The 144179-nt window shown below is 32.0% G+C and overlaps 1 protein-coding gene and 1 pseudogene across 1 annotated transcript; both read right to left on the reverse strand.

Annotated features, from left to right (window-relative positions):
* The window catches only part of LOC123657133, a 22656-nt pseudogene extending 6417 nt beyond the window's left edge, over window positions 1-16239 (reverse strand).
* Window positions 16240-36784: 20545 nt separating this feature from the next.
* LOC123657317 (voltage-dependent T-type calcium channel subunit alpha-1G-like) lies at window positions 36785-103519 on the reverse strand. Its single transcript, XM_045592885.1, has 35 exons — window positions 103288-103519; window positions 63328-63439; window positions 61643-61776; window positions 61131-61228; window positions 55700-55871; window positions 54544-54585; window positions 53067-53343; window positions 52651-52743; window positions 52341-52573; window positions 52139-52253; window positions 51321-51413; window positions 51072-51225; window positions 49970-50166; window positions 49699-49882; window positions 49420-49630; window positions 49136-49345; window positions 46339-46504; window positions 45545-45700; window positions 45335-45469; window positions 44911-45081; window positions 43884-44084; window positions 43460-43752; window positions 43190-43359; window positions 42867-43018; window positions 42121-42229; window positions 41832-41980; window positions 41422-41570; window positions 40682-40874; window positions 40337-40486; window positions 40020-40181; window positions 39630-39848; window positions 38821-39013; window positions 38072-38641; window positions 37716-37945; window positions 36785-37543 (listed from the first exon to the last, which is right to left on the reverse strand). Exons 1-35 carry the CDS (start codon window positions 103515-103517, stop codon window positions 36785-36787), a joined length of 6882 nt encoding a protein of 2293 aa, XP_045448841.1. The 5' UTR covers window positions 103518-103519.
* Between the last annotated feature and the right edge of the window lie 40660 nt (window positions 103520-144179).

The following is a 144179-nucleotide window of genomic DNA, read 5'->3' on the forward strand; positions in this document are numbered from 1 at the left end:
GATTTAGTTGCTTAAAATACTTCTGAATGATGGAATTTCTCGCGATGCAGCCGCATGCGGCCTGCAAGTTTCAGACGCTATATATTATCCCTCAAAGATGACTTGAACCGGGAACATTAAATATCAAGTACGCATTGACTTCATTACACAAACAAGGACTATAGAATACTAATATACCAAAGCCACGGAAATCATTGAAGTGAAAAGTGCATATTATATCTTAATAAAGTTTAAATAAATTGTGCCAATCGCATTAGCATTTGAAATATTAGCTTACTTTACTGTGCAATCATTTATGAGTCTGCTGCATTGCGAACGAAGCCTTTAACTGCGAGAAATGCAGACGAAAAGTAGCTTAAATGTAAGGCTTTTTGAGACAATTATTTATAAGTCTATTAAATATGTCTATTATTAACGCTTTTGTGTAACGTAATTGGCTAGACAAGGCATCTTTTTCTGTTAAGTAAAGAGATAAGATGTTATTGTGACAAACAGATTGTATTAGGCCTTCTAAATACAATCTGTATATCACAGTTTTGTCTTGAGACATGCTTTTTTCTTCTTTCTTCATTCCTTCTTTTTTATTCACCGACTGGCATGTTATTTATTGTAAAAAAAAGGAATGACAAAATCGGAGTTCAGATTCACGAAATTTCACAACTTATAACTAAAGTAATAAGGGAACAAAACAAGTATGTTTTTCCGTGTCACTTGTAGCTTAAAATAAAATCCGCATGAGATAACGTGAACAAGCAACAAGCTTAAACGCGAAGTCGCATTTAATCCGAAGCTACTTAACGCTTATTTTATTTTATCGTAGAGGAAACTTGTTTGAAGAAAATAATAAAATATTGTACGAACAACTGCAAAACTTTACGAAGTTTGTTAAGAATTTATATTTTCGTCAGCTTAAACAAGTTGACTTGATTGTATGTGAGTAGTTATTTGTCAGCGGTTCTTAAATTATTTAAGCAGATTTTATTTGATTAATTTTACGTCTATGTTGGCAAACAAACGTACGGGCCATCTGATGGTAAACAGTTACCGGAGACTATGAACACGAATAATACCAGAAGTAACTGAGGTAGGGCACAGCATTACTGATGTAGGGCACAGCAGAAATTTCTTGCTCAAAATATGGAGCAGCCCGACTGGGGAAGTACCTCGAACTTACAGAAGATCACAGCTAAATAATACTGCTTTCAAGCAGTATTGTGTTCCTGCTGGTGAGTAAGGAAACCAGAGCTCCTGGGGGGATTGGGGATTGGGTCGGCAACGCGCTTGCGATGCTTCTGGTGTCGCAGGCATCTATAAGCTACGCTAATCTCTTACCATCAGGTGAGCCGTACGCTTGTTTGCCGAACTAGTGATATAAAAAAAAGCATCGCAAGCGCGTTGTTGATCCTACCCCTGACACTCTCCAGTAGCTCTGGCTACCTGACTTACCATAGGAAAACAAGAATACTTCAGAGCAGGAGCAGTGATATTCAGCTGTGATCTTTTATAAGGTTGAGGAACTCAACTCAGGCTGCTTCAGATTTGAGTAGGATATTTCATCTCAGTGAAAAAGCTCGTGAATCATTCATTTCAATATTTTTAGAATTATGAAGGTTCCCCATTGTGTTTCGTACACAGACATTTAATTCTTAGCCAACCACGATATAACTTAACTCATATAACAATTTTGTATTCGTAATAAATTGTGTTAAACGAATTGCGTATATATATTTTTTAATGTTAAAATAATTTTATAATAAGTTTAGTAAGTGGTTTGTGTTAAACTAGTAATTTATGTGGTAAAGTACGTAAATTCTGCAGAATGCAAAAATATAGAAAACAAAAAAAAAAAATACACCGTTTCAGCTTACACGAAGAACTTACAATTTTCCGAGCTCAATGTTTGCAAAGGGCTAGCAATTCCCGTGTACACAACACTACACGAAAATGCTCGTTCAACAGGTACAACCCGTACGGCTAACAAAAAGCTCAGTTTCTCAAAGACCCAATGTAAACTGCTACGACTCTTTGTGTTTCAACTTCACTCGTTATATACAAATACACTGTTGAATGTTAAATTATTTGTTAGATGCTTGGTATGCCATTTATTTTTCATATAATGTAATAGTTGCACACCTTTTTGTAAAAGGCATTATGTATGCTGAAATAAAAAATAATTCTGTACGTTCTGAAATATACTTAGTCATTATTTGGATAGATGTATAAGAAGTGTTCAAAGGCATAATCATTCTCAAAAGGGACGTGTTTCAGTCAACCGTTGAGTTACTAAGTGGAATACATATTACCTACTTACAGAGAAAAATGAATGTACATTTAAAATATTGATAAAAAATGTATGACATAAAAAGTCAATCGCGAATTGTTCTTATAAAATATTTTTATTTATAATAAAGAAAAACAAAAACCTGTTGTAGTTGCTATTGTTCTAGTAACAAATTAAAATTACTATAAAATATATCTGATACTTATAAATATATACCTATAAGAAATTCGAAATAATATGTGACAAAGCATTTAGGGTAGGGAAACAACATTTTTTTATTACCAAAGAAAAATGACATTTAAGAAAACCTTTGACGATCATCGATGTATCTTTTATATTTTCAATATTTCTTTTCTATTTAAAGTCTTATTTGTATATTTTATTATTAGAGTTTCTAGTAGGTACATCAGGAAAAACAATAAAAATAAAATCGATTTTGTAGATACATAAATAACAATTATAGTTATTAGTCACAAACAAAATACACTGTATTTTGATATATTGTATGCTTAAATCAACGCAGTTACGAATATGGATAAAATCTAGTAAAGAAGATAGCTTAATTATGCGATCATCAATTTTGACGTAATGACGTTGGGACCTTAACTACACTCGTAGTTACAATTTCTATGGTAAAACTATTACAGTAATTTATATTGCTTAGAAATTAGGCGAAAGGGCAGTGTAGCTTGTCCCTTTAGGACAAACCTTACACTCATTTGTATAATAGCTTCGTATCAATACTTGAAGACTATATGAAATACGAACATTACAATAAAATACATTTATAACTATTGATACTAATTCGCATTTATAACAACGAATAAATCTTTGTTTTCGTTAATGACTTTAAAAAGTCTTATTTTTCATTTTACATTTTAGAAGTTGAGATTAATTATAATTAATGGAAAGGAAGATCTAATTATTTCTCGCCCCTCAATCCATTTTCCGGCAAACAGAAAGAACAAGTGCTACATCTAGAATATTAAGATGAAAATGGAGTATTGTAACTTTTAATTTCAAATTTTATTACCTGCTTACTAATTGTAGAGAAAGTAGTCATCATTATCATCAAATATATATTAAAATAATGTTATAATAATAAACGAACTGTCTGTTTAGTAGGTGCCTGTTGCAGTTTTTGTTTGCCATGTGCGGTGATCGAACCCGCTTTTGTCGATGTGAATTGAAGTCACTTTTTTTTTCTTTTGCAAACAAACAATTGTGTAACTGGTACATTAATATATAAGCGCGCACGAAGACTTAAAACCTTTACGTATTTTATATATCAAGTTAATACATATATGTACGTGTTTGTTACACACATTTGAAAATATGTATACGTTAATGGTAAGATTCATTTCTGTAAAGACAGCCTACAGTTGAGATGAAAACATTTCCCCAGACACTAATTACTCAACTCCTTAACTAGATTAACAACTTTTCGAGACGCTTAAAACACGTAGGGAAAGACTACGTGCTACTTACGCAGCGAGGCAATTTTATATGAGTTTTCATAAAATATTTTTACTATTCTAATGCCTACGATTTTTTTTCCTAAAGTAAGCAATTTAATGCTTGTGTTATAGGTAAGAGCCGACTGGTATACATATTACAACTAGTTTAGTCTAGAGGCTAGTTTTTTATTTTTTTTTACAATAAAATAATAAATAATAAAAAAAAAACTAGCCTCTTTTCTTTGTCTCAAGTAGAATCTTTTTTAAGATAATTACTTTAATAGAGGTATATTTTTTAGACTTCCTAATTGTAAGCGACGCAATATAATCTGTAATGTGGTACAAATCTGTATGTTCATAAAATGTTAATATAATGTAAGGTATATTGTAAATCGTTAAGGAAGTCATCCAGTAACCGTCGTTGCGATCGGCACGTTTATGTTTAAGTCATTTGTAAAAGCTTCTATCCATTCTTAAATAAATATAACCTAAATAGATCTGACGAGTGCTTTTTGACTTATCTCAAATAATGCGAATATACTTGATTATGTTTTTCAAGTACTTTCGTTACAATACTGGTCGGTGTAAATAAAATTGTTTTTTTTTTCATTTGCGAACAAACATAACTATATTACAATGATACAGATCTTATTTGTATTTTTTTTTAAGTAAAAGATTTTAACACTGATTTGAATGTTAAGAACACAATGATTCAGTTAATCATAACATTTTCAGATAAATTTATTGAATTTCAATATTAATTGTCAAAACAGGTATAATCTTACTTAATAAATAAACAGTACATTTCTTAAAATTAAAATAAATCTTGAGATAGAAACACATAAAAATTCAAATTTCTCATCAAAGTTTATTATTTTTGAGGCTTTTAAAATAATGTCTAAAAATGTTCTTTTATTAATATTTAAAATTTGTCATTATAAAAGATATTCTACAAACGAAATAAAATATTTACATTTTAAGTGCTACGGTTTTTTGAATATTGTATAAAAAAGTTTTTAAATAAAAATGCATTTCTCGTTCTTCTACAAAGGATAAAGGATCTTTGGAGTTTTTGTATTAATGTAACGAGGCTTCGGACTTGGTATAATAACTTAGCTTTGCAGCTGCGGAAAATATTGCTAAATTAATTAAATATGGTAAAGGATAATGTATACATTTTTTTCTGTGAGTAACATACATAACGTTTTGTATATAATAAAATATGTACGGTGTAAATATTGTAAATGCTAAAAAATGAACGTAACAATATGTAGAAAATATATCCAAATTAACTCAAGTTCCTCATGTAAGGTAAAATTACTAAAAAGACAGTATTGTCTTGTATCGGTTAGTAATAAATCATTTTTATCTCCAAGCTTGGTTCGTTTAATCGACGTAATGTGTAGTGATTGTTTTGATTTATGTTATACGGCATTAGCTGTTACCAGCGGTTTTACTTATACGCTATCGATTCGTTGACTTTTGTTTCTAATATTTTCGAACTTTGTCTCAAGAAGAAAATCGAATTTAGTCTGTTTTTCTGGTTCTAAAAAACATTTTAAAATCCCCTAATCAATTTAAGGAAAAAAAAAATTAAACTAATAATAGTTCAATATAATTTCTAAAGTTGATGTACGAGATTAAATAAAGAACCAAACTCTTTTATTCAAAGATGGTAAAAATAGCTAGGGGAAAGATTTACAGCCTAAAGTGATCTGCAGTGGAATAAGAACAGCATTTTACCGTAATTATCGTACGGCTTAGTGCCGATATCACAATATTATTAATTTTTTGTAAAAAATTGAACTGTGCACGGAAATCTTAAGTAATATAGAAAAATTGAAGCAGCTTCCGTATTACTAATAGTCGTAAAATGTGAACACATTTTGCCCGAAAATTTCCTGTTTTTTTGCGTATTTTATTGCTTCTGTCGTAATAAAAAGCATAAGTATCGCCTGAATATTGGTCGTTGGAATTTAATATCCTTTGACATTTTAATCAATTTGTAATGGTTTTATCAAATTGCTGCATCGTTTTATCATTTTATCAAACACATGCAAATGATATACGTTTTGGTCTATCTGGGTCTAATTTTTTAAATTATATTTAGAATAAAAGGATGAAGAATCATGTCATGATAAAGATCTTCAATCTCAGACTTTCTTTTGAACGGAAGGGCCGTTCATGTAGAATATGTATCTTTTAAGACTATCACATATATCAGACTTACGATACTATACCCGTTCATTACATACATACGAATACATTACGTAGATGTCAAGAAGTATCTTTTTCGTCAGTCCAACATCTCGAATGTTGTTAATCCTGTTAATGAGTCGAGTAATTAATGTCTTGTAAAATGTATTCGTCCCAGTTATGCGCTGTTGCTCGCATCGCGTGATGTCGATGTCGGCGCGATGTTGAATTAGGAGCTCTCTGATAGGGATTTTGTAGATCTGTATAATATTATCCTAGTTAAATTGTAATAGAGATAATATTCATATTTCATTTCCTTGTTTTGGAGTGTATTTATATCATTACTCTAACTTTGATTTAAGTGTATATTTATGTACGTAGATAGAAAGCAGAGTTTGTAATATTAAGTACAAGAAAATCGAATATTATTATAAGTTTTTTTTATATATAAGTGGTGTTACCTAGGTATTCAACATAACATAGGTATTCAATTGCCAACCTAAGGAATGCCATGTGCGTGTTAAAATACATTTAATTATTTATGTCATTATATTTTAATAAAGTATAAGTATAGGCGACAACTTATAAAATATAATATATATTTTTATTTTTATTTTATTTTATTAAGATACATGAAAGAATATAAATTACAATCACTAATAATAAGATGCCACATAAACTCATTCGAGTACTATATTACACAAAATGTCCACCACCGGTGGATTGATTCGTCATAATTTACGAGTGTTTGTCAAAATCTGCCAAAACGCACTTTCAATTGAGATTGAACCAAAAGTAACATACACTTTTAAGATTAAAGTTATGATAAAGCAGCTAATTTTTACAACACAATAATATATACAATAATACACACTTTGTAGTGTTAGGCTTAATTTCGTAGATGTTACAGTTTTAGAGAAAAACTTAAACAAACGACTAATTTCTTCATCATAAAAAGTACCGAAAACACCAAAATCACATGAAATTTTTGGTTACCCATTACAACAAGTTTAGGTAATGAAAGCGATACGCTCAGTAAGTGAAGCTACGCGATCGGTAACATCGCGAATCGATTAAGCAACAGGTCTGGCACATCATGCAGCTTCGCAGCTTATAAAACAAATGAATTGAAAAATTGGAAATTTTGAATATTAAATTATAAAATAGATAATAAAAGTTTTTTTGTAAATACTAAACTTTAACATTTTTGAACTCTAAGTTTAAAAAAAAATTAATTAACAGTAAATCATTTTATTTGTATTCGATAACTGTTTATGATAAAGCTTTAGATTAAAAACCACCGTATTTCGGGATTTTGAGGGGGACGGGGGAGGGAGGGGGGGGGACACTACGCCCGGTACCACTGCCACACTTTGGAACCCCATGGTTATGGAGATATCCATGGTTAAAGTTTTGAGATTAGAAGAAGAATTTAGTAGCTTTCACACGTTATTTTCACATTCCATAAGCATTTTTTTTACATTTAACACGTTATTTTCATATTTCACATGTTATTTCTACAAGTTATTTTCGAACAGGAATATGTAAAAACGACCTCGACTCCAAGATCAACAAACAATACAACTTACGTTACTCATGCTCCGTTCCGTAGCTTTCACATGTTATTTTCACATTTCGCACGCTATTTTCACATTTCACACGTTAATTTAACGTTTTCACACGATTTTTACCAAACAATACCACTGATGTTAAACGACTAAGAGATAGATGCTTTAAAAAAATGACGCGCCACTTATCGTTTCGCTCCCAATCAATTTTAGCATAAATTCATTGTTTTTGTCTAAATAACTGTAAAAAGCAAAGGTCTAAGACCATGAAGCCTTATTTCGTGTTAAGTTTTTTACTTAATATATTTTATTTTTACTTATTAACTGTTATATACGAAAAATATTCAATATTTCAGTTCATTTTTAATAATTGTTACTGAATATATAACAATAAATAAGTAAAAATAAAAAGATGTTGAAGTGAAAAACATGCATGAATTAAATAAAAAATGTTTTATGCTAACTATAAACTCTTTTATTTTGCATATACATATTTTATAGCTTTTAATAACTCTTCAGAAGGATCTAATCTAATTTTGAGCTTACACAGGTTAGGTTAATTTTTTATTTATTTAAAATAATTTTTTTATATATTTTGATAAAAAACCGTGTGAAAACGTTAAATTAACGTGTGGAATGTGAAAATAAAGCGTGAAATATGAAAATAACATGTGAAAGCTACGGAACGGAGCACGAGTAACGTAAGTTGTATCGTTTGTTGATCTTGCAGTTGAGACCGTGTTTACGTACTCCTGTTCGAAAATAACTTATTAAAGTTGCGGAACGGAGCATGAGTATCACTCCCCGCAGCGCCGGGAGGTAAGGTAGAGTTAGACGCGGAACTCGAAGGTATTATAATAAGGCTTAAATTCTTCTTCTAATCTCAAAACTTTGACCATGGATATCTCCATAACGATTTGTTTCGGAATGATAGCAGTGTTACCTAGTGTAGCTCCTTCTCCACCCTCCTCCCTCCACCCCCCAAAATCCCATAATTCGATGGTTCTTAATCTAAAGCATAGCCCTGTTTATTAAATAATCTTTTCAATGTTATCTTAACTTAAAAATAAATCTTACCTTAAAAATAAATACAATTATATTTATTTTTAAGGTTAAGTTAGATAATATATATATACTGTAATATATACTGTTAATAATATTGATATATATATCAATATTATTTAGTGAGTATTCTGATAAATAATCCAAATATACATAAAACGTGGTCTTTTATTAGGGTTCGATTTAGGTAGACACATGCGAGTAAGTATAAGAAAACCATAATGGGGAATAAAAAAAATTAGATTGCTTCATTCGACAACTCAATTCCCGAGGCACCACTGCGAGTATTACTCGTTTCATTTCTTCGGCTTACCGGCGAATGGATTTAGAAAGAAAATAATTAGATTTCCTACCATTCATTAACGTTTTGTATACAATGCAATCTCAGAGCCGATCCAGTATAATAATAGAAATAAAATTGTAACTACAAGGATACATTTGTTTGTTAATTGTTTTTACTGAAATTGTATAAAATATACAATTAATAAGGGCACGAAACTGAGAAGTAAAGTTTTAGTACTAGGGAAGTAATAGTAGAAGAACAAATAGTAATTTGAAAAAAAAAGAACGTAATGCACTTTGTATGTTGACGCGTTGTATGACGCGTTGGTGCAATGTTCTCTAGTACACGAGGTCTTTGGTGTAATAATTTTTCTGTGAAAATATACCTTAAATGTGGTGTTAAAAGGTTTTTAAACTAAACAGTTTACATAATAGTTAATGCCCATCGTTTAGCTTTGCATTTTTGCGGTTTTTGTTAATCGCAGAGGTTCAAATTGGTGAAAATAGGTATAACAATTACGATTTTAACGATTAAGTTCTTTTATCATGAAAGAGTAACAAGTATCCTATATGTTCTACTATCCACAAACTCCCACAAAATTAAATTTTTATTACATACTAATGTATGTACCGTTCTTTATTCCTACACTGCAGCTCTATTTGCTATAGCTTTCTAGTTGCAAACAACAATTACCTCAATTCTCACCCTCGAAGACCTGCTTTAAACTTTAAAGAACGAAAGTTTGGATGTCGCTAAATTAAATTTATTTACAAGAGCCTTCAGCAGTTTCTTCTAGTGCAAATTACATTACTAAACTTGAACATTTTAATGAATGTTTGAATTATTCGAAACTGTTGAATCTTTTTTGCTAAATGAATTTAAATGTAGACCATTAAATGGAAATAAAAAGAACGAATAAGCGTAGTTTAGACATTGCTATATTTTCAAGATCTTTTTTTACAGTTTCTGTATAGAACTCAAGAGGGCAATTCTGTATTTAATTAATACTGTTTTCTGTAACAAAACGAATAAACACATTATTAACGACTAGCTGCTGCCTGCGACGTCGTCTGCGTAAACACTATACAGCAAAAATACCTACGATTATACCTTTAAAATAACATTTATTTACCCGTTTCTTCTTTACATGTCATATCTGCAGAAAGTGCAGTAACAGAGGGACACTGTCTTTTGTAAAATTGACCTTCAAAAAGTGCTTATTTTCTGCTTTGAATAAATGACTTTATGGTGATTCTGCTGAATTAAGTCATAAGTTGTAACTGAAGCAGATGGAGAAAATAATGAATAAGGAATACAGAATAGGTTATGAATAGGGAATACATACTTATAGGACTTCTCGATAAACAACATTAGTGGTTATGATGATGTTTTTGAAATCTCATACATGGCGCAGCTTTAAAATTATCTTGATACTACTTATATTCGTTTAATCATATTAATCGGCCTAAGTTACTTATATTGCGTGATTTTTATGGTGTGAAGCTAACTTATAGCATGGTTATTAACATAATAGCAACAAAATTCAAATATGCGTCGTTAGCTTACACGTTGTTACAGAATGCCTTGAAAAAATAAAGGTTCTCTGCTCGTTCCCTGTAGGTGATAGCGTGATAATATGTAGCCTATATGATGACCCGACTTCTTAATTATATTCGTGCCAAATTTGAAGTAAATCCATGCAGTACTTTTTGAGTTTATCCCGGAAATACATACAGACAAGCAGACAAACAGACAAAAATTCTAAAAATTTTTGGCTTCGGTATCGATTGTAGATGACACCCCAAGTATTCTTTTAAAAAAATATTCAATGTACAGTTTTGATTTTCCCACCATTTTATTATATGTGTAGATTTGATTATTCCACTTCATAATTGTTTCAAACTTTAGAAATTTATAAGTATAATTTTAAACCTGTCTCCTTTTAATTTTGGGTAAATATAGTTGTATATGTTTTTATTTACAGATTTAGCCTGTAATTTCGCACTGATGGGAACAGGCTAATTTGTCCATACCTACATGGACCCTTCACCTAAGAAGGGTCTCAGCACTGCGGGTTGGTGAATATATTCCTTACTATAGTACCTAACGATCGCTATCAGGTGTCTTTGAAAACAACTGAGACCAACAGCTATGCGTGATTTTACAAAAAAAAAAAAAAAAAAATATACAGGCAAAATGTAAAACAGAATTTTGAAACGATAATTAGCCCGCTTTAGTTTATGATATTCATATTTACGAACATGTGCCAGTTATAAAGCCCCAAAGTTTTGTTGACACATGACGTCATACAACTTTTGCTACTAGGACGACATATGTTTAAAATGTTACTAGAAAAGGGGGAGGGTGTTAAGTTGCGGTTGGAAAAATTAAAAAATATAATAATTATTTTTAAAACGAATTATGATTAAATTAAACTGATCTTTATATAAAACATTTCAACTCACAGACAACAAAAATTAACATTTATAAAATAATTTCACTCAATATCAATAATTAATCAAGACGAAAGTTTTATAGAAGTTTTATCTCAGACAAATTAAGTTAAAATTAATGATAAAAATTAATACATTTAGTTTCATTTTCAGTTACCTTTAAGCAGTCGAGAGTAATTTTAATTACATTTAAACAATAGAAGTGATGTGTATCACATCTAACCACGTAAAGAAAACCTGGAATACCACAAAAGATGTTTCTTGTTAGAAGAATACAATGATCTTAGCTTTTGTTTCAGCCGCAAGTGACACGAAAAAGAATCTTGACGTTACTTTGGGAGCTTTGAAAGGAATTGATGTTAGGCCTGGATTACACTCAGTCAGCATACTTTTAATTAAATAAAAAGTGATTAATAGTTGTGAAACGAAACGAATTATTTTTTACCTGATTGACTATTACTAGTTATGTCAAGAGGCTTAACTGAAAATTGACTAAATACTTACTCGTCTCTACGCACAGTAATTCTATTTTTCGCTTTTATAAATTTATAACTACAAACTTATAATATTATAAACAATAATAAATAAATAAATATCTACATAATACACACACGGTCGTCTGTGCCTAAAGTAAGCAACTTATTGCTTGTGTTATAGGTAACAGCCGACTGGTAGCTACATTTTTTTTCGATATCCCTACTTATAAATAATACATATATAAATAAATATTTATATTACACCCAGACTCGGAGTGGGAATCGAACCCAGAACCCTCGGAGCAGAAAGCAGGGTCACTACTTAATAAAATTTTAACTCTTTGTATCTAGTTTATCCCCTTTATATATATGTATGTCCAATTATTAGTAATTTTGTCCTTGTAATAAGAACCACTAAAAACTTGTAAGACAGAAACGCGTGGGGTGATATTTATCAGTTACACAAAGAACCCTTACGCTTATTTTCGTCCTTTCATTTTGTATCATATTTACTGCTTTGGAGGTACCAGAGCACAAAGACATATTTTCGTTTCATATCGGTTTGTCGTCAACAATCGAGTCAACTTTATTTAAGCCTACACAATTTTTTAATATCATATCAAAAATCGACCGTTCCAGCGGGGATCGAATCTGCATCTTTGACTTACCGTGTCGGCACTTTAGCCAATTAAGCTATGGAACGATGTAACCGCTAGATCGAAATTTTTGATATGATGATTTTATATTCGGTCTAAGCGACTTTACTTAAGTCTTTATTTAAGTCGCTAAAGATTCTTTATGAAATCTTTATAATTAAAATCCCTTTTTAGATATCATCGATCTTCTCTTTCAATATTTATTAACACTTTCCAATATGAAATTCAGCTTCAAATTCCAAAAATATTCCTTGACAACGACATGAAATTGTTTATAGATTTTTAGGGTGGTAGTTTAGATGAGAATATTTGGAACAATTACAAAATATTGGTGACACAGCAAACAACGCTAAGCTAGTACTACACCGGGAGACTTGTATAATGATGAATACAGTATTGCAAATGACCGAAAGGCAATGGTCTCAATAACCAGTACAGAAAAATAGTACTAGGGATTTTAAACATGTGAGGGTAATTATTAGACCAGGACTAGGTAGATTAGGTGTACAAAAATCGAAAATACGTTATCTCATATTCATATTTTTAAGATATTCCAAAGAACGTACACTGCACATAAACCCTTATGATAATATTTAGGTATATCTTAACGATTTATTACCCTCCTGCATATTCAGTACCATCAAAGATAAATCATATAACAAAGATAAAGTACTTAGTTAAACATTTAAAATGTTCGCTATCCACTTGGTAATTTGATAAGCAAATCGGTAAAAGGCTTAACTTTCTACTTTCCGGAGCTCAAGTTATTTGAGAATCAGATGAATGTAATTATGACTCCCAAAACTCAATTAGAGTTACAAGATAGATAACATGAAGCAAAAATTATAATTTTATTTTATTCTGCAACTAAAAATGTATACAGCTGTTGTCAGCCTTGTTGTTCCTTTTTGTTCGAACTAATTTCAATAATTTTAGAGAACAACAAAGAGGCAATAGTTTAAGATTTTCGGCTAGACACAAATTACTTAGTAAAAAGTTGCTTGTAGTTTAATTGGTATTAGTGGTCGCCCAGAGAAAATTCGACCATAATTATTTTAAATTACAAATTTGAACGTTATTAAGGTTCTGTTGTCAAAGACTATAGATATTTTTTTTTATGAAACTAGGTCGGCAAACAAGCGTACGGCTCACCTGATAGTAAGCAATTACCGTAGCTTATAGACGCCTGCAATACCAGAAGCATAGCAAGCGCGTTGCCGACCCAACCCCCAATCCCCCCCAGGAGCTCTGGCCATCTTACTCACTAGCAGGAACATAATACTGCTTAAAATCAGTATTATTTAGCTGTGGTCTTCTGTAAGGTCGAGGTAATTCCCCAGACCGGCTGCTCCATATTTTGAGCAAGAAATTTCCTGCTGTGCCCTACCTCAGTTAAGTACTTCTGTAATACTTCTGTAATACTTCTGTGATACTTCTGTAATAATAAACAAAAAAAATATATATATATATATATATATATATATATATGCGTATGTGTCAAATACATGGTAGTGTGTGTAACCCCTTTTTTATTCATTTATACTCCTCATTTCGTACAATTTTCATAAAAAGGTTTCGTAAAAAGTTTTTGCTTCACGTATTAATATATAAATATATTTAATTGAAGTGAGCAAATAATGCCTTTTATTTTTTCGTACGAAATATCTCGTCAATAAATCTATAAAGTCATTAACGAAGTCATCTACAAATTAAATTTTCTAATACTTGCCTAATGTATCTCAGGGGTCGTAGAGGGTCGTAGCTAGAGCCTTTCAATCGAGTTATAATTTCCGGATCGGGAGGCGCAACGGCGTGAAGATTGTAATAGATTCCGCCTTCATATTCGATATGTTCTACGAGATATAGCTATCGATTTAATATGATTTATATATTCTTTATAACGTTAAGCTGTTTGAAGATAGAATAACTAAAATCTTCACGGGATTATGTGATATAAATTTAGATTATAATTTGATAAAGCTTAACTGAGATAGAGCCAGCAGAAAATTTCTTGCTCAAAATACGGAGCAGCCCGACTAGGGCTACTCCTAGTACCTCTACCTTACAGAAGATCACAGCAAAATAATACTGTTTTCAAGCAGTGCTCCTGTTGGTGAGTAAGGTGAGCTCAAAGGTAGCGCCTGGGGGGAATTGGAGATAGGGTCGGCAACGTGTATTGCAAGCGTCTATGCGCTACGGTCATCGCCTACCATCAGCTGAGCCGTATGCTTGTTTCATCAGCGGACCTAGTTACATAAAAAAAAATTGTCATCTTTCTCGTTCTTTATACAGAAGTTTTATTTCTATTTTTTGTGTAGCAGTAAAACCTCATTTTCATCTTTGGTATTTTTTGTTTTGTACACATCATTTATTTTAAAAGAAAGCACTATTGTCTATGTAAATTAATCAAATATACAATGGTGTGTCAGATAATACTAATGCAAATTTGCGTACAACTGTACACCATTAGCAGAGAAATGACCCACACTCGGTAATGAGACATATGATAATTAATTACAGTAGAAGAATACATTTCAGACATTCCACATCAAGTGTATTTAAGGAATATAATATTGTATTGCAAATATAATATTGCAGAGTAAAAAAATACTTAGGTAATTTAGATGAAGTAAAAGAAAATAAGAAATCCGTTATTACATTTAGAGTACTCACTGTAAAAATAATTGCTTTATACTACAAATGGAAATATATGTGAAATCTTATATTTAATTATCAGAGTCTAGATATTGTATGAATCTTTTTTGCGAAAGAAATCAGAAACGGATCAGCTATATAAATCATTCTGTCAATTAAGCAGAAAAATGTAGGTCTCTTGTTAACTTTTTTGTTTCCTCGTTAGTTTAGCTTCGCTGTCGATGCTAGGTACCAAATTTGCTATATGAATAACGATCAAACTTGCTTGATGTGACCGCTCTGGTATAGTGGTGCCGTGTAGGCGACTAAACTAGGTTAGATTCCCCGCTCGGAATGAAAATCAAATCTCGGTAGAAGATTTGATTTTGTTTTGATAACCACGATTCTCATTTTCTTCCTTATTCATTTAATTTAATACCATATAAAAAGTGCATAATTTAAAGTGACGACTGCTTCCTGGACGGGAGACGGAAATAAGCGGTGAAGTTATACTCCTCAGATTTAATTGAATTTGATCATTTTTTTTTAAATTTTTGTTTAAACTTTATTGCACACACAAAAAAAAGATACATTTTAGAACGATTAGATACAAAACAAATAATGTATGTACAGGCGGCCTTATCACTTATAGCGATCTCTTCCAGGCAACCTTTAATAAAGTAGTTGATAAGAAGTTTCTTTAACTCGTAGTATATTACTCTTAATTTGTGCCAAAAATATTAAGTTTTAGAAGGTTAGACAGTCTAATTATAACCATGTTCAAGCTGTAAAATCTGAAATACACTTACACATTAGGTTAAATTCTAAAACTACCCTACATTTAGATTTCTTCTCAATATTACCTATCGTTACGTCGTTTTAGAGATAAAAACTTTTAAAACTCGGCGAGATATTGAAAGAAAAACTACATACTATTTACATACAATGGAAATTAATGATTTTACTTTGAAATTTTGACGTTTTGATTTAAACGAAAAACTATTTTAAGCATTGATAAAATTTTCCCTCGCCTACAACTTATATACTGATAATAATTATAGACAAGAATAAGTAGTATCAAGAGTATTTTATTCATCTTCATTCATATATGAACCAAAATCTAATATATAAAATTCTCGTGTCGCGGTGTTTGTAGTTAAACTCCTCCGAAACGGCTTCACCGATTGTGTTCATATCGGGTAGTTCTGAGAATCGAACAACATCTATTTTTCATACCCCTAAGTTATAAGGGGGGGAGGGGTTGTTAAGACGTTAATAAAATGTTATGAAATTTTGTGTGCATATCGGGTAGGTCTGAGAATCGGCCAACATGTATTTTTCATTCCGTCAGGGGGGAAGGGATTGAGAAGGTTAATAAAATATATGGCAAAACAACGTTTGCGGGGTCAGATAGTAATTTTATAGTTTTTCTTATTATATTTCTTATTATATAGTTGTCTACATATCAAATGTGAATGAGGTAATTCTATATTTTATATTGTAACGTGACAAAACGTTTTACAATTTCGCGATCACGAGTCAGCCTATAACATCCAACTGCTGGGCATTGGCCTATTTCTTCATATAAGAGAAGGATTATTATAATTGTTATAATTTATTCTAAGTTATCCTTTCGATTTGCTCATTCATTGGCTTAGTCCGTCTATTGCAGACAATTTATACATATTTTTTGTGCCCTAGGCGATACAGTGTCAGACAGACACTGTGTCGCCTAGGGCACTTTTCAGGAAAACGCAGAGTTGCCTAAGCTCTGCGCCACCCTCTCGACCTCATTGGCTAGGCCTACAGGAATGACGAGTCGATACGTGTGTAGCCAGTTTGGCTGCAGGAGTCTTTCGCATTTCAGAGCTATGACACGAATGCTTGACGGAGACCCCATTCCGGGTTTCAAATGAAGTTTTCCTTCTCCAAGACCCTGATGATTTTGAGCCAGGTTTATCCCTCGGCCGCCTTTTACGACACCCACGGTAAGAAAGGGGGTGATGCTATTCTACTCAGCTGACACTACACGGAACTTTACAACTGTATTCATAAAATAAATGTAATGATGTCAAAATAAAAAAGTACTAAATTTAGTTTACTGACTTTTACATTAGCTCGGTATTATAGTAGTGTGTGGAATTATGCGATTCGTCTAGTTTAAAACAAAACAAAGAATTTTAAATAACCATTTGTATCACACAGGTGGCAGCACTCTGAATACTAAAGCGCTACTCACCAATGATTTTGCTGAAAAGATCATTTGTCGAGCTGTTACATTTTATCTGTTGCAACTAAAATAACACCGAAGCTTACAGGTACAAATGTAATCTAATTAAGTCTGTGTGTTATTATAGGGCAACGTCTGGGTTACATATTAATACTCATTACATCTATCCATCATATTCGGTAGTTCTACCATGAGTAATTGCGAAATAATAGCGTTCGTAGCTAAATTAGGTGGACGTATAATAACGTAATTTGTATGACGTTTATACTTAGTTATATCCAGTTAGACTCAGCTATAACATAGTTCAAAGTAAAAGAAAACAAAAAAGGTGGAGGTTCTTTCAATTGGATTGTATTTTTTTAATGTATGTTACCTCAGAACTTTTGACTGGGTGGACTGTTTTCGATAATTCTTTTAATCGTAAGGTGTCAAGTACTTTTCGAGTTATATCTAATAATGTGTATTTACTTGATAATTTTTTCGTCACTTGTGTTTGCCAGCAGACACAGTTATTAAATACAATTGGCAAAATACAAGGCTATGAATATATACCAAACTACATTAGAGTAGCACATAATTTATTACAGTCTAAATAATATAAAAAAGATACTTTCCTTTTTTTGTACTTATTTAACTATAACTTTCTCTAAGGTATAAGCACTTTCTTAGTCAAACCTAATGAATGTTTAATTTACAACAATACCTACTCAGATATTTAAATTCTATTCATTTCAATAATCTTAAAACTAAAAGATTATTGTGTATGTGTGTCCGAAATATGTGGGCAATGTTCGTATCCAATATATCTAGAAGTAATATGTGCACACTGCAATAAATATTTTCTCCACACTTTTCCGCCAATTACTTCCCTGCATCTTCGTAACGGAGAAAAATGTTATTGCTTGGAAATGAGTTATCGCTTATCTTCGCCAATGGATTTTACCACGTCTATTTTATATTTGAATGATGAAATGATAACAAATATCTATAATATAAAAATGAGTCGCTGAATGTGTTGCTAAGCGCAAAACTCGAGAACGGTTGGACCGATTTCGCTAATTCTTTTTTTAAAATATTCCTTGAAGTACGAGGATGGTTCTTACGGAGAGAAATATTCTAAAAAAAAAATTTAAAATTTCCTGAAAAAGTCTAAAAACAACACTCTTCTATACTCCCATACAAAAGATTTGTGATAATACTTAAAAGTCAATTTGAACTTTAATACCATACGATAAAGTTTGTGTTAGGCGATACGAAGTTCGCCGGGTCAGCTAGTAGTTTATAAAACAAATAATAAATTCATGATTATATGTGATTAAGTGATTTTTTGATAGCCTTAATTCCCTTTATTTCTTTAGCAAATTGAAATTTACCTTCATACAGTCAATGCAGCGTAGTATAAGATTTTCGTTATTTTAATAAATTAAAGTAGTTCATTTGTTGTATCATCTGTCATCTTTATGGCTTTGTTTTTGGTTTTCCACTCAAGGGAGTAGAAAAAATAAATTCAATTTCAAGGTAATATTTAATTTTTTAAAATGTTTATAATTGTTTTTTTTACATTATTTACATTACTTATATTTTTACTCGCCACAATAGTTTAGAATTGTAAGAAATTACATTTTTTTTGTGTACTAACCAACACTCGTAAATAGATTAATTGAAAAACACCTTTCATTTTCAAGTGGGAATGCGGAAAGGCGGCAGCCGGAATATTTTGGAATACACATAGTCTGTTAAACAGGTGCATTTTATACCTGTTTTCATATGTCTCATATGTTTATCATACTCTATTTGAATGCAGTACTATATTAAAAATAGTACCGTAATGTTAGTATACTAATTTACTTATAACTTACTCCAGCTAAAATCACTGTTAAGAGTCACTTTCAGTGTCCCTGGTGTTTCATCGTTTCAGATGATTTCACTGCTCATTTTTTTTCATAACGCGCGTCTATATTAAGACATGTACGAAAACAAAAATACTGTATAAAATATAAAGACAAAACATAACGATTATTTTAAAGTATTTTTAAAATTTTATACAAAATATTTATGTCATAGCTATTCAATATTCAGTATTGTGTGAAGTCGAGCTTAATACTGAGGAAGTTTATACTTTTTGAACATGAAAGGAGAGAGTGCTCGAGAGGTGTTTGCTCCTCTTCATAACTTCTTCAGAATCACTCGTCTGCGCTCTACGATTCGACGTATCTGTAGAAGGTTGAAGGTCATACTAAGAGAAAAATAAACCTTGTTTTCAACCGCACGAGATTTTTTGGTACGTTTTTAAGCAAAATAAGTATATTTCATTCACATCTGCTTTATTTTAAGTACTAAATATGTGCATCTCTTTTATTTTAATACTTTTAAAAATATTTTAGTGAGACGGTAAAATTGTGAGGTCATTAAACTCTAAAAAATTACATGTGTATTTTATGTCATTGTCACAACGCCTTGTAATATAAATAAGTTGAGAAAGAAAATTCTAAAAGAAGACTTAAATTTGTTGAGGATTAAAGGATTTTAAGTTTATGAATGTCATATATATTCGCTAAAACATACTTTGTTTTAAAAGCGTATATAGTAACGCAGAATAAATGAGTGCCTTATTTAAATTTTATTTTTTACGTCTCTAATATTTATTATTTCTTTTTAATAAACAATAACAATATGATATTCAACGTGAATAAAATTATATATTTGTATGTATGTATTTATGTATTTACGTATGTGTGTATGTGTGTCTGTGTGTATGTGTGTATGTGTGTATGTGTGTTTAAGTAAATATATTCAAACGTTTATGTCTCAATTTGTACACCTACACCGACACATACCATCTCCTCTGCCCCTAGGTTGCCTGGAAAAGATCGCTTTTCAGCGATAAGGCCGCCCTTTGTACCTTATGATACTTTGTTAAAATCAATCTGATATGTATTATTTCTGTATTCTACAATAAAGTGTATTGTTATGTTATGTTAACAATATTTTATTAATCATCATCATCATCATCATTACAGCCTATACGGACTGTATAGGCTGTAATGATGATGATGCTGCCACTGCTGGACATAGGTCTCCACAAGTTTACGCCAAAAACAACGTGAACTCATGTGTTTTGCCCATAGTCACCACGCTGGGCAGGCGGGTTGGTGACCGCAGTACTGGCTTTATCGCACCGAAGACGCTGCTGCCCGTCTTCGGCCTGTGTATTTCAAAGCCAGCAGTTGGATGGTTATCCCGCCATCGGTCGGCTTCTTAAGTTCCAAGGTGGTTGTGGAACCTTGTTATCCCTTAGTCGCCTCTTACGACACCCACGGGAAAAGAGGGGGTGGCTAAAAATATTTTATTAAACATTATACATATTTATAATTCACAACTTAAGAACCGAATAATAATAATTAATAATAACTAACAATTTATTTAAGAATGAACTGGCAAATGAAATGGCAGGCTGACAACTGTCAAAATTAAAAGTTGTTATTAGTAAAAAAAAATAATATACAAATTGTATCAGCTGTAAACTTAAGTCATTTTTGTTACAGAATCTAGCATCTTTTAATGAAAATTTACAGCAAGATAATGATGGCGTTACGTAAACTACGGTTGTTACGTTTAGGTGTCATTGACGATATTTTGATGGGAAAGTAATCATACTATTCATTTGGCTTTGTATTTTTTTTTCTACATATCGCTAACTAATTAATACCTTAATATATAATTACTTATTCTAAAAACAAATATTCATCATCATCATCATCATCATCATCATCATCATCACCATCATCATCTTCAGTCTATCGCAATCCACTGCTGGACATAGGTCTCCACAAGTTTCAAGCCAAAAACGGCGTGAACTCATATGTTTTGCCCATAATCACCACGCTGGGCAGACGGGTTGGTGACCGCAGGAAAAAAATATTACAACATTTATATCATAGTTATCTTTTTTACATTTCCACCTAAATGAATCTTTGTATGGATGAGTAAATAATGTAAATCCACTAGGGTTATTTGCGGTAGAATGTAATGAGAACGGTCTAGGATATTCCGGTGTAATGTTAGGTACAGTATTCCCTGGACGCTGACTTATATGGAATTAATATTGTACTAATGGTAATCTATACCGTTTAGCCATACCATTTTGTAGTAACGTTCTTTTTTTATTTTGTTTACCATTTTAATATTATTTTATTTATTTCTAACAAAGGGTATCCACAAAAGCTATATTTATTCTTGATATTACAAAATTTGTACCTTATTAATGAATTTTCTGTTATAATCAGACGCGTTCGAGTAGTTTTATGTGAACTTTTTGATTCTTTATCTTCGATTAGCCTGTTTTTTTTATGTCATACAGTGGGTATGCGAGAATTTACTTTGTATTTTTGTGTCCTCTAACAGTTAAATTGTCGTGGAAAAAGAAAATTGTAGTTATCTAAAAATAAGTCCTCTAACTTTTAAATCTAATGGAAAGAAATCTATATACAAATAGATAAAAATGGAGCGTCTGTTTGTAATATTAAAATAACTGCTTTTTACTAAATTCATATGTATGTATACACGGTACATATACCAAAATAACATCTATTACATTTTTCAAATACTTTTGAGGTAAATCCGTGTAATAGGAATAAATTGGATTCCCTTCTTAATAATCGGAACGTGCAGAAAATTGGATTCCTAATATGAACTCTGAACTGCGCGGATGTCCCTTGAGTAACTTACCCTTCCTTTTACCCTACCTGCTTACTACTAAAGCTTCTGTAGACTGAAAAATGGCTACAAATATGAAATATTAAAAATGTTATTTAGTCTTCAAATGTGACCTTGTTGTGTATGTTTTTTTAAGGAGGATTGAATTATGAAATAATCATGTTACGCTATGAACTCGTAAATGTGGATCTCTTGGAATTTATTAATATATAATTGTGTTTGCTCGCAAACGAAAAAAAACCGACTTCAATTATATCGACGAGTAATACAACGTAGATCGACGAAAAAATAGTCAAGTAACTACGCGTTATCAAAGATTACTCAAAAAGTAGTTATCAGATCTCGATAAAATTTATATATAACCACATGATAAACATCAGCTTTTGATTAAATTAAAAATTATCAAAATCGGTACACCCAGTAAAAAGTTATTGCGGATTTTTGAGAGTTTCCCTCGATTTCTCTGGGATTCCATCATCAGATCCTGGTTTCCTTATCATGGTACCAAACTAGGGATATCCCTTTTCCAATAAAAAAATAATTATCAAAATCGGTACATCCAGTAGAAAGTTATGCGATATAATACAACGTAGGTCGACGAAAAAAGCGTCAAGTAAAAACGCATTATTAGATATAACTCAAGAAGTAGTTGTTAGATCTCAAATAAATTTAAATTGGACCAATTGACACATACCACCTTTCGATTAAAAAAAAATTGTCAAAATCGGTCCACACGGTCAAAAGTTCTGATGTAACATACACAAAAAAAATTACAGTCGAATCGAGGACCTCCTCCTTTTTGGAAGACGGTTAAAAACACAAACAATTTAAAAAGTTTTGAAAATCTAAAAGTGCACGCCTCATAATCTCATTTTTTTTTGTTTATTGCTAATTATAAATAAACTACATTGAACTAGACCGCGATCTTCGAAAGGGCTTAGATTTAAATCGTATTGAAGCGTATAAAAACTAAATGTATTAACTTGATTCCTGAGTTTCAATATTTCGGTAATATTTATATTATATTTAATAAAGACAATTTTTTTAGTAAAATGAAAACAATAACAATTTTAATAGACTCTAAATATAAAAATGAAAAAAACTTTATGATAATAAAAATTAAAATAAAAGTAAAGATTCATTGTAAAAATATGTAAATTTAAATTTGTTGCTTTTTCGGTTTAATTAACATTTTATTTAGGGGTTCAACATGCCTAGTTTTTTTCACTTATCTTAGTAAACAAAGAGGTCAAAGTGTTGAGTCAAAATGCAAAATATTTTTTTAAGAACGTATTTTATTTTCACTTTAATATGGAATTTTAAAAGCTGTTAAACACGAAAACAAAAACCCTGTACTGAATAATTCAAAGCCTATCTTTTTTAAACATTTCTTTTAGGTTTTAGTCGCAATGTATTCACAAACCAATATTTCCACAATGGTCTTTAAAACAGCCATGTTTTACGCATGACTAACTGCTGACTGACGTGAGCTATTTATATTTTATACTATAACTGGTCTTCTGTGAAAATCTATTAATAATTGAAATAATAATGAGGGTAATAGAACCTGCTTTGAAGCTTAATTTGGTATTAAGCTGTAGGCGTCTTCTGTTGAATAAGCAATGTAAGATAATACTCTAATTTTTAATGTATAATATGTACGTACATATATTTAGATAAGCGTAAAATAAGAAAGTGACTCAATTATTGATATTTTAATAGGAATAGAATTTATAGTTGAATTGTCGATTGAGATTAGGGCGTTATTACATTTTCAGCCTAGCTGTAAAAAGTACCAAAATCAAAATAGAAAAAAAAATATCGTCCAGGATTTTTATGTCTTCTTACTTTTAACTAAAACAGTATTCCTGTTTTTCTAGAAGCTACGTGGGCTTTAAAATTACTTTAATCTGTACTAATGCAACCTCTGTCTGTCTACCTAAAAAAACATATAAAAAAATTGAAAAATATAAAAAATAGTGCTTATCCGGTAGAAAGGCGTTACGCTGAGGAACCTTCTCACGATACGGGGTTTCAAGCAACACTGCCTTTTAAATCCGACCTCTGATCCAACAGTCAAACGAGTGTTGCTCGGAACTTTTCGCTAATAAAACAATGTCCGACACAAACATGAACAATTGTTATTGAGTCTACATTCTTACACATACTGGTAAATTATCAATAATAATCATTATTATTAATATAGATTAAAGTGAATCATTTAAATTATTAAATATTATTAAGAATAAAAAAAAAGGCAAATTAAACTGGACATAACACAAGCTTAATAGAAAAAAATATAGCTTTGGCTATAAAGATCAAAAGATTTTCCACAGTTTTGTAGCGGTAATCTATCCTACTGCTCGTGACAGGTGAACTCGCCGACAGCTGCCAGAACGGAGGTAATATCCGCTGATACTCGTCGAGACTGATATTGTCACTCGATAACATAACTACATACTTACATAAGCTTTCCATTACAAATTTGTCCAGCAAATTGAGAGAGTACACTAACTTTTAAATAACTTTATTCGTATTTGCATACTGTATTTTATTATTAACTAGCAGTCCACCCGGCTTTGCTATTTTTAATATTGATCAAGAGCGAAGTGGATTGTTATAAAGCGATATATATAAGCGACTCCTATTATTGATGATAGACTCGCAATTGAATGACATTTTCAAGCAAATTTTTTATTCAGCGGTGACTCCTAAAGTAGTAGTTTCAATAACGTGGTATCAAAGATTATCATTATAATATGAAATGCTTAAGGTAACTAAATTATTTTTAAGACTTAATATTCTATCCGTCTAAATAGCACTCCAATTATGGAATTATATATAACCACTTTTGAAGATATGAGGAGTATGTTATGAGTGTGTCACAACACTAATCGTAAGGGCATATCCCTAGAAATTAATTAACGTGTCACGTAGGAAGGTGTCTCGGACGACTAGTTAATTGTTATTATATAATGGTTATTTAATTAGAGGTCATTAAATATCTTCTTTGCACCAACAACATTATTTATTTAATTGTATATTACTGACCAACACAATACAGAGCTATGAGCTGTGAGCTATTCTTTAAATGATCATCATTGGCCTTAGTCCGTCTATTGTAGAGGATTTAGACAGTGTCTGACAGACACTGTGTCGCCTAGGAAGCTCTTCAGCTCTCCAATGGTAAAACTTTCAAAAATTGTGCAACAAAACTTTCTTCAGGAATAATTCTATCTATTGCTAAAAACCGCACGATAATCCGTTTAGTTATTTTCGAGTTTATCTCAAACAGACAAATGCAGCGCAGGACTTATAATACGAGTATTTTTGATAGATATCATAAGTGCTACTGTAACTTTATTTTTATTTCGCTAAAATTTTTAAAATCTTTATTTTATATTTTATTAACTCATATTATAATATTTAACTATATCAATATTTTATTATAAGGCTGACTTTTGTTGTACCACTAAATTACTTATGACTAAATTTACCGTCATTATATATTTACGGCTTAGAACTAGTCTGAAAGGAAAGTTCGAAGAACAAGGTCTCAATATTAGTATACTGGCCATTACCTAAATGGAGGACCGGTTGAAGGGTTTCACTAGGCTTTCCAGAGACTTGCCATATTACTGCAAACGATAATCACCGTTACAGATAATATCTTTTAGCAATAAATTTGCAAGAATTATATCATTAGCTTTAGGCAGGATTTAACACTTCGTGTACTATTAAGAAGCAACGAAATTGTGTTAAATTATATCCATACATAAAATATTGACGTTTTTTATGAAACAAAAAAAAACGCCAACTAATAAAATTAAAACATAATGAACGTATGTAGGTAGTCGAACATAAATAGGCAATTGAATATGCATTATTATTGATACCTTAAGAAGTACTCGGTACATCTCTTAATTTAAATGACACATGATGGGCACTAGATTTCAATTAAACAAGTTTTGAGGTTACATATAAAAAATACTTTCGAATTGAGAATTGTTTTAATTTTTTGATGATCGTTAAAATAAGAATATTTTATAAATACAAATGAACATATGTAGATTTATTTCGAAGAAGTTTAAAGGATTAAGTTTATCGGCTGTGGGTACGAGGGTTTCCGAATAAAAATACAACATATGAGGGATTTCGTTTCATCCTTGAAACTTTTCTTGAAAATTAAAAAACTTTCGCTTAACAATAAATCTCTACATCATGTGAATCCCGAGTACAGTGAAAATCGATAGCGACACAGCGAAAAGCCTACATGAACAAAGAAAACAAAATTAAAAACTTATTAAGCGTTCGGAAAAATTTGAGGACTTATTAGCTGTTCTGAAATTATTTTCGCTTTTACTATGATATTAATTTTTATTTATAACGGTATGACATAACGGAACGGATTCATAACCTAGTACGACTAAATACAGATAGAAGTATACCGAAATGTCAATGGTGGTGTTTTTTAGAATTTAAAATTACAAGTTCGTGCCAAAAATGGCGTGAACTCATGTATTTTGCCCATAGTCAGCACGCTGGGCAGGCGGGTTGGTGACCGAGAATTTATTTACTATCAAGTAAAAAGCAATAACCAATTTATATCTATTCATACGTTAAAAAACATAATTATTTTACCTACTAGCTGTGCCCGCGACTTTGTCCGCGTGGAATTTAACAAAAAAATTATCATAATATAAAATAAATAAATTTCTAAAATATAAGAAGCCTAAGTAACTCCTTACTATATCAGCTATCTGCCAGTGAAGTTCCCATCAAAATCTGTCCAGCCGCTTCAGATATTAGCGGGAACAAACAGACAGACAGAAATAAATTATAAAAAAATGTTATTTTGGTATGTATCGTGTATACATCCATATGCATTCTGATATATGAGATGTCTGAAAGGTAATAATAGATTTAAAAATCGCATGTGTTACTTGTAGTACAAGTGTTTGTTTTCAAATTACTAAAAATTTATAACCGCGTTACTGTTTTTTACTAAATACTACTCGTAGTCGTAGTAAAATGGTTTATTTGTGAATAAAAAAGCTAACAAATCGTCAATAAATATGATGTATACGTAAAGAACTTGTCGATTTATTAAAATTTCGTAGAAATTGGTATGAAAATAACAGAACAACAAATTGGACAATTATTCTTAGAAATCTCTAGCTCTCGCTAAACTAAAACAAACTCCTAACTCGACCGCTTTAAAACACACTAAAGGTCGGCTAAGCTTTTAAGTTTAACCATCCGTTATCTTATATTTTAGTTGGGTAAACCCACCTAAGAATACGGTTGCCTTTGTTATACACATAATTACCTTCGTTACCGCTGTTGCATAATTTAGTTGCTTATTATTTCCTAGCTTCAGAGTGTTTAGTAAATGTATTATGATTTCGTATATCTGTGTATGCTATATTAAACTATACTATCCGTCTGCGGCTTCAGCCGTTTATATTACACGATTTTTGCTGTTACGTTTTCTCTCAGTTCAGTCTCTTTTGTCACTCGGTGATAACGTATTTCTAATATTGATCTTAAAAAAGTTTATTGGAAATAAAAGTACTATCAATGTAAATGGTAGGGCACAGCAGGAATTTCCTGCTCAAATTATGGAGCAGCCCGACTGGGGTAGTACCTCGACCTGCAGAAGACCACAGCTAAATAATACTGTTTTCAAGCAGTATTGTGTTCCTGTTGGTGAGTAAGGTGACCAGAGCTCCTGGGGGATTGGGGTTTGGGTCGGCAACGCGCTTGCGATGCTTCTGGTGTTGCAGCCGTCTATAAGCTACGGTAATCGCTTACCATCAGGTGAGCCGTACGCTTGTTTGCCGACCTAGTGATATATAAAAAAAATCAACTTAATTATCGTATATATTTTAATAAACGCTTCACACTCAATGACCCCCAGTAGAATTTTATCCTGTGCCGGGTGTCTAGAAACATACACAATATACAAGTATAAACGCCCAGACCACGATACATATAACCAACCACATATAGTTAGTTATATGGTCAATACAAATGTTTGTCATGTGGGGATCGAACCCGCGACCGCAAGCACAAGACACAGGTGGCCCTAGCCCCCGTAACGCCGGATGTAATTGATACTGTGGCGTCCTTAAGAGTATAAAACAGGTGGCTCAATATATTTCATCAATTATAAATATCAAAGACATCTATAAATATTTTTGACATGTATATTTTGATATTTTGCCTTAAGACCCGGCGCTCGGGTGCACGGTGCTCGGCGCTGGGGACATGAAAATCTCAATAGTACTAACAGCAATTTTTGACAGAAACTCTATGTACACAGAACCCTAAAAGTAAAAAAAAAATGAACAGCTTTGAACATAAAATGGTGAAACGTAAATGCTCTTAATTGAACTGAAGTACAGAATAAACCTCAATTACTTTTGCCGACCAAAACAAAACTACTTAAGGGTAACTTTTATGTCAGGCAGTATAAAAATCTTGGCAGCTGGTACATAGATTAGTCGTAGCTCGTAAACAGAAAATCAGTCTATAAAGGAGCTATTACATGGTTTTATTCGAGACCTTTCTCAGAGAGTATCACGAAATAGGTGCGTTAATGGTATGGGGACAGACATAATGGTGAATAAGAAGTTGGTTTAGGACGTAAGATCTGCTTTGGGTGATTTATAGCAAATTGATCGTGCCCTACGGCTAGCTGTCATATGTATTAAGAAAAATAAAAACTTAATTAAGAGTCAAGGTTGAAATTCTTTTGCGTCTTAATTTACGATATTTTTCTATACTTTTAGGTAATTTCTTACACCTTTACCAAATTAAGAAATAGTAATTAAGTAATTGGTTGATTGATTGGTAGGTTCAATGGCGTTCAGTTTTGCACTTAGATTTCGTCTTTTGATGTGAAACATCTATAGGCAAGGGTAAACGTTGACGTGGCTATATGATGGAATAGAATTATGAACTATACTATATAAGAATTGAGTGGTCGCGATTTTAAAAAGTAATTTAAGTATTAAATGAAAAAAAGACTTGGTTGTCTATAAAGTTGGTTTACGAACAATAGTTTAACGTGACAACGTTATAGCAAAACATCTCGGACGCGTAGGCCAATCGAGTGGAAGAGAGATAGATGCGGCGCAAGCGTACAATGAGCGTAACGGGACAATTAGCGTAACCGCACAATGAGTTATCCTTTTTCCTGCATGCAGCGGGCGTTCATCCCTTTATTAGACGTTGTCATGTAAAAAAAATTGTATATAAAGAAAATAAATGTTTCACATCTGACAACCGTCACGTGAAGGCTCACATTTTTCACGTTTCATCATGTTATTCGAGCATGTTCAGTGATTATTTTAAGGTCTTTCGTATTCCGTTTAGAACTTATTCTTAGATTACAAAATATATGATAACACATAGAATTAGAAATTATACTTAATATAGAAACATGTATGATATGATATGACTTTTTGCTACTTACTATAAACTCTATAGGAATCATTAGTAAATATTACATAAATGTTGCAAGCGTAACTAGGACAGTACGACTGCAATTATAGTACCTACGTCGGGCATATTCTAGGCTAAGTTAACTTATCAATTAATGCTCTGTGCAAACCGCTTAAAGTAGACACAGTAAAAATGAATTTAAATGTTTGTCACTGTTAGCAAATGAGACCTATTTTTATAAACCAACTGAACTTTAGGATTTCAATATAAAATGTAAATATTTTACAATCTCTTCATGTCTTGAATAGCTCATCATAGGGCAGTTTTATACGTAATTAATTCTTTGGTAATTATCATAGAAGTATACTTTTTGACAACAGAACTTTAATAATGTCCAAACTCAAATTTTAAATTAATTATGGTCGAATTTCGACCACTGGACAACCACTAGTTTGATTTTTGAATCATTCTCTAACACATATGATTATGTGTCTCTTTTTAGTAAGTTATTACTAATTAAATTGATTGTGATTTGTACCTATTTTATACTTTAGAAGCTTTACATTATAGAACTTTTATAAAACTTGGTATTTGAAGTGGAAGTTAAACATATGTTTTGAATGAAGTTCGAATTTAAAGCAGTCTGAAACTTTTCTGCCCTTAAGACATCTTACGAACTTTAGACAAGAAAAACGCTTTAGCTAACTGTTGTCATTCTACGCGGAGGTACTACTATATGTACTTTCGTAATTTCCAAGTAGAGTTGTCGTGAATTCCAAATTCTAAAATTAAAATTTCGTAAAGACTGTTTTGAAATGTTAAAGGTTTGTTAATTTTATATTTGATACAATGTTATTTGTTCGATGTCGTCTTATCGCCACCTAAAGATGTGTACATGCAGGTGGGCGGAAATTCCATACATGAATGTATAAATAATTTTTATCCTCAACCATGGAATTATATGGAATTTACATGGAACGAAAAATATTTCTTTTAATCAGAAAATTTATAAAGTAACGTAACCGAACATTGAGTAATTGGGTCATGTTGTCAGTACATTTTTTCTTTGAGGAGACTTGTATTCAATTTTTATTTTATTTTATAAAAATCATTCATTTAGTTAAAATATTAATAATTCTTGTAACTCAAACATGTTACATGTAGATAAATGTTTGGTTTTGGTGGTCGCTTAAAAAAATAGTGATTCTTATCACAAAGGCCTAAACAATGGGCTTCAATACCTTTGGTATACATGTTTGTTTTATTTTCAGCAAATGTTTTTCCTGTTTTTCCCAAACGATCTCTTTTGAGAGACGTTTAGTTTTTTATTGTTGTTTCTTACGGCGTATAAAACATGTGCTAAATTTTTTAAGTTAGGAGTAATTTTCTTTTATTTTTCTTTCAGGACATTTTTCAAGTGGCATTAGCAAAAAAAAAAAAATTCGAATTTTTGTATTCGTATAACCTCTAAATTTTGTGTTTTTTAGCAAATCATCTCATTCTCGATATTGACTTGATATGGAAACAATTAAGGAGATATTGTTACAATTCAAGAGAAATCTTGAATTATATATGTATATGCCAATCAACAGCGGAGCTGGAAACTTGAACCGAAACTGAATGAAGCATGTTTTGAATTCAAACGTCTTATTAATTGAAATGCTATAAAGCACTCGAGGTAAGATTAAATAAAGTCCACGTTCAGTAATGTTATTAATTATACCCTGAGAATAGCCATTTATAATAATTAATCTCGAGATCAGAATTAATTGTTAATATTCGGACTTAAATTAACGCAGTCGTAAAAAATTAACCGTTCGTTTGTTATTCATTAAAAAGGGAGGCTGTTATGTAGGTCAATGCGATATCGCTGAAACAAAACAATTTAATGGCGGTCGTTTTTACTTGAATCTTTTTATTTGAGTTGTAATCATTTAACTGAAAGTATAACAGCATAAAAAATAATAAACCGGCTTATTGCAAGACGTTGAAAAAAGGAACGCTTTCTCATTAATAAATTACAGTATACTTTCTTTAATGTTTACTTTGTTTGTTTATTTAGATTTAACTTCGTAAGGAATGATAATAAGCTTTTTCTTTCTTTGAAAATATTATATATATTTTCAACTTACAATTTTTAACTTAATAGTTGAACTCAATAGGTAAAGTATCATTACATAGTATAAAACAAAGTCGCTTCCCGCTCTCCGTATGCTTAGGTCTTTAAAACCACGCAACGAATTTTGATGAGAGTTTCTTTAATAAATAGAGTGATTCCAGAGGAAGGGTTATATGTATAATACATGCATAATATAGTAAAGGAACACTGATAGTTTTACAGGTTTCTAATGTGATGTCGTAAATAAACATTTTTTTTTGCGCTTACATTGCAAATATTTATTTAAATTATCGGCATTGCACCTATGAGAAGCTGGGGCGGGTCACAAGTATAAATCAGAAATATTTTAAATCTACTGGTGCAGAATTTTTTTTAACTTTAAAAAATTAATCTACATCTGAAACACTAGCGTAAAACTCAGCAAAGTTTTCTTTTATGTAAAAGATCTTGAACATAAATGGCCCCTTTTTTAATGCGTATATTGTTTCAAAGCTAATACTCTCTTGTCTGTCGTATTTTTATAAAATGTTTTGTTAAACAATGTGTCCTAGAAAACACCAATGGATAAAGTTTCCTATATATAACAGAGTAACAAAGTTACATGTACGTATACTTAAAATACTTACAATGTCAATAATGAGAGAAGAAACAATAGTTCTTCACTTTGCTACAACTCTCGCATTTTTTTTTTTTTTTTTTTTTATATCATTAGGTCGGCAAACAAGCTTACGGCTCACTTGATGGTAAGAGAATACCGTAGCTTATAGACGCATGCAACACAAATTTTATTTCTTATATATCTAATTTAAGAAGATTCAATAACTAGAATTATCGTTTTTATATACTTTTAGGGTAGCTAACAAGCGTATGGCATGACTGATGGAATTTTTTAAATACGAATTAGCCTATAAATTTCTGCAACACCAGAAGCATCGCAAGCGCGTTGCCGACCAAATCCCCAATCCCCCCAGGAGCTCACCTTACTCACCAACAGGAACACAATACTGCTTGAAAACAGTATTATTTAGCTGTGATCTTCTGTAAGGTCGAGGTACTACCCCAGTCGGGCTGCTCCATATTTTGAGCAGGAAATTCCTGCTGTGCCCTACCTCAGTTAATTCTATAGATTAGTAGTAAATTGTTATTCAATTATTCGAATTTGATTTAATCAGTTTCATGTCATCAATCAGTAATTCATATGTAAGTATTATTTGTATGTATTTATCGAAAAAAATATATAATTATTATAAAGAGTTGACTAATAAAGTCATCTACTAGCAATAACCCAAGCATTAAGTTGCTTAACGTAGGAACAGATGACTGTGTGTGAATGTTACAAGGTATTTATTTATTTATTTATTATTTATAGAATATACTTTATTGCATATTTAAACAAAGAACAAATTAACATTACAAGCAATTATAGTCGCAAACTGTACAACGCGATCTTGATAAAAAAAGCAATTTTAATATCTATTATTGTTACTTTCATATTTTTATATGTTTTGTATAGTCAATTACCACAATTTGAAGTAAAGTTAAACAGTTACTTAAAAATTTATGAAATATTTTTGGCTTCGATCAGACCAAAGTAGGTTGCGGGTCGACATGACCTCGTGTGGGCTCCAGGCAGTCGCGAGCCATCTTATTGAAGGTTAACTTACTCTTATGGCAATAGTCTCTTTCGTGTGTAACATGAAAAATTGTATACTATACAAAATTTTGTTTTCACTATATTTGTCAGGCATGACATTGCTAGATATTACGTACCAAATTTTAATTCAAAATTGAGGTAAAGGATATCCTATGAATACCTGTATGTATGAATTACCTGTGTGTCATGAATTCATTTTACTAATCATTTTACAAAATCATTTTAATTTTCCAAGTTAGAGATAAGTTGGAAAAGTAAAATATTTAATTAAATATGATATATATACAAAAATAATTGCAAATTTATAACGATTTTGATCATAATATGACAATAGTTTTAAATCCGCCAGTGGCGTTCTGTTATTTGTTTTTCAAATAGCAAAAACTTTGAAAGTAAGAAATAAAGTAGATTTAAATGTATTCGTCTTTTTAGAAAACTACGGCAACTATAATTTAATTTAAACAGTTTTCAACAGATGACCGTATAACAGTTTATAACATCTTTATATAAAAAAAGCTAAAAAGACACAAATTTTTGATTTTCCTTAAATTAAAATTCATCGATTTTGTAGATAAGATAATTGGTACTCATGACATGTTGTATAGTTCAGCCGAAAATACAACGTTGGGCTGTAGATTTGAATCAAGTAACTCAGAGTGGTCATTACAGCCACCCGGTCCCTTGAAAAATTATTAAATGAAAGGAAACGACGTCATTGCAACAAGTATTACCTAAATCAACCCTCGCTATGGCGTCTGCAGTCGGGTGTTAAATTTTAACGTATTTTTTCATCTTATTAATCACTCGCTATAGTATTTTTCTCAAGGTATCAGTATTACCAAACAGTAAGTGTTAGTCACAGATAAATTTGGACCGCCTAAAATCAAAAACAATAATTTTCTAGAAATTCTTGTTTAATGTAAATCATGCTTTTGACAAACGAATTTAGCTAAACGCTTTGCATAGTGTCATTATTTTGTTAAACACGATAAACCGTCTATTACAATTCGTTTCAACAAATTATGCAAATAAGATTATAAGCGCTCGCTAACAAGGTACGATGTAGCAAAGATTGTTACTTAACTCAATTTTACCCGCCCGTAGCGGTTCCTTTGTTATGTACCTATTCTATTGAGGTAATATTCAGATTTTGTTATTGTACACAATATAAGCGATTTTCAATATCAATAAAATATATTTAAAGTATGTTTATAATGTTCACCTACATGCCGATTTATTCTTTTTCATGCCTTTTTCTAAATGTTGTCGTGAAGAGATCGCTCTTAAGCGATAAGACCGCCTATTTTTCATATTTTTTGTTTTTTCCATATTTCTATGTTACTTGTATTGTTTCTGATTATGCCATTAAATTTGTCCTAATATTTTTTTTTCAAAATATAATATGACTAGTTTTATTGCAATTAGTTATTATTTAGATGATAAATATTATTTTAGAATCTGATAGAAATTTTTTTTTGAACAAAGAATATTGATTTGCTTACTAAAAATTAAACTTTATAACAGTGTAAAGAAATCGTCTTGAGGTTTAAGATATATTACGGCAATAAAACACAGATTTGGTTTTTTCAATTTATTTTTTCAACCTAACATTTCGTAACTTCCATAACTCGACAGATCACCAGCTAAATGTAACAGGTGTACTCAACTAATGAACATTGTTCATACCTCTTAAAATTATCATACAGTCAGTACCGAAAAAACAATTAATCATTTTATCACGAAATTTGCTTTTATCACGAAAATACTATTCTTAATTTTACTAAATTCCATTTAATCAATTCATCTTACATGAAATATAACTTTTTATGTTATTTTAATGGAAAAAAACTACTGTTTTCTTTAAGTTATTGAATTGAAATTTTTATGTACAAAAAAGGTTGTGGAAGACAATATAGTGTTTAGAAATAAGCGAGTTAAAAACAAGAAAAATGCAAAACGAAAAAATGCAGTAGTGAATATTTCTATATTTGAAAAGTATATTTAAAAAAGCTTTAACTAAGTATTTAAATATAGTTCAGAAAACTTCAGTAACAATAAAATAGAATCTGATTTGGTTCTAATAAATGAGTTCATTGTTAAATATGAAATTATGAAAGATTTAGAAAACGTAATATTTATTTATACATTTTGTTAGAACTACAATATACATGTACATCAAATTGGGTCTATCTTCCATCGATTTCACAAGCTAATATTAGAAATAGGAAAGGCACAGTCGAAGTTTAAAATTTATTGCTGACTTCCCTAACTAATTACGTTTTTTATATATAACGAGAACTACGTTATTACGTTATATATTATTAAAAATTAATTATGTCAAGAAGAAATACGGATGGTGTCTTTCGAATTGGCATTCACATAAAACCGTTACTGAGCACAGAGTTACAATACAATGAAATCAGACATTTTAATACAAATACGTTACCTAAACAAATCGATAAAATCTGTAAATTTGGCACCGCTATTACAAGATATTTCTATCCAAAAGTTAAGATTATTCGGATCTACTACGTTCTGACTAATGGTTCACCAAATTGTTTGATGCTGAATCTGCTTTGTTGAAGTTTCATTTTACAATTTGGTTGTAATTCTAAATCCTAACATGTGCGTATTGCCAGTTAAAATCTAAATAAGTACATGTTTTTGTATGAAAATAGGATTCTTTTATATTCAGAAAATATTATTTTTGTCTTAAAAGAGATTTTTAATCAATTCGCGAACTTTTGGTTCTGTTTTAATACTAGTAGATTGACATAGATTTTACTAGATATAGTTCACTACGAGTCTAAACAGTCCTTTGCTAAAAGTTGCTGTAGTAAAAATTAAATATTAATATTTAAAATATCATTATTCTCAAACCGTTAACTAATATATAATTCTAAATTTCAATGATTCGAAACCCGTACTTAAAATTTAAATTAAATCTATAATCCGATACCTAAAACAATACTACAAACATCAACCGAAGTTATATATTTATCACACACAAAAAGATTATTCGTTGAAGATTTTCAGAGTACTAAAGTAAAATTTACACAACAGATCGAATATTAACAGCAAGCACCGTACGAATAAATTACTAAAACATGTTATGAAGTATTAGCACTCGTAGAAAACATCCCACCACCACAAATTGACTAGTTCTAATAACTATCTAACTAGATTAAAAAATTAACCTTAAATTTATTAAAGTCTCTCGATAAAGTATTTAAACCGGCCGCAGTAGAAAAAAAAGGATTGAGGCAGAATTGACGTCAAAGAAAATAGCTCCAAACTTTGCATAGAACTCATCACTGTCACTCGATTGTTTAACAAAAAGTGATCCAAGTTAAAGTATCACTGATAAACATTTTAAATTTTATCATTTTCATACACTATCACTTTATAACCAAGTCCATACTTTGATCTTTTCAGCACTCTTGTTAGAGGAAGGTGGGAGTCGGAAAGGAAAGAAGTTTACAATTATAACCCGATCTGGGATCAATTAGATGTAAACCTCATGGTGTTGCTGCGGCCGGCCCTGCCTGGACTAGGAGCCGCGTTCCGATAGTTCCACATCTTCTGGCTCTGGTCTCACTTTATCGATCTTTCGTCTCTCTGCAATTACAATTCTAATTTTTTCTTCCTCAGTTATCGGTGGATCCTCGGGAGATAGCTGTGATCTGTATGAGGCATGGCTTACTTCACTTGGCGTTGCTGATTCCGTAGAAGATTTTCGTTTCAACCCACTTCGCCTTATGCTCTGCCTGGTCGTAGGGACTGCTAGTAGAACCGGCGATGGACGCAATAGTCTTGTCTCCTCACCGCGGAGTGAGTTTCTCTTGTCGACTCGTTGTCTTCTATTCTGGGCGAAGGAGTCCCTTCGAGGTGGGCTTCCCGGTTCAAGTTCCTCAATGTCGTCCGCGTCGATGAACCGAGCGTCCTCCTCGTATAGAGCTGCTGGAGTTTCCGTTGAGTCCTGTCGACGTCGTCCAAATGCATGAGGTGAGAGGGAAGCCCGTCGCTGCGGCAATGCAGCCGGCAGTAAAGCGTGGTGGGAGTGCAACGTGCGACGCCTGTGTGGCGAAGGAATCGGCTGGTGCTTCGGTTCACTATACGTGAAGTTTGCTGGGAGGGATGGTACCTTATTTAAAGGTCGTGGTGGTGAAGTGCATTGTTCAAGAGCGCGACAGAGCGCTCTATCCTCTTCATCGTCAGCTTCTCGTTCTAACTCTCGTTCCAGTTCCACATCCATATCGATCTCATCTTCCATTTGCTTATGAGATTCTTCTAGGTGTTTCATGAGGACCTGTGATTGTGATAGCAAAACGTTAATAATATAATGAATGTTACATTTTAAGAATATATTATTTATTTTGTAAACTAAATAATGAAGTGGAAAATATAAACGTCATTTATGATGTAAAAAACTTATCATAATCAGTAAGTAGAATTATATTTAAATTAATAAAAACACTTACTGCTACTACAACGTTGACGAGGACAAATTGTGCCATAAGGACGAACACAACGAAAAATATTGGTGCAATAATAGTCGACACGCAACAGTTTCGCACGCAATCCACAGAGCTGTCGCAGTCTTCCCTCAAGGTGTCTTTCATTATACCGTTCCAGTTGTCACCCGTAGCCACTCGGAATAATGTTAAAAATGCCATTCCAAAGTTCGCAAAATGGGCGTGTTCTCCAAGACCTGTTGGCATGAATCATAAAAATAATAACAAAGAACTTTACTATGATTATTTTCAATTAAATACAAATTTATAAAGGTTTTGGCAACTTTTATAATAAATTAAAGTTATTAAAATCGAATGCTAACCTTGACAAGGAATTTCATCCGAACATTCTAGACGTCCAAACAATTCAACGCCCAACGCAGCGAATATAAAAAACAATAGAAAAAATAGCAACCCTAAGTTTCCTACTTGAGGCAAAGCTTGCATGACTGTATCTAACAATGCTCTTATTCCCTTCGCCATCTTTAACAGTTTCAGTACTCTGGCGATTCTCAACACTCGCATGACCCTCATTATCGTTGGATTTATTGGTATTATATTCGTTTCCAATTCTTCTAATACTATTCCCACTATTGATAATATAACTATAATCACATCGAGTTGATTCCATTTATCCTTTAAGTAAATCTTAAAGCCCAGTGCCACAAGTTTCATCGCCGCTTCAAGTATGAAAACGGCTGTGAAGAAATAGTTGAAAATTTTCAACGCGTATTGTAAAGCTGGTGGCATTTTATAGTATTCAATAGCCATGGTGACGACGTTTAAACCAATAACACCAGCGATCGCTAAGTCAAAGTATTTGGAGGTGACAACATTGTGAACAAATAGACGAGTTTGTCCGTAGTCCGAGTAGTATGGACGTTGGTGCATTTCTGTAATAATAATAAATGAGGATTTATTAATGTTTCAATGCTTAAAACTTTGTAAAACATACAATTAATCTTTGATTTTACACCTTTAAAAGATATGACTAAATACAAACTAGATGAAGTTTAATTTTATACTTTACAAGATATGAATTCTAAATATGTGGTTAAAGATTATCGCTTACTTCGTCTCTTCTTCTCCATTTGTAAAGCTCTTTTCGCTGCTCTTCTCACTCTTTCTTCTTTCTCCTGTTCTTCTCTGCATCGATGGAAGTTCTCCACTACCACTCCAACGAACATGTTCAGTACGAAGAATCCCACAAGCAGTATAAATGCAATGAAGTAGAGGAGGCGCCATTCCGAATAATTTACTATGGGCTGTTGATAAATTTAACAAATCGGTAAAAATGCCAAGAAACTCTAATGTTGTAGTGATAAAATAAGACCAAACCACAAATGTTCAGAATCGTGTATACTTAAAGTTTATTACAAACGAAACAAATTTGTTTTATATCTTTACAAAGAAAACATCCTACAAAAATATTGTTACATAAAAATAAGCAAATCAGAAAACTTTCAAGTTATACAATAGTTATTTTTTTTTAGTTACAAATCTATTTGCCGAATCAAAGCGACTAAGTTGAAGGAAAAATTCAATTTTGGTTTGTTTTTTGTCCTTGAACACAAATAGAACAAAGGGCACAATGCCCAAGAGGCATCGATATTATAATCAGTTTCATTGATAGTTCAATAACTTGTTGGAATTACTTTTCTTATTTCAGTAGATCACATATTTAAGACAATGTAAAGGATAGATAGTATTTGTGTATACGATTCTTAAGAATATTTATGGATTCTGCTTGAAGTATCGAATAAAAATCGACTTGAATTATCTTATCAAATCATAAGGGATATTGAATCCATAGTTATAAATTCCCTCATCTCATTCTGAGACACTCATTCTTAAAGATAGAACATTTAAATTCCTAGGTACCTGTTGATCGACTCCAACAGCGTCGAGACCCGTATACATAATGTTAACCCACCCGTCCCTCGAACTGAGCACAAACAGTGACATTAGAGCTTTGCCCAAATCGTCGAAGTTATATTTCCTGTTTACCCACACGTTCCCTTCTATCGCCAGACAATCGGACTTGTTTCTAACATTCTTTATGTTTGCTCCTTCGCAATAAAAGAAAGCTCCTTTGAATAACTAGAAAAATACCACAAAATAAGTTAGAAATATATAATGCAAACAAATGACGTTGTAACGATGAAATTCAAATAAATTCAGCCACGTCAAGTAAATATAACCTAATATTGCACCTTAAAGTAACGAACTTACGGTGCAATATTAGTTGTGAAATACAAAAAAGACACTGACCTGTACACCCAATATACCAAAAATGATAAAAAAGGTACAACATATAAGTACAATGTTTCCAATAGGTCTCAGTGACGATAATAATGTCTGTACAACCAATTTTAAGCCTGGAGCCCTGTTTATTACTCTTAAAGGCCTCAAAGATCTTAGTAATCTAAATACCTGGAATTAAAATTAAAATTTTTGAAAAAACCCAAAACTTAAAAAATTATTCACAGCAGGAGCTGAATTCATGACAAAAGAAAACAAATTGAGGATTCTTCCAATTATTATAATTTTTAATTTTAAGTTAAGGCCGAAATTTTGTTGTCACTTACCCTCAATATTCCAAATATTCTTGGACTAGATTCAGATACTAAAGACATTAATAGATCGATAATAGATATAATAACGAGCGAGCCGTCCATTATGTTCCAGCCTGATGTGAAGTAAGCTTCCGATCCGTAGAACATTCCAGATGCCACCACCTTTATATTATTGAATGAATGAATTTAATAAAAGATTGCTTTAACAAAGCAGAATACTAAATACTAGTTAAACTACAGTTGGAGAAAATAATGATCTTATACATTTATTTAATAAATTCAGTTCAATTTCGTGCATTTACAGTGTAATTACTTAAAATAGTAATTAATAAGAACATTTAAGCTCAAAATATAAACCTTTATAAACATCTCGACAGCGAAAACCACGGTGAAGACGTAATTAGCACTGGAGAGGAATTGCCTCTCTTTAGAGTCAGGAGGAATGTTGGGTCGTTCCATTGCTAGTGTTATACAGTTTAAAGCTATGAACAAAAGCACTATGTTGTCGAACCAACTTCTCGTCACCATCCAAGTGCATAATCTCCTAATCCTGGAAAATGTCACGTTGTGCATTAATTGGTACTTGAAATTTCAGTTTAGATACGAAAACTAAAATTGATTTAATGGTAAGATCAACAACGAAAAAGACTGAAAACATACTATCATACCCCTCGTCATTAGAATAACTCTTAGATTCAATTAAACGCTTTAATTTATCTGAGATTTTGATATATTTTAATATTAATTTAATTTAATTTATCATAAATACCACAAACATTTAAATAAAACAAAATATATCTGTTGTTTGTCATTCTAACTTTGACTCGTAATAATTTAGTTAAGACCTAGACTGAAATTTCAGAAGGCCAATGAGTTAAAATCAATTACACATATCGATGCATTTCGTGAGGATAATAATGATCCTATGAGAATTCGCAATTTCCTCCGATACGTTAATTGGAATTCCCGAGACGGGTAGACGTCAAGTCTCAAAGCCAATAATACAAATTCAATAAGCGTCACTTCAACCGATATTTACTTAACGTTATGACACTCGATTTCATTATATCCTATAAAAACGCGAAGATATTTCTTACTTGTTGTTTGGAGCAAATATGTAGAGAGAATAATCCTCTTTTTCTTTAAGGCACCCCGTCGGTTCCATAAATCGAAAAAGGTCCTTAAATCTAAACTGCCGTCTATCGAATCTCGATGAAAAAATACAAATATTGTTGTTTATTGTGACCTGAAAATGGGGTTTCATTTTTTAGAAATCTAGTTATTTTGTTTTGTTACTGGAATGTATATTGAATAGTATTTCAGAGGCGTTTTAGAATTCAAAACTATATGATTTTTCCGCATCCCTGCCTCTAATATTAAAAACTAATAACTTAAAAGTTCTATTTATATTTTTTTCTTTATTTTGATTGCTTATGATATTTAAAAAATATATTAAAATAAGTAATAAATTTCATTAAAATTAAAGATGGCATAAAAAAATATTTACCTCTTCATTGATTTGTTTAATCAAAGGTAATGCTTGGTTGTTTGGTCGCAGTGATTCGTTACGTGGTCGCGTGGGTATTTGGGGTTGCGGCGTTGTGGGCGTTAAGTTGCTTGCTTTTACCTCCGATACTGATGTTATAGGAATAAATTCTGTAGTTATTTTAGATTGAATTTGAACAGCTATTGCATGTTCAGTATATTTATTATTTATTAATATTATTAACTACTAGTTATTTTTAACCTTAAAAATAAAATGAATTAATAATATGTATAAGAGACTAACTACGTACCTGTTATGTAATCATTTGTGAGAGAAAGTCTATGTGGTGGAGGCTTGACAGTGTCCAGTTTTACTGTGGAATCTGATGAAAAGCCTGCTTCTGGAGCTTTCCACGATGCCTTTTATAAACAAAATATATTTTTAATTAAAGAACTTAGATTTAGTATTTCTTTTTTCTTTATGCTGAAAACTCAAAGCGTACAATTTTTTCAATATAAAAAAATCTTTTTAAAAAAATGGATAATAAAATAGGATACGCTATTAAGTTAAAAATAAATAAGAAAATACATTATTTCTAGGCTCAAGTTGTAAAATGAGTTTCAAATAATCATTATCCCTTATGGGACATGAAGATATTTCTGAGATAATATACGGACTGTAAAACATATGATGTGACTCGCTGGAGTAAATTACACAATATCACCGACCATCTAGTCTTACGAGTATATTCGTATAGGAGTTTTTTTGTAATTAATTTTTTGTAAACGTTTATGAATCCTTGAAGAATATACAAATGCAACTTGTATATATAAAATGCAACTTTGTTAGTGACAACGATATCTATGTACCGGCTTAAGAATAAATAAATATCAACTCAAAGTACAATAACGAAACTAACTTATGAATATGAAATAAATAAAAAAATACTGTATATAACGAAACATTTCGTTAGTAAATATATATTATAAATCTTAAATAAGCATGTTGATATGAAAACTTGTACAAAAAAAGCATTTATTAATTATTAATTCTTACGTCAGGCAGTATTGGGGTTGTAAGTGCGGTGTGCGCGGAGACTCGACGGATAGGCAGTTGTACCCTCGATCGATTGTTCAATTCCGACTGCGTGTCATTTTTGATCACCATCGATGAGGACAGGAGCAGTTCATTCTTACGCAAGCTTGAACCTAGCAACAATTAATTAATTTAGAGTAAAAATTTCATCCTTTATTACATTGCATATTTATATTACTTCGTTTATTTGTGTTTTTTTTTTTGCTAAAACCCTAATTATTTCGATTTTCATTTATATTTCATCACAAGTGCAAAAATATGTAAATAGTTATGATATAACTTACCGTTGCAAGCTGCGTGGTCACGGCCATTATTTAGTACAACAGCATCTGAGTCAGATCCTGTTCTTTGCTTTTTTCGTCTCAAACTTGGCCTTGAGAGACGCCAGCTGTATCCACGTTGTACTCTGCATTTATCATCGCCATTTATACTAGGAGGGATTGCTGTGAGACTTCTGGAATTTTACTTTGTATTATAATGCTAAACTGAGAAAAAAATTAAATATCAAAATACTCAAAACAATTAAAAACTGAATCAAATTATTTACAACTTACTTTTGTGAGCTCAGGAGACTAGATTTATCACTAACGTTAAGACAGTTATCATCCTTGGCGATAGTAACTTGCAGGTTTTTTTCTGGAAGCGTCGGGGATGGTAGGGATCTCGGTGTCGTTGGAGTGGAAGCTGGAGACGTAGATCTAGATGGGGGAGGAGCCAAGCTTAAAGGCGGGGGAGCAAGAGTCATCGGAGGAAGTCTGGCTTTCTCAGCACCTAATTGAGCTGCTGCGGAATGAAGGGTCAAAGTATAACTGTTCGGTGGCTTTAATAATCCGGGTATACTGGTACACTGAAAATAAAAAAAATATTTTTTAAAATATAACAATCGAAACTTATTTGATATTGGTCAACAAAACTTATAAATCACTGGTACTTTTATAAAGTAAAGTACTCTTAAAAGAAAGTTAAATAAATACGTACCGACGTCCTATCAATGGAATCCAAGCTGGATAACATTGTCGATCTTTCTAATGTTAATGCGACATTAAAATCTCTGAATGTCGTTCCTGGTTCTAATGTTGTAGAAGGAGAATCCTGTGGTGTAGCGGCAGTGTGAGTTATCATTGGTACAACCGTGCTGTTTTCAGCTGCACCAGTATTAGATGCTAGCATTTTTGATTCCTAAAATTTGTTATAATTATCAAGTACATTATTTTTAATAGTATTTCTAGACCAGTAATAACTTGGTTTACATCTTAACGATAGAGTGACTAATAAAGCTTAAGAAGTTACATGGTAATAGTATTTCGCAGTAGTATTTAGTAGGTAAACAGTTGTTTTTTGGCATTACTTGGTTTCATTACATTGAACTGTTTTAATTTTTTAATGAATTATCTTCTATAGATACTCTATAAAGAACTTATTTCAGAAATAAACTTTACTAATGTTTATAGTTTTCGTAGTAATCGATTGAAATTGTTTAATTTAAAGATTGAAATATATCGAAAATATACTGGACACAAACGAAAGCTTTCAGAATGATTCAATACCATTTCGTGAAATGAGTTCAATAGAAAACCCGGATTAAATGCGTCTAGGTTTTTCTTTGTTACCTGAGTTTGTTCACATTTGCTGGGATTTGGATGTGGTACAGTTGGATAACAAAAAGAAATGTCAAACCGAGGCGGAATGAATGCATTCTATTGTTGTTTAGCGTTCACTATTAGTAAAACATTTTATTTACTACAGGACTCTAAACAAATTGATTTATGGTATCGCTATATAGTACTTAGTAGTTAGTATTACGTATTTACATTTTTCTTGTATTAAATGTTATTGGTGCAAATAATTGTTTTAATGTTTATAGAAATTTATTTTCATTACAATATTACGCTTCCTTGTTCATTTTTTTTATTTTGAGTTTTTTAACACTACCATTACTAGTAATATTATTGTTACAGCAAAGCTGACATGCAATGTTATTTGTATGAAATATTAAACAACTTACCTTCTGTATATTACACTTATTAGACTGCGCACAATCTTTACACATGGCTGGATGATGACCCGATGATTTGGATTTTTTCCGAACTTTCAGAGATTTATCTTTGTGACCATTGATATCGTCTTTTGCTTTTCTCACATCATCTGCTGATTTCCAGTAGTTTTTGATTTCATTCTGTTTAAAAAATAATTCATTTAAAGGAAACTCTTATACGTTTTAAAATAAATAAGAATTCTGTTGATTTCACTGTAATAAATTGACCATATATAAAATGTTAGATATTAATATGTACATGTAGAATATGTGTATAAAATATTACATAATAGACTATTTAGCCTAAAGTTTGTTTCAGAATAGAGAACATTGAAAGTGAACACATTAGATATTTATTAGAGACATTACAATACGTGTCTTGAAATCAAATCACCTGGGAGAAACTGTCACTGGAGTGAGATCCCGAATTGGATTCGTCGTATTGTAATTCGTTGTTGTCAGAAAAGCATTCGCTTGACAATTTAGATTTAGCCAATTCCCGCTGTTCTCGCTCTCTTCTTTCATGTCTCTAAAAACGAATATTGTCAGAATAATACTTATTTTTTTATAGATATAGTGAAACCTTATATGCATGTGTAAATACCTCTGAGCTAAATCCTTCAACTAAAATAGCTACGAGTAAGTTGAATAAAACATAATTGCCGAAAGTCATTAAAGCTACAAAATATAGCGCGGCCCAATGACTTGTTTTTTCCATACCGTTAAACAATACGACATTCCAATCTTCCTGTGTCAACACCTGGAAAATTTATTATTTATTTAGAACATATAATTAATACATCTAAACAATCTACCACAACATGTATGTTCAAATATTTAAATTTCCGTAATAAATCATAATAAGCGAGGTGTGCTGTCGTAGTGTCGTATAAGTCGTGCCTTAACTTTGTGGAAAAGTTGTTAGTGTAGATGTCAAGAAAAAACGAATTAAACAAAAATAATTGTTAGTTAATAACGTGTTAGTGTTAGTAAGTTTCATGTTATCTTGTTAGTGTTCACAACAATATAAATTTTCATGGAAGGTAACACAGACGGCGATTGGAGTACACAAGCAAAAAGGGTCCAGCATTAACTAATATTCTAAAAGCAAGATGCACTATCTACTTATTGCTTGCTAAAGGTGCACAGCGTAAAACTAATAGGTACTTGATAAATGAGCTACGTCAGCGGGTTTCTCGTTATCGCGTTTTATGAATCTAATTTCACACTCAATACAGTGTATTGTTATATTGAACCAGTTTAGGGCGCTGATATTGAAAGTTAATATTAGATCGTTGTTGACACGAGAAACACGCAACATCTACCCTCTAAAAGCCAGTTCGAACGGGATCGCAAATAAATCGACAATGTAACTTGTATTAGATCCACGAGACTTACCTGAAAGACGGTGACGGTAGCCCATAGAATATTATTAAAATGTTTCCTGTCGCACTCACACTTGGGATGATGTGAGATGATCTCCGGGCAGGTACAGTCCCGTTCGGATCCGTTATCTTCGATGAACTTGCAAAACTTACCACCGAATAGATACATGCCCAGAATACTGCACGAGGTGGGCCCGATGAAAAAATGAAAGAAAAAGAAAATGCTATGCGCATACGCGACCGAGTCGTCGAGACGATGTAAAGTGCGTACGCGACGCTAACACTGCAACCCTATCTTGAGCGATGACTTTATTAATTTAAGGTAGAGAGTTAGCAGCTGAGAATAATAACCAATGTATCGTATATAATGTTAAACGAAATCATAAAACCTCTAAAAATGTAAGTGATATATGTATATACATATTTAACTTGTGCACTAATAAAATTGGTACAATCTTTAACTTCGTAAATTTATGTGCCTCTACCGTAAATTAAATAACTGTGGACGGACAATACATATAATTAGTTAAGCAGTGTTATCGCCGTTGACACATCATCACCAACGGGTTTGTTAATAGATCTAAATTAAGTAATATATTTAATACAACGTTATTTAGTGCAAGTTCCCCATAAAGTATTATATCAATTAACATTCATCTTTATATAATGCCTCATTATCTCTGAATAATCAAATGCAATTAAATAAAAGTTTAAATGTAAAATAGGCAAACAAAAGTGCATAAAAATATAAGATTAAAATCATTCAAATACTTTATGATTTATTGATTGTAAATATTAATTCATTCATTTAAATGCATTATTGATGCTTCGATGCAGAAATTAATAGTAAAAATTAAAAATTCTGTTTAAGTATAAATAATTTAATTTTTAAGAATGTTTAAATTATATTTAGAAAATAGGGGAAAGAATTGGAAGAAAGTTTGTTATTAAAAAAAAGGAAAAAATGCAGGATAACCTGACGAAACAAGTGAAATTGCTGAAAAAAGTGAAGCAAAACAGTAAAAAATTAATATTGGCAAAAAGTAACCAAAATAACTTGTTTCATACAGACCTAAATAATAGAAGCGGCATGCAAAGTGACAGAGAGTCGATAAAACTGAGTATAGCTGTAGTAGTGGAATCGGAGGAACTGACGAAGTATTACCCGCGACTCGGCTCGATCAACCTAATCTACCCTACGAATCAACCAAGCTCTCAGACTAATTAATGTGCTTCCACAAATTTTGATGGGAATACTGTACGGCACAACAACAATGGTGAATCGTGATTCTAGATGATGTTGAGCTATCTGTAACCAATGGTACTATTTCTGTACTACGCGGGTTCTAGGGTAGCGGTTACGCGTCTGAACGCTTGTTTGACAACGTACTGAGCTGCAAGCCGATTTGTTTTAATTAAACTGTAAGACAAAACTTCGTTTAAATCCAAATTTCTTGCAGCATAGTGACGAGTCATTGTGTACTCGCGTGGTTAGTCGATAAGCCGTCACAAGGACAATCTTCTTTTAAAGAATTGTCATTCTGTCATGAGTGTTTACTGCTAACGGACCCGTAGGTAAGCGTTTAGTATGTTGCAAGTTCTGTCTGTTTTTGGATTGTCTGTTAGGTACTTTAATTTAAAATGTCCAATACCTGAAAAACCGTGACAAAGGCCCACAAGAGCGTATCAAAGTTTTTTCTGTCGCACTCTACATCGCCATCCTCATCTTTCTTGCAGAATTTGCACCCGAAGAGGTTCATACCGAGGATGCTGAACGTTATCACGCAAGATACGATTAGATAAAAGTGCGATTACTACAGTCCTTTCGATGTAACAGGAAGATATATTAAGAACTGTATAAAATATATAGGTGTAAGTAAAAACTAAGATGAAATGTGAAATGTGCAAGGTGTAAATTAACTGAGTGGACAAGAAGCAGGAAGCGTGAAAGTCTATTACAAGAAAGATTAAGAGAAGAGAAAAAGTTGTAAAGAGTGTGGACAGTGGTGGTGTGTACCGTTAAATGTCAAAAGTAGAAATGGCTTACAGATAAGGATAAGGCAGAAATGAAAACAGGAGAAATCACTCACAGTTAGATAGTGCACAGGTTAGGATGCGGGTGTGACAGTTAAGTAGAAACTATTTTATATTTTATGAGGTGTCGTATAAATCTTCTCTGTCTACGAAAGAAAATATAAAATCACACATAGCAATCTTATGATTGCTATATCGGTAATTGTATACTAATAAAATCTACAGAGTCTACCATAGAAACAAGTAACGTTAAAATTAATATACAGGTTGTGATACATATATTGGCCACGGAAAGTTTGAAACCTTTTAAGATAGTAAATTTCAGCAAAAAATAACAATATAGATATATAATAGAATCGTAAATAATAGAATTTCAAAAAATAAAAAGAAGGCCTGCTCTTTAGATTTAGATACGAGTATGTTAAATTATTTGCAGTTAGTCGCAAAGTTGGTATTGGATAATTTCTGGTCTCCAAAGATTAATAAAAGGTAATAAAAATAAAATTCAAAATAATAAAATCTGGGAGACTGAAAAATAATAAATAAGTGTAAATTAGGTTTTTCGTTATTAAAATATAGGAAATTTAATAATCCTTCCCTTTATAACTTTTTTATCTTCATGCATTTTATTTTTAAAAATTTATGTTTATAATTATCATTAAATTTAAATTTAAGGCTTTACCCCATAATCGCTGTTCGAAAACTAAGAGAATCGACTATTATATTGATATTTATTAAAGAATAAGTATTATAATTATATTGAAGAGGATAATTACCTGAATATAAAAATAAATAAAACCAGAAGTGAGAAGAAGATTGCGACGTTGTCCATTGTCCGTAACATGACGAAAAGTTGGCGTCTAAGATTTGGCATGAAACGTACTAACTTCAGGATTCGCAGCAGTCGGAAGGTCCTCAAGACCGATAATCCTGAACTCCCAGCCAAATCGTGTTCATTACCCATACTTTGTGCTAGCTCAAACGCGCTATGTAAGAAGTAAACATTAAATTCCAAAAATATACCAATTTTTACAAAATTTGCTTGGACTACAAATTTTACCTTAAAATTACGATGACACCGTCAAATACATTGAATCCATTTGATATATACTTAAAAGGTCCTTCGGCAATGATTTTAAGAAGCATCTCAACGGCGAATATAGCAGAGAATACAATATTGCTGTATTCAACAATCACTGTTAATTCTTCTGGTTGGTTGTGATACTCGATACCCATAGATAATGTATTAATTAGTATAGCCAACAAAATACCTATAAAAACGAAGTATTAATAACAACAAATATTAAAAAAGTCATCGCAATTGTAATTTTTTTATTACCTTGCTGAAAATATTTGTGGTTTACAATTGTTTTTATGCGTTTTCGTAGTAACGAAAAACATTTTGATATCTGTCGCCAAAGCCTTAGGCAGGCATTTAAAAATCGACCTTTTTTCTTCTCAGCTGCTGCTGCCTCAGCTGCTATTAGTTCAGCGCAACATGAAAAATCATCTATTTCAACAATCTGAAATAAGTACATTTTATTTTTTTCCCTCGAAACAACCAAACATGAATTTCATTATAAAATTGCTTGATTTTTTATTAGAGTTACCTTTGTATCTAATTTGTCTTCACCAGCTCGTTTACTGATTCCTTTGGTAAGTTCTTCAAAGAATGAATCTAAAGCAACTTGTCCAGTAGGTAAAGCAGCTGATAAAGCTCCTGATAATGCTAATAGTTCCTGACATGACATTGTTCCCCCTGCCGCTGCACGTTCTTCAGCTGTCTCCCCTGCCGGCAGGTCGAACTCTATGCCCAAAATAAGTGTCACTACTGTGCAGTTTTGCTCATTCAATTTACGTACAATCTAAAGTAATAACTTCAGTCAACCCAGCAGCAGGTTGACCGCTAAAGCTCCTTCAAAGAAGAGAACGCTATAGATTGGAACCAATGAGTTTTTTACCAGTTCATTACAGTAGTATAGTAGTAAAATCTAAAGTGATTAAAAGCATCATTTAATTACAACTGTAGTTGGTAACATTTTTTTGATACTTTTAATAAAACTAAAACTATAAATTTATTGAACAATATTTAAAAGCGGAGCAGTGTTATCAGAGAGAAAAGGGAATGGATTTTTTTTACAAGATTTAAGGATTCAATTCAAAAAACTAAAACATCTGTTATCTTACATTTTCAGATAAATATTACATACGTAACAATTTGCTTATGTATTTATATTTATTATAATTTTTACAGTTTTCACTTTCGATTATGTAATTGTAATGTAATAATTTTTATATTTTTGTTGTATTTGTTTTAGGTTAATTTCTTTTTAATGGGAGATGTTAAGCAGTGAAAGATAGGAGAAGTGAAAGTTCAGATATATTTGCGCATGCCCGTCTAACATCCTGTCTAGATCTACTCTCTAGACTCACCACTTTGGCACTTAAGCCAGTCACGTTGACACAATGAATCTATAAATATTTTTTATTTGTTAAAATTGATGAAATGGATTAGCATGAAAAGAAAGCACAAAGATTTTGAAACACGGAATAAGAAACAGGATAAGTTTATTTAAGAAAGTACAGACTTAATAATCTTATCAAGCACGCCATTTTGTGATTATTCATAATACACATACATAGTACAGTCTTAAAATTGTTGAACTTTTGCTGACGAAATCATTTTTATAAAATTTTATTTGTACTGCTTACCAGTTTGTGTCATCTTCTCAGATGAGCACACGTTATGCGGATGAGCTAAATTTTGTGCATTTGGCACATGCAATAGAACTGTATCGCTGAACATCACTGAAGATCGTCTTCGAGCAAGGGACGGAGGCGATAAAAGTGATAGGTTTGATGCATTCTGTATAAGATGTAGAAAACATTATATAAATTAACTACAGTTGAAGAGCTGAATTTGATATAGAAATGATAATGAATTTAATTTTGTTACTGTACCTCAAGATCTGCAGCAGATAACGAGGGAACGCGTAATAAACTCGGCCTGCTAAGAGGCTCGTCTCCTCCTTCTTCTACACTTTTTCCGTTGCCCTAGTTTTAGGTATAACAATATTAATAAGCAAAAAATAAATTACACCTATAAAATTAATAGAAGTCTTATGCACTGTAAATATAGCAAATATTGTAAGAAATTTTATTTGCTTACTAGCTGACCCAGCAAACGTTGTTTTGCCATATATATTATGAAAATTTAGGGTTGTATGTATTTTTTGATGCTAAATCATAATAAAATAAATTATCAAAATATATTTTAAATAAATTTAGGGGTGGACTACCCTTAACATTTAGTTGGATGAAAAATATATGTTGTTCGATTCTCAGACCTACCAAATATGCACACAAAATTTCATGAGCATCGGTGAAGCCGTTTGGAAGGAGTTTAACTACAAACACCGCGACACGAGAATTTTATTTATTAGAAGATTAAAAGCGATGAACGAGTAAATTAATACGACAATTGTTCTGGCATTCGATAAAGAGTTTAGCACTTAAAGTTCTCAGTTTTGGTTATAGACACCAAATACCGGTGGTTATTTATGGTAGGGTATTATCCCACAACCTACAGTGGAGTAGCGTAGTGATCAAATTTAAGCTTAATTCAATACGCTGCTGCACACTGCTCTCTCTTTCGTACATGGAGAAAGACTATACAGATTGATGTAGCTTCAATTATTATTATTTATTTTAGCAATTTTAACACTTACGTAGTACATACGATTGTCATATTAATAACATTCTTAACGCTACTAAAGTACCTGAGGATGTGTACGGGGGCAACATGGATGGTGCTGTTTTTGACGATTAGCCGGTAATTGAAGCGTTTCTCGACTTGTCCGCCACCGTAGTTGAGCACGTTGATATTTATATACCCTGTATTTCAATAAAAAACTTGTAACCAGTAAATTTCCTAAAATACCATAGAAATTCATACTTTTTAGCAGATCAAATATTGTTTACCTGATTTTTTTTGCCATTCGCCTTTTGAATCTTCTCCACAAGTGTGCGACGTATTTGACAATTTCAGCATAGCAAGTAGCTGGCTCGCTGTTGTTAGTCGATGAAGCTAATGTCGACGATGAAGTAAAGCGTGCACGTTCAGCGCGCATTCTTTCCATTTCACGCTTCTTTGTTTCACTAAACTGAGTCGCTATAACGACTAAGCATAGATTGATCATGAAGAATGAACCAATCTGTAAATTAATTTGTTTGGTAAAAGGAAGCTTAAAAAATAAAAATGAATATTGCAAAAAAATAAACGAAACATTACCACAATGAGAAGAACAAAATAAATCCAGTCCCAAAAGCTATGCGCATCTTGAACGTAGTACATGATGTCAGTCCATCCTTCTAAAGATATAACCTGAAAGTGAAATTTGTAGAGTAATTCAAATAAATATTTTAACGAATTAACTTAATTTTTACTTTAATTTAACGAATATCTAATAAAGTCCTTATTTGAGTGAGACTTCTAACTTACACAAGATCACAGCTAAATAATACTGCTTTCAAGCAGTGTTGTGTTCTGTGGTAAGTAAGATGACAAGCGCTCCGGAGGTGGACTTGTTGTTCGTGGGTCAGCAACGCGTCTGTGATATTTCTGGTGCTACGGTAATCGCTTACTATCAGGTGAGCCGTATACTTGTTTGCCAACCTAGTTGTATATCAAAAAAAAGTTATACTTACCAAAAAAATGGCTACCCAAGCGAGACCGATATTGTCAAACGATATCGTTCCTTGAAAGGGATTCGAACCTCTTTGAGTACAGTTCGTATAGTATTGATTCCAATTAACGCACGATGTATTCGTCGGATGGTTGTAAGAAAATGGTTTCGCAGTTTCATTGCATACAAGAGCTCCATATCGATACGGCGGGAAATCTCCGCATTGGTGCATTCCATTATCCTCAGGCGTTGTGCATATGTAGTCTAGTTCTTTCGAGAACTCGTAGTAAATTGATAAGCTGCATATATTGAAATATGTATGAGTATTGCGCTAAATAATAAATTCATTTTATAATTAAATTTAAATATAGATAAATAGAAATAGAAAATAGAAAAATCTTTTATGTAATTAAAATGCGGTCATCGGTAATGGATGAATTAAATTTTATTTCAGTTCTATGAAATTAATTTTATTGGTAATGTGATTGCCCAGTGGTTTGGATAATTTAATATTTAAAACTTTGAAATGGAAATTGTGACAAATATTTTGTACCTAAATATTATATTTATTAGTAAAATTAAGATATTTAATGGATGTTAATCTATGTAAAGTTCTATTGAAAGCATATTATGATACCAGCGGGTACTGTTTTTCATGCAATGCAGAACTAATGGTAAATTAAATATAGCATGCAAACGATGAAAGCGAAAAGGGAGGGTAAATTGATATAGATAATTAGCAATCGCCTTTAATAAAAGGGCCGATAAAGGAATACTGGGAGAGTCAGGTAAACATTAGTGAATGGAGAAGATTAACGCCAATGGCCTCTTGCCCATTATCCGTTAACGGCACGAATGGCACATGGAGGTTGGGAACCCAAATCATTTAGGTCCTCGCTCGTTATGATACTTTTCATTTTGATGACCGCCATAAGGCTTATTGTGGTTTTGCCTTATGTGATATTCTCACACAAAACTCTGAAATGTGAACGTTTTATGACGTTTTTTTTTTGTAATATTAAGTTAACGTAAACTTGATAATGATATTTTGTGAAAGTAATAGGATTTTTTAAATGTGTCCTCTGCATTTGACGGAATATTATTAACTTTTAAAATAAAACGGGGGACATAAAACATTTTTGATACCTTATGTGGTGTTCATTTTATACAGTGCACGTATTTAAAAATGAGCAAAGACATAATAAAATATAAAGAAAAATAAATCCAGTTAAATAAAAATTTTAGAATTAACCAAAAATTCTAATCACATTTGAGATCAATTTTGAACAAACTGGCAGTTCTGTACTCATGTCCGTAGAATGTAAATAAATTTTAATGTCTGTGTCTGAATCGCTAAAACCCTAAAATGGTCATAAAACTGCCAATTCGTGGAGAAAAAAGCAGATATAGTACATCTGGACGGCAGATGTGTAAAGGTACACGTTACAACAGATTTCATATCTTCAATAGTAACACTTATTTTGATCCTAAATTCTTACGAGTTTAATCTGAAGCGCACTCTGTACCATTCGGACAGGTCTCTGGAAAATAAATGTTCGAAGCAATGACGGGTGTTATGTATTCTAAATATTTGTATGATTTATTTTGTAATTGCTAAAATTTGAAGCGGAAAATGTAAATTGTAATTACATTTATTGTTTTGTAATGTTTACGGGAATATAACTCATTATAATGAAACAATTTCTTAGGATTTTATCGCAGTTTATTGTATTTTTTATGTGTCCGACGTTTTAGATACTAGAGCAACCATGGTCAGGGAGGACTAGAGGTTAGTCCACGAATAAACCGCAATAAAATCCGAAAAAGTCATTTAATTATAATGTAATTACATTTTTGTATAATTTTTTTGTCCTTTTACATGTTCAGCTTCTTATTTATATGTTGTATTCGTAGGTTCCAATACTCAAACACATTATGTTTTGCTGATAATCATCTATTTATAATTCAAACTTGGTGACATCTGATTCTTGTAAAAATTCTAGAGTGAAATTAGTGTTTCGTTACTTTTGTTAGTTTGTGATATATGTTATGTAGCAGTTTTAATGACATTTATACTACCTACATGAAACGTCTAGTTTTGCAACATCGTAAACGAATCATCATGCGTGTACTTGAACTGGGTCTCGTGTGAGTATCGACGGAATGCAATATTAACGTGTGGTTAAGCTATCTGAACATGCGCGTCGGTGATGTCAATAGTGAAAGAGTCTGTATCAATAAATTATAATATCGAATAATGTGGAGCAGCCCTGGATGTGCCCTTTATGATTAAAGCGTTAATTATTGCATGCAGTCAACTTTAGCAATGGGACGTGCCTCTAAAACGAGCGCATCTCGAGCAATAGTAAAAAATAAACATGTTATAATATACTGCTATTATATCCAAGGCCTCGTACAAATTTATATTCTAAGATTTGGCCGGGTATACTCTTTTTTCTAATTCAGTAACAAAAATAACAATTTCGAATTTTCAATCCAAGTTTAACGTCATAATAGGTAAATTTCAGACAGTTCTACTAAATTGAAAATGTCAAAATAATGTCAACATTAATTAAAATATTCTTAACCATTATTGAAACAGTATTCCATGTAGAAAAATACATTAAATTACGTGCAGATAGTGGAGTTACATACTTAGGTCTCAGTACGTTCGGTGGTAGAACTAGTTCACATCGCTGCCTCAAGATTCCTTCCCAGAGCTGGACGCCAACAATCCCGAATATGAAGAAAACGAAGAAACACAATAGTAGAACATTTCCTAACATTGGTAAAGTATCCAGAAGAAGCATCACCAGTATACGCATACCTGTGAAAGAAATCATTAACATTAATAAGATTCTAAATAAATATAATTAACTTCTATATGACAATATTTCAAATATCTACAAGTCTTTTCGAATTTATGGATAAGTTTGACATCACCACTTAGCGACAAAGTTATACCTTATACTTGTTTTTCATGTTATTGTTTCTTGAAAATGTAATAATAAATATTTAGCAATTTTGGCTAAGTACTAAAGTGTATTCCGCCTAATTTTTTTTGCTCGGTTTATTTAATCGTTCTTATGTAAATCGTTGTACCATTTCTTTCATTCTAAGTCTTAAGACCTTACCATTTCTAAGTCTTAAGACCAAACTGAGTAACCCTTTAGATTACTTGAGAGTAGCCCTTTAGACCAGATTAAATTCCCAACCAAAACTAACTATCATTAACAAAAACCACTTAATGTACTTTCCGAGTTGCGGTGGAGATATACACGAGTAGAAACTATAATTAGACGTTTAAATATACTATGTACATACACATTAACGTAACAATGAGTAAATAATTTGCTTTTGGACATTCACCTTGTTTTAGGACAAGGATAGAGCTAAATCTGTTACTTTAGGGAGGGAAACATATACGGCTTTAAAAGCCTTAGTGTCTCTCTCAAGACATGTAGAATCGCTCACAATGTTTTCTCCGACGAGTATAACATAAATATTTAAATTTGAGCACTTGGTAGTTCAGCGTTGAGAGCTCGTTGTTAATATTCAGATATTCAGTCCAATTGACTATTTCGACTCACAGATAAATATTAGTACTAATTTGTGCATCATTCCACTAAACTGGAAGGGTCATCATAGATGCGCAGCGTCAACTGATTGTGTTTAACTCGTTAACATCTGAGCATATTGAAGGTCAGATAGGGTATCTTTATTTAGCTTTTGTGATTATATACGCAAGGGTGCTGATGTGTCTGCTCTTTTTAGTACTATGCTATATTTAATGCGGAGTTTTTCTTTTATCTTGATTTATAAGTTTAGATGATATTAACGACCTAATAAAGCGAGATTAACGCATCAATAATTTTAAACGGTTTTAAATACGTAAATGTCAGGTTTTGTATTAAAAAATAAAAATTGTGTGTTTATTTATGTACGCACGTGAGAAGTTATACTTCATTGTTTTAACTTCACACACATTAGCTTCTAACTTCACGTTGCTAACTTATTCTTCGTTGACATTTCATGAAGCAAAAAATATATGTCATTTCGAAATATTTGGTGTCCAGATTTAAACCAGAATATCCATTTTGATAATCCCCGAATACATTTCGTTTATAATCAACGTGACGAGAATTCATTTGCATTTCCCATTTCAAAACAGGTATGACTGTGTTTTTGGTTCTAGTAACATCTAGTTGTTAACCTCTTTTGTACCTCTCTGTAATGTTTTGTTAACCTCTTTTCATTTATCCTTTGTGGTGTATGGAATAGCCGTACCTTTAGTTTTTTTTTTAAATACTATTTTATGAAATATATAATATATATTTTATGGCGGTTACATCCGTGTTAATTTGAGGAAAAAAATGTATAGCCTTCCTCGATAAATGAAACATTTAACGCAAAACTAATTCTTCAATTCGAATTAGCGTTTAAACAAACAAACAAACTCTTCAGCTTTATAGTAAAATAATATATAATATGAATTATCTCAGTTCATTTTTATTATAATTATAATTATCTATTAAAATATACTCGTACATATATATAATAAACACAAAAAATCAATATAGTTGAAAACTTACAGTTTAGTGCTAAGAAATTTTTTACGGGAACCAAACGTTTTATCCTAGCCGGCTAAAACGTCCGTAACGTGAAACAAAATTGTAAGATTTTTAGTCTATGTATGATGGCTATACAGTATCTAATGTATAGTCTAAGTGATGACTGTTATTATTATTGCAGCTTGCTATTATTATAATATCATTCGATAATTATTATAACTTTTTATAAATCATTGTAAATGAAACAAAGGTGTTAAGATAATTTTGTAAACTAGTTTTTTTTTATCGATAAAAATCACAATAAAAAATGTATACCCGAATAATTATTTTCTTTTTACCTCGAATAGAACTTAAAATTAATATTTGATAATAAGGAACTTCGTTCCTATCTGGTGTCCCACGACACCACACGTTATTTTATTTGCTATTTTGTCTTCACTATTAGAAATATATTTGTATATTTCTGTTGTTATAAACTTCTCGGTAACCATTACAAAGTGCAACTAACGATGCTGAAGAGCAACTTGATGCTTTGATTCTACGGAAAATTTTCTCAAGTACGTTGTATGGGCTATATTCTCTTCAACTATATACATTTAACTATTTATAGCATCCAGATTATTTTAAAATCAGCTATCACGAGGGCTATTGTTATGTTTAGTTATAACAATAGCAAAAAATATATATATTTAAAAAAAGTTAAATAGTAAAAAAATTAATACTATTTAAGATATAAATTGCTTACGCAGCTCTAACACACACAAACAAATTTAACATATTATATAACATCATATACGGTACATTTTACCCAATTCAAATACTCGAATTTGTTCCTTTTTGATTAGTATCTGGGTTTGAAAGGGACTTACCAATAAGCTTGAAATATTACATTCTGCGAAATTAAGTCTACTAAGCTATTAAATCATTTTAAGAATTACAAATGCCATTCGCCACATGTGAGGTAGGTATGCTTTAATTGTATGGATTATAATATAAGCAATGATGTTTATTTAACTTTGTGATTTTTAGATACCGAGGGTTAAAGCTTTTATTGAACCTTTGTTTATGTCTCGTAATATTTTTTGACACTATAAAATATTATAAGTTGTAAATTTATATGAATTAATTATTTTAATTTATTGACGTATATAACTATTTATTATATTAAATAATATAAGTGGATATTTCAATTTTAAATTCACATGGTTATTTTTATTACGAAAATTATTCAACGGTATATTTACCATGTTTTTATCTTCATTTTGTGGAGCTCGATATTTTGAAATTATCTACGAATGTCTATTTCACGAGATAGAGAGAGTTCTTGCAAAATGAAAATAAGAAACGTGGTAAACATCCCGTTTTAAATAATTTAATTTTATATGTATTGAACGGGTGGAGTACCTCAGTACATTAAAATAATTGTTTATTGCGCACCACAGAAAAAAAAACCCTTCTACTATTACATTAAGAGAATATAATGTAATACCCACACGAAGATTAAGTTTTCTCATTTTAGTTAAGGCTTGACCATTTTTCACAACCGCTCTGGTATAGTGGTGCGTGTACTGTGTCGGCGCCTACACATCGGTGGTCTGTGGGTTCGATTCCCTCACAGGATGGATATATGTATTTATATTTATTCTCGGTTTGGGTGTCTGTCCATGTGGGTCTCCGCGCCGTGCCTCGGAGAGAAATTAACTGGGTAAAGTAACTAACTGCGAAGTAGTTTTGCTTATGCAGGGTAAGCGAGATAAAAAATATATATATTTCAGTCATCGTTGCAACCCCAAAATTATAATAATTTTAATTTTCAAAACTTAATGAATAATTAAACGTCGCTTATTTTCTTGTTCAGTTTTATTTATTTGGGTATTACATCATTCATCAAACAAGGTTATTTCATTTTAAAATCAAATTAACTTGTCAAATATCGATTCTAATCTTTGTCAAAGATGAACGATTTGAGATTTAAAGCCTATTCACATAATTGCAAATGAAAGATTTTTAATTAAGTCGAGCCATTGTTACTTCGAAATGGAGTTCGCAATCAGGAGAAACATCCGTTCGTGCGTGAGAACAAAGAATTTATGGGGTGATTTTTAGAATACCTTGTCCAACCTTCCCAAACAAAGCGTAAAACATTTCCTTACTCTCTTTTCGTTTTATAAAAGATTGACCTTAAGAATTGTGTACTTAAGCATAACTTTTGTTTGATATAGGACAAAAAATTGTAGCTATAGAGACTGGCGATAGAAGTGAAAACTTAGAACTTAACATTATTTTATTTAACTTTTCACTAAATTCATTCAATTTCAATACTCAGTACTAATGTTGCAAAATACGTCGCTGTATAGCTACAGCATGTCGTTGATGCGAACCCATCCAAAAACCGCCTTGTGACGCGAATTCATAAGATTTTCCCCAACAAAAAGTCCCCACCCCGTCTAAATAAGTTTCACTTCAAAAACATGTCTATAATGGCATATTAATTAGTAATTTTGGTGTATATACATACGTATGTGAGCCTTTAATTTGTTGTGAAATTAATAGTACACATTCGATCTTCTTTTTAAATTGTATATAAAAGCATAAAGACAAAATAAGGGGTATTTTGTTTTACTAGTGTTTTCAATCTTTATATTTGCAAATAAAATATTTTTATATAAATCGACATTATGTGTTTCAGATGTCCCAGCGCTCAAATCCTAACGAGTTCCCTGATCTGATTTTCGAAACAATTTCTTTTTCGATCTATCGACTTTCCTTCCTAAATATGATAATAGTACAAACTACGGGTACTGAAGTTTAAAGAAAACACAAAACAACTTTATGTAAAATTCTTTTGAGGGTAACGTAAATTTGCTCGCAGAATGGCGCTTGTGATCTAATATTCCTCTACACGTTTGCGGATTCACTTGTTGCTCATCGATCCACCGCCTACGCTCTCAATTTTGTTCCGGGTTAATTTCTGTAAGTGCCTTGACAGAGATTTTCTTTAAAACCGGGAAAATTGCCTGTTAGGTGACTACAATAACTATGTTTAGCGGGTTTTCTATCGAACTTTCAACGGTGAAATGTGTAATCGTGCCTTTGTGATTTTGCAAAGCGATTGCGGTAAAAGTGCTAGCACAATTTTTTTTTCATATCATTTTAAAGTTATCTTACACTGTTTTATTTTTCAATTAAACTTTTTAGCTTCCAATTAATAACACATTAATATAAATATGATAGTCAGTTTATTGCAACCAAAGCTATAAACGTATTATAATTATTATTAACATGTTATATTTAATTAGAAGAGGTCTAATTCCACTTAATTAATTAAGATACGGAAAAAACAAGCTATTAAACTCTTTAAATTTTCCATATAAAGATTTACGTCCTAAGGGTAAGGTATAAAACATAATCACGCACCATTTACTGGAGTATATTATATAAAAGAACACACAAAAGAATGTTATTATATAAGTCGGGCTAGAAATTCCCGGAAAGAATATTGAATAGATACTTACTAGGTATCCTGTTGATAGCCCTCAAGGGTCTGAGCACTCTAATCGTCCTGATGGCAGATAAATTTATGTTTTCCACATTCAAAGCGTACTCTAGTGCTCTGAAAATTTAATAACAGTATAAATCTAAAGGGGATTTTACTAGGATTTTGTATAAAAAGTTTATAATTATAAGCTAATACATTCAGGTTCATTAGATTGTGTCTAAATAATTATTATCAATGGAAATAATAAATTTTATATATAAAATTCTCGTGTCAGAATGTTTAGTTATAATACTCCTCCGAAACGGCTGGACCGATTTTTATGAAATTTTGCATGTATATCGAGTAGGTCGGAGGATCGGCCAACATCTATTTTTCTACTCCTAATTTATAAGGGGGTAGGGAGATTAAGGGGAATTAATAACATGTATGGCAAAGCAACGTTTGCGGGGTCAGCTAGTAATATATAAGCATTTATCCCAATAGTATAATTTAAGAATTTACACGCAAACAAACAAACTTTTTACTTACCCAGCCATTACAATAAAAAAGTCTAGTCTATTCCATGAGTCGGCGAGGTACGTGCCGTGCCCATAAATACCCATCGCCACCATTTTAATTGTCATCTCGAGTGTGAAGAATGCGAATATAATGTCATCGAATACCTGAAACGGTAGCGAAAGTGACAAAGTGCCTTAAATATTCATCCCTCCTAACGTACGTAAAAAGGATTGTAATAAATATTTTTAAAATATGCACTTATTCAAATGGCTACCCTATATCATTTTATACTGATTTGTTAATTGATTCTTGACCACTTTGTAACCCTTGCATTAATTTTATTTTAGCGCTCTGTAAAAAAGTATTCTGTTACATTATAATATATTTTTTTTAATGAAGAAAAGTTTGAATTAAAATTGTTTAAATTGGAAGATTTTTCGTCAACGAAATTTGAACTAAAAAAATAAAATAAAGTAATGTATACACTGAAGTCACATCGATAAAGAGAGATTGATAAAAAAGTTTTAAAATTAATAAATTATAACGAATTTTCGTTACAGTTAAAACTTTTATAAAACCATTCGCTCCTTTATTTTATACACTTAACTTCACTACATAGTATAAAACAAAGTCGCTTTCTCTGTCCCTGCACATGTATGTACGCTTAAATCTTTAAAACTACGCAACAGATTTTGATGCGGTTCTTTTTAATAGATAGATTGATTCAAGAGGAAGGTTTATATGTATAATAACATCCATTAAATAGTGGAGAAATACTGTTATTTTTGAATTTTCTAATGTTATGTCCTAAATAATTATTTTTGTTTCGCTTAAATTGCAAACGCAGGCTGAACCCTACGAGATTTATCAAAATAATGTACTAAGTATTGTACACATTGAAAAGGTCTACAGAAAACTCCGCGATGGTATATACCTATCTCTTATGGATATCCCACAATAACATTTTTTGTCATTTACTTTTTACGACAAATAATGGCTAATTTTCGAAGCGATTTTAACCAATACAGCATTAATCCTTATCCAATTAAATACCTTAAATGTATTTTTTATTTAATATAGATCTATATGGCCCTTTACAGCATATGATTTAAATGAGTATTTTCGAAGATATTACAGATTTAAAAATCGCGGTACGTAGCGTTTGCGGTGGTACTGGATCGATTTTAATCATTTTTTCAGTGAATGACATACATTATACCCGTGCGAAGCCGGCCGAATGTATATAAAAATAAGCTATTATTATCAAGTGACAATTGATAATAATTTGTGGCAAGTTACAAGATGGGTCTCATTTTAAATTAAAAATATATATTATTCTTTTTGGTTCAAAGTAGGTTTTTTTAAATTAATTTTGTTAAAGGTATTCAATAAAATGTATTCGTGTCTCTTTTCAAACAAAAAAATATGACTTCAATTTCCATTAGAATAACAAAATCATCAACGTAATCTAATTTAATTATATTCACATAATTAAGGATCTCGATCAAATTTAAATGAGACCACAAAAAAAAAGAAAAAAAAAGAAAGGAAAAAAGCATCAGCTTTCTAACATATAATGTATCATCAAAATCAGTACACGCTATCAAAATTAATAAGAAGACAAATAACAATACAGTCGATTTGAGAATCTTCTTCTTTTTTGAGTTTGGTTAAAAAAAATACCTGCAAATAATAAAACAATTGTTGTACTTTACCTGTAAAATCTTACATCTGTTGGTGATGCACTGGTCGTCGACGCAGGGCTGATACATGCCCAGCGTGACGCAATTCAGTAATATCACCAACATTGATATCCTCTCGAACCATGTATATCTTAGTTAAGGAAATACTTTATTCATTCGGAAACAATTACATATACTTAATTTTAATGAAGTAAGACTTCTTTACGCACGCTTGACTCGGGGAACTGGTGTAAGCGAGCTTTACGAAAAGTGTGATTGTGCGAGGACAGAGTTGAGAGAGAGATATATATTAGTGAAGATAGAAAGAGAAAGTGAATTTTTTTTCCACCCATTAACCTTAATTTACTTGCTACAGCAACGAGTTATAACATAAATGTTTACAAAATTATTTCCCACTATGTTTCTGTTTGTACTAAAATAAATAAGATTAAAAATTCTATTTTAGTTGGTATACGTTTCAATTTTGATAAAGTTGTTGACGGCAGATTAAATCTTAGGTAGTATAGTAGAGGAGCTAGAAATTAAACCAGAAAAGTGTTTTAAAACAATACTTTCGATCTTCAATATCGCAGTAATTTCAATAATATCCAATAAGGAAAAACCTTAATTTGAAACTTATTACTTCTCGCATATAAAAGTTGAACGGGAGTCCGAGGTCTTTAATCACAACGCTTCGGTAGTTCTTCAATTACGTAATTTCTTTTTTCCAGAAGTTTATCTAAAGTTAGTTGAGTTATAAACTTTACGCAAGGGCTCTGAACGCCACTCGATTTGATTAAAACTCGAATGAGCGAAAAATTTGAAATAAAACAGCGTAACTTAATTAAATTAATTAAGAAATATGGATTAATGAACAAAAATTTTATAATACGGTGAATTAAAATAAAAAGTTCTAATACATTTCGATGTAGGAATTTTAAAATATTGGAAGTTAGGTTAGCAAAATTATCTTAAAATATTAAATTACGTTATCGTTAGAAATGTTTAACGATATTCACAACAAGACGCTAGGACAAAGGTATTCAGAAATTTTCACATTTAATCTTTTGTTTGGAGTTCTGTGTCATGTTGTCATTATTACTATTATGTATCGCTGTGCCCGTTTAATAAATAGTAATTATAATGCAAGACAAAAAACTAAAATAGAACACTAAAACGTTACCAGTTAGGTAATTTATCTTGTTCGCTGATATGAAAACACACGTTTACTTAGTTTTTTAGATATCTGGTCCTCTTTATCATTTAACAGATATCCCCGTTAGATCTGTTTTATTGATTGAATTTATCGTAATAATCGGTAAAAGTTTATACACAAAATTAAAAACATACAAAGACCTAACATAAACGAGTAACGAATAACGAGTTCAATTAAGAAATTTGGTCACGTAGAATGGAGAAGACGCGAAGGAGAATGACCGGTGTAATATGAGATAGCAAGAAATTACTCAAAAATAAGTCATCGGATCTCAATCAAATTTACATGGGACCACAAGCCAAGCATCAGCTTTCGATTAAAAATCATCAAAATTGGTACACCCGGAAAAAATTGTCGAGTAAATGCGTTATTAGATATAACTCGAAAAGTACCTGTCAAAATTAAATTTAAATGTGACCAAATGGCACGCATCACCTTATGATTAAAAAAAAAATGATCAAAATTGTTACACCCAGTCAAAAGTTCTGAGGTAAACATACACAAATAATTGTGTTTGCTCGCAAATGAAAAATAACCGACTTCAATTACATCGACGAGTAATACAACGTAGATCGACGAAAAAATAGTCAAGTAACTGCGCGTTATCAAAGATTACTCAAAAAGTAGTTATCAGATCTCAATAAAATTTATATGTGACCACATAACAAACATCAGCTTTGGATTAAATAAAAAATTATTAAAATCGGTACACCCAGTAAAAAGTTATTGCGGATTTTCAAGAAGTTCCCTCGATTTCTCTGGGATCCCATTATCAGATCCTGGTTTCCTTATCATGGTACTAAACTAAGGATATCTTCTTTCCAACAAAAAAAGAATTATTAAAATCGGTACACATAGTAAAAAGTTATTGCGGATTTTCAAGAATTTCCATCAGTTTCTCTGGGATCCCATCATCAGATCCTGGTTTCCTTATCATAATACCAAACTAGGGATATCTCCTTTCCACCAAAAAAGAAATTATCAAAATCGGTACATCCAGTAGAAAGTTATGCGGTATAAATACAACGTAGGTCGACGAAAAAAGCGTCAAGTAAAAACGCATTATTAGATATAGCTCGAAAAGTAGTTGTTAGATCTCAAATAAATTTAAATGCGACCAATTGGCACACACCACCTTTCGATTAAAAGAAAATTTGTCGAAATCGCTCCACCCAGTCAAAAGTTCTGATGTAACATACATAAAAAAAAAATACAGTCGAATTGAGAACCTCCTCCTTTTTTGGAAGTCGGTTAAAAACACAATCAAATTGCGAACTTCGTCCTTCTTTGGAAGTCGGTTAAAATAGCATAAAACATAATATTGCATTTAACTTTTCTAGTGCTTTTGATTTTATTTCAACTAACGTAAGAGCGGATCGAACTAGTTCAAACTGGTATTAACATAATGTCCATTAAATATTTACTGGACCGAATATGCTCAACGTGCGTTGAAATAAATGTATTAAAATTTATAGTGTTTTATATGTCGGCAAATATATGTTATTGCTTATAAAACATACAATTACTTTTAATAAATGAATTAATATTTATATAAGAAGTTAAAAGAGTTTTTAGTTGGTGTTTTGGAGTTACTAGGAGTTAATTGTGGAAATTATAATTATCACGAACCGATGACCGGATTGCGACCACTACTGTTCCTAAGATTATATAATAAATATATAATAAATGTACCAGTGTCAAAGTAGGCGTGGGTCGCTAATATATAAACATACTATAAATCTTACAATCATCTTGACTCAGATGTACATGCTTTGTACATATGCAATTACGATCAGTGTGACAATTGCAGTAAACTCGTCTTCTACGTTTCAAATAACGTACAATTATTATATCACTATAATCTATGACATTGTATATACGAAATTTATGGTTCAACTTTCGTGCGCTAGACCTACAAGACTGCTAGCAGAGCTCCTTTTCGATTACGCTTCATGGAACAGTCGTACAAAAAAGTCTTTTCATAGGTCTTCTCAAGCCAAATTTGGGTGATTTCAGTAATACGAACTATTTATTTTATATAGTAACGTATACTCTTACGCTTCAGCCTTTAATATACCACAAGTGGGCATAGGCCTCTTTCCCCATGTAGGAGAAGGATCAGAGCTTAATCCACCACGCTGCTGCAATGCGGGTTGGCGGATATATTCCCTACTATGAGTAACGATCGCTATCAGGTGTACATGATAACAACCGGGGCCGACGGCTTAACTGTTCTCCGAGGCACGGTGGGGAGACCCACAAGGACTACACAAACACCCAGACCACGGCAAACACCTGTATGGCCAATACAAATGTTAGTTATGTGCCGGGATCGAACCCGCAACCGCCAGCACAACAGGTACAATCCATGGCTGTAACCGTTGCGCCAACGCGGCGTCAACGTATACTCGAGCAGTCTTATTTTACAATACATAATTTCCCCAAACACTTGATTACTTATTTGTGTTATGTGCTATCACACGCCTAAACATAAAATTTCATGCCTCTAAAATTTATTACGTGTAATAAAATTTAGTTACATCCAATATGACAGGAAAACGATTCAGCCTGTAACATTCCACTGCTATAGGCATCTTTCTCCGGAGAAGGATTGGAGCTTGCTCCACTGCGGGTTGGCGGATGGGAAAACATTAAGATATATTGAGGCACAAATATTATATCAAGACTGGAATAATTATTTTTTAAGCCACAACTAATTGGATCAAAGAAAATAAATATCTAATCTAACCTATATGCAAAAATAAGATGCACTTTCGTGAAAAAATGTCAGTGATTTTGATTTATGTGATTTTCCCCAATTTAAAAAATACTGAAATATTTATGCATATAATAATAATATAGTATAAATATATTGTGATCAAAACAATATAAATATATTGTGATTAAAACAATATAAATATATTGTGATCAAAACAATATAAATATATTGTGATCAAAAGCCTGAGATAAAACTTTCAAGTTTCTAATTTAAAATATGACGGACTTCCATAAAAATTTCATCCTATTCCTATTCAAGGTCAGAATTACTATAAATGCTGAAACACGTGTTTCCTAATTTTAATCAGTAGACCAGAATTAAATATTTGATGTTCCAGTTTCAAAAATGATATAATTTTAATTTAAGCTGTCAACCCTTATTTCACCTTTTTTAAGGTAAATTGTTGACGAATGCCGAAATACGTATTTAATAATTTTTAATCGGTAGTCCAAAAATAAAATCAAATGCTTCTAATTTGAACAAAAATACAAACGGATAAAAGACGGACGTAATACTCATTTTTAACCTTTATTGCCTTTACTAAAGGCCTATGCATACCTAACGTGTTTTTACCCGGACGGGACGAGACGTGAAGTTTTGGAAATATCGTTTCATACAAAATGTAAAGGAAAGAACATACGTAACGGATGTATGGGTGGGATGGGAACGTGAAACGGACGTGAAAAATATCGTCGGCGACGATCTTTTTCACGTCCCGTCCCGTCCGTGATTCCGTTGCGTATGCACAGGCGCTCCGATCGCTCCAGAAACTCCTCACTTTGATTATTTAAATTAATTTCGATAAAAACTACATAAATAGGTCAAATTATTATCATTTCATTTTCTAAATTTGTTTTCTTTCTATATTTTAATTATTTTTAATTTTCATTATCTTAAAAATTAATTAACGTCGACTAAATTGATAGTCATATTATTAAGTTATGGTTAATTTCAATAACTGAATATACCTACATTTAGTAATACTTACAATCAAAAGTGATGTTAATATAAAAATAATACCAAAATCACTTTAAACAATGAAAAAAAATAATGTTACGTGAAACGAACGGGAAGAAAAAAATATCGTCGGCGACGATGTTTTCCACGTCCCTTCCCGCACGTGCCCCGTCCCGTCCGTGATTCCGTTGCGTATGCACAGTCGCTCCGTTCGTACCGGGAAGCTAAATCGGGAAGTAACTACATTTCATAAAAATTCAATCTACCCTACTCTAATCTACACCCATTATCGTCCATACAGAAAATGTGCTTATACAAACCTGACGCACACAGTAATAAGAGTCGATATTACTTGAAACGTCTATAGTAATAAATTAGTTTAGTACTTGAAAAATTGCCATAATTTATATTAAAATCTTTTGTTTTTCTTCCAATAGCGGAAAGAATGAAAGTCGTTCAGGCTGTTATAAGGGCACTTTATATTAAAATGGCTAGATTTTTTAATTAAAAAGCTAGATGGCAGTCACACATTTATGGAATTAGCGCATACGAACAGTAAATAGTTCAAATTATCATTAAATATTTTATTTACTATTCGTTCCATTATATTTAATATTACGATTCAGAACTGAACTGTAGGAGAAGTATATTTAAACAATATTATATATTATAACTCGACTAAGATGTACCGATGTATAATGACTTTAAAAAATCGTATTATCACAAAGCATCAAACGAAATTGTGCTTCTAACTAAATCCAATTAAATTTAACTTAATTTTTATTTATTATGAAATAATGAAATTCGAATGTCAAAAAATTAATATAAAATAAATATAATAAATAAATAATAAATATATAAAAATAATATAAAATATAAATATAATAATAATATAAAATAAAAATAATTAGATATGATTTTGTTATGTAGCTTCCAGATTTTAAAATTTATCTCATTATATTAACGTGTACTCGGTTGTTGGTTATTTGTTAGGAACATGGTTTAATTTCGGTTTACTGCAGTTACAAGTTCCAATTAATCCCGCTGAAGCATCGGCGATTGATTAACAGTTTCTAACAGCTGAATTTAATTACATGTACGAGATTATTATTAATTCATTTTCATTACTAGGGTTTCGAAAAGTGTGTAATAGATGATATATAGGGTTACTGAATACTGAAATACTGAATCTACTGTTACATGTAATTGCACATTATTTTTACATACATACAATAAACTTTATGCTGGGCAAATTAGTGCTGTTACGAATTATTGATTTCTACAATTTGGATGCGCGATCTTCTCCTTAATAGCAGCACGAGACATATTTAAATTATAATCGTTATAAAACTTTCTAGCAAAAGCCCAGATTTGAACACATGATTTGCCCACGTTTCCTAAACTGTTCCATGTTCACTTAAGAGTAAGTACAAGTTTTTTTTTTGTATAACTAGATTGGTAAACAAGCGTACTGTATATTAAGCGTTATTGGATATTACATACTTCACATCGTCAGTTGATCATTTTGAGAGCGTATTCAACATAACCAGACTACAACTAAAACACAAAATCAACATTTTGATTAAGCTTTGATTGTTTTAATCACGTTTTCCATACCAGTTCATAGATAGCAGCCCAGTTTTATTATTCTTAGACAAACTGGAGAAGATATTTTCCACGACCGAGAGCAAGAACGAGAGCTTCTTTGGGAATTCGGGATGGTGTCGGCAGCGCGCTTGCGATGCTTCTGGTGTTGCAGATAGTCAGCTACTGTAATCGCTTACCATCAGTTGAGCCGACCTAGTTATCTTTAAAACAGCATAATGATTACTATTTAACGATAAAACTTTCGAATTTTTGTATTTTGACTGGGTTAATAATAGAAACGACATGTCTTCATTGTGAAACATTTCATACTTTTTCGATTTCATAAACCTATAGAAAGCATATAGCATGTTTGTGTTCTATTTCCCACATGGATGTTTTTAGTTTTTATCATGTTCAAAAGGAATATTAAACCAAGTGTAGAGTAGATTACACACAAATATGTCCGTGAGGCTCAAACTTTCAACCGAGCGTGGTTAGAAAGTTCGGGAGCTCATGGCGTATTCGCTTTTAACGAACAGGATAATTGATTTTACTCAATGCTTGTTTCATTTATAACTTCGTTAACAATTAATGTGTTACACAATATGAAATCGGTGCCACATTTAAAAAAAATTACAACATATAATTAACAAATAAACTTTCTGTTTCAGATGTAACTTATTTTTGGCATCTTAAACTGACGAAGTCTTCTGATCAATCCTAATAATTAGATTCAAGTAATTAAAGTTACCTTTTTTCATCATCTCTTCTATTAAAAATATTCATTAGAAGAAAAACACTCAGAAAATGGAATGACATCTACTCGTACTTGTATTTGGTTTGAATAGCGTTTTGACATAAAAGTTCCTTCAGACGTTACCACAGAATAGAACGGAATAATTTATCGCCTACTCAAAATTAAAATGTTTTTTCTTTCACAAAAAATTATGTCATGAGTATAACCTCATAATTTTGTTTGCTCGTAAATGAAAAAAAAACGACTTTAATTATATCGACAAGAAATGCAGCGTAGGTAGACGAAAAAATAGTGAAGTAAATACGCCTTAATAAAGATAAATCAAATTACTTATCAGACCTCGATCAAAATTTGACCAAATAGGACAAATGACAAGTATTAGTTTTCGATTAAAATAACATTAAAAATCATGAGATGTAATACAACGTAGGTCGGCGAAACAATAGTCTTCATATCTAACAGTGTATATTTAACGCACTATTACATATAAGTAACTCGAAAAGTAATTGTTAAACCTCGATTGAATTTAAATAAGACCACTTGACAAGCGCCAACATTCGATTTAAAAAAAAAAAAACATCGAAATCGGCCACTCAGTAAAAACTTCTTGGAATTTGGTTAAAAAAAATTCTAAATATCTAAAACCATAAAGTTTATCTGACCAAATGATTTGGTACGAATATTTTATTAGTTTTGGAAGCACGTTGAAAAGTTTTGAACGATCATTGAGTAAAATAGGCGTGGAAAATCACCAGCTTATACCGCTGAATGTTCTATCATCTGTTCGCCTTATATGAAGGTAGGTATATTTTTTTCATTGTAACTTTTACTTATATCGAATGCATGTATTACATGAAAAGTGAAAAACATTATAAACGTAACATTTAAATGTTTATTGGCATATTTATAGAATATTAATGAATATTATTCAATAGCCATGTAAAATTAATAAAAATGAAAATGTACAGAACTAAGCACAGTTAGTTGTTTGTTTTTCAGTCAGTTTTAGTTTTTATTATCATTAGAGTAGCTTTTAATAGTCATAATAGCATAAATATCTTTTAATTTTGTTTGAACAGATTCTAAAACATTATATTTATATAACTAATTTAATAGCAAGTTTAACCTAAATTTTATTTCTTATATATCTAATTTAAGAAGATTCAATAACTAGAATTATCGTTTTTATATACCTTTAGGGTAGCTAACAAGCATATGGCATGACTGATGGAATTTTTTAAATACGAATTAGCCTATAAATTTTCTGCAACACCAGAAGCATCGCAAGAACGTTGCCGACTCTACCCCCAATCTTCCCAGGAACTCTGGTACCCTTCCTCACCAACAGGAACACGATACTGCTTGAAAACAGTATTTAACTGTGATCTTCTGTAAGGTCGAGGTAATACCCCAGTCGGGCTCCATATTTTGAGCGGGAAATTTCCTGCTGTGCCCTACCTCAGTTATCTTCAAGGAAAAGCTCTATCATTTTAAATTAATACACTTTTATAAGTCACCTTTTCTGTACTTTGATTTATGGTTTATTAACATGTTTGTACTTGTTTTCAAAGTTCACAAAAGAGAATGAAAAGTTCCACATTCGTTTAAAGAACTTTCATGGGAAATTTGCTTGAGTGCCACAGCTGATACATTCGATGACAGAATAAAGTTGTAAGTCTCGTAATATTGAACAGTGATTTATATTAAAATATATATGTACCTGTAGATTTTGTTATATAGGAATTGTATCAGAAACATCAGACAGTGCATCGTAAGCGTCAGTCTCAAGGGACGATTGATTAAAACAGTCGTCATAGCAAATAATGTTGTTGCTATCGCTATAGCAATGGCAATTTTGTTAATTTTGCTAATGCAGATTAAAAAATGTTGTGTTTCGTTCCAAGGTAGCAATACAAATATGGAATTAGAAAAAAATTAAACAAATAATAAAAGCTAACTGCTATATTTAGAATGTTTCAAAGTTTTAACTTGTTTTTTTTTTATTTTATTACTTTTATCATTTGGGCATTATATCAATTAGCATTATTACCTTTAAACTATAGACATACAATAAAGGATTGATTATAAAATTAATTCTCTTACAACAAACAAAACGTCATGATTGCATAAAATTATATTATGATGTATTAAATAAAATTTATTTAACAAAATTATATTGTTTTGTCTATAGTTAAATAAAATTATATATTATATTATTTAGAATAACAATACACTTTATTGTACAACAAAACAGAAATAATACATATCCGATTGATTTTAACAAAATATCATTAGGTACAAAGGGCGATCTTATCGCTGAAAAGTGATCTCTTCCAGGTAACCTAGTGGCAGAGTTGGTATTGTGTCAGGTTGGTGTACGTGTACAAACTGTAATATACCATTTAAAGTGAGACATAAACGTGTAAATATACTTAAGTAAACACACATACACATATATTTAACTGAGGTAGGGCACAGCAGGAATTTCCTGCTCAAAATATGGAGCAGCCCGACTGGGGTAGTACCTCGACCTTACAGGAGAACACGGCTAAATAATACTGTTTTCAAGCAGTATTGTGTTCCTGTTGGTGAGTAGGGTGACCAGAGCTCCTGGGGGGGGGGGGGGTTGAGTCGGCAACGCGCTTGCGATGCTTCTGATGTTGCAGGCGTCTATAAGCTACGGTAATCTCTTACCATCAGGTGAGCCGTACGCTTGTTTGCCGACCTAGTGACATAAAAAAAAATACATACATACACAGAAACAAACATACATACATACATACATAATGAAACAAAAGTTACTGTATTAAAAGTTGACGCCTATGTATCCGCACAAACGCGGATAAACTTTGGTAAACTCATGTTTAATATATATTGGGTCACGAGAAAGAAAAATATCTCGTGTAATCATTTTTGTGAACAAACAGTTATTGTGTGTTGCGGGAAAGACTCCGTCTAACGTAATTACCTATTGTCTGTCAGATGATCGATAGACTGAAAAGTATACCGAGTGAAAGTAATATCTTTAATATTATTATATTTAATTTTTATTACGACGGATCTAATGGATGGATTGATGGAAAATGATCTAAATATTTTTTTCATATTTTTGAGATTACAATTATGTATCCTAGCTACATTCCGTTGATGTTTCTAAATAAATTAATAAAACTTTGGCCAAAATTAGAGGGAGTTCAAATATTGTGCTATAGTTGTGTATAATTATGATTAATTTTTATTCTTAATTTTTATAATTTTCGTCACAAAATTTGGCAGAAAAGTAATTGAAATATGCAAATAAATGTTATTGTTTCAAAGACAAAATCTCTAATAAATGTTTAAAATTCGTTCGAGATCGCTGTTTTTGTTTGATTTTTTATTCACTGTGTTTTCCCTTTGTTTCGCCCTCTATAATCAATTTTCTCATAGACCTTTCAGCTTAAAGTTTTCTTTCGGCCTTTTCTCTGTGTTATCGCGATTTTGTCTAAAACTTAAAAAAACTCCAGGTGATGGGTACACCTAACTTAAACATTAAATTGCTACCATTTAAAGGAGATGAGACTAGCTGCTTACAAAAGGATTATTTCTTGAATTGTCAGCGGAACCTTAAGAGCACTGAATATATCACAAAATTTAAGATTAAAAAATTATCAAACGTGGCCTTCATTCCTGTTCGACTGTCGTTATTATTTTGAATATTTGATGATTTCTAGGCAGTAACTTAGTTGTTACAGGTGCATGCAGGGAACATACATATGGTTATGTAGATAGTCTTAGTAGATGATCTATTGCACATAGTAATGTCGATAATTTAGCTTACAGGTTCAGTGACATAGCGAGCTTAACTCGCGACCGGGGCACTCCCTCCATTCAAAAACCATTTATAATATGTCCAGCAATTTTTTGTTATACTCGCCACTCGCTACGCCACTGTACAGGTTTTCTACAACCAGAGAAAGAATTTTCTACAGAGGTCTTTTGCGTCAACATTTTACAAAATATTAATCACGATACTTTTTAGCTGTTGACGTTTATAAGAGATCTTAATATTATTATATTTCAATAAGTCAGAAGTATATGTCTTCGCATTTATATTTTATCATCATCATTCCAGTCTATTGCAGTCCACTGCTGGACATAGGCCTCCACAAGTTCGCGCCAAAAATGCGCGAACTCATGTGTTTTGCCCATAGTCACCCCGCCTGGGCAGGCATTTATATTTATACTACAATTATTGTGTTACAGTCCGCGCGACCTTTTTATTGTGAAATATTTATTAAAAACTAATAAACTACTTAAAATATAATGTATTGAACATGGTAAGGAAGAGTTTAAGCTATTTCCATATTCCCGAAGCAATGAAAGTATATTAAATTTATATCCAGTTGTATTACAGCTAGAAATTATATTACAGCTAATATTCCTAAAAATATGTTACGTCCGGGACCATTTTCATTTTACGTCACGAAAACTAAGGAAACTAGTAAAAGCGCAGTGAACTTAGAACTAGTTGCTAAGGAAAACATTTTCTTCCGGGGATTATAACACGCTCACTTCAATTTGTCTAAAATTCTTTATGAGATCCTAAAATGTTAACATTGTAGCGTTTATGAGTTCTTTACAAGCGTTTAAAAGAGGTGGAAGTTTATAGCGATACGAATAAGTGTTTTATACATTTTCCTAAACGTAAGTGTTACGATTAATCAAAATTCTATTTTAATTAATGTTATTATTGATTACAATTAGAATTTATCTTTTCAAAGAGAGTAAGGACGATGTTATTAGTCAAATATTTATGATAAAAAAAAGATAACAGAAGCTGTTATTATTTTTTTGAAGCAAAATGGAAATACCGTAGGAATGGTCGATCGTATAAATTGTTTTGCTGTCTGATATTCTCTCTCACTCTCTCTCTCTAACTTCAGCCTATCGCAGTCCACTGCTGGACATAGGCCTCCACAAGTTCATGCCAAAAATGAACGCGTGAACTCACGTGTGTTGCCCAGATATTCAAAGAACACATATATCAGCTACTGTGTTATGCTTCAGCCCGTAATATTCCACTACTGGGCATAGGCCTCTTTCCCCATGTAGGAGAAGGCTCAGAGCTTAATCCACCACGCTGCTCCCAATGCAGATTGGTGGTATATTCCCTACTATGAGTAACGATTGCTATCAGGTGTACATGATAACAACCGGGACCGACGGCTTAGCGTGCTCTCCGAGGACTACTAGGGGGAGGGCTACTGTGTTAGTAGTATACAAATGTGTTTTTTACTGTCCGAGTTTTTCTTTGTTTTGTACGAACATGTGGGCCGTCAACAAAGTAAGGAATCCTGAAGATTGTTGAGCGTTAGACGATTATTATTGTAATATATAAGACGCTGAAAGTTTCACCGTTAAAATCTCAACAACTTTATCAACCTTCACAACTTAATAGCATTATCAAATTAAAACTTTAAATGTTAGCCGAACTACTACAATAATACGTAAATGTTTTTCATAATTTATTTTATTCGAACATAACAATTGTATTTTTAATTAAAATTAAACCAAATAAGCCACGAAACCGTAGCTTCAAGCCTCAAACACTCTGACATTCAGCCAGACCGGCTCCGCTTCCTCATAAAACAGTCGTTAAATTACCGAAGCAACGTTTACATAACGCGCACTTCTCGTATAACTCCAAGTACGCACTTCTGTATGTCACAGTTGATAATTGTAACTGACGAAAGCTTTTCAGTAATTTGACTTTGAAAAAATAAAACATTTTTATACATTTAACTTTTATATATTTTTGTATTTTTGTGTGTATACTTTTTAATAGCTTCAGGAACGTAACCTCTATTTCATTGTGTTTTGTATATTGTGAATGTTACTCAATATATTCGTCAATTGAGAAAATATTTTTAATAATTCTATTTGCATGGTATGAAAAAATATTGTTAGTGAAATTGTGAAGCAGCGACAGCTTAACAGCAACGCTGAAAGCAACATTTTACAGCGCTTTTCGTTTTTAATGTAATATATATGTATAATAAGTATACTGGCATTTACTGACACAAGTCAATTTATATTTTGACTTTAGAAGTTTATTATTTTAATTAATTATTTAAATTTTATTTATTTTATAAGGAGTACACTCCAGCGCGCGACGAAATTGACAGATATACACACACACACACACACTTTTTTAATTATTAGTAACAAAGTATAATTCAGAAAAACTCGTGGAAATTTCTTAAAATCTTTTTTTATGTTGTAGCTGATAAGTCAGTATTAAGTAATAAGACAATATTTTACATACATTTTTCTTCATTTTTTAATCAGCATACTAGTCATCTATTCTTTCTATTTTATCTATTTTTTGACCGTTTAATGACGTAAAACGATAACGAATATGAGTTGACAGCGGTTGTGTTGTTTAATGTTTTATAAATATCTAATGACATTATACGTATGTGTCTAGATTAAACGATTTAGTGATTGATGACCTAGTTTGGGAAACATTAAAACTATACGTTTTATCAATGGTCAAATAAAATTAATAAGCTTCAGCGTTTAAAATATTCGTAAAAATATTTCGTCAAAAAACCATGTTAACGATTTTGTTGACTTTATGGTAATGATCTGATTGATGGATGTTTTAATTACTACACCGTTTAAATGACATCTCGACGTTAACAACGTAGGTCGTCAAAAAATATTCTATCAAATACGAATAAATAGGGAAAACTCAAAAAATACTTGTCAGTTAATCGTTAATCGATTAAACTTTAATGAGACTACACGATAAGCACCAGCTTTCGATTACAAAAAATATCATCAAAATCGATACACTCAATAAAACCTCGTGATGCCACATACAAAAATATACAATCGAATTGAGAATATAATTCTTTTTTGAACATAAAAACATTATACATTTTATATATTTATTGAATGAAATATCAGTTTGTCAGATGAAACGTAGGTAAGTATATTAATCGAAGTATTCGACATTATAATTTGCGATATCGTCGCGAGCAATAGTCGTAAATATTTCATTTGGTAAATGTCAAACGCACAGGACCTATAACAATTAATGTTCGAAAGTTTGCTGAGATTACAAACGTGGTTTTACAACTACCATAAATAACGTATATTGCCTTGGATCTGTAATTTAATTAGAATATCAACGAATTCAGATAATTTTCCGCCTTTCTCGTTCGTTATTGAAACGATTTGAATATCTTTCCGTTTCTCTACAAATGTGTAATATTTAGCGTTTGTAATATTGTATTACTTTTTTTTTACTTTAGGAAAAATAGAGATCACAATATTTCATATGCTAAAAAGCAATGCTTTAAAATATTTATAAAAAAACAATGTCTTACAGATATTGCTCTTCTGGTGTCTTTGGCGTGTTTGTGAACTAAATAAATAAATATCAACTGATTTAGGAATTATAAAACTATTTTATGATTTTCCTAAGCATGTAAGCCTAAGAATTTTAATGGCGGGAATAAAACTCAACTATTTGTAACGTTTTCCGTATTTTTTTAAAGCGTCAAGCCAACATATGTGTTGCATGCGACACGCAAACACACATAGTTGTTGAATCCCATAAACCTAATTAAGCACTATAGTACCTATATTTTTCTTTATAATCTGTAGGTATTTGAAAAGTATCCAGATTATTATTTTGACGGAAGTTTACATCTCATGTGGGCTAAAACATACAGTTACGGAGATTCTCTAACGATCTGCTCAAATTACTCTTCCCGGACGTAGTTTTATTGCATGTTAAATAAATATTTAAATTTCGAATAAATATGCTATTTTCTTTGAAAACGTTCTAAAACATTATTTAGATATTTTTTTATTTATCTGTGACGAATTCCGTGATGAGAAAGAGCGTGAAATTCATTTCATCGAAAACTAAATTAAATATTTCTTGTCATCGAGTGTATTTCGATAGCGCATAATATAATCGAAAACCTTTAATTAAGATCGAACTTGAAACATACCTCATCCGGTTTTATGAATTAATGAAAGTTATTATTTTGTTATACAATTAGGTCGGCAAACAAGCGTACGGCTCATCTCATCGTAAGTAATTACCGCGGCATATAGACGCTTGAAACATGCAAGCGCATTGCCGACCCTACCCCTAATCTTCCCAAGGAGCTCTGGTCACCTTACTCACCATAAGAATACAACACTGCCTGAAAGCAGTATTATTTAGCTGTGATCTTCTGTAAGTTCGAGGTACTTCCCCAGTCGAGCTGATCCAGAATTTGAGCATGATATTTCTTGCTGTGAACTAAAAAGGACCAAACGGATCTCAAATAGGGATTCAGAGCATCGAAATACATAACACTAGGTCTAGTCAAAGGTACAGATCACTTTTTTGTGGACCTGTGCTATTTATCATCTGTTATCTAATAAAACCATTTTAAAAAAGTCTATATGTTAAACATACATACACGCAATTAGATAAAGTACAGCGGCTATATAAATGCAGCATTACTTATACTACTAAAGTGTAACTTAAAATGTGAAATAAATGTGCGAAAAGCATACTCGTAATTGTATTATAAACGATCTAGCTAAATTAGTTCGTTATAAATAAAAATTTTGTACACAGGTCATTGTCCTATTTCTGTTCGTTCTCACTTCTTTAATGATCTGAAAAATCTAGTCCCACTTACGTACCTTTTCACAAACCAGCCGTGAAGAAAAATACAACGTGACCTTCTTTCTATCTTTCTTTGAGTACAGACTTCTTTATTATGCATGTGTTGAGTCTCTATAAAAAATTTGGGCTTCAATTTCGAGATTCAACAAAGAGATGTATAATTTATGAGTAATTATCTGGGTGATGAAGTGGTTCTCATTACGTTTCTTATTCAATTTTAAATTGCCGTAAATACTTAATGGTTTTTACCTTTGTTTAAATAACATTGATAATGTTATAATGATTGTTTTAATTTAAATTGGAAGATTCTTTTTTGCTTGTAATCGATATATTGTGAAAGTACTGAATGGATCTACTTAAATTAAACAGTTATATTAAAAAATGACGATTCGAAAGTGCTTTTGAGGCCTATTTCAATAAAGTAATTTTTATTTCGTTTTTGAGTGTCCAGGAACAAAATAAGCGGAGAAACGTAAATCGTGAATCTAGTTGACGACCAAAATAATACATATGTGTGGAGTCGTTTAAAACTAGATGTCTAGCTATTAGCGTCATGTACGATACCTACATTTTTAAACATGCCTTAATACGCATGGTACAAAATTAGCTTTGAATAGCTTCTAGTAAGCATTAGAGTTGATCTACAGATATTTTAAATTTTCAAATAACAATCGTTTATCTATCTGCCAGTTTTATAATCATTCTTAAGTTATGTAGACACCTTTTAAAAATATAATTATGCTATATAATATCTGGCACATGTATATTACCAAAATGTAAAGCTTATTCTGACTAGGTGATCAATACTATAGTTATAAACAAGTATTACTTGAATATGTACTTTACGATAGTCCCTCAAATTAATCTGACGGAAATTTGAAAACATTTTTCTACTTATTTCTGTTTCAAGTGCGTATACATTTGATTCAGAATCGGTTAGTTACGATTTCCATCAAAATATATACGACAAAGTCTTGGGAAACCGTTTGTTTGTTTTGTACATATAGCTTGCAATATAGCTAATCGTAAGCGCTTGAGACCGACCCTACCCAATTTGAATAATCTTTATTGGGTCGCCGATAGGTTGGCATAACATTTGATCCTTCTTATGATTTTAGTAACAAAAATGAATTCTTATGGTGACACTGGTTTGTCCGACCATCTGCCATAGACGATTTATTCGTAATCTTTCCACCTCTGTAGTTCTGGTCACCTCACTCACCACTGGAACATAACACTAATAGAGAACAGTGCTATTTAGCTGTCTTCTCTAAAGTTCTTACCTTCTCTAAGGTTGAGGTTCTACTCAGTCGGATTGCTCCAGATTTTGGATAAGATATTTACTATTGTAACTATACTGGTCGCGCCGATTAGATGATTCCACCTGTAACATACCACAGCCAGACATAGCCCTCTTTCTCCCTGTAGGAGAAGGGTCGAAGCTTAATCCACCACGCTACTCCTCTGCGGCTCGCTGTAGCTATGATAACAACTCGGACCGAATGATTAACGTGCCTTCCGAGGCATGGTGGAAAAACATACAACACGCTACCAGACTGGAAAAAAGAAATTTGTACAAATACAAATATCTATCCCGAGCGGGAATCGAACTCGCAATCGAAGGTGTGTGAGCGTCCACACGGTGCACGCACCACTACACAAGAGCGATGTCTACTGAACTCGACTCACTTGATCTATCTCAATAAAAACGAGAAGAATGACTGAACTAATTTGTCAGATTTTTTTAAAGTTCTCTAATACTTTGTAGAAGATTTTTACGGAATAAAAAATTAAGAAACTTTCAACGTTCGACAGTTCGCAAGAAAGGTTATATCGTTTGTCAGGGCAGTTATTAATAAATAATAATAAAAACTCTATATTGTACTCACAGGAAAAGCTACGTTACAAGAATTATGATATTTGGTACTCATAAAAAATTCTGTAACCCACATACAGTACGTGAGCGTTGATGAATAATTAATAATCCTGGTTACTTTAGGAGGTCAGGAAATTCAGAAATTCATTCTAGCTTAGAAAGGAAAAGTAATATTAAAACTGATTTCTATTTATTCTATACTATTTTCTATTTTATGACTATACAACTGAACTATTATATTTATTTATTATTATAACTAAGCTGATGGCTTAACTATAAAGCGAACGTAGATTTCACTTTGTTACAAAGTCTATGGGTGGAATTTTTCGCCTATAAGTAATTGCTTTGACATCACCACAACCACTGGCGGTTGATCTCGGGTCACAGCTTGTCTTTACTAAATCTATGATCCTAAAATAACATTCTGAATGTTCAATACTATGTATACAAAATTAAATTTGCAGTTCATACATAAGTATTGAAGAACACCTTAACCGATAAATGATTTTTATTTTTATTTATTGTTATATATACTAGGATCTGCTCCACCCACACCACACTATACATATGCATAAATTAAGATTGGCTTTTAATAACTTTCAAGAAAAAAATAATAATATGTAGTGTAAGAGTTGTTACCTCAAATTAGTTAGATTACGATTATCTGAAAATACAAGGGGTAAAACAAAGCTAGGGAAAAGAATATAGTAGGAATACCTATCGAACGACTTTCCAAGTAGAACGGGCGAAATCGTAAGTGACGTATTGTTGACAGTTGAATGGTAGAGGAAGCGAGATAACGCGTAAGACGTGTTTTAAGCTTCCGTACCCGAGTGATGACAGGATCATATTCCTAAGACTCCGCTGTTCATCCGTCAATCTTTCAGAGGGTTGTATCTTTTGACCCTTGATTGTCTACACATAACTTTTTAAAAGAAGTACAGATAAAATCGTCTTATGTTTTGATACCGTGATCGTTGTAGCAAAAATAATATAATACTTTATTTTTTACTAAAGGTACGTACAATAAACGTATTTTAGGCGATTTTCGGCTGAATGAACTCGAATTAAATTTTATGGCGGTATGAAATTTTCGCGTAAGAGTCCAGTATATTCAAACGATTTTTCTATATAAAATCTAACGACAAATATAATTTATTTTCTATATTTTTGCTGAGGCTTTACACGATATATGACATCGTTAAACCTGAATAACGAATGGAATTTATTTTTCTTTTAGGAAAATATTGTTATATTATCTTAATAAAAGGTAAAAAGGTGTATGGATTTATCTAGGTGTATGGAAATATATATCGTTTCACTCATATCAATAAGGAAATTTTTTGGTGCATGTATTTATAAATGTGTCTATTCGTTCTTTAAACTGTATATGTTCTTTTATTCCTTTGTTAAGTGATTTTAATGAATAAAAAATAACTTCTAATTTAATGACGGTATATTGTATTGTTTTGAAATTTGGAAAAATAAGCAAGTGAAATTCAATTTACTTGTGTTTGTATATAATAAATAAATGCCTCGCACTTAACGGCTCACTAGGACTATCTCCTGTATCGAGGGTCCGAAAACACACAAAATACACAAGCACGAACGCCACGGCTAACGTCTGCATGGCCAATACAAATGTTTGTCATATGCGGGAATTGAACCCGAAACGCCAGTACAACAGTCTCAAACCACTGCTGTGACCGTTGCGTCAACACTTCGTCATCAAAATCAGAAAAGCATTTGAATCGAAGTTGTTATTAATCCGGTCACCAACCCGCCTGCCCAGCGTGGTGACTATGGGTAACACACATGAGTTCACACCATTTTTGGCGTGAACTTGTGGAGGCCTATGTCCAGCGGTGGACTGTTATAGGCTGAAATGATGATGATGATGATGATGTTATTAATGCCTATTTGCTGTTAATGTATTGATACAAGTTTGTACGCGGAGAAACAACCACCAAGATAAAAATAAATAACAATATAATTTTACTAACGTTAATATTTTCAAAATTTAATTAAGAAATAAGTATTTACTTCTACTTTTTTAATGAGAAAATCCCCTGAGGTATTGCGGTTGAGCTTTTATTGATCGTTAAGTTTGTAATGGATGTAAATTGGTATTCTCAAAATCAGCTTCGATAAAAATTATTTCACAGTAGCTTTTTGGAATAATAAGTATTTCATAATTTTGGCATGTAATATTTAATTTTTTTTTATATAACTATATCAGCAAACAAGCGTACGGTTCACCTGATGGTAAGCGATTACCGTACCCTATAGACGTCTGCAACACCAGAAGTATCGCAAGCGCGTTGCCGACCCTATCCCCAATTCTCCCCAGGAGCTCGGTCACCTTACTAACCAACAGTAACACAACAATGTTTGAAAACAGTGCTATTTACCTGTGATCTTCTGTACCAGGCTGCTCCATATTTTGAGCAGGAAATTTCCTGCTGTGCCCTACCTCAGTTAATAATAATCCTCAGTTATTAAATGAAATTATTAAATGTAATAATCAATAATTATATTTCCTGTAAAATTAGTTTCACTGAATGTATTACTCTATTTTCTATACATAAATTACAATGTTACATGCTATGATTCGTATCAATTATGTGAGAAGATATTTTTACCCGAACAAGAAGCGGAGAAGTTGAACGTTTTAAAGTTTTAATGACTTTAGTAATTATAAATTATATTTCAAATTGTAGGTTTATCTAGCATCACAAAAGGTTGTTTTCCGTAACCGAACGAACGGACGTAGCCATGCTATTGTTCTCATAAACGGCTGAAGTAATATCTGAATTGTTCCAATACACAAGCCAAGTTCTCTCAGACCAAATTTAATTATTCAAATTCATAACCCTTCGAACCCTTTTCGGTGTGAAAACACTATTGGGATTTAATGGTCCAAAAAATTGTAAGCTTAGGACCGATTCATTCAAAGGATGAACACCGAAGCTCTGTTTAGGATGAAGGAATAACATTGACTTCTTTGAACAAAATGGTGATAAAAAAATTAAGAAATTCTTGAAAATTTTCCGGCTAAATTTTAAGAAAGCAAAACGTTAATTTTTGCTGCATTCTCATATGATCGCGTATTTCAGACAAAATACTTAAAACAGATTGAAAAATACGATGTATTACATGCAGTGACCGATGATCAAAATAAATTTAGCGATAATAAATACATACATAACCGAGAAATTAAAAAGAATTTACACAAGGAGCAAACTCGCATATTCGTAATTTTAATAAATCATCGACAGTTATGTTCGAACATTTGCAAACATGTTGTTTCGAACATTTGTAAAGACGTAAATTTTTATATCTTTTTTAAAGGATTTCAATGACTGTTACAACCTACCATTAAATAATATAATAAAATCAATAGTGTTAATAAAATACAAATAAATATATGTATTGCAGAGGAAGTAAAAAGATATAAAACTTGTTATTTGCGTACTCTGAAATACACTAGAGATATTTAGTTGAGTATTTATTTGAGATTACTTTTATTTTTTTTAAATATCATGAAACAGCCTACTAACACAACGTTCTTTATATCAGAACTCCTCAACATAGACAAAGAACTCTTAATATAGGATTCAATTTTAATCTACCATGCCCCATTACTAGTTTGCGGATAATTTTCCTTCTAAGATACTATTTTCAGTTCAGTTCAGCCTATTGCAGTCCACTGCTGGTCATAGGCCTCAACAAGTTCGCGTCATACATCCCGGTTTTCCGCAATCCACATTCAGCCTACACCGGCAATCTATGTAAATTAAAGCAGTTGTTCAAATTTAGTTAGAAAGATATGTTTTGCCTCAACAAAGTAAGAAACATCTATATTTTAGTTTTAGTCGTTTGAAATATATTCTAAATTGTTTCGTATTCTGAGTGTTCTTAAAATACTGCAGGTATGCATAACATTTTAAAATACTATGATGTCCGGACGACGAAATCATATTCTTAAATGGATTTCTGTTTGTGAAATCCTTGAAAAATGTTTGTAGCTAGAACAGCAAACTGAAACCTTAGGCAAAATTTTGTTTTAAAGACTTTAACCGACCTGAAATTGATTTAAAAACTTGCTGAGATAGTCTAGTAAAAATACATGACCACAATTTTTTTTACATATACTTTTGTAAGCTTAATTCCATTTTTCGAAAAATCATGACATTTTTCTCCTGAATTTCCTAATTTCAATTTACTGATTTAACTATAAAACACTAGGTTAAAATTTATGAAATCGAAATAATAATAAAAATTGTCAATTAGTCTACAAAAATCAATTCAATGCGTTTCAAGTTCGTCCGAAGTGGAGCAAACATGGCAGTAAGTATTGTTGTATGGGCTTAGAGGCTATTAAATAATTCAAACGCGTGTAGTAAGTATGATGTGACTTTACGTGTTCAACATTTCTAAATATAGTATTAACCTTAAAAATGTCGACAAAGTACTGTTTCAAAGTCATTCAAATTATTTGTATTAAAATATCAAAGCATGTTTTTAATAATAATAATCAGATTTCATGCAGCTATTTTCGCAAACTGCGTGTCGTAAAATTGAAATTTAACTTCAGTACTAATTTTGTATTAGCAGCGTGACACTGAAACACGTTCAACAAAATATCGTTTATTTTCTAACTATCATCATATTGTAACGTAAAATAAATTAACGTGTTCTGTGTGTAGGGAATTTGGAAATACCATAGCGGTGTTATAATTTGTAATTTATTTCTATCTTCATCGCACTCTATTGACAAATAATATTCACTCTCGAATCGTTTGGAATTGTTCAAACTGGAGTAAAATTTATTTGTGACTGTCGTATGAAAGAAGTGTGTGTCAGCTCCGACGAACGACTGGAGTTTACTCCTTCAGATCACCTGTCTAAATAAGAAACAAAAAAGCTTACTAGTCTAAGAAAAAGATTAATACCATATCAAATCGTAAATAAACGGATCAAATAACGCCATCTATCTATTTATCTATTGGATTCCGATAGATGGCGTTACGAGAAACGTAACGAGGTCATTAGTTCAGTAGATTTTAATCTTCATATTTTTTTCATCCCGGGGGCCTTATATGAAAATCGATTCTTAAGGAAAACTCCAAAAAATATGAGGAGTGATGAACAACTGATGCTGATGCTCATTGACGCTCAGCGTGATGTTTTAAAGCGCTTTTAGCGATTTATGTAAGACACGTACAATAGTATACTGGCACGACCCATAAGCGTCGGTTAATGCTTTGATTTTAGAGTTTTATTATCTTCACTAAATATAATTTGATTAATTTAACAGAACGTTTTAATTTTGAAATGTCACGGTACTCGTTTTTTAGGAATCCAGTAGCGTGTCGGAGTTGACATGATAATAATAATAAATACTTTTTATTGTACACCATAAAGAAACATTACAAAAAAGTAATACATACAGAGAAAGCCATACATACTTTTTGAGTTATATTTTTTTGTTGAAAAATAACCTGTTTTGTTACTGAAAAATTTAGAAAATGAAGAATTCAGTAACAAATTCATCAGTAACGGTAATAGAGCAAAATGACTTTGACATACGTTTGTAATAAATATAATTATGTTTATTATTTTTAAGTTGAAAAAAAATGTAATTTGGGTTACTTTTATACTCTAGTAATATTCTTACAAAATAAAAATACTTTTCGTGTTTCATCAAGCCGTGACTCTCAAATTATCGAAGACCTTTTTCTTACAAAGGGGTGAAATTTTATTTGATTACCGAATCTTATTGAATGTTACATCTAATAAAAGCATGTAATAAAATAAATCGTAAAGCAAAGATATGCCGTACTATATTACTTTGCATTTATTAGCTAATCTTTTTAATAGAAATCTATTTATTCGATTTTATACTTATTAAAATCAAATTGAAATTCAAAACATTGAATCGACTGAAATATAATTTTCACGTTTCGACCTTAACCTTTCATAATAAACGCGGGAATTTAAACATCTAATTTTGAAATCACAGCTTCCTGAAATGTTTACAGATGTAGAATCAATGTCAGTCGGATGTCACGCCTAACTCGCGGTCCACGGCGGAAGTGACATCAACCAGCATCTAAATTTTTAACGTATACATCAAAATGTTTTCAAAGTCATTGGCATGTGTTAGTAATAAACGCAAGGCTTTTCTATTTATAAGAATAATATTTGTTTTTCAATATTAATCGATATATATTATCCAGTAATATTATCTAGATTTTTTTTTTGTAAATTGAACATCAATAACTAATGATAAAAAGTCTTTTTTTGATTTGTGAATTATAAGCAATTAATTTTATTATTAATTTCAGAAAGAAATATGCCAAATAATTATTATAAATACTTCTTACATTATTTAATTTCCATTATAATATTTAGTTTGTGATGAAGTCGATAATTTTATTTACTCTCTTTCTATCCAAATCCATTTAAGACCAGATTCAGCTGTTAACCTAAAAGTTAAACATAAAAAAATATTAAAATTTTAGTCTCGGGAAGCAAGCACATGATAAATTATCGCAATTATTTTTCTTTCCTTTGTGAACGTAAAATTTGAATAAAAATAAATGATGTTAAAATCGCATCGTATTACCTCATAGCGCGTAAATTTGCATACCATTGCCTGTATTCATACGATGACTATTTGTACAATCCGCTTGTACCATTCATTTCCTGTTAAAAGTCGAGTTCTTTTTGCATTTTATGGTAATATTGGTAGTTATACTATATATATAAATTATATAGTAGCTTAACTAAATGGAGAAAAAATTGAATCACAAAACCTAGCAATGATTTTCTAGTTTGCTTAAATTACCGTGTCTCAGTCGAAACGTACCTAAATTGTTTTATGAGTATTATGTACTTTCAAGAAAACGTGTACGTAGTCGATTATTAGTCGATTATTATTTAGATATTATAAACCTTTGAGTACCAATATACAGCGGTACAATTTTATTATTATGTCTAGCCAATCAGTTATTATATTTTATTTTTACTGGCAATGGCATAGCGTCGACTTGCCGAATATTTGCCGCCCCTAACCAATTGTTTTCTTTTTTAGGGGTTATCAATTAATCATCTGATGTTTATTAGCCACTTTTTACACCCATACCCTTCCTTAGTGATATGTGCTAAGGGTTTAGAGTACATTTCGATAATCTCTGCAAAATAATGTTTTTTTGTGTACATAGTATATTATTATTTTCAGAACACTATCTTGATATACAGGTATAATCTGATTTTAAGTACTACTGTGCACTGGTCACAATTGTAAAGTTATTACGACACACTTAAGACGATATTAACAATTAACAGATACAGTAATCGAATATCGATGCACAATATTGTTATTGCCCGTAATACAATAAGGATCAAGCTCTTTGATTGTGTCGCGATTCGATGCCTTTTAATAATTAGGTCCACAAAAGCTCGTGTAAAACAAATGGTTTTATGTAACCTTATCAAAACAGAGGATCACTGGAAATCAGTGTTGGTTTTCGTCTTTATGAAAGCCAACTCCAAGCTGAGTGATATAACTTTTTGGGGCACAGCACTTAGTTGCGGACGGTATTTGTATTTATATAATTACCTATTTTATATACGTATTTTTTATATCTTTTTGGAAATTTAGGATTTTAATTTTTTTTTTATTTTTTTTGATGATATTGATGATTAATTATGATGATTGACTTTTTTTTCTTTTTTTTTCTAGTCTATATTACTGCTGTTATTCTTTTTGTTCAAAAACAGTCTGCGATTTGTATGAAGTCGAAAATAAGCGTGTTTCTTTCGTTCTTTAACTATAATCACTATAAGTATTAAAAAATTGGTTCCCGAAAATTTAAGTAATATGGTTTTTTATCATCAAATTTCAAGTTTACTTTATTTACTACATAATGTAAGGCTTCGAGAAGCTAACGGTGCAAAATATAAGTGTATGTGGAGTTATTGGTATATGCGCTGGAATATTGCCAATATTGTTTAAGCATGTTTTATTGTGTATTCAAATGATACGGTACAATCGATAAAGTTCTTGTATCCTGATATTTAATACTGGACATAAATAAAAAACAATATCAATTTAAAAAAAGAATAACTTGTAAGTTGTTATGGTCGCGTAACTTTCAATTGTTTATTGTAATATAAACTTTGTTACTTTTTATTTTAAACGTTGTTTATTTATATATATAATACAAAAGATAAAATCGTAAACATGGTGTGGAGTAAATGTTTTATAAATAGCTGAACTTCGTCAGACAGCAGATAAAGAGAATAAAAGAGAAAATACGCAGTGTTTATGGACATTAATAAAATTATCAGAATTTAATCCAATAAATAAACGTTGAAGAATTTATAAGAAGATTATATTATTGGAAAACTCAAATTAAGTACAATAAGGAAATAATGGTACACATTTACAAAATTTTATTTCGTATTCACGACACCTCTTGTTCTGTTTTATGATAAATAAGTCTAGAATATTATATGAAAGTAACTTAAGAACTTTTTTAAGTTATTTTTGTTTGCTCTAGACTTAGAAGCCCGATATATTATAGCCCTTTAGTACATATCAAAGGCTATTTACTAATAAAGGATAAAGTCTGTAAAACTAAGGAAGTAGGAAATAATCATAAAATTCAACGCGGCTCATATCGTGCGACTCGTCTAGTGTATACATTATGATCATCAAGGAACATTACATTAGCATTTCTGTAGTTTCGTATATCTTCGTAATCCATTTGACTTAGGATACACGTATAAACAGAATTTATTCGGCGCGAAACAAGGATTACATGCCATTAGGGTATGTAAGACGTTTGAATGGAACTGTTAGACAAAGAATACAAACGTGATATTTGGCTTTCTGTTGGATGAAAACACAAAAAAGAGAAATGTTACCATCGTTTTAGGCTTAAGGAATAAAGTAACGTTTTCTGTATATATTTGTTTCGAATTTGTGAATAAGCGTGTTGAATATCGTTTCATAATCGTTGTATAAATATCTGATAATGAGACGTATGTGTATGTATTTGGATTGTTTTTGACAAATCTATAATTATATATAAATACTAGCTGACCCCGCAAACGTTTCTTTGCCATATATGTTATTAACCCGCTTAATCCCCCCCCCCCCCTAATAACTTAGGGGTATGAAAAATAGATGTTGGCCGATTCTCAGACCTACCCGATATGCCCACAAAATTTTATTAAAATCGGTCGAGCCGTTTCGGAGGAGTTCAATGTTTAACACCATGACACGAGAATTTTATATATTAGAAAAGATATTTTAGTTCGATTTAAGTTAGCGAAGAATTTAACACGTAAGTCGATAGTGCTTTTTATATTTTTGCCGATATCAGTTCTTAAGCCGCAGTGTGACATATTATGACATTAAATAATAACTTAGCTAACGAGTTTATTTTTACATCAAATTGGCTGTAAGTAATTGTTTGCTCGCAAACGAAAAAAAAAAACCGACATCAATTACATAGTAATACAACGTAAGTAGACGAATTTCTCTGCAATTCCATCATCAGATCCTGGTTTCCTTGTTATGGTACCACTTGGGATATCTCCTTTCCAACAAAAAAGAATTATCAAAATCGGTTCATAAACGACGAAGTTATCCCCGAACATACATAAAATAATTGTGTTTGCTTGCAAACGAAAAAAAACCGACTTCAGTTACATCGACGAGTACAATGTAGATCGACGAAAAAATAGTCAAGTAACTACGCGTTATCAAAGATTACTCAAAAAGTAGTTATCAGATCTCGATAAAATTTATATGTGACCACATGATAAACATCATTTTCATCACATTCATCTTTTGATTAAATTAAAAATTATCAAAATCGGTACACCCAGTAAAAAGTTATTACGGATTTTCAAGAGTTTCCCTCGATTTCTCTGGGATTTCATCATCAGACCCTAGTTTCCTTATCAAGGTACCAAACTAGGGATATCCCCTTTCCAACAAAAAAGAAATATCAAAATCGGTACATCCAGTGGAATATTATGCGGTATAATACAACGTAGATCGACGAAAAAAGCGTCAAGTAAAAACGCATTATTAGATATAAGTCGGAAAGTTTTTGTTAGATCTCAAATAAATTTAAATGAGACCAAATGAAACACACCACCTTTCGATTAAAAGAAAATTTGTTGAAATCGCTCCACCCAGTCAAAAGTTCTGATGTAACATACATAAAAAAAAAAAAATTCAGTCGAATTGAGAACCTCCTCCTTTTTTGGAATTTTATTTTTTAACCGACTTCCAAAAAAGTATATATATGTATATATATATACGGTCAACCGAGTATCAATCGACTTCTTTTTTGAAATCGCTTAATAAAAAAGGAGAAGTTTTTACTTAGGGAAATTATTATTTTTTTTTCTATTTTAATTGCAATTTAAGAAAAATTAAGTACTATAATAATGTTTAAGATGTATTTTTCACTAATTTTTACCCGCGGCTTCGCTCGCATTGAATTTTTTTTAATAAAAAGTATCCTATGTTACTGTTAATACCTTCAAGAATACGTGTACTAAGTTTCATGATGATCGGTTAAGTAGTTTTCGCATGAAAACGTAACAAACAAACTTACATTCTCATTAATAATATTATTAGGAATTGTTTCGTTTTGTATTATTCTGTAAAAAATATCATACGTAGTGTAGGTAAAAAGGTTCTAAAACTTCACTCTCAACATTACTAAGCGTCAGAGTTAGTTGTTTAACTTTTCATCACAGGCCTTATATTTTCGTCGAAAATTATCAACCAAAAACTAATGTATTTTAACTAAAGTCGGGCACAACAGGAAATATCCTGCTCGAAATCTGGAGCAGCCCGACAGGGGAAGTAACTCAACCTTAGAGAAGATCACAGCTTATTAGTACTGTTTACAAGCAGTATGTGTGTTCTTATGGTGAGTAACCAAACCAGAGCTCCCGGGGGAGATCAGGGTGACGTCGATGCTTCTGGTGTTGCAAGCGTCATAAGCTACCGTATACCACGTGAGCCATAATCTTGTTTGCCGACCAAGTTGTATAAAAAAAGCAAATGTTAAAATATTTATTCGTATAAATTAACATATATGGACTCTATAGAGGATACTATATAATTTTTTACTTGTTACTCAAGAGCGAAAGATCAGCTTAACAGAAATATAACATTAACATAATATCTTTCACTTAATACCGATATCTTAATCAAAAGGGATTTGTAAACATTGCGTCAATAACATCATATGGTTTAGCATTTTGTTAAAACTTTCTTGGACTACCGCCAAGCCGTGCTTGTTTATTTATTACAATTTTATAGAGCAAGCAGACGTGTAAAAATAAAACACAAAATAAATCATTTGTATCGTGTTTAACATGCCATTGTTGCTGGGGTTAGTGTTTCAGTTTTCATTTTCATATTTTGCCACGTAATATAAATAAATAAAAGAATAAAATTTACGTTTCTACTTATACGGAATTTACGGCAACTGATTTAGTCGCCTGTAACTATTGCATCTGAAACGTCACGAAAATATCGGCAATGTCAAGATGACCCCAATGGCAAAATATTCCGTATAAGTAAAAGTGTTTATAGTGGCCGTGAAAGATTGAAAGTAACAGTAATAAAATTAAAAGTAAATTGAAGGTTGCTTAATATCATTCATAGTAATAATATTAAACAACCCCTCTGGCGTAGTGGTGCGTTTGCCATATACGCCCGTAAACAGTTTGCGGATTCGATTTTCGCTGGGGATGGATATTTATATTTGTATAAATATTTCTTTCCAGTTTGGATGTCTGCCCTTGCTGTCCTGGTTGTTATCATATTTATCTGATAGCGATCGTTACTTTTAGTAGGAAATATATTCGCACCCGCAGTGGAGCAGCGTGGAGGATGAAGCTCCGATCTATATAGAGAGATCTATGCCCAGCAGTGGGATGTTATAGGTGGGATTGTAATAAAATAATTTGTGTACTAAGGATTTTAATATAATGTAAATTTATACAAAAATAAAGATTTAAAATTACCGTTTAGTTGCAACGGCAGTGTGTGTTATGTTCTGATATGTGAAAATAAACTATTTTTCATTTGAATCCAATATTGTTATGAAATCGGGCTCTTAAGAAATGTGTGAGATATTTTAGTAATCAATTTAACACGATGTTGAAAGAATGACTAGACTAGATGCAAAAATACAGTATCTAGGAGTTTAGGTCACGCTACAAAAACATTTCTCTGAGAATTTTCCTTTATGGTGTAAACAATGATATAAATACGTATTATGTGTTTCGGATATAGTAGAGAGGGGATTTTTGAGAACAAAAAACCCCGTAGAGAATTAATGTTTCACCGCGTCACTTGAAACAATGTGGGCTTTTCAATGTTCTGTTGGAGACGAAAAGAAAGATATATAGCAAAGTACAATAAAAAAAAAAAGAAATTCTGTGAGATTCTATAATTTAAATTTATGATTCTATGAATTTAAGTACTTCCAATTGTTTTTTTAACTTAGTTTTCATTTCATTTCAGAACAAATATTTAAGTTGTTGTTCACGTAATACGTAGTTATTTTATATTTTTTAGATTTTCATTGTGTGGTTACTCTGTCTTTGAATGAGCAGTTACTTTAATAAAAAGTTACAATCAGTTGTGTAATTGTTAAAATGTATACATGGCTAACAAATTTGCTAATGTAAATTATTTATAATGTGACAAACTGTCGATAGCAATTTTATTATGATTTAATAATGCTAGATGATGATGCGTTGGCGCAACGGTCACAGCACTAGTATATGGCTGTTGCGCTGACGGTAGCGGGTTCGATTGCATTGGCTTTACAGATCTTTGCCCTAGTCTGGGTGTTTGTGCAGTCTTTGTGGGTCTCCCACCGTGCCTCGGAGAGCACGTTAAGCCCAAGTTATTGTCAGAACAGCTTTGAATGTAAGAAGCATAAAAAATCGATTTTTATAAAAAAAGTAATGCTTCAGCTTGTAATATCCCACTACTGGGCATAGGCCTCTTTCCCTATGTAGGAGAAGGATCAGAGCTTATTCCACCACGCTGCTCCAATTCGGGTTGGCGGATATATTCCTTACTATGAGTAACGATCGCTATCAGGTGTACATGATAACAACCGGGACCGACGGCTTAATACAACAACAAACAATCCATGGCTGTAACCGTTGCGCCAACGCGGCGTCAAAACAAAAGCGTAAGTCGAAATGAAATTCGCCTCGAATTCGCAATCGTAAATTATATTATACTATACAATAATTATATAATACTGTAGTGATGAGTAATCAATAATTATATAATACTGTAGTCGAGATGTTACCAAAACAATATATGTTTTGGTAACATCTCGACTGGTTCTTTGTTTTCCCGTAGGCAGAGTAGTTTCAATGATGTGTTTCCTGTCCTCGTTAGTTTTTATAGATACTAACTTAAAATTTATAGATTTTATACATTTTTATTCAATGAAGTCATTCATATATTGTTGGTTGAATTTTTTTATATAACTTCTCTTTAACTTCATTATCTTTTGGTTTAATAAAATAATTCATATGAACAACGTGTTAGAAGTTAGAAATAATTATGAATTATGATATATTGTACTAATTTAAATTTATATATTATTTTCAAAAGAGTAACTGCAGAGTTTCTTGCCGATTCTTCTCTGCAGAATCTACGTTCCGAATCGGTGGTAGCTTTACTTTAACAAAAATAATAATTTATTTTTAAAGTTTTAATTTGTAAAATGACGATTTGAAAGTGCTCTTGGAGCCTATTTGAATAAAGCTATTTTTGATTTTGATTTTGATTTTAATAACTAGCTGTTTCTACGACTTTTTGCTATGTTATATATTTTGTTTTGTATCCCTTTTATCCCACAGGAACTGAATTAAAATTTGACACAATGTGTAATCTTAAATCATGTTAAGTTTTATAGATTTAAATAGTTTTGTCGTGATTATCAACCACGAAAGAGAAGAGATGGAAATTAAAAAAAAAAAATACGGGTTGACTTCTGTATATTCACCCTCCAAAATATACTCGTTCTTTCATTTCAATTTACAAAACTATGTATTTCAAGGTATTTAGCGCATGAGCTTTTATACGATTGAAGTAATGATAATATTTTCGATATCTCCAAAGACTTTTTATCAATGAATAATAATAATAATATAATAATTGTGTTTGCTCGCAAACGAAAAAAAAACCGACTTCAATTACATCGACAAGTAATACAACGTAGATCGACGAAAAAATAGTCAAGCAACTACGCGTTATCAAAGATTACTCAAAAAGTAGTTATCAGATCTCGATAAAATTTATATGTGACCATATGATAAATATCAGCTTTCGATTAAATCAAAAATTATGAAAATCGGTACACCCAGTAAAAAGTTATTACGGATTTTCGGGAGTTTCCCTCAATTTCTCTGGGATCCCATCATCAGATCCTGGTTTTCTTATCACGGTTACAAACTAGGGATATCCCCTTTCCAACAAAAAAAGAACTATCAAAATCGGTACATGCAGTAGAAAGTTATGCGGTATAATACAACGTAGGTCGACGAAAAAAGCGTCAAGTAAAAACGCATTATTAGATATAACTCGAGAAGTAGTTGTTAGATCTCAAATAAATTTAAATGGGACCAATTGGCACACACTACCTTTCGATCAAAACAAAATTTGTCGAAATCGGTCTACCCGGTCAAAAGTTCTGATGTAACATACATTAAAAAAAAAAAAAAAAATACAGCCGAATTGAGAACCTCCTCCTTTTTTGGAAGTCGGTTAAAGAAAACAACGTGCACTTAGTAAAATATAAAATGGAATTAATAAATTGTAAAACATAAATTATAAAGAAAGATTCAAAATACAAATTCTTGACATTAACAAAGAATATGTTTATAAACAAAATAAAAACAAGAAATGAGGTTCCATTATTATTTCCACATAAAAAGTCTTTATATGTGGATACGCCACAAGTATAACTAGAACTATTATTTAAAAAAGTCAAAAGGCAATTGGAGTACAAGGTAATCTAAGTTTGTTATACAAAAGCAGGAAGAGATTCGACTTAGAAAAGACTTATTCGCTGATGCATAGAATGAATATATTCGTGTATTCTGTTAATTATACAGCTAGAATACTTCTAGTGTATAGTTTTCATTAGCATTAAAGTAATATTTATATTCACATAAACTACATAGCGTTGCTTTCAATAGCGCAGTTGTGCATTGTTTATAGAATAATATGAAAAATGTATTATCATTTGTATTTTTCTGTGTCAGTTGTTATGGCATTAATCATATGCGTTAGTATTGTGTAATTGAATTAGATTTTAAGACGATTACGTGATTAAGATCTTCTAGCACCTAAAAATATGATTGCGACAGTTTGGTATCGATTTGAAAATCAAGCGCGGGCCTTAAATTACGCAGAAAATTTTCAAGTCGTTTCTTTGTAGGTTGCCGTTTTTCTATTATTTAACTGAAAACATTCAGATGTTTAAATCTCGTGGCTGCACAAACGCTGTTTGATTAAAATCAAGTTGTGACGTGATTGTTTTTATCCTGAAATATATTTAATGTTCCAAAAATGCAAATAAATCAATGCTAATTTACTTTAAGTTGGTTCGGAAAAGATTGAATTATATAATACAACAGATGCGCCCTGTGGTTTTACATGATTTAATTTAAGAAAAAAAAGTAGTAATTTTTTTAAAAACCATTACTGTACACTCAAGCGACCGAAGTGCGGTGCGACGTGGCGTCGTTTCATTTGATTTTACATTTAAACGCTTGAAAAGACAAAGTTTATGTCTATAAAATTGCCTTGTTGATAAAGTATTTTTATTCGTAAGGATTCATATGCCTCACATTCAGTCTGTAACATCCCACTGGCTGGTATAGGCCTCTTTTTCCATGTCCTTGAGAAGGATTTGAAAACTTATTTAAAACTCATTATAAACCTATTTCGTACATTATACCGTTAAGAACTTTTATTGCTTTTGCGAAAAAAAATAAGATGCCTTTATACAGTAAGCTCTTATCACAGTAAGATCATTTTTGAAGTCAAAAACGTAAAATTTAATAACGAATTAATAAAAACTAAAAAGAATGTTGTCGCTTTCTAGTATAAACAAGTATATTTTTTAAGTGCTAAAGAACTATTTTTACAAAGTAATTTCGGTCGTTTTTTTATGGGAGTGGAAAAGTAATTGCAAAACTTAGCAAATTAGCAACTACGTATTAAATATTACGTCGCCTAAATAGATATTTACAAATAAAAATATACTTTTTTAAATATTATTAAATTACTTGTGTATGAGGCAACATCAGATAGTTCTTTTAATTTATTATGTTGTCATGTCTACCTACAATTATAAGGCATCCCGCAGTTTACATGTCAAAATACTTAGATCTAATTACAAAATAATCGAATTGGCTATTAAAAATACAACTATATTCTACAACACTGTTTAGATTTTTTTTACGTTTGGGTAATATTTTGTCCAATCGTAATACAGCGCCATCTATTGAGATAATCTAATACATTATGCTCGAGGGATGTAAAAATAAGCTTTGCTTCGAAACAATTATTGTGTTCCATTTTATTTTAGTATGTTTCAACTATTAATATTAGTAAATAAATTTATCGATCTGTATTATTGTCGTAAAACTGTATTATTTTTATATTTTAAGATTCATATTTCTAAAGGCTTTAGGTAATCATTGTTTTGACAGTTTAATTAAAAGAATAATAATAGAATCTTAACCAGATGTTACTAATTGTTACTTAACGATACGTAGTAAGTAATTAACCGACTTCTAAAAAAGGAGGAGGTTCTCAATTCGACTATTTTTTTATTTTTTTTTTATTTTTTATTTTTTTTATGTATGTTACATCAGAACTTTTGACCGGGTAGACCGATTTCGACAAATTTTGTTTTAATCGAAAGGTGGTGTGTGCCAATTGGTCCCATTTAAATTTATTTGAGATCTAACAACTACTTTTCGAGTTATATCTAATAATGCGTTTTTACTTGACGCTTTTTTCGTCGACCTACGTTTTATTATACCGCATAACTTTTTACTGGATGTACCGATTTTGATAATTCTTTTTTTGTTAAAAAGGGGATATCCCTAGTTTAGTACCATGATAAGGAAACCAGGATCTGATGATGGAATCCTAGAGAAATCGAAGGAACTTCTTGAAAATCCGTATTAACTTTTTACTGGGTGTACCGATGTTAATAATTTTTAATTTAATCGAAAGCTGATCTTTGTCATGTGGTCACATATAAATGTTATTGAGATCTGATAACTACTTTGTGAGTAATCTTTGATAACGCATAGTTACTTGACTATTTTTTCGTCGATCTACGTTGTATTACTCTTCGATGTAATTGAAGTCGGTTTTTTTTTTTCGTTTGCGAGCAAACACAATTATTTTGTACCTAAATTCTAAGACAGCACTAAAATTATGGCAACATATTTTATGCGTTTTTATCAATTGCAAGAGTGGCAATTCCATAAAACAAAGACAAGTATTTTTTTTAAATATTTATAAATTGATTAGTATAATTATTTTATTATTTTATAAGCTTGAATGTATAATGTCACAAGTGTTAATATACTAATAACTAGTGAATTGAATTATAAATATTTTATCCGTGCTAAATAACTCTAGTACTGAAAGACAGAGTTAACTGGAATCAATAATAATAGTTTTCATGTTGTTTTCTTTTCTTTAATTACGTTTATAACGCGATAAAAAGTCAGAATAAAAACAGACTCTGTCACTGTTTTACTTTGTTGTAACTGTTAAAATAAGAATTAAAATGACTATTAACACAAGCTAAAATATTTCATTCACTACAATATATATAACAGATGCAATGTCGTGAGCAAATTTCAAATCCCAAAAAGCAATTTGCCAACGATATTGGAACTATAAAAATTCGTATTATCAAAACTGTCCCCTGAAGTAATTCTTTCAAATATACACTAATGAAAAAAGATATTTAATTTATGTAAATGTAGGTCAGCAATAAAAATACGAAAATTCAAAATTCTACTTCCATTGTTATAAAGCTGTGTCTACGACCTCGTTGGCTATTGTTTTGCTAATTGTTCCCGTATATCCTAATTGTTCTCGGTATGGCACACTGAAGCTAGTCGTTATGTCGAGTCTAATTTCAGAACTGTTTTACAATCAAAAGTCGATGGTTTCGACATTGTTTTCCTTTCACCCGTGGTTTCAATCAAGTCGTCTATAGAGCGTGAGTAAACGCCTTTATCTTAAATTCCGAATCATAGCTTTTTCCATTTATTGCAGTTTGAATAGTTTTTTCGTATTTTTTTTTCGAATAAAATGTTATTTATTGATCTACAATAAAGCATATGTATATAGTATTGTACTGCATTTAGTTTTACATTAAAATGAAATAAAAAGAACAGAAAATAGTCTGCTGAAGTTAAACACGATATTAAAACGGTTATTCAAACTAGCTAATATAATAACCAAGCTTAAACTAACGAACAAGAATATTTATCCAGTTAGAGTTAATTTTCTATAACATTTAAAATTAAGCCATGATAGAGAACATAAAAAAACACTAATTTTGTGAAAACCCAAACATTGAAGATCTTGTTTTAGTCTAGACGTACTATTGTATTCAATTTTATTACCTTCAATGATTTAAAACTATATCTTTCTATGTTATATCTTTTACCGCATGAAAAATGTCGGTATTGTACACAAGTTGTTAGAATGAAACAAACCAGATACGTTTTTAATAATTTATACGATATTTAGCCTCATAGTAATCTACGATTTGCAATTTCGTTTGGCGTTTCTTTTAGTCTGTTTTTTGAACTGGTGCGTTCTTATTATAATACAATTTTTAATAGAAATAATGTTCTTATAAATATTAGATTTTGGCAGTAAAACTTCTTTACGCGCGCTTGACTTGGGCAGTAAGCTGGTGAATGCGTGACGAGGCGTTACGAAAAGTGTGATCGGACGAGGTGGACGGCAGTTGAGAAGGGGATATAAGTTAGTGAAGATAGAAAGTTTTACTTCAGTCGTGTGGCCTAGAGCACACTCGTTTTTATATTGTGTATATTTTAATAATGGTTTTCATTGAATACATACAAGTGGACAATGTTTACACGTTCATAATGGATTATTTAATTTTCAAGTTTCATATTGAGCCAAGATGGCCTAGCGTATTGAATACGAGTTTTAACGAAAATTAAATTGACATGTGATTTAGTATTTTCTGTGACGTTATGTCAGATATTTTATTATGTTTTAGTTATTTTCTTAATTTATGTGTACATGTAGCAGTAAATTGAAAAATAACGTCCATTTCAGTATTTTATTGACAAACTAAAATCATAAGATTTCAATTCTCCACAGACATACTTTGTAACGCATTTTGTCACTGAAAACACAATATGTCACATAAAGTTCCAAATTAGTAATCGATTTAGATGTACCTGATTGTCAAGAAGCGTAACATAGCCCAAGTGGCCTCGATACCTTTTCCTCTCAGATCCTCATCAACAGCATATGAAAATATATCACCGAACCTTTGATTATAAATTTACATGAGCCTCTGTACACAATTGGACCTTACCGATGGGGTCACACTTTGATCTAGCGTTCTCATTTATTCATAGTATAAATTTTTGATAGCACATGACAAACACGACTACTGAAAATCTAAATTAGAAATTATTTTATTCAAGAAGGCTTCAAAGGCACTTTTGAGTCGCCATTTTGCAAATTAAAATTATTTTTGTTTTAAATTAAATAATTTTAGTTAAAAGTGCAGCTGTCACTGATTCGGAATGTAGATTATGCAGAGGAGAATCGGCAAGAAACTGCCCAGTTACTCTTTAAAAAAACATCAACTGTGACCGTAAACCTTTTTCGATTCTATTAAATTTTGTACATATTTAAATACCTTTCAAAATTATTTCAATATTAAGGTATATATATAAATTCAAATAAAATTATCCGAAAGGATTAAAGTAAAAATTATATTAGTATTCCGTACCAATACTTATTTTGATTATCAATACTTTCTTAATCTATAATATAAAAATGAGTCGCTGAATGTGTTGCTAAGCGCAAAACTCGAGAACGGTTGATCCGATTTCGCTAATTCTTTTTTTAAAATATTCCTTGAAGTACGAGGATGGTTCTTACGGAGAGAAAAATTCTAAAAAAAAAAAAAATTAAATTTCCTGAAAAAGTCTAAAAACAACACTTTTCTATACTCCCATACAAAAGATTTGTGATAATACTTAAAAGTCAATTTGAACTTTAATACCATACGATAAAGTTTGTGTTAGGCGATACGAAGTTCGCCGGGTCAGCTAGTAAAATTATAAAACTCATACAGAAATAGAGAGAATAAATTATTTTATACAACGTCCTAATTAGCATATTTCATAAAATCCAGTAAAAGTATATGTCTACATAATCTACAAATGTAAAGCTTACGTATATGAGACGTAAGCGTAATTATTATATTCCAAAATGTTATTTATCTCGAAACAGAAACCGAGACAACCGAAAACTTTTAGGACTTTCACCAATTTAATTTTAAATTGCCGTAAGTTCAAAAAGTTACGCAATAAACTAATTAATTCGAACAAAATTTATTACAGTCGGCACGAATGCGGTCTGAATATCATATCCCACCAAAAACATTTTCATGTAAAATGTTGCCAAGACGAGATCATATGGCTCGCACTGTCAAAAAGTTATTAGATCTCATGTAGAGCCAAGCTTTTAACTCTACACGCCCTAACTCTACAAGCCCTAACTTCACAAACTCTACACCTTAGTCAAAATATGTGGCTTGGCCGTTTCGCTACCGTCACGTGGGCGTAAGGTGAAAATTTTTTTCACTGTTTGTTACTTTTCTGTCATAAAATAGTTCTATTAAACAAAAAATAAAAAAAAGAAGAATAATTGATATACATATAATACAAATAAAAATAAAAAGAGAAAATATATTTATATAAATGAGACAGGAAAGTCGTCATCTACAACATCGGCAGCCGGTAGTAACGAAACGGCCAAGCCACATATTTTGACTAAGGTGTAGAGTTTGTGAAGTTAGGGCTTGTAGAGTTAGGGCGTGTAGAGTTAAAAGCTTGGCTCTACATGAGATCTAATAACTTTTTGACAGTGCGAGCCATATGATCTCGTCTTGGCAACATTTTACATGAAAATGTTTTTGGTGGGATTTCACTTCTTTTTGTAAGTTGCTTATGACAATATTATAGTTGCATTTTACCTCCGACACATTTTATACCATAAATATCATCCAATCTTCACCATATTCGGTTTAAGCACGCTGTTTTTGATTTTATGTTGAATTGATATGCAAACGGTGATCTCCGCCAAAACTTAAATACCAAAATCACAAAATGTAAATTTTCGACATAAACTAATAACCGATTTTTATTTTTTATGTATTTTATTATTATTATTATTAATAACAAGGAGTCTCTATATCAATTTTCAGACCTCTAGCATCAAAATTTGCGGAAGTCTCATACAAACTTCCATCCCCTAGTTTAAGGGGTTGGGGGGTGAAAGGTCCAAGTTTTAGAATTTTTTTCTTGTTTGTGTACTAATACTAGCTTACATACCAAATTTCAGCTTTCTGGGACTTCAGGAAGTACTCTAAGAATTTTGATGATCATCAGTGAGTGACGAAATCGGGGTTTTTTAGATATCAATAAAATCTAAAGTATAAGAGCTATGCAATTGAAACTTTATACGTTTAATAAGTTCACTATTGACATCATATCCCCAGAATTTTGTTTATCTAGTATAATCCAAACCCAAGTTATGAGGGTTCAAAAAAACGACGAAGCACTTCGAGAAAAGATAGGTAGTGCTTTTCGTTTTTTTTATTTATTTTTTTATTTTCGTCTTGGCGGGGGCACTACCGTGCCCCCAGATACATTAAATTTATTATAATAAACTTCGTACCATTTACGGTTTAAGAATCAGTTTTCAGTGATGTGTAAAATTATATTTTATTAAAAAGGATATGGATTCGTGATGAGTTTGAGACACCAACTTCTCGGTCGTGTGTCTTGCGTCAAATATCTCAGGGCTACTGGGGTGAAGCCGGGAAATGGCAAGCCTTGGCCCACCGTACTCTCCGTGCTCATCCCGCCCTCTGAGTCCGATTCCGCCCCATCAGAATCTGAACAGCCCCCACTCGAGTCCGACCCACCCTCGCGGTACCCGTAGTAAGGCATCTCCCGTTCTCTTGACATTCACTTAACTTATAAGCTCATTTTATCACTTATTAAAAACACTACACTACTATTTCACCATCTTCAAAACACCTTCAACTGTACAGGTACGTGTCGCTTTGGATCGGTAAAGAGTGCGTACACTGTTCAGTCAGGAAATGGGAAGAGAACTCCATGACTGTGAAAGTGAAGTTTTATAACCTGCAACAAAAGAAAAGACATATATAAGAATAAAAACGTTATTTCTTTTTGAGGTAAAACTTGTTTACGCATGCTTAACTTGGGGAGTAAGCTGGTGAATGCGTGACGAGAAGTTGAGAGAGAGAAATAAGATACTGAAGTTAGAAAGAGAGAGAGTTACGTTTCGTAAGTTTTACTTGAGTCGTGCTGTGTGGCTACGGCACTAAAGAATTTAGCCACCCCCTCTCTTCCCGTGCGTGTCGTAAGAGGCGACTAAGGGATAACAAGGTTCCACAACCATCTTGGAACTTAAGAAGCCGACCGATGGCGGAATAACCATCCAACTGCTGGCTTTGAAATACACAGGCCGAAGACGGGCAGCAGCGTCTTTGGTGCGACAAAGCCAGTACTGCGGTCACCAACCCGCCTGCCCAGCGTGGTGACTATGGGCAAAACACATGAGTTCACGTTATTTTTGACGTAAGCTTGTGGAGGTCTATGTCCAGCAGTGGACTGTATAGGCTGTAATGATGACTTGAGTCGTGTGGTCAAAAGCACACTCGTTTTTTATACTAGCTATTTTATTTATAATTATGTATACCACATTACATTACTCTAAAAAATATTCGTAAATAATGGGCGTAATTACGCTTGATACGTATCAAAATATGTATATAAATTAAGTAAAATTATTACTAGGTATTTGGCACTAAATTATTCATTTCCCTTTCATACCAAAGTGAGTGATCGACAAAGGGAATTATGGTGGCTAACAATAATCTCATTTCCTGAAAGTCATAAATTATTTATTGAAAGTCTCGTACTAATTTGAAAATATTTTCTTTGATGATTGGAATTGATCGTTTTATGATTAAAATTTAGTTGATTGCTTCACTGATCAGCAATCGTTTGACATGTCACTTGTACACATTTGATACCAAATAAATCTGTTTATTTACTTTAGCTTGTATATTTATTGACATACATAGAGAGTTGATGCTAAAATTATATCTTTTTATTTAATTTAAATATTAACTTAGATATAGATTTGGCTTGAAGGCGAAATTATACTATAGCATTTCAAGGAACAAATTCGCCAACTTGTAGTACCCCTTGCTGATGAACAATAGAGACACACGACCAATAAACGCTGCAATCATTTCATGAATGCTGGACTGAAAATTTAAACCGGGATCGAGATCTATAGATAGGTATTCTAATAATAATAATAATAATAATAATCATTTATTTCAGAAAAAATCCATAATCAAAATTAAATTAAATTAAATTAGGTGTTAGTAACAAATAGACTTCAAATAAAATAAAACAAAAAGAGGGTTAGTAACAATTACATTATATAAATTAAATTAAACTAAATTAAAATTTGTAGTTTCCGGTGAGACTCCCGTACTAAAAATAGTAGTCCGCAGCGGGAGCATGGAGCTGTATCCAGCGATGAATCAATGGAGAGTCCCATCGGTCGGCCAACACACTCAGGACGGTGTTCGATGTTCCACGCACTCGCTTCCACAGTGAGGCGCACCGCTTTCTAATGATCGCGTAGAAGCAATTAGTATGCGCCTCGGCGAACATAGACGAAGCACTACAGAAGCGTGGCAGACCGAACAACATCCTGAACGCGTTATTGTATTGGACGCGCAGTGCGCTGTAAGCCCGCTGCGTGAAGTCGACCCACAGACTGCAAGTGTAGAAAGATTGACAGTAAGCTTTGAAAAGCGTCAGTTTGACTTGTTTACTACAGCGTGCAAATCTGTGAATCAACATGTTACAACGAACAGACAACGCCCTACGCTCTCTTTCAATGTCAACCGTATCTGACAAGTTCTCAGTGACCCAGTGACTCAGATATTTGAATCGGTCAACTCTTTTCAGCTGGGATCCCCCTAGTGTAACACAAGCAACTCTCCTACTCCTCGCATCCTTAGCCTGAAAAACCATGAACTCACTTTTAAGCGCGTTATATTTGAGCCCATGAGCCACTGCGTATTCCTCACATAATTTAAGTAACTTATTCAGGGCACCGATCGACGGGCTCAGCAACACCATATCATCTGCGTAGCTTATGTTATTTATGCACGTCCCGCCTACATGGCATCCCACGTAAGTTGTTCTGTATGACCATTGGCCATATTGGGCATGGTTACTCTTGCAAAACGAGCTAAATCCGTATTTCAAGATCTTAGTATTGAAGTAGTAGTAATTTTTTATATAAATTACGTGTATGACTAACATGGAACTAAAATTAAGCTGTAGCTTATAGACACTTGTAAAACCAGAAGCATCGCAAGCGCCGTACCCCCGATTCTCCCCAAGAACTGTCATAATCACCCCAGAAATACAGCATTAATACTTGAGGAATATTAGTTGAGGATAGTATTATTTAGCTGTGATCTTTTAAGATACTTCCAGGGATGGACTGTACCTGAGCTGTATTCTACATCAATATATATCATTGGTTTTAAATTTGCTGCTGTGAAACAAAAGATTTATTTTTTAAAGAAAATACTTCCATTCATTAGCGTAGACTTTTCTCTGTAAACAATTAATTAGAATCGCTTGGGTTTAAGTAGACCTTTTATTTAAATAAAAGGAGTCAAAAGATAATAGCCTTATTAGTTGTAATGTAGTAAAATAAATATACATATTAAAATATTATTCTTGATATAAATTAAAAAAAAAGTGTTATTTAAAAATGTTTTTAGGGTCGACGATTTTTACGTTATTTCATTCTACTTTTTCTCAATGAAAAGGTTGTATCATTTTAAAATAATAACTGAGACGTTGTTATTATACTTTAAAGTACTTTTATAACTTATATAAAGTATAAACCATATTTCATTAACGTATTTCCAGAAAACCTTCAAAGACTCCGTCCCTTCATTAAAAGGCGACGATACTGAGAATTTCGAAAAAAAAAAAAAAAAAAACGTAAAGCGAAAATAAATATGATTTTGATTTTAGTACTTGAAAGATGAAACGATCGCTTGCGGCAAATGAGGGCAATACTTATTCGTTCGACGGATGTTGATATTTTGATCACAAACAAAAATTTTACAGCCAACAATTAACTTGAGTTCAGAGGCACGCGTTGCCAAATTACCGAAGCGTACGCTTTGTATGAAAATTGATGACCGAATCATGAAAATACACGAGCTAGACAAGGTTCATGTCGAATTCCGAATGACATACTTGATTTCATTAAAAACTATTGAGCTATTTATTGTTCCACTTATTTTTTTTTACACTTATTTGTTGATTTTGATTTTTTTCTTGGATTCAAATATATTATACTAGCCGACCCGTGCCCACTTCGTTGGGCGTTAATTATTATGAAAGAATTTTCATGATGGGATCAGTATTTACGAAGATTACCTCCTACAAAAAAAAAAAAAACAAAGTTAATAACCTTACCTCTTTATAATATTAGTATGGCCTTACCCCTTACCTTACCCTTACCCCTACCTTACCCTTAGTTAAATGTGGAAAACGTGAAGTTGGACGCGTATCTCTTTAAATTGACTAAACATTAACTTAACCATAATGTCCAAATTTTACAAAATGGATCATCATAATCCACTGCTGGGCATAGGCCTCTTTCACCATATAGGAGAATGATTGGAGCTTAATCCAAATTTTGATAAATATACTTAAATTTCAAATAACGGATGAATACAAATTTTCGAATTCGATTTTTTTCTATTTCATTTTCTTTGAAAATTTTTGATTGTATTATTGTATATATCTGTTTATACCATCAGAAAGTAGAGATTCCAACGTAGAAAACGCGCATCGAAAATTATGAAGCTAGTTATAATTACGACTTGTCCATCCGCCTTATATATTATACATAGACTAAGATACATAGAATAAGGTACATAGAATAAGATATATAAAATAATTCATAGAATAAGCAAGAGACGCAAACTCAGCGTCTGGTCGGCCCCCCCTGACATCCGCTGGGCCCAAGACTGTACTCGTAGTAGTAAGCAGAGACATTAAAGCCTCCAAATCGGTTACATGTCTTTCATTTTATTTTCTTTAAATTAAGTTAGTTAATAGTTAATTACTATAAATAGTTTTCAAAACGCTCCGAAACCAAAAGTAGCTTTTTGATATTGAATCAAAATAAGGGGAAAAATAAATATTTTATATATAAAAAAAAAATACATTGTATTTAGGAAATAAAAAGATAAATTTCGTAAACAAAAATATTTTTTGAGAGAGATAAAATAATAAATTAAAATGTCAATTTTTTTAACATTTCGAGGATACATTTTGAGGTTATGTGAAAAAAGTGCAAACACAAAAAATGTAGATCTTTTTATTATCTACAATTTTGTGCTTTTAACTTTTTTCGATAGGTCTCGTAGCTTTGTCGGAAATTCTGATAAACCGTTTTCATCCATAAAATCTCCCCATCCCCACTTCCGCAAATTATTTTTCAGTTTATTTTCGTTATAATTTCTTACTTTTTTAATGGGCGTCATCCTTTTCTAATTATTTTTTACTTCTTACCATTTTCAAAAGTTTAGGTACTGCTCTATTAATTTATATTATATAATTAAAGTTATTTAAAAATTATTCAAAATATATACCGATGTTTTTTCTTTCATCGATAACATGAAACAAGACAAAAATGTTATAAATAAAACTTCATAGTCCATTTTATATCGATTTGAATAAAGATCATAAATTCTTTAGTGAACGCTTTTCTATTCTAAAAAACTCATCGATATTTTTGAACATTTGATGGAAAATAGAAAAGAAAATAACTGTTAAAGACAAATAAATTCATTGGCTACACTTAATTATTAAGAATATAATTTTTTAGAATTCAATAAGATAAATTTAATATTAAAAATACACACTTACACTTACACTTATACTATTGTGTCTATTTATGTATGGATATATGTATGTATTTATATGTATGCGTATGTATTATTGAATCTTTTAAACAGTACTATCATTCATCCTTAGAATCTTCATATTGCACACTTCCTATCCGTCGCCATTATATCGTGTCAAAGGTTATCTGCAAGAAATGGCTCTTCAGCGAAAAGACAGAGAGAGCCTTTGTACATTTACGTTTTTAGTTACTACTCTGTTTGTTTGTATTTTGGTGTACAATTAAGAATATTATTATTATTATTATTACTTCTGAATTTGAATTGGATTAGTTTATTGCTTCGTTTTTATTTAATCACGATTTAACATGAATTAATGGCTAGTCTTTAGATTAAGACCTGTCGAATTAATTTTGTAACGAAATTATGCCGATAAAAAGTCAAATTTGAGGTTAGATAGGTTAGGGTTAAAAAAAAATTCATTCGATGGGTCTTAATCTAAAGACTTACCTGAATTAATTTTGGTTTGTACCGTCAAAAATTTATAACACGTTATATGGTAAATTATTTGCATAAAAAAGTAATACAATGTTAGCGTTCTTGACGGCAGACACTATTTACACCTCGCGATTTACTCAAAATGATCTCAAATGTGTGTTCTTCATGTATTTCATACAGCTGTCATATTTTTCGGTTCAGTGCCGTACCATAAAACTCGAAGATACGCAATCTTCAGCTCAATAAAACGCTGTTACTCGCGAGTACGTATCTATGTCGTTATGTTTTATGCATCGTTTTCCACTCCTCGGTACTTAATGGCGGTGCTTTTTGCCGAAAACTATGCAAAATTATTTATAATGACCGGTGACTCATTTGAATTTTAGATTTTTAACATATTTCGACTTTGGAACGAATCGTGATTGTTTACATTCATATTTTTGTGTTTACTATTTACTATTTTAACTTTGGTGTATAAGTTTACTGAAAGTCGATTTTGGGTTTATTGTGTACTTCATATTTTTTTGTGTGCTCCTAGCGATTGCGGATAATGTCTGCAACGCACTTGCGATGCTTCTGGTGTTTCAGGCGTCTATATGCTACGGTAATCGCTTACCATAAGGTGGGGCCGTACGCTTGTTTGCCGATCTAGTAAGATTAATTAAAAAAAAAATAAAAAATAAATAACTCAACTGTTCACACCTAAAAGTTTTTAAGACACCAGATTCATTTACGCTTCAGCCTGTAATATGCCACTACTGGGCATAGGCCTCTTTCCCCATGTAGGGGTAGGATCAGAGCTCAATCCACCACGCTGCTCCAATGCGGGTTGGCGGATATATTCCCTACTATGAGTAACGATCGCTATCAGATGTACATGATAACAACCGGGACCGACGTGCTCTCCGAGGTACGGTGGGGCGACCCACAAGGACTGCACAAACACCCAGACCACGACAAACACCTGTATGGCTAATACAAATGTTTGTCGTGTGCGGGGATCAAACCCGCAACCGATTCATGATGATGATGAGATTCACTTAATTAACCAACAATTTTTAGTCGATTTAACATCTAATCATCGAGACTGATTATTTAAAGTTTTGAGTATTAAAAAAAATCATCTCATTCTGTATTTATATGTACAACGCGCAATCGAAAACATTTTACTTTTGCATATGTCATTTTCGATAATATTGGACGAGAAGAGAGAAAGAGAGAGAGAGAGAGAGAGAGAGAGAGAGAGAGATAATGGACATTCAACTATTAAAAGAAATATCAAGGTAAAAATATCGCAATATTTATTTCCTGTATCTATAAAATTTAGGGTTCATACAGATAATTTAATATATGTAACGGTAATTCAATAATTACAGGAAAGGCGTTTACTGTTTTAATTTATTTATTCTGAATTTGTAGACTGGACCAATCCTTTCAGATTGCCTCAACGGCTCTGTCAACTTTTGGGTGAGACATCATTTTTATAGCTCAATAATACAAAATCTTGCGCCTTGCGTTATAAAAATTTATACCCACCCTAATACTATAAATACGAAAGTAACCAACTTTTAATACCATATTTGCTTTACAAATTGTAAAAATTTATTTGACAACAAAAATGGTTTCATATATTTTACTGTCTTCGTAACATTTTAAATGCAATTTTAATTCGAAAACCAAAAAACAAAAACAAAAAGAAACAAAAAAGTAATTATTAAAAAATAATTTCAAACAATCGTTTAATATACTGGGAAAATATAAGTCTTAAAATTTTTAGCAACATATAAAAGTAAGCCACGAGAGTGTATATATAATATATTCTTTATTTAAAAACACCTCTACTCTTTAGATTAGGAATAATGTATGATTCTTGTCTAATTCTATTTTTAAAATAATAGTAAAAAAAGTTTTAAAAGAGCGTCACACACCGCCTTTCGATTAAAATTTTTTTTGTCGAAATCGGTCCACCCAGTCAAAAGTTCTGAAGTATCTTCATAAAAAAAAAAAATCGAATTGAGAACCAGCTCCTTTTTTTGGAAGTCAATTAAAAATAATGGAAGTTAACTTATTATTAGACAAGCACAAGTATTTTTACCTTCGTCACCATCAGTCCAGATGGTTGTCAATTTACGACTGCTATATTTTTTTATAAGGAACGTCATTTATGTCTGTGTTCAGAAAATACGTGGAAACCTCTCAACCTGGGATAAAAGTATCAAGTAATAAAGATTGGCCACGATGTACAGTATTTGAGAATCATAATTTTCTGAAGTACATATAAAATAAGATCCAAGCCATCGTATTACTTTTATATTATGTTTCAGCTCTTTCAAAATATTATGCAAAACATATAGGAATTATAAAGGCATATTTGTAAATTTTAGTCTGTGAATTTTAATGATTAAATAAATTGGTTCAAGATAACTGTTTTATATCACTATGGTAGCAAATAAGCGAACCCGTTTAATGATAAGCGCTTACAGTATATGGACGTCTACAATATCTAAAGTTTCACAAGCGAATTGCAGAACTTGCTCTAATTTATTGCATTTATTTATTAACACATTTATTTGCGTAATACTTTGATAACAGACGACCGCGTGTGTCTGTCAAAAATATTGTACCTATTATATTATTTATATTTGTATTATTTTGTATTATCATATTTATATTGTTACTCATAATTGATCAACAGAAAAAGTGTAATCTTTCATCACGAGAACACCCGACCACATACGCCTTTATCCACTCAACAAAAAATGATTATTTGACTGGGAAGTCTTAATGCATCCACCATAAAGCCCCTGTGCTGTGTGGCTACGGCACTAAAGAATTTAGCCACCCCCTCTCTTCCCGTGGGTGTCGTAAGAGGCGACTAAGGGATAACAAGGTTCCACTACTACCTTGGAACTTAAGAAGCCGACCGATGACGGGGTAACCATCCAACTGCTGGCTTTGAAATACACAGGCCGAAGACGGGCAGCAGCGTCTTCGGTGCGACAAAGCCAGTACTGCGGTCACCAACCCGCCTGCCCAGCGTGGTGACTATGGGCAAAACACATGAGTTCACGTTATTTTTGGCGGCAACTTGTGGAGGCCTATGTCCAGCAGTGGACTGTATAGGTGTAATAATGTAATGATGCAAGCCCCGATCTTGCACAGTCAGATTTCCATCTGTTTCGGTCTCATCATTATTCTCATAATTATAACATAATATAATATAACATAATTATAATTCTCATAAGTCTCTTAAAATTAGGTAGTTTAAAGTTAACATCAAGAGAGGACTGTCAGAACTACTTACCGCGGTTTTTTAATGAGAAGTCTCAAAATTTCTATAGCAATGGAATTCTATCACTTCCTATGATGGCGGCAAGTTATCGGACATCATGGTATATTATAATTAATGAAAATAAATTTTGTAAAAATCTTACCTTGAATTTCTAAATAGCGTACGAAGAAACTTTTCCCCGACCTATTATAATGAAAAATTGTAGCATTCATTAAATGTATAAAATTTTTGTAATATTGCACGCAAAAATAATTTATAATGAATTTATGTATATAGTTTTAATGATGCCAATTAAAGGTAAACGAAAGTTCGGTATTTCAATGCCAAATAACTCGAAAGTTATTTATTTTTACTTTTGAAATAAATTTCGCATTATTTTTTGTATATGTACAATATTAAAGTAAACGTTTGGTGTAATAAGATTTTCGCTCGAGACAGTTATTCATATTTATAGGAATAATTGTTTGTGGTTGGAGCGTTTTCTACTCTCTCTTTCATGCCTTGGAGAGCATGTAAAGCGATCACGATTGTTATCACAGATACCTGATAGCGATCGTCATTCATTGTAAGGAAAATACACCCTATTATATAAACCTCCTATTGAGCAGTGAATAAATAGATATATAGGTCGATTAAACATATTCTAATTAAAATGCGCTTTTTCTCAACGGTGGGACAATTTTAAGCTGATTTTGTTTAGTTAGTTAATACCTAACACTCACAGTAAAACCTACGGTAACGTTTTACAATTCTTCAATTAAAGGTCGGGTAAAATTGGGTGTATAGTTTAGTTAATATTTTGTGATATGACCATCATTTAGTAGTATAACATAAAGAATAAAATAAAAATAGAGCGTAGAAATGATATCATACTTGCCTTAAGTGTTATTTCATATGATACTCGTAAAATTGGTTTTTCTAGACGAAATTGACAAAACCAGACTTTAGGCATTTATATTTCTAGCTTATGTTACGTCTCTTATTTACTTAATTGGTAACATTAAGTTAAGGCAGACTTATGTTATTCTGTATATTATAAATATACCTTAAATTAATTATTAAGCAGCTTATGAATTTTTGGAAACGTTAAACGTTATGGTAATGAGAAATTTACGTTCAAAGTCTTGCATTCATTTATTTATTACTTTATTAAATAGACAAATGTGATTAATTCTTCAGTTCTGTGAAAGAATATAACGTCCTTTATGATATTTTATACGCAAGTAAATTGAAATTTGAACTTAAGGAATTAAAATGTAATGTTACAACTCCCACTAAGTAGCATAGTACACCGAGAAAATTTAAAAATGTTTACATTTACTAACATCTAGATACAACTGTTGTATCTTTTTATTTTAAAAATCCACAAATCCTCATTCAAAATATCTAAATTAGTTAGCTTTGATATATCATTATATCATTTGAATGTTCTACTTATGGCCAGTTTCAATACTCTATCTATCTCTAAATTTGCTTACTAGCGATAGATTTTTGACACAATTTATATGGAGTTAACGTCAAAATTCTATCTCTAGTAAGCAAATTTAGAGATAGATAGAGTATTGAAACTGGCCATTAATGTATAATTTAAATTAAGAGACATTCCAGACTAAACACTAGTTTTTTTATATTGATAATAGATTTAAAAAAAACATGGCTTTTTGAGTGCCATGTTCTAATGACTGGAAATTATTTTTGTCATCGTGTCTTGGAATCTTCATGAGTATCTCATTATTCGTACCTTTAAAAACAACGAGGTATGGCAATTAACATGACGCCACTTTGGTCGATATGGGTTTATCTGAACGATTATGGTGTTCAGAACGACAGCTATAAGCCTCGATGGCTTTGTAGATGAGATTTAAAAGTGGTGATTTCAAGGAAATTTGTCAACTGAAACATTAATGAGACTTAGTAATAAATAGATTTACTTGAAGGTTTTTTTTTGTATTTCATTATAATAAATAAATAAATAAATATCTACACAATACACACGGTCCTCTATTCCTAAAGTAAGCAACTTAATGCTCGTGTTATAGGTAACTGCTGACTGGTATAGCTACATATTTTTTTTCGATAAACTTACTTATAAATAATAAATTACTTCAAAATCTCTTAAGTAAACCTAAAGGGAGACTATTTATCGCACGAAAGTTCTATGAAACCTAATCGAAAGCGAGCTCTGCGGGCAGTCTGGTATTTCTAGCGTTCGAAAGTCGAATAATAAATGTGTTACACAAAGAATTCCTTAGTAATTGTACTATAATAATAGATACTAATTTAACCCTTTTTGTAAATGTTACCAATAGTATTAAAATAAATTAAGCAATTATTTTTTCGTAAATTCTATAAAAAATCATGTATATATGCACAAAATATGGATCTATTAAATTAGTCATATGGTCTTTTCGCTTTAAGAAAATATTAAGTCATCGCTGTCACTTAGTTAAGCCCCTTGGTCAATTAATCTTGACCATCTAAATTAGAACGCGTGTTCAAATTGACCAGTTGAAGTAAGCCATTCAGACAGACGTTCTAATTTATTGCGATTTAATTGATTAAGGTGGCTAAGCTAACTGAAAACTATGACGTACTGTATGATTAAAAAAAGGCGCAAATAGCTTTTAACGCGTATAGACTAAGTAAATTGTGTATTGGACTTGTTCGTTGTCACACTTGACAGGGACCTTGCTACGCGCCACGATTGTGTGTTCGAATCCTGCCTCGAGTCTGTTTGTAATATTTTACATGTGTTATGTACTTATATGACTTTTTTAATACAACTATGTTGGCAAACGAGCGTATGGCCCACTGATAAGCGATTACCGTAACCTATGCCTGCAGCATCAGAAGCGGGTTGCCAACCCTGACTTTGACCCTCCCCAGGAGCTCTGGCCACCTTACTTTCCAAACGAACCCAATACGACTTGAGAGCAATATTATTTAGCTATGATCTTGTATAAGGTCGAGGTATTACTCCGTCGGGCTGCTCCAGATTTTGAGCATGATATATTTGCTGTGCCACCTTAATCTGCATATTTATGTTTATTCCTTAAAAATAAATCATGTCTTCTTAACAAGCAAGCTAATAAAAAAAAAATTAGAATTTAAAAAGCATTTTAAAAGATACACAAAAACATTATTATAAATTTTACACACCTGTCACAATGTGTTAATAATGATAAGTATTACACTATCATTATAGGTATTTGTTAATTCAAAAACTAAGTAACACAGCGAACTATCCGTCACATTAATGAGGGCATGTAAATGAAGACTTGCGAGTATTAATCATTCGTGACAAACTAACAACTCCATACCAATCGAGTCAGTCGAACGCTTAGAACAAATAAATCAAAAGTTTGCATGTATCTGGCACATGTCTGCTAAAGTTCATAATGGCATAGTTCTTAGCCATAGATCATATACGCGGTTTATATTGGTGTTTAACTAAAATTTGTAGCTTAGAGTATTTGTGTTTACTCCTTAAGAAATGATATGGCTCGTTGCATGAAAGTTATATGGGAAATGAAAGCTTATCGTAGACACTGACGAAGGAACTGGTCCACAAGTTTAATGTCGCTCAACGTGCAATGGAACGGGCCATGGTTGGGGTCTCTCTCAAAGACAGGATTAGAAATGAGACTATCCGTGAGAGAACGAAAGTAACCTACATAGCCCACAGAATTAGCAAGTTGAAGTGGCAGTGGGCTGGCCATCTGTGTCGCAGGGTCGATGGTCGTTGGAGTAGACGGGTCCTGGAGTGGAGACCGCGTCTCAGCAAACGCAGTGTGGGACGTCCTCCGGCCCGTTGGACCGACAATCTACGTAAGATTGCCGGTGTAGGCTGGATGAGGATTGCGGAAAACCGGGATGTTTGGCGCGAACTTGGGGAGGCCTATGTCTAGCAGTGGACTGCAATAGGCTGTGCTGACTGACTTACTGACTGAAAGCTTATAGCGAGGTTTTACCGCGGAGCATCTATTGCTTAAGTGCCTCTTACGTTAGTACACACTACTAACTCTACTACTGCTTTTTTATGGTCACTATATAATTAACTATGTACAGATAAATATCTAAAGATAAATAGACACATATATTCATTCATTCATTCATTCATTACAGCCTATACAGTCCACTGCTGGACATAGGCCTCCACAAGTTTACGCCAAAAATAACGTGAACTCATGTGTTTTGCCCATAGTCACCACGCTGGGCAGGCGGGTTGGTGACCGCAGTACTGGCTTTGTCGCACCGAAGACGCTGCTGCCCGTCTTCGGCCTGTGTATTTCAAAGCCAGCAGTTGGATGGTTATCCCGCCATCGGTCGGCTTCTTAAGTTCCAAGGTGGTTGTGGAACCTTGTTATCCTTTAGTCGCCTCTTACGACACCCACGGGAAGAGAGGGGGTGGCTAAATTCTTTAGTGCCGTAGCCACACAGACACATATATAGACAGATAAAAATCAACAGTTAGTAGTTCAGTAATCAACAGCTAGTAGTAGTAGTTCACACTATTGTTGTAACAAATAAATGTTTATCGACGATAAACTCTCACTAGTTACGGAATCCTAATCCCACGAATATGCTGACGTACCAAATTGGAAGCAGGCGATCGACTGGCGAGTTCCCCGTATGAGCGTTTCAATGCCTCATTGTTTTAAATTTTAACGTTTTTAATTAATTATTAAATAAAAAATAATATAAAAAAAAAACAATATGTAGAATAGTCTCGGTCAGTGGACTCGCGTCGATTTTTAGAAATTATAAGGCTAGTTCTTAAGATTTCTAAAGTTGCAGTGAAGTACCGATGCATATTTTTAAAAAATATATTGATTAACAAAAGCACGGGCATTATGTGGACTTACATAAAAAAAAAAACGTTTTTAATTATAATATTATTTTAATCATTCTTTATTCCCACTTCGAGTAAAGCAGTCGTTAGCTGTCAGATAGTCATTGTATTATTATATAATTAATAAATCATTAATAGTTATTCAGTTTTTTTTCAACCTCCTGACTGCTACAAACGTAATTCACTACCAAATCGCTTATAAACAATACTTTTATTATTAAAAAGCTACAATATTCAACAATAGTAAAATTATATAACGTATGAATAAGAGCGAAACAATAAACATCATAAATGTTTATCAATCGGAACAAAATCGTAAGTGAATGATGAATGAATAAAAAGAATGAGTAGAGTTCTGAAGACAATCTGGTATTTTGTAGAGTCCAGAGTACGTACATATGATTGTATGGCATGCGTTACAAAAACTCAGATACAATATACAAATAAAAATCGGTCATAACACCTTATTAAATAAAGCACCTTAATCGACATCACTTAACAGGCTAAAATCGGGCGATACAAATTCATGCATTTTGTAGAGAAGGTCTACTTAGATAAACAAGTAGTAAAAAATACTTAGAAACATAAATATTAAATTAAAGGAAACTTTAACATTAGGGATTTCTTTAACAAAGATAAAGTACGTAAATATAATAAAGCTATTAAACTCCATCAATTTTTTATAGAATAAAATGGACGACGTTATTTTTCTTTCGAGTTTTATATTTATTTATGAGGATGACATCTTATTACGAACTTTTTCACTAACTCTAATCAATTCTGATTATTAAGTTCGGAGCGAGGTTTTTATGAAAAGAAAATTAGAATTTATTTTGATTTCCATTAACTTGAAAAGTACAACGGGTTCACAAAAGTATTACAATAGCAAAAGCTTTTCATAATATATTTATAATTCTACTTCAAATATCGAAAAACATTTTTTCTTGCAGTGAAATTTATGACGATAAAAGAAAAATTCGATCCATTATTATACAGCTATGTATGTGAATACTTTTATTAGTATTACGTACTGTTAAAAGTCAATGGAACGCTTTATCAACAGAAATAGTGACTTATCGCATTGCTAGTATTGTAAGCCAACGCCAACCATCTAAAACATTCTTTATAAAGGTCACTTCTAGGTAATGGGACATAAATACTGTTTGTAAAACATTTGACTTTTTATAATTAAAATTATATTTATATTTGGAAACATTAGGTATTTTTTATTATTATTATTTCTTCCTATTTTAATATGGTTAAAGTTACATCGTGACTTAGTGTTTATGCAATGACTAGGTGGGAACAAGTGTTTATATTTACTGCTTTACTGTTACAAATAAGCTTATGTTTATACATAGCTTGATGTTTTATAGTTTATATATAGGATTCGCCAATAAGTAGACTTTACAAATATACATAACATATAGTAATATATAAAGTGAACGAATATCATGTAAATTTGACATGTTTAATGAGATAGACCACAGCAATAAATATACTGCTAATTATCTGGAGCAGTCTGACAAAGGAATTGCAATGTTGTGTTCCTACGGTGAGTAAGATTACCAGAACTATTGGGGTGACTTACGCGCATTTGGAGTCCCAGACGTCTAGAAGCTACAAAAATCATTTACCACCAGATGTACCTATGGCTATGTATGTAGGCTAGTTTGCCGAACTATTTGTATAAAAAATATTTTGAAGTAGCTACTATGTTATTAGTCATTTGCGACTTTGACTTGAAAAATTTCACTTCACTGTATTCTTCATATGAATTTTTTTTAATATTGTGTCACATAAGTTATTCCCATTTTTTACTAAATATCATAAAAATCTACCTATAACCACTTAGCGTAACAAACAGATGCAACTTTAAACTTTAATATTAGCACAAATTTTAGGTTTTGCGAAAATCGAATAGTTACATTATACGTTCAATAATAGTATCGAGTGAACTATTTTAGTTATAAATGAGCGAAGCACGTGTCTTGAATGGCCGCCTACATGATGGTTGCCGCATACCAATACGTAGATATATGCCGGTAACGAGGCTCAATAGGTTAGTGTTATTTTTGACCGGCGTCTGTGACTCCAGACGGTGAACGATGCAACAATAGATTGAACTCAAACAGAGCTCTAACATTCTGCTAATCGTTTATAGAATTGCAGTAGCTGTGAACGTTATGTATGTATATGTATGATATGTCATTTGTATCGGTTTTTTTTTTTTTTTATAGAAGTTCTTTAGGAGGAGTAAAATTTTAACGGATCAAACGCGTCACGACGTCACGAGTCACGAATTTTTCAACGTCGTTCTCGTCCGATCTCCGAAGTTAGGCAACGTCGGGCGCGGTCAGAACTTGGATGGGTGAGCCCGCGGAACGAACTTGGATCTATGGATGGTACTAGTTCTCGGATCCGGGAACACCGCGTGACTGTTTTTTTCAATTAGGTTTTTTTTTTAATAATTTACCAGAGAAGTTTCACTTCTGATATGTGTACTTTGTACGCACGCAATTTTTTTTATTTTCTATTCCTCTTATGTGGAAAAGACAAGTACATCAAGTCTTTAGAGATGCTGGTATAAGTCAAAGTCAATGAATGTTGATCAGAAAAATTAATTCACTACTTAATATATTACATCGATTTCCTCATTTTGACGAATATCGATTAACGGGTGTCTGTTTTAGGCCTTGTAAGTGCATAAAAATACATGTTTAATTTAGATTAATGGTGTATTAAAATATATTTGAGAGAGTAATTATATTATAAATATCAATAAATAAAAAAAAATACTTTATTTAAAAGTAGATTCAAGTAAAAAAAAAAAACCTGAAAGTATTGAGCACACATTTTTTCGTATATTTTGTATCAGAATATTTTATTTCCGATACATTTTAAGGGTATTTAAAGTATAATATACGCGGGGATCATTAATTGAATAAAAATTTACTTAAATGTAAAATATTTATAAAGGTTCAAGTTAAAATCAATGTTTCGTCATCAATAAATTGCAAACGAAATATGAAAATATTATTTATTTTACATGATGTGGTATTTTATTACTATCTAATACCATATTCGATCTATATTCATTAAAATGAAGCATGTTAGAAACTAAGTCGATCTAGTTGGACACTATAAATATTGTAGATCAAATCTAGGCTCATACTATCAAATCAAATCAAAAATATCTTTATTCCAATAGGCTTCAAAAGCACAATCGAATCGTCATTTTACAAATTACAATTTTAATTATCAAACGGTTTTCTTTAGCTTGACCAGTTTATTTGTTGTTCGCAGTTACTTTTTTTCTTTAAAAAAAGTACAAACTGTGGCTTTATAAAAAAATGTTATATGTCTTGCATGAAATACAGTGACACTAAGACATTATAAAAGTACATCTAATTATAATCAGCTAATTTTGTATTTATCTAATATAAAGGTAGGCAATAGTCTTAACTCAGTAATGTGGCCCTCCACGAGGATAAGGATGTAATTCTCCTTAATATAAAAAGAGATTTTGTTTAAAAAAAAACATGCGAAATAGTAACATGACTAAACTTGTTTTTATCCTCAGCCTTTTATAGCTTTTCATATGATTTCTTAATACACATGCTGTATTTATCCTATTTTATCAGTTAAAACATTTTATTAGAATAGTTAAATAGAATGTGTGAATTGCAGTTTTGGATAAAAATTAAAACTTCGTAAGTTTAAGTTATCCTATATCCAGTTAGTGATGTCAATGACGATGTTTATCATGTGTTGATGGAGTGTGACCGGAACGCATCGGAGAGACAAGTGCTAGGCTGGGAATAAGATGTAGGGGCTTGCAACTGCGTGTTGGCCTCTCCCTTTTCGGAGGATGCTAGGGTGCTGTGCAGGATGTTATTTGCTTTATATCTAAGAGAATAATTAAGGTTAGATCAATCATATTGTAAGTGTCAAAAGTTAGGATATGCGGGGAACCAAGAACAAATCACACATAACTGTGGCTTTGTTCTTGATCCGCCTATTATTATTATCTTTTTTTTTTTAAACTAAGTGTAATGTTTCTCATTGTTATATGGCTATGTTTTTATTGTTGTCATTTTGTATTATTTATGTTACGGCGGTGACATAATCACTAATTGATTAAACTCCCATTAAATAAAAGAAAAAAAAAGTTATGCTATTGGCTAGATACGACATAACGACTGTGATCTCCAATACGTGTGGGATGTTTTATACCATTTCACTTTTAATTTATATTACTAATTTCAATATGATTGCATCCAGTGTCCATCCATTATGTGATTTGCATCCAGTAGATTATTATAATAATGAATCAACTTTGTCGGATTTTATCGCGGTTTATTAGATTTTATACATGCACGACGTTTCGGATACTTTACAGCAACCGTGGTCACGGGAGTTCAATAGATTATATTTTAATAAATTTGTTTAAATAATTTTAATGCCTTTTTTATATTTTATGACTTTTTACGTTGATTTTATTTAACAAAGAACACAGACTTTTAATATTATATAGTTCTGAACTGATTGAACCAAATGTAATAATTCCTAAATATTAATCTTTATCTTCATCTATTTCGTTTAACAACGGTTTCCAATGATTTCAAAGTCTCCAATGTCAGATACGGTTCTTAACAAATAAAAACAATGCATTATCCAAAAATGACACACTAACTGACTTTTAAAATATCTTATCACGAAACTAAATGCGAAGATGTTTAGAGCACGTAATAAACATTTTGAAAGCAATATGTATTTAACTTTTCGTCGTAATGAAATCGAGTAACACAGTACTAAAAATGTTTATGAAATAAAGCATCGTAACATTTCACATTTCACCTGTTCCACTTCTGAACGAAATTAGTCAAACGAGTGATCATGTTCGTACCCGCGAATATAAATTGCAGTCGTAAACGTTAATATGTACTCATTTGTGTACCAACATAAGCAATTGGTATTGCGAAATTGTAAAACATTAAATAGTGAATATGAAAGTCGTACTTTTTTTTTGTAAATAATATAAATACTTCAGACTCAAAGTTGTCCAGTAACAAGGGGATTCTGTGTAGCGATAACAGCACAGACACTTTTAAAACATATTTATATCTAAACATTTTTGTTTGTCTTTTGTAGAAATAATCACTTACGAATTTTATACAAAGATCTTATCTTAAGACTTCAGCTCTACTATCCGTTAATCTGTGTGGCATATTTTTATATTGCACATAGTTCTTGATGTGTAAGATATGGGTTTAAGAGTGCTCAAAATATGGAGCAGCCCGACTGGGGTAGTACCTCGACCTTACAGAAGATCACAGCTAAATAATACTGCTTTCAAGCATTATTGTATTCCTGTTGGTGAGTAAGGTGACCAGAGCTCCTGAGGGGGATTGGATCGGAAACGCACTTGCGATGCTTCTGGTGTTGCAGGCGTCTATATGCTACGGTAATCGCTTACCATCAGGTGAGTCGTACGCTTGTTTGCCGACTGAGTAATCTAATATATAAAATTCTCGTGTCGCGGTGTTTGTAGTTAAACTCCTCCGAAACGGCTTGACCGATTCTCATGAAATTTTGTGTGCATATTCGGTAGGTCCGAGAATCGAACAACATCTATTTTTCATCCCCCTAAATGTGAAGGGTTTTGAAACTTGTGAAATCTAAAACTGAATCATATTATTTTTTTCAACATTAAAATTGATATTGAAGCTTAATTTCATTATAAGCATAACATCTTACATACATAATTTACTTCATTATTATAATACAAATTGAGCCCATACTGAAACGTTCCACTCAACACATAGTAATACACTATTGTAACGTTTAAAATAAGGTTATTTGTAACAATGTCAGGAGGTTTATTTTCATAACGCTAGCGTTAATATTTTGTTCCTTACGAGTAATAGCTCAATTGTGAATTGAAATGTTTTGAACAGTAATGAGTAATTTGAAAAGTGATTATTTTTATTGTCTATATTCGTCATTTCATTGAAAATTGTTTGAAACTACATTGTAGGGAGTTTGTATCTAAGTATAAACCACTTATATTACTTTCACAGACGAGTTTGACATATATCTAGGGTGTTTCCTAGAACTTAAGCCTATGGTTATCGTTTTTAAATCACGCGTTTTATTTATATAGCCTTGTATGATATTTACTCGTAGTTAAATATATAAAAGTCGTTCAATAGAAAATATACTTTACTCTTGTGACGAACGTTGAAGAAGTAAATACGACAAAACTTTCCGTGAAAGATTTGAACATTTGAACAACGTCGAAAATAAAGTTGAACGCAGAAACGACGAAGGCAAACTTGGCAAGTTTTGTTTTGATAGACTTCGGTTTCAAATTTTAAATATAAAATACTCAAATAATAAAAATAGCGCTACAGAAAAAGGCTTTTGTTAGCATTTGTTATTGATGAAAGTGCTTGTTTATTTATTTCGTAACTATGCCGTTCAGAGTTTATCGCGTGGCAACTGAAGGCAAATCCGTATAAATATTATGAAAGCAAAGTTTATGTGAACGGATGGATGTTTAATTTATCTAGGTAATAATTTTTTATGTCAAAACTACTGCACTGTTAACGTTGGAAATAATTATATAGATTTATAATAATAATAATAACATTAATTTCGGGACTAGCCCATATAGCACGCTATACTATGTGACTAACAATGTTTCTTATAACCTAGTGTTAGTACAAAAATTTCAAAATAATAACATTTTTATATTTACATTCATATCACATGAAACTTTATCCAACGTCGCAGCATAGGACTCTCTCATCGATTTTTAGAATACTACTGTGACCGTCGCGGAAACGCTTAAGTAATGACGCGCACCTCTTGCGCATGATGGCTTTAAAGTCATCAACGCACCTTTCCGCGAACATCAGTGAGGCACTACAGCGCCACGGCAGCCCCAGCAGCATCCTGAACGCATTATTATATTGTACGCGGAGGTCACTGTAAGCATGCAAGCTATAGTTGGTCCACAGACTGCACGTAAAAAATGATTGGCAGAAGGCTTTAAAAAAAGATATTTTGACATCTTCTGTAAAACGTGCAAATCTGCGAGCCAGCATTTTGCAGCAAACTGACAGTTACCTTCGCTCCCTGTCTATATCTTTATTATCTCCTAAGTTCTCGGTTATCCAATGACCCAAGCACTTAAAGCTGGTCACCCTAAGTAGCGGTGACCCGCAGAGCAATACCTTAGGTATGGTTTTATAGCCATTTGCACCCGCCCTAAAACCATGATTTCGTTTTTCTTCGCATTGTACTTGAGTCCTTGAGCTTTAGCATACATTTCACATATAAACAATCGTCTTAATGCACTGACCGATGGGCTCAGCAACAATTGAATTTTAATTCATATTCCAAAAGTTTCACTAGTTTTTTTATGAAGATTTAATAGTAACAGTTCATACTACCTGCTGGCTATTTCATTCCTAGATTTAAACGTAAAACTCAGAACTAATACATATCACCAGACAACTAAAAATGGAATCAGTGAAGGAGTCTATCTCTGCTATGTCAGATATGTTCATCAATACTATGAATGAGTTCCAGAGAGACCTACAGAAAGTGAACTCCAACTCTCCAGCTTCTACAACATCACTGACTTCTGATTTCTGCAAATTTAGATCCTTTGTATTCTCTGCCCTTAGTGCATTGCAACGTCAGGTTGATTTTCTGGACAGGGAGTTTGACCGCCATGAGATGCGAAGGAGACGCAAGATGCTGTTGCTACATGGTCTGCCCGAGGAGAAATCTGAGGACACATCAGCAAGAGTCACCACCATTGTCGCGGACCACCTCAACCTCGCCAATTTCTCGAGCAGCAGTATCAAATCATCATACCGGCTGGGTCGACCTCTAGATAAAAAACCTCGACCCATTGTGATCAAGTTTACTGATAATGCTGTTCGTGATAGGGTTTGGTTCGCAAAGACAAAACTTAAGGGTACGGGATACACCCAGTCCGAGTTTCTAACTCGGACCCGTCATCAAGTCTTCTTGGAGGCAAGGCAGCGGTTTGGCATAGCGAATTGCTGGACGCGAGACGGCTACATTCACATTGTGACGTCAGACGGTCAGCGTCACAGAGCGGAGTGCTTGTTGGACCTCCAGGGCATCCCAAGCTCAACAACCCAGAAGCTCCCAACACCGGAGAAGACTACAGCAAGTATAAGCGTCGAGCAAAAACCATTAACGTCGCGCACGAAAAGGGTCTTAAAAAATAAGTAAATTAAGTATACTGTTCATTAGTTATCTCCTCGTAGTAACATCATATTTATTAATACGCTAAGTTTAAGTTGTTTGCCTCACTTCTTAGAAGAACCCTCACAATAACTCCATATAAATTATTTATCATTTTATAGTTAATTGCTTGCTACCGGCATAAACAGCTGAAGGATTTATTTTTGCTTTTTTCTTTTGTAAGATAATTAATTTCTAAAATTTTATATTTATTATTATTAAAATTACAATTTAGGCTTTAATTTTGATACAGCGTCAACATGTCTGACGGTCGGTAAATTATCTTTTTATTTTATTTTTGTTCAATTTCAAATCAACTTATTTTTAAATACTTTTGTTTTTATAATTTTGTGAAGTGATAATTACTATACTCATCTAGTGCGAATTATTTCGCTTGTGTTTAGCTAGTTTATATTACTATATTAAGTTATTCTCACTTTTCTTTTTACTCACCTTTATATCTCTTACCTGTACCTTGTTACCTTGTTGTAAATTTAATCTTTTTTTTTCTCTTTTGTTTTACTTGAAGGGTACATAAGTATTTCATTATACTCCTTATATTTACAAATTTGTTTACATTAAATATTTGCGACATTGGTGACAACTGACAGCGTACTTGTCGATTGACTTTGACACTATGCTTTTTGTACTGACATTGAAATTCCATAGTGTATAACTTTGTAAAGATTTTGTTGTCAATGTCGCTCGTTCGGATACAACTATTGTCAACTAAGAATAGTAACTATAGATTCTCTTAGCTTCTGCCTTAATGTTAATTTTCTGTATTTTTAATTTCTGTTTTTTATAACTTAAGACGAACGATCTAATACTTTGTTTACCTGCTTACTTTTCTTGACTTTCTTTTTTCTCTTTTTATTTCATATTGTATGTCATTATCATGTTGTTGTTTTTTTTTAATTTTTTTTTTCTTTTGTTATTAATTCTCTGCATAACTTATAGATATTTCACCGTTTCCACTACAGCCGGCAGGTGTATGGACCACATTATAGACACAGCTTTATACTATTTTATTATATTCTATTTATATATTTATTTATTTTTTTTTAATTTTATTTTAATTTAATTATTTTTAGTTATTAATACTTATTTAGTATATTATAGGTCTGTTATTTATATATTTATATTACTAACATTCTACTTCTAAATCTATGACAAGTGACAATGATGATTCGTTCCATTCTATTTCCTCTTCCTCTTCTGCAATTCGGAGTAATGACTCCAGTTTTTTTAGCATTCCCTCTCTTAGCGAAACTCTTGACTTTCAATTTAAAGATGCTTCAAAAAACTTTAATATCATCCACATTAACGCGCAGAGTATTCCTGCACACTATCCCGATATTCTGTCATCTTTTCAAAATAAAAACATTCATGCGATCTTGGTAAGTGAATCTTGGCTTAAACCCTGTCTACCATCATCTTCCTATTCCCTTCCAGGGTTCCAATTAATCCGTAACGACCGTGTTGGGCGAACTGGTGGTGGCGTTGCCATCTATCTTCGCTCACACATTTCCTTTAACATCATCAGCAAATCCATTTCTCACGATGGACATGGCCCTGATCACCTCTTCCTTGAACTCCTTTTATTTAGCACAAAGCTCCTTCTAGGTGTCTATTATAACCCATCACTTACTATTGACTATTTTGCATCCTTCGAAAATCTGTTAGAACTATATACTCCTCAATATAGCCATACGGTAGTGATGGGTGACTTTAACACGTGCCTGCTTAAGCAAGACTGCAGAGCTTCACGCTTGCGCTCTCTTGTGAATTCCACAAATTTGTCCATCCTTCCCCTGAATCCTACTCACTCTTATCCTAACTGCTCTCCCTCTCTTCTTGACTTGATCCTTGTCTCTTCATCTGATCACGTTGAAAAGCATGGTCAGTGTCCAGCTGATGCATTCTCTTACCATGATCTCTTATATCTTTCCTATAAAATTAGGCCCCCAAAGGCAAAGTCAAGAATTTTTCTGCAGCGTAGTTTTGGAGGCATGGACTTGAGCCGTTTACGTGAAGATGCTGCTGGGATTGATTGGGATAGAGTATTTGTCGCATCTGCGGTGGACGAAAAATTGGCAGCTTTTAATTCTCTCCTGACCCAGCTATTCGATATACACGCTCCTGTTCGACCTGTGCGTATTAAGCATGCTCCTGCTCCCTGGTTAACAGCTGAAATAAGAGCACTGCAGCAGTTAAAAAATAAAGCTAAAGCTCGATATAAATCTAGTCCGAGCCCATCTAATAAGGAGAAGTATAAAACTCATCGAAATCGTTGCAACAAGGCTTGTAGAGATGCACAACGACGCCATATCCACACATCTATATCAGAGGAAGCAGATCCTGGAAAAATCTGGAAATTTCTAAAAACACTTGGAGTTGGCAAAGTCAAACAATACGTGCCTTCAAATTCCTTTGATCTCAATAATCTCAATAAACATTTTACTTCTTCTGTCACTATAGACAGTGCGACTAAAGCCGATACCCTTAGTCATCTCTCTGCCATTGAAACTCCTGACTCTTCGTCAACTTTTACCTTCACACAGTTGTCTGAATGTGATGTTAAGAAGAGCATATTAGCTGTTAGTTCTAATGCAGTGGGCTTCGATAACATCAGCCGTAATATGATCATTCCTATAATAGACTCAGTCCTTCCTGTCATAACCCATATTTTCAACGAATCCCTAAGTTCCAATACATTTCCTACTAGCTGGAAAGACGCTCAAATCATTCCCCTACCTAAAAAACCTAATTCCTCTACGTTTTCCGATCTTCGCCCGATAGCCATTCTCCCTTTCCTGTCCAAAGTTTTAGAGCGTCTTGTCCATCAACAGCTAACTTTATTTCTCTCTTCCAATGATCTCCTAAATCCTTATCAGTCCGGTTTCCGTAAAGGTCATAGTACGGCAACGGCCCTTGTGAAAATCACTGACGACATTAGGCGGGCAATGGACGGTCAGAATCTCACCGTGTTGACCTTGCTGGACTTTAGCAATGCGTTTAACGCGGTGGATTTTGATTTACTGCTGGCTGTTTTGTGCTCACTTAACATATCTCCATCAGCAATTGATTGGTTTCATAGTTACTTGTTTGGTCGTCGGCAGCGCGTTCGTGTCCAGGATTCATATTCAGACTGGTCCAACGTTAATGCTGGCGTTCCGCAAGGTGGCGTGTTGTCTCCGCTCTTATTTTCGATCTTCATAAATTCAATAACTCTCCGCATATCTTCTCTCTACCACTTGTATGCCGATGATCTTCAAATTTATTCTCACGCTAAGTTGACAGATTTACCTACGTCAATAAGCAATTTAAATAATGACTTGAAGAACATATATAGATGGAGTAACTCCTACGGATTAAACATAAATCCCTCAAAATGTCAAGTCATTATTATCGGTAGTCCTAAGCTTGTGTGTCGAATAGATTGGTCACTTATACCACCAGTCGTTTATAACAACGCCGTAATCAGTTACAGCGACACAGTCAAAAACCTCGGAATTATCTTCGATAGACATCTTTCTTGGGCACCTCAGCTGAGTGAGATGAGCCGTAAACTATTTGCAGCTATCGGATCACTACGACGACTGCAATATTTCCTCCCTTTGCCTACCAAAATTACATTAGCACAGTCACTCCTTCTACCAATTCTTGACTATGCTGACACTTGCTATCCTGATCTTAAAGAGGAGCAATTAAATAAGCTTGAGCGCCTTCAAAATCTTTGCATACGGTTCATATTTGGTCTTCGCAAATATGACCACGTTTCCGAATTTCGCAGTTGTCTCAAGTGGCTTCCGATTCGCTTTCGCAGGAATACTCACATACTCTCGCTACTATATTGTATACTTTTTCATTCTGATACACCTCTGTACCTTAAGGAGCGTTTCAAGTATCTTTGTAATACACACGAACGCACCCTTAGATCTGAGTCTACTTTGATGCTCGAAACCCCAGCTCACACTACTTCTTTTTACTCCAATTCTTTTTCAGTTAAAGCTGTTCAACTTTGGAACGCTCTACCTCTTCCTATAAAACAAGCCCAATCCCTGTCTTGCTTTAAAAAATACCTCAAGGCGCACTATTTGTCACTTAGTACGTCATAATTGTTTTTATCTCTGCATAACATATTGTAGGAGTATCGCTTCACTTGTATTTTGTATTCTATGCTATTATTCATATTATATGTATTTCGTTTATATGTAGGTATAGTATTTTTATGCGTATGTATATATATGTGTATGTATGTCTGTATATATATATATATATGTTTGTATGTATGTATCTATGTATGTATGTATGTATTGTGCTGTATATGTATGTGTATTTATACTCGATAGTTTGATATTGTTCTGGGTGACACTAATTGTCACTTCTCTGTATACACTTCCCCTACCGCTTTTTCACTACGCTGTGTCCTATATGCCCAAAGGTTGTCTGGAAGAGATCGCTACTCTAGCGATAAGACCGCCTTTGTACACTGTTTTATTTTTATTTTATTTCTATTTGTGATATGTTATTGTGTTGATTGTTGTTGTGTACAATAAAGAGTATCTATCTATCTATCATGTCATCTCGCTTCGGCCTGTAATATCCCACTACTGGGCATAGGCCTCTTTCCCCATGTAGGAGAAGGATCAGAGTTTAATCCACCACGCTGCTCCAATGTGGGTTGGCGGATATATTCTCTACTATGAGTAACGATCGCTATCAGGTGAACATGATAACAACCGGGACCGACGGCTTTACATGCTCTCCGAGGCACGGCGGGGAGACCCACAAGGACTGCACAAGCACCCAGACCACGGCAAACATCTGTATGGCCAATAAAAATGTTTGTCATGTGCGGGGATCGAACCCGCAACCGTCGACGCAACAGGTACAATCCATAGCTAACCTAACCGTTGCGCCAACGCGGCGTGTCATCTGCATAACTAATATTATTGATGTTCACTCCTGCTACTATTACTGAGCTCATCGATCAGATGATTCATGTATAGGTTGAAAAGACGTGGCGAAAACAGGCCTCCCTGCCTCGCCCCGCATTCCAACCGGTAAACATTTGAAAATGATTCCTGAATCTCAGATTCCTGAACCTTAGATTCTTGAACCTTAGATTCCTGAACTTCAGATTCCTGAAGATCAAAATAATGTACGACAGTACTGTAAATGTTAACACGTTGCCAAGATACTACTGCTGTGCAAAATTTATTATTTAATAAAAAATGGGTTAAGATTTATATTCGGTACCAGTTTTGAAAGTATGGTCATCTTTTTATTAGAACTTCTACTGCGGGGTAAGGTTAGTCCTGACGTAGGCTGATTTAAAGTATACATTGACTAGAATAATCGAAATAAAGCCGTTCTTATCATTACTGACAGACGGAGAACGAATAAAATGGAAATTTGCAATACTTAGATATAGGTTAGAAATAGTCTGCTGAATAATTTAGTAATGTTCAATCTATATTCTTTTTCGTTTTTGATTGCCTAAGAATATATTTCTGAAAGTTATATTTTCTACCGTTTACCTCACGAAATAATATATTTTAAACCGTTCCGTGATTCTCTATTTTATGAATCATAATATAAGGTTTAACGTTCTAAGGGCAAAGAGTTATGTTGAGACTTATACGAATTGTAAAGTAGTTTTTTTTAACACAGCTAGGACGGAAAACAAGCAACAAGCGTACGGCTCACCAGATGCTAAACTATGACCGTTCTATATCAATCTATTCGTTCTATCAATTAAGTTAGCATAATTTTGGTCGCTGGACTCACGTCTGCATTAGGGATACTAAGATAGAATAATTAGTTTTCTTAATGTAAGCTGAAGTAGTGTACCAAGTAAACGATCACTAACAAAAATAAAAATCGGAATGACAAAAGCATGGGCATTATAAGGTGTGGGCATAATATACAAAAAAAAAAAAAAAAAAAAAAACTATGACCGTTGCCTATAGACGCCAGTAACACCACAAGTATTGCAAGCGTATTGCCAATCCTATCCCCAATCTCCTCATGGAGCTCTGGTCACCTTAATCACCACTGGAACACAACATTGCCTAATATTATTTAGCTGTGATCCTCTATAGGGTCGAGTTCTCCAATTGGATGTGTAGCGTTTGGAGTCAAATATAATAAAAATACTGCCACATAAATAATGAATTATATATGAGGCAATAAAATCAAAAACCACAATCTTAAGCCAATGTCTTAACTAAATGAATATTAATTTTCTCCATTAAAGTAATTAGAATGGCAGGCGTGAACATTTGTGTGGGCGATGTCGCTTGTCGACTAAGGAATAGATTCTTAAAATAAGTCGAGAAAGATGCTAGGCGATCATAAGTTATACCATCTTAGGCAAGCATCGTGACAAGATACAGTAAGTTAAAAGTACCATATTCCAATAAATTCGTCACTACAGGGAGATAAACGTTAACATTTCCATTTTCCGTTGTTACGAACCACTCGAGATTGTTATCTCGATTCCACTATATTACGTGTTGGGTCTCTCTTAGCTAATACTAGGGGTTGCCTACTAGATATATACGAAAATAGAGATTGTAAAATAGACTAGCTGAAAAAATTACCTGACTATTATAGTAAGGCTGACAACAAAAAGGTCAACAAGGTCATTCGTTTTACTCTTCATATTTTTCTTTACCGGAGGCCTTATATTAAAATCGTTTCTATGGAGTACTAGAATAAACTCCAAAATATGGTAGCTGTTGATTTTGATACAAGTTTTTTGGAGCTTCATATGAATACTATTTCATATACATACTGTTGTAAAATAACAATCCGAAACGTGTTAAGTTTTAAAAATAAAATTTTTGATGTTTACTTAAGTTGATTTACAAACATTAATTTGTTATTTTTATTACAGTCATCTTTTTCTTTTTCTTTTATGTGTAACGAAACGCGAGGAAATTGTTCAAGATTGTCGCTAACTTGAAACAATCTGTCACTTTCACAACTTTCCAAGTAATGAGAGAAACAAAATGACCACCACTTACATTATTTATATCCTAAAAGTTATGTTGTCAACAGTATATTAAATAGCGGTGAAATAACAAATTAGAATACTAATGAAAATAATTCAACGAAAGAAACAAACGAAAAAAAAAAAAACGAAATAATTAACAACAAACACTAAATCTTGTTCTAGATGTAATTTATTGAGTTAAAAGTATTTCACTGTTCATTATTGAATAGATATCAATGTAACTAATGAGTTAACTTTTATATTTTAGTGCTTTTGTGATGTAATTGTAAGAGATTGAATAATTACGAGAATCTAGCAAAGGCGTATGTTAAATAAAAGAAAAATGTTGGAGCTCGCCAAACTTTTACACGACGATTAGTGAATATAACAATTAGAACCTATTTTTTAATTTACTTAAAAAAAATTGCTTGTCTGTAAAGTTGGTTTGTGACAACGTCATAAAAAAACATCTCCTCGAAGGTATAGTCCAATCGAGCGGAAGATAGATAGATACTGACCGAATATCACGCGACTGAGCGTAACGAGACAATGAGCGTAACGCTACAATGAGTCATATTTTTCGTGCATGTCGCCGGCGTTAATCGATTTATTAGACGTCACGTCAAAATTGCAGGATTTTATATTTTGTTTACCTTTATTTACAATATGAATGAAGCAAATTGGTTGTTGCGAGCTTGTATTATACACTCCCTAGATATTTCAATGCCAAACAACAATAATTTTCATTGTTTTATTTTAAACGGAGAATCATAACTATAAACAAAAGGGTCATAATAAATCAGCTCACTGAGTTAGTAGCCCATTGACTGAATAATTTATGGCAAAGCCAATGTCTGTGGATTGAGTTTGACTCTCTGATATATATACGTTATACATATTAGATGTGTGTTTCCGGAAAAACAGACGAAATGATTTTAATATATATTAAATACAGAAATTACACTAATCTATACTAATATGAAGCTGAAGAGTTTGTTTGTTTGAACGCGCTAATCTCAGGAACTACTGGTCCGATTTGAAAAATTCTTCCAGTGTTAGATAGCCCATTTGTCGAGAAAGGCTTTATATGTTTGTTCAAATTCGGGGGATTTTTCAAGTAACTATTCCACGTGGTCGAAGTCGCAGGCAGAAGCTAGTACTTAATAAAATTGAATGATTATTTTTTCTTACCCTTAAAGACGGTTACGGGACTCTACGGTTTTATTTTTGTGTTACCCCCACATTAGGAATTCTAAACATTTTTGAATATCATATCAAAATAATAGCTCACTATAGACGGCGCCACGGTTTGCTTAAACCGAAAATAAAAATCATCTTATCAAAAATTTCGCTCTGGCGGGTACATCGTTCCATAGCTTAATTGGCTAGAGCGCCGACACGGTCAGTCGGAGACGCGGGTTCGAATCCCGCTGGAGCGGTCAATTTTTGATATGATATTCAAAAATGTTTAGAATTCCTAATGTGGGGGTAACACAAAAATAAAACCGTAGATATTAAAAATAGCATGGTGTCGTCTCCTGTCAAAGATTTTCATTGTAATATGAAACTTTGAATAGTTACGGGTTTCTGTAAAGAGCTCACTATAGACGGCGCCACGGTTCGCTTAAACCGAAAATAAAAATCATCATATCAAAAATTTCGCTCTGGCGGGTACATCGTTCCATAGCTTAATTGGCTAGAGCGCCGACACGGTCAGTCGGAGACGCGGGTTCGAATCCCGCTGGAGCGGTCAATTTTTGATATGATATTAAAAAAAAAAAAAAAAAAAAAACTGTCCTTAAATGTGTTTAATTTTAAAAATGTAGTTGTGTAGTACAATAAAGTATTAATTAATAGAAATAAATAAAAAAAAAACCTGACATTTATTGATGTTGTACCTACCATACCTTTTATACAGAATTTTGGTAATATAATTATTTTATACTTGTTACATGAATACCAAAACCGTATCTAGGTAAATAAGTAAAGAAGTATACAAAATATTATATGGCTTTAATCACGTTTCACGTGTTCCATACGTAAGTAAGTAATAAGATATTAATAAAATCGAGTATATTATAAACCGATGCAGAAGGTCAAGAGTTGGGCCTGTTTCATCCAGCGATCGCTTTGTCCGCACTGTTTACGTTACACGTCTATTTTTGTTTCATCTGGCGATTGTTAGTGTGTTTACAGCACGACGGACGGGGGAACGCGCTTGTGGTCTTACGTGTCTTTTGTGGTGCGATGAGCTTTAGATTGATGTGTCGTTATTGGTTAAGGCCATCGGTTTTTATAATCTATATAAATAAAGATGATGTGCTGTTTGTTGGAATGCATTATATAATGAGAGCACCGATTTGACATTGATTTTAAAAATGTTCGTAGTGTAGTAATTTTTTTTAAATATATAAATATAGACCAGCTCTTGACTGCGATCTCACATGACGGTAAGTGAAGATACAGCCTAAGATGGTGCGCGCTTGCCAAGAAGGGGCCTAGTCACTTTTTCTCAAATTGAGATTGGTAATGAGGAACAGGATAACGAAATAATAAAATTTCAATTAAACACCGGAAAATATTAAAATTAGAGAGAGCTTTCTGTGTCTAAATTCTTAGATTTTTTTTCTGAAATATATCGAATAGTAACAATTTCATCAAATAATAAAAGCTGTAACCATTTTGTAAAATACTATTGAACAAATACCAACAACATATTCTGATATCTTAGATCAAAATGAAAACGTATTCTTTATAATCTAGGTTACATTTTAAAAGACAAATAAATTATCATTTCAATGTATATGATCAATTTATTATTTTTATAGTATTTGATAACGATCTAGTCAAAATTAAAACCAAAATTTTTCAACTTTATTTTCTTTATTCAAGTTGTTTCAAGTATACTTCGATAGCACTTTTGTATCCTCATTACACATATTAAAATTACATTTGTTTTTTATAAACTAATTGTAGTTAAAGAATTTAATAGATAGTAGATTCTGCAGAGAAGAATCGACAAGAAATTATGCTGCAACTATTTAAAAAAAACTATCGTTTGCTAGGTAATAATAATCATTTAATACAAACATCATTCCATATTTTTGTTAGTTATATTTTTTCTTAAGTTATTTTAGATTCAATACATAATAACTAACTTGTGTAGTTCAGTTACAGATTATATTAAATCAAAAACCAATTAAAATAAGTATAAAATGTTTATATAAACTTCTTAATAAAGTGACGAAAAAACTAAAGTTCTCCCTATATGTCGATAAAGTCATAAAATATAGTAATAAAAAAAATTAAATGATTAAAATTACAAAACATTTTACTAGTAACTTGTATCTACTAGTTCTCTTTTAGAAATAATTCATCTGATATCTTATATATATAGCAAACAAGTTGTATTATTAGATCACAATGTTAATACAGCCATACAGGATGGGAATTCTGCAAACATAAAATCAAATTTGCATTCCGAGGCGTTTGAATTGTAAATATAAACCCGGTATCAATGAAGGTGTATGTAGTTTGAGCTAAAATGTTCAAATGAAATGAATAAAAACATATATATGCCTTATTCATGACGTAATAATTTCATTTAAAAATATTATTTACTTCTTTTTGATAGCAGTATGAAAGTGCTCATACGTGTTAAGAAATATTGTGTCTTCTCTCGGAATATCATCTCATCTCATACTGTGTGGCTACGGCATTAAAGAATATAGCCACCCCCTCTCTTCCCGTGGGTGTCGTAAGAGGCGACTAAGGGATAACACAGTTCCACTACCACATTTGAACTTAAAAAGCCGATCCATGACGGGATAACCATCTAACTGCTAGCTTTGAAATATACAGACCGAAGACGGGCAGCAGTGTCTTCGGTGCGACAAAGCTAGTCCTGTAGTCACCAACCCGCCTGCCCAGCGTGGTGACTAATGGCAAAACACATGAGTTCACGTGTGTTCGAGTGTGGAGGCCTACGTCTAGTAGTGGACTGCAATAGACTGAAGTAATCTCGGAATAACCCGAAAATTTCTGTTTTAGCGTATTACATATTGAGTTTCATAAATATAAACAATCAGTAATTAAATAAAATAGATTAATAATTAAATAAAATTAAATTAAATTCATCAACAAGGCTTGATTCGAGACAACGCAATTCATATCAGAACCTTCACATTATGTCTAGTTATAAAACATTTATTTACATTAAAAGTTTTTAAACAAAATCGTAACACTGCGTAAGCTAACATCAAAGTGGTGTTTATTACACCATTACGAGTTAAAGATGTTCTTAGAAATTTAGTACTTGAACTATAAATCAAATATAATATTATGAACAAAAAATCACAATATCTTTTCGTAACACTACCTTTTAGTAACTTTTTGTATAACGTATTCAAGGAAAAAGCTTCCGTATAAAATATTATACACTTTAACTAATCGCTTCTCTGAAATGAAGGAAAAAACCCACACGAGATTCAATTACAGATATTTCTTCTTAAAATTTAATAAATTTGCGGTAAAATGAGTTCCTTATAAACTAATAGATTCGTAATTAATACCGTTAAACAGAAGAAGGATATAGTAAATTTTAATGGAGTTATATTTGAATATTGACTACATATTTTTAACTGTTAATAATTACTAAGAACTAATAATGCTTATAGATTTGAAGACTCATTGACTATCATCGTACATATAACATGTTACTTAACTGAGGTAGGGCAAATTGAGATATATGCTGCTGTAAATCTGCAGCAGCACGAATGGGAAAGCACCTCGACCTTACTGAATATCACAGCTAAATGATACTTCTTTCAAGCAGTGTTGCGTTACTGTCGGGAGTACGTTGACAAGTGCTCCCGTAGGGTAGGGTTGTCGGCAACGAGTGAGCGATGCTTCTGGTGTTGCAAGCGTCTATAAGCTACCGTAATCGCTTATACCGTAGTCTTTTGTAATTTTCATACATCACTCGGGGAGTCTGTCGCAAGTCGTTGCACCGAACAACTGCTCCCGGGTCTCGTCTTTTGTTTATTTTTATGACAAGTGTCTCTTAATCGTGTATTCCTATTAAGGATTTAATCAATTATCCTTTTTAAAGTATTTTCCTTGGGACCCGATAACAATACGCTTGTTTGCCGACCTAGTTGTATAAATAAAATCGTAAAAGTACATAACACATATATAAATAATACAAACAAACTCGCGCGATTCGGAAAAAGTCATGTTAACATGTCAAGACTTGAAACAGCTGGATCGTTTTGATTAATCTAAACAAAATTATTATGACGTTATGTGGCAAGAGTATGTAACAGTTTATTACTCAATCGAATTCGTTTGTTGATCGGTTTCGTTTGATTCTTCCGTTATACAAAGGAAATTTGCTATTGTTTGTACAAAAGGTTATAATCCATTGTATCGAACTCTACTTCTTACTGAAGGAACGATGTTTACTCAAACAATATCGGTTTCATTCTTATTTTATTGAATTATATCTATATTAGAACTGTTATGTAACCAAAATGGTTTTGTTCTTTATTGTGAGCAGTAGAATCGGTATAAATATCGTCTCGTTACCATAAAGGAGTAAATAATAAAGTCATACAAATCGATATCATTCGTATTAAACAGGAAAAAGTCTGCAACGACTAACAAACTACACTAAACGCAGTTCAAAGTTTAAAAATATAACCCGTTAAAGAAATTATCTGTCAAATCATCGATCGAACAGATAATACATATAAGCTATATACCACATAGCCGCGTAGGAATTCCGTAGTTAACCTTAAAAAGTTCTTATATTTATTTTGTTAAGCAGATTTAAGATGTCTTTAATCGCGAAATAAATAGCAAATAATTTCAGACGAGCGCATAGCATCTCGTTTTGATGCATTTGGATTCTGCGGATGTAAAACTTTTGCATGATTCGTTTTATTTGTGACACAGACAGTACAGATTTAATTACGCTTACCACACGTCCCATTGGTTTTTATGACTTGTAACAGAATAGTCTTTGTCTTTTTATTCGTTTGGATTAATAAATTCAAATGGTTCGTTTCACCTTTAAATAGTTGAATATATTGAATATATACTTGAAGTGAAATACGAAAATATTGTGCTAAATCTTTTCTCGATAAAATTTATGGAAAATTTCAATAAATGAAATGTAAGAAATAAGTAATTGTGAATTCAAGTTATGTGAGGATTTCATATTTCTAGGTGGATTCCTATAATTATTTGTTTATACTATACTCGTCGATGTAATTGTGTTTATTAGCATCTTATTGCCTAAGGTTTTATTTTCTTGTAACATTATTATTTTTAAATTTTTAGCCCGTACTGTTCAAATACAGATGACTAACGCTTTATGCGATAAAATGACATTGATTTAATTTAATATTGCATGCGATTTAGAATCATTACAGTTACCTCAGTTTAAGCTTTAACTACAAAGTTTATCGTCAATATTATTTGAGAGGGGATCAATACAAACTTGGAAACGTGCCTTTTGAGCCACAAGAGGTATGAATAGACTGATATTAAGATATTCATCAAGGGCGTCTTCCTATTCTAACTTTGGTCAAATCTCCAACGACATTTCTATACTATTGAACCCATTTGCATCGACATCTTGACAGTTTGTTTAGAACTTAAGACTTACAATTACCGACGTCTTTAATTGGTTGATTTTTTTTATAATAATAATAACTAGCCATACCCTTGTGAATAATTCGCACTAAATAATTTTAATAATTAATTAATTTACAAAAACAAAAGCAATAATAGATTTTTTTGTTGTAGATGCCATTAGAGCAAGTAATTATCTATAAAATGATATGTAATTTTTTATGTGGAGTAATTGTGAAGTTTTGTTCTAAAAAGGGAGGCAAACATCTTAACCTTAGCGTATTAATATATATCATAATGATAATATTTTAAATATGTTTTTGAGAGCATAAATTGGTGTTTTAAAATATTTCGAAAACTATTAAGTAGTAAAATCTAGTAATAAAGCAAAGTGTATAAAAGGTAAAATAAGTGTAAAATTTAAGAAAATCTGACTTATTTAACAGTTTCATTCAATACAAAATTTGTAGAAAGTATCTTTCAATTGAATGCGGTGAAAACTTTTCCTCCTATAAATTTAAAACTTAAACGTTGACCCAGATGCAACAATTTCTGAGTGTACTGAAGTGTTAATATTTATTTATTTTATGGCAAGCCAACTTGATAATCAATATATTTCTTAAAAAATAAAAATTAAAAATATTTTTCAAACATTGGTGGTTTTCTTTTGCTATTTATTATGTATTTTTTATTTATTTATTTGATAACAAATTAAATAATGAAATTAAATTTTTATAACCTTACAATGCAATAGGTAACAGGCTGATTATTCACATCCATCGTATTATCATAGAATTTACGACATAAAATAAAATTAATTAATTTAATTGTAAAAACTTCTAAATGGCTTTTAGTTTTTAATTGTATTTTTATTTTGTTATGTATAGCTGTAAGTTTTTCTGAATAAATAAAATAAAATAAATAAATAAAGTAAAAAAATAATAATAAAAAATTTACTAATGTCCAATTCAATGTCCCATTGTAAGACAAAATCGACGACTTTTGAGAAGAATTAAAACTTAATTAGCTACGATTTTCGTATTAGTGGCTATATATGTTATAGAATTTCTCCCAAGACATGCAACGTCTCCTAACGACCTATTTCCATTGACTTGTAAATTCACCTTGGTTAGTAGGGATTGAAACCGCAACCTTTAGATTTAATATGATAGTAGCAATGAATTTTATCTATTATTTCTAAATATATTCTTTATTGAGCTTTTGCGTTTCCCACAAACTATAGCAAACATAAATAATGTTTGCCACAGTTTTTGAGGTTCTTAGCTCAGCGACGTTGGTAAAAAAAGAATATTTTAATCAACGTTAGCTTAATTTTTCGCGAAGCGTTGTCGACCCATTTATTTTGGAGGCTGGAAAGTTGTAGGCATCGTCGCCGTTTTGCCGTTTACGATATGAAACTTGGAAGATAAACATAAGTACGTCATTAACGTCAAATATTATATCTTCGTCTGTGATCACAACAACGACATTAAAACTTTAGCGAAAACACAGCGACTTTTATTTTTTATTTACTTGGCAAAAATATAAATATCTTTGACAAATGAGCGAGTTATTAACATATTTAAACCTATTTTTTTTTAATTTAGAAATATGAAATAATTTTTAATACTTTATCATTCATCATCATCATCATCATCATTCAGCTTATTGCAGTCCACTGCTAGACATAGCCATCGTCAAGCTCGCACCAAAAAAAAAAAATGGCTAGGTCTCCACAAGCTCGCACCAAAAAAATGGCGCGAACTCATGTGTGTTGCTCATAGTCACAACGCTGGGCAGGCGGGTTGGTGATCGCAGGGTTGGTTTTGTCGCACCTAAGACGCAGATAATTATACTTAATACTACTAAAAACACAAATTTTTAAGCTTACACGTATACTATCAACGGTTTTATAGAATATTGCTTTCAAGTAGTGTTGTATTCGTGTGATGAGTAAGGTGACCAAAACTCCTGGGAAATTAGGGGTAGGGTCGGCAATGTTGTCGTCTATAGGTGAGCCGTATGATTGTTTGCCGAATTAGTAATTTAAAAAAAAGAAATTTAGCTATGAGCTTATAATTAATATTGTAGCCATACCAAAATACCAATGATTTAAATCTAAACATTACGTACAACTTATATTTACAAAAATTAAAAATAAATTCAAACGATACCTATTGCACTTTGTCTTTCGTCAACAGTTATAACTAATCAATTCAATATTTATTTCGCAATAGATTTTAATGGAAAAGATATTTCACAGAAAAATATTTGATATTAGTCTAACAATGACGTGTTAATCAAATATATAAAAATTTAACCTTTAATTTATATAGAGAGGCTCCAATTTATAAGTTTTAAATACAATAAAGACGTTTCACCTATCCCTTCAAATTTATTCATCCTTCAGACTAACTCATTAAGAGTGAATATATTTTTAGTTGTGTTCACAGAAAACCAGAGCCGCTCAGGGCCAAACAGTTTTTCGTCGGTACACGAAACACATAGCTGACGTAGAATCAATTGTTATGATGCTTGATTTATCGAGTGCACATTTTGTATCGAAAGTTTGGCAGGAGCTGAATCCGCCATGAATCATGGTAACGGCCGGCATAGATAAACAGTGGAAAGGTGTAGACTAGCATTTATACGCCCGTTACGCGCCTTACGTTTTTTTATGGATGTGGATTCTCGGTTTTCGTATTTAACGAAGTTACACGAGATACAATTATCGTGATTTAAAAAAAAAATAATCAGATTATAATTTATTAAATGAATCAAATTAAAACAATAAAACTCTGAAACCAAAAGATAAATTGACTATCTCATAGCTACTGTTATGTAAGATGGGTGTAATTTCAACATATTAAATTGAAAGATGTGCCTATCTTTTAACTAATTAAAACAAAGCTTAAGAATTTGAAAAAATGTGGGACATTTGAGCAAATAGACAAAAATATTGTAATGAAAGAAAAACCTATCGTCTGGTTATTTTAAAAATATAGGTATGGTATCCATTTAAATTAACACATCATCATTATCATCATTACAGCCTATACAGTCCACTGCTGGACATAGGCCTCCACAAGTTTACGCCAAAAATAACGTGAACTCATGTGTTTTGCCCATAGTCACCACGCTGGGCAGGCGGGTTGGTGACCGCAGTCTTTGTCGCACCGAAGACGCTGCTGCCCGTCTTCGGCCTGTGTATTTCAAAGCCAGCAGTTGGATGGTTATCCCGCCACCGGTCAGCTTTTTAAGTTCCAAGGTAGTAGCGGAACTGTGTTATCCCTCAGTCGCCTTTTACGACACCAACGGGAAGAGAGGGGGTGGCTATATTCAATTTTTTTCAAATTAACACATATCAATGATGAAAATGATTTCATACGATAAAATTTTACTAATATACAATTGTAAATGATATAAAATTCAAAGGCATTATTCCCTTGTTTGTCGAACGTTCGATTAATAAATCCGATAAAAAATAAATGCGTCTATCTATTTTTGTATGTATATTTGATTGTTTACTACGATACGGTTCACAATAGTAGAAAAGGTAGTATTAATTATTATTATTAATCTAAATGGTAACAAAATAAACGTCATTGACAATTTAAGGATTTATTATGATATGATCCCGAATTTTTCTGAATTTCTTTGTGTAAGAATAAAAGAAAAAAAAATAATAGAGAAAAAGCGTGTGTGTACTTATGTACGCACTTCATTACTGCACGTACTTCATTGGCTACTTAACTTCACTAACCGCGTCTTCGTTGAATAGCTAGCTTCATGATGTCGACTTTTTTTTTGACGGTGTGCGCGCGTATCTATTACCTTTGCTCTTCTCTGTCTCTCTCGCAAGCGTAGGAGAAAGAGGAGCAAATGTAGTTAGCTCATACGTCGGCACGGGTCGGACGACGGCGCAGGAATTATTTCTGTCCAAGTAAAACTTTACAACAAGGTAATATAATTAATGTACTCCAATAGTATTAAATATAAAGGTACTTCTTAAAGTTAATATTTGCCCTTTCTATGTTCTCTGTAAGATACGAATGGTCTAAAAATAATACATTTTCTTCATACTCAGGTTTATCAATAAATATTTGTTAGGTACATGTTGCTACACGCTAATAAACGTATATTGTGTATCGGAAAACCATTATATCATGGAGGCACCTTGGTTAGTAATTCAAAGCTCAGCGAGCGTTTCGTATACTACCGATTTTTTAGAGGCCGAGTACCGATTTTAAACGTTTTAAATAATTTTGACTTTATCTGTACTTTTTTTTATAAAATAGCCTTGATATTGTGTTGGTTTTTTTGGGAACGCTTTCCAGTTTATTTATGGGTATCTTTATTTGACTTTATTAACCTTAAAAGTTGTAGTTTTTGTGTAACTCTCAATTTTCTTAGAAATTACTTTAATACTGAACCTCTTAAAATCCTATGGTTTATTCGATCTTGGTAGTTTTTAAAATATATTGTATAGCCTTTAAAATCAAAACTTTTGCGGGCGAAACCGCGAAAAAAGCTAGTCTTCGTATAAAAGTAACTTCGAAGTAAAAAAAGATAATTCATAAAATTTTCCACAGATATTGCGGTCAAGTAAAATGAAAAGCACCTCAAATATTAAAACCCGCATTCCTGAAACAACATCACCTCAAAATATTACATTCCAAAAACCGTAGGAAGAGGAGAATGAATTTCAATCTAGGTGACCATCGCGCTTTAGTATCCCGAAAATTCCTGTAAAATGTAAGATTACTGGAGTAAAGCAACGTCCATAAATTGTATTTACTAACAATGTTCGTTAATTTTTTTAATTTTTTTTTTGTCGACTACTAAAATAAATAAAATTATAAATAGCATTTAAGTCAATTTCATGTCGAGGAATGAATTGAAATTTTAAAAACAATTTGTCCTTATTGCACTGTTTTTGATGAAATATTTTTTTTGGGAATTACATACATATTTTTATGAAATAGGGCAGAATAAATCTATACAAATGCTAAATTGGAGTGTCTGTTTGTAATTTTAAAATAACCGCTTTTTACTAAATGCA

Source organism: Melitaea cinxia, chromosome 10 (assembly GCF_905220565.1).
Source record: "Melitaea cinxia chromosome 10, ilMelCinx1.1, whole genome shotgun sequence".
Lineage (NCBI taxonomy): Eukaryota > Metazoa > Arthropoda > Insecta > Lepidoptera > Nymphalidae > Melitaea > Melitaea cinxia.

What these genes read in the sequence shown, in the direction of transcription:
- LOC123657317 (XM_045592885.1), bottom strand. Translation starts at nt 103,517, where the DNA reads ATGTCAAGAGAACGGGAGATGCCTTACTACGGGTACCGCGAGGGTGGG. An exon ending in ATAAGTGTAATATACAGAAG is followed by an intron (nt 44,085 to 44,910) that starts GTAAGTTGTTTA and finishes AACAAATTTTAG; the next exon opens with GAATCAAAAATGCTAGCATC. An exon ending in TCGTCAACGTTGTAGTAGCA is followed by an intron (nt 37,544 to 37,715) that starts GTAAGTGTTTTT and finishes TCACAATCACAG; the next exon opens with GTCCTCATGAAACACCTAGA.